Source organism: Plecotus auritus (genome assembly GCF_963455305.1).
Source record: "Plecotus auritus genome assembly, chromosome: 6".
In the NCBI taxonomy this organism is placed as follows: Eukaryota; Metazoa; Chordata; class Mammalia; order Chiroptera; family Vespertilionidae; genus Plecotus; species Plecotus auritus.
The window spans coordinates 136,101,566-136,237,406 of NC_137773.1; the positions used below are offsets into that span (position 1 = coordinate 136,101,566).

Consider the following 135,841-nt stretch of genomic DNA (forward strand, 5'->3'; position numbering starts at 1 on the left):
TTCAGGAAAGGTAGGAAGAGCAGTTTGCCCTCATAGTGACTGCTCCCGGCACTGGGCACTCTGCTCCTGATCTCTGAAGATGCTTCTTGTTCCACTCCATTGCTTTGGTGCAGCAGCAAACAGGCCTTAAGGATTCCTCCGCCTCTGGATGTGCAGAGCAGTGCTTTGTCAAAAACTTCATTTTTCAGCTCTGTGTACAATTTTCCTTGAGCTGTTTGTGTCTTCAAGCAATCAAGAGTCTCCTTATGCCCAACCACAGTCTCTTCTGCTTCAAGTACACATCCTCTTGTTTGGTTCTCTCTCAACATGGACTGTTAACTGTTGAGCATCTCCATAAGAGACCTTCTTAGACTTAAAGACAGTAATGCGAATTTCCCTTACCTATTTATTTTCTTCACCTGGTTTCCTGTATTTTCCCATGGTCAATACTTGTGGAGAGTTTTAAATTTTATAAATTAAAATTCAGTTTAATTTAAAAAGCATTCTGTTGCATGTTCTCTGTGCCAGGCACTATGTTGGACTCAAGGGTGAATAAAAACCAGTTCCTGCCCACGGGAGGCTCACACTCAGCTGTGACTGTGCCTAATTTGGCAGTGTGACAAGTTCCAGTGGAGCAGCACACACAAGGGCATGTGGAAGCGCAGTGGGGACAGGGAGGTCAGGCAGGCCTCGAAGCGTAAGTAGCAGTTCATGGAGCAGGGAAAAGGAGCAGTAATTCCATGCAGCGGGAATACCACGGAAAGGCACACAGGTGTGAAAGTGCATTGTAAGAAGGCTGGAGAATTGGCACCAGGCGGAGCAATTAGCATTTTTGTTCTCTGGATAATGAGGTTAATATTTCAGTTAACCAAGAAAGCTTTTGTATGGCATTGAACTCGTGTAATTAGCATTTCTTGGTGGCTATCTTTTAGGGAAAATTTCCCTAGATAGGGTATTTATCGTCCTACAAATGGAGCCCAGTGTCTACTGGAATAACACCATGTGTGCACTGGCATTAAGTAGATGCAGCAGGAAGGTCAGGAACTCTACAGCACCAACAAGAGATGCCCGGAGAGACGCCAGCAGGGGTTGAGAGGGTAGATAAGGGAATGTGGACTAGAGGCCCTGTTCTAGGTAGAGGGCAGGTTCCAAAGAGTCAGAAAGGGTTAGGTGGGAGGAAATGTGTAAGTGTGAAGAGAGGTGTTGGAGACCCTGGCAAATACGAGTTGACTTTCTTCTATGAATCCTGTTCAATATAAAACAGGTAGAGACATAATCACATATTTTCAGTATAAACCTTGTATATTTCTAAGTGAAGGCGATTGAATTGAAATGACAATTTAAATTACATTTAGCAGAGAAAAAGAAGAAAGTGACACCGGTATTAACGAGGAAAGTAGAAGGACGCATAGGAAGGCATATGCCTCCATGCTGAGCCGTAGGTTGTTTTCCTCAACAACGAGCTTCAGAATAATCCAGGCTGCTCCAAAAAATGCAGATGATTCGGCCCTGTCTCAGAACTACTGACTCGGAATCTGAGGGTGGACTCCAGGAGTATTTTTAATAAATTCTGCAGTATATGAAGGATTTATCTTGGAGGGAAAAATAATTTAGTCACAGACCATCTGACTTGGAGCTGGTGATCCCAGGGCCGCTTTCCCACTCCAGAGTTTGCTCACCCGGCTCACCTGGTCCTACCTGTGACCCGAACTCACGACCCCGCCTCTCGCCCCGGCCGGAGCCCCGCCCCTCGAGGGGAGAGCCCCAGCGGCCGAGGCCCGCCCCACGCCGCGCCGGGCCAATCGGGCGCTGCGATCTCAGACGTCGGGTTACGCGCGGTGCTGAGTCGGCGGCGGGGCGGAGGTGCCGGCTTGGACTCCGGGCTCCGGGCTCCGGGCTCGGGCTCGCGGCGCGGTCTCCGCAGGCAGCGTGGCTGTGCGGACCGCGGCGACCCCGCTCCTCCGCCGGCTCCGTCATGCAGGGCCCTGCGGGGAATGCGAGTCGCGGGCTGCCGGGCGGGTCCTCCACCGCCGCGTCCGGGGCGGGCCGCTGCGAGAGCGGCGCGCTCATGCACAGTTTCGGCATCTTCCTGCAGGGGCTGCTCGGCGTCGTGGCCTTCAGCACGTTGATGCGTGAGTCCGGGACCCCCGCCCCTCCTGAGGCCCTGCACCCCGAGTCGCGGGCCAAGGCCCCTCCGCGGGGACCCTCCTGTATGAAGAGTTCAGGCCTGGGGACCCGGGCCCTTGGGCGGAGGTGCCTGCGCCCTTTGAGCCCAGCCCGGGCATTCCCAGGACCCGGGTCAGGAGCCCCAGGTTCTATCTGTGCCGCCTGTAGCCACGGGTCCCCCTGCTCCTCTCCTACCACCCGCACACACCTCTCCTGAGATACCCGCCTAAAACTCGCTCCCCTCCCACCTGGTCACCACGAATTAAGGCTAACCACTTTCCGCCTGGGGCCATGCCCCTCTCGGAGGCTGTTCTTAGCCTCCCCTCCGCACTTTGAACCCGCATCTTTAAATCCCCAGTTTGATACTGAGCTTCTTTCCTGCACTTACACTCAAAAGATTGCTATCTCCCGTTCGTATTTAAATCCCGCTACTCAGCAGTAACCTGATTTGTTAGCTGGGCATTGCATTCCCAGTGCTACCTCCTCCCCTCCACCTCCTCCCACCCCGGAACTGCTTTCTCGGGTTTATTTTCTGTTTTGATAGGGGCAGGACCCACCCAGACTCCCTTCTGCACATTTCCTTTCCTTTCTTCCAAACAGGCGCACCTGTGCCATCTCTGCCCCAAACTTTCCTAATTAAGTTGCAAGCCTCCCTTGGCTCTTCCCTTTCCCAGCCCACTTTTATTATTTATATTTCAAATTTCTTTCCTTTTCATGAGACTTGGGCAACCTAGTGGCTTAATGGAGAAGGAGGCACAGAGGGTCTGGGAGGTCCCCGAATCCCTGTACGAAGTCACCAGGGGCCCATCCCTGAGAGTTTCATGATGGAGAAAAAGCCCCAGACAGCCCTTCTGGAAAACTGGAAAACTAGATTTTCCACCCCGCTGTCATGTGTGCTGCCCGGTGTGTGTGTGTGTGGGGGGGGGGGGGGCGGGGGGGATGTGAGGCGGGTATTTTCTTAGTGCACATCCTTCCCTTTATTAAAGTAACAAGAAGCTTCCGTTGGCTTGTAGGCCTAGGAGTGTCCCTGCGATTGCATTTTGGGGGAAGGGTTATAACTACCCAGATAGAGGCATTAATTTCAAATGACTTGTTCTCATAACTTCCCCACTGTGCTCAGGGTGGGAAGTTCCTGCAGAAAATACTCCCTCAGCACCCAGAGGGATCCTGTAGCAGTATGCATGTGTCTTGTTAGGTCCAGTGGCTGGAGGAGTAGCCACTTCGCTTGTTTGTAACATGGGGCTTATTTGGGTGAATTCTCCCAGGCTTTAGGTATCTCTGAAGAGACTGTTCTTGCACACCACTTTCTCCTGGTTGCCTGGCCTTGATAAATCTTGTAACAAGTGCCCAAGTGTATATGTTTGCCACGTTTTCATTTTAGTCTCTACTTGCCTTGCTATTTTCCTTGCTGAACAAATACCCACTTGTTCCCACAGTAGTAATTTGTGACAACAGAGCCAAAATCAGCTGCTGACTTGGGTGCTTGTGTGTGTTTTCACGACATTGTGTGTGGGTCCTCACTCCCCTCCCGCCTCGCTCCTCCAGCTGGCCCTCCTTTCTCTCTAAGTCTAAGGAAACTGCAGGCATGGCATGGCTGCTATTTTGTTCTCTAACCCAAGATTTCTTAGCTTAGCTCTGGCTAATTTTTGTGCCTTTGATTGATGCTGATGGCCTGACTTAACCCCTGGGGTTTGATACTTGTGATTCAGGGAGGGAAATGTGATTATGACAGGGCAGAGTTCCTCGAAGCTGAGAAGTGTACCGGTTTGAATGTGTGCAGAGTGATGGTGCTGGCCCTGCGAGTCTTCAGGGACACACTCACTGCTTTACTTAATCTTTGTGCAGATCCCACTGTGGTGCATGCAGAGACCGGACTAGAAAGGGGCCTCTTGGTTAGTGTAAGGCTAGGCGTAGAGGGAGCGTGTGGAAATGCGTGGTAGGTCCTGGGACAATGATGAGTAGGAGTGATGGGGAGAAGAATTGGAAAGGCTGAAGCTGTGTCTGCCCTGGACACAGAAATGGAGGTGAGAGCCAGCGTCTTAGTCGCCCTAGAAGCAGACAGCAGGCCAAGGAGAACCCCACGGATAGGGACCCAGTCAGGGAAGGTCCTTTCTTCCCTCTTAAACTTGGTTCTGGTGAAGTATAACTGTGGGGCTCTACAGTTTTGCACTGGGAAGAGGAGGAAATCTGAGGGGCTGCTTTACATTTGGAATGACTTGGCTGGGGAAAGGAAAGGGGGTGGAGATGGTCTCAAGGAAGTACCCCTGTGAGCTGTTTGGCTTTGTTTGAGCTTTTAGTCTTCTAGTCCCAGCGTCGCTTCCTCAGAAGGGCCAGGCTCCCATGACAAGAGTGTCCACTCTGCAGACCCTGAGGGAGGTCTTGTTAAGATGAGGCCACGGCACCCTTCTTCAGTTCCATTGTTATCTTCTTCAAGCATTCTTCTCTCCTGCACAGTTTGAATTAACTGTCCCTGCTTCTGTGGAGTCATAGTCTTTTCCCTTCCCGTGCTTTCGTCCCCCAGGCAGTGGGCTCAGTGCTTCTCTTCTCGGACATTTCCCCCAGTTCTGGGGGCAGGTACTGTTCCGGTTCCCTGTTGGACCAGCTCCGTTCTATAAAGTGGACCCACTTCTCTGCCAGACATCACTCTGCATCCTGATTTCCGTGATGCCTCAGACCACTCTTTATGTTTCTTTTCTACCCAGAAAAATCACTTTTTTCTCTATTTACAAGTTGCTGTGATTTTTATTCTATAGGATTTTGTCCTAGAGGAAGAGTTCTCATATATATTAACGTCTTGGGTGAGGATTTTGATTCTCACAAGGATTTCTCATCCTGGTGCTTGCTTGGCTCACCGGGGGTTTTCAGATGGTCCTGGTCCAGACCAGGTGGTTGAGAGTTGGTGTGCCAGGTGCTATATGTAGCCGATTCTTCAAGGTCCCTAAACATACAGACTACGTATGACAGGCTGCTGTCCGCGGACATGTCCCAGTGTCAGCATCACCTTGTTGAGTTGGTGAGCCTTCCAGAGGCTCCAGCTAGGAAAGTGGAACAGACTCAGAGGCAAGCTTATTCCGGGTCTTCCCACACTGCGCTTTCTGGGATGCCCCTGAAAGGTACTGCTGTCTAAGTAGAAAGTAATGCTTTAAACAAGGGGCTTTGTCATGAGCTGCCTGCCCAACAGTTCCTCCTGTTTTGGTGGCTTTGTCTCTAGTCTGTGACTCGATGGAGTCACTCAGACTAGACTCACAGCAAAATGGAGCTGAGAGCCCCGGAGTCCAGCAGACTGTCCAATACAGGGAGGGCAGTAGGCCTGCTGGCAACCAGAGGTCAGGACTGGCCAGGGTGTGTGTGTGTTGGCTTTTGGGGATGTTTGCTGTCAGGATGTGTGAGTGCAAAAGCAAACTCAGGCCGCCTTCACTGTGTCCAGTCAGAGTTCTGGGCTGAAGTGTAGACAGAATTGGTTTCTCATAAAACAAGCATTTTGAGGGCTTGGATAAAGCATCCTGCCTATTTCCATGTTACAGACATGGGGACGAGCCAGCTGGGAGAAGGTGACAGGGTTTTACAGAAACACTGCTGGCATTGAGAAATGGTAGCTTTTTTCCCTGAAGCTCAAAGTAACATCACAGAACAGTGGGCCCAGCTTTGAAATCTTAATCTCAAATAGACCCTAGTGTTTTCTCACATTGTGAACTGGACTCCCTGTGTGTTCTGTACACACACACTGAGGTTGGGACAACCTTTCCTGGGATCACCTCTTCCCACCCTATCCCAGTTTTTATTTTTAAAAATGTCCAACATATGGGGAAGACGGTCAGTAATAGAGTGAACAGCGGTCTGCCCTTCACCTGGATTCAGAAATTGTTCACATTTTGCCACATTTACTTTATCTCTGTATGCTTTCTTTTGGCATCACACTTTACTCCTAAGCACTTTAGTTGAGTCTCCTAAGAATAAAGGCAGTCTTCTACATCACCACAGGCTCATGATCACACATAAGAAAATAAATAACTTCACTCTATCATCTAATACCCAGTCCATATTCCTACTTCCCAAATGTCCCAGGTCTCTGGAATTTTCAAGAACTATGATCCAATCAAGGTCCTCACATTGCTTCTTAAGTCACTTACTCTAGAAGAATCCACACTTACATACACGCACACACGCTTTTTTCAATGGCATTGCCTTTTTGAAGAATCCTGGCCAGTTGTCTGGCGTTTCCTTTGTGAGGTGTTTGAGCTGTTTGCTGACCCCTGTGTTTCCTGAGTTTGGTCTGGAGGAGCTATGAGATTCACACAACCTTTCTTACAGTCAGAACGCTCCATAAGTGGCGCTGTGTGCTTCATAGTGCATCACACCAGGAGGCAGGTGACATCAGGTGGTCCCACTGATAATAAGGTCAATTACTGAGCTGAGGGGGGAGGGCTCTAGGTCTCTCCCTTGTCAAGGTACATTTTCCTCTTTGCAGGTAATAAATTATCTCTGTGGTAGATGCTTTGAGATCCTGCGAATATCCTGTCCCCCAGTAAATTTCTCCTCCCTGTCCACCTCCTCCTGGTAAGATAATGAAAACTAGTGATGGCTGAATTGGAGCTCATGAGTGAAGGCACCTGTCTCTGGGCCTAAACCCCAAACACACTCCCTAAATGTCGGCAGCCTTTCCTCCTTCCAGAGTGCCAGCCAAGGCAAAGGGAGAACACCCGTTTCCTGTCCCAGGCTGGGATTGTGCCCACAGGGAAAGCAGGGTAGCTGCTTAGGCGTCTTAATGTTTAGAACTTTTCAGGTTTTCTAAATGCTGATTTATCTGGTAGCATTTATTTATAATGGTGATCTGCTCCTTTATAATAAAATTTCATTAATTTGGAATAAAATCAGGGCAAGAGAAAGTTGTTTGAATTGTAGAATAATTTAAGGAAATGCATTTTTAGCCTTTTAAATACCTGCCTGTTCAGTGTTGCCTATAGGGGCCTATCAAACCTCTGCTGCTTTAATGATCTGTTTAAAATTCTTTGCAATTAGTATCATGTTTACATGAAGGTGAAGTCGTGTGGACAGCGTTTTATAGGTGGTTATGAATAGCAGGATCCCTGGCTCTGGAACCTGTCTGACCTGCCTTCCATTTCTGCTTCTGCCCTGCAGTGCCCTTGGGCAACCTACCCATTTCTCGAAGCTTCAGTTCCCTCCCCAGCCCGAGGAGGATAAGGCTTTTTCTGGGAATGTGGAGATTGGAAAGAATGTCTGTAAGGAAGCTGGATCCCTGTCAGGCACGTGAGGCCCTCCCACGGGGCAGAGGTTGGGGGCTGATGCCATCATCTGCATTTTTACAATATTTGCATTCAGGAGTTCTGTTGAAGAACATTTCACGAGTGCTTGAGTAGCTTGTTTTCTGAATTAGGTTAAACATTCCCTTTTCATCTTGTTTGCATAGCACCTTTCCCTTTAGCCCTCTTTTCATAGGCTGCATGATAGTAAAAACTTTATGGCAGCAGCACAGTGATTGTGAATTCCCAGTTAGCATGTACCCACATCTGGTGGCTTTAGTTGGTGTAATGATCTCCTTTCTTCACCCAGTCCTGGTGTTTCCACCTACAGAGGCTCCCTTGGGCCGTGAGAGGGCTGTTGGTGGACTGGGGCAGGCCACTTACAGCTGATGAACCTGTGTCCGAGTCCCTGGTGTTATTGGCTACCAGGTCCCTTGGTAGCAGGTGGTGCACTGGCCGCTACAGCCAGCTTCTTTCCTGCAGCTTGCTCTTGACCTAGTCCCCATGTGCGGGCACTTGTGCTCAGCGCTTGATGTACTTCACAGGATCCTGGAAGGAGGGGTTATTTTTATTTTACAAACAAGGACAGTGAGCAGGTGAAGCATCTAGGACAAAGTGCTGGTTAGTAGGTGCAGAGCTGACATGTAAGCCAGGTCCCTCAGACTCCACACGTGCTTAGCCACCTCCCCTACTCCACCTGCCTTTTTGCTCCCCTTTCCAGGTGTACTTTCTGGTTACTCTGTAGCCCTGGGCTCATTTTTTTCCTACTTGAATAATTTCAGTTTTCTTTCTTAATAATTCTTTTTTACATCCAAAAAGCTTCAGGCTGTTTTATGGCTATTGATAGCATTAAACATATAAATTTGGCCCTAGCTGGTTTGGCTCAGTAGATAGAGCGTCAGCCTGTGGACTGACGGGTCTGGGGTTTGATTCTGGTCAAGGGTGCATGCCCGGGTTGCAGGCTCAATCCCCAGTAGGGGGCGTGAAGGAGGCAGCCGATCCATGATTCTCCCTCATCATTGATATTTCTATCTCTTCCCTCTCCCTTCCTCTCTGAAATCAATAAGGATATATTAAAAAAAGAATAAATTTGGCCCTAGCCAGTTTGGCTCAGTGGACAGAGCGTCAGCCCGTGGACTAAAGGGTCTTGGGTTCAATTTCGGTCAAGGGCACGTACCTCGGTTGCAGACTCGATCCCTGGCCCTGGCCAGGGCACATGCAGGAAGCAACCAATCGATGTGTTTCTCTCACATCAATGTTTCTCTCTGTCTTTCTCTCTCTCTCTATTACTCCCCCTCCCTGCCACTCTCTCTAAAAAATCAGTGGAAAAGTATTTTCCATTAAGGATTAACAACAACAACAAAAAATGTCTTCTAAAGACTCGGTGTCAAGTATTAGCCAATGCCAGGTGCCAAGAGCTATCATGCTTTTTCTTTATATCTTTCTTTCGTGAACAAAGTTGTATGCACAGCAGGTTGGGACACATGCAGGGCCAGCACTATGTTTTTACTGGTCCACCTTTCTCAAAATGTCCCCACACCTAGCTTTTGTTCTAGTGTCTGTGGGCTGTTCTAAGCTCATCACTGTTCTTCACGGGCTTTTCCATTTTCTTAGAAGACATTTTCATTAATAGCATGAACAGTGATGTGGGAGATGAAGTAGTGCCAATTCCTGGGTTAAATGACACAGACATCCTGCAGGAACAGGTGGGCAGTCACAGCGCCCACCACATCTCTTGCCCAGACCCTCACACAATGTGAACGAACATCCTGACCGACGTGGCACTGGAGCATGCAAGCAGGTTTCTGTTTGGGGTAGTGAGTTTGGAGCTAAAATATTTGCAGATTGTCCAGCGAGCAAAGCTGCCAGTGCTGCGTGTACACAGGGAGGAGCGACGTGTGCAGGGGACTTACTTGGAGCTCACCTGAGGAGTGCCTTACAGGTGCGGCTGCTCCTCTCTGGCCGGGTTTGCTGCTGGGTTTCTGAGGCAGCAGACAGGAAAGTTTCAGGTCTGCCATTTCCACTGCTGGCCCCGCCCATGGCCCCAGGAGTTTGATGCAGGGAGACTTACATGAATGTGTTTTTTTCCATCAAGAGCCTCAGTTTGTGGTGATATGAGGCATGAGGGCAAGGAGGGGTGTGCGGGGGCAGTGCTGTCTGAAGGTGTTCATAGCATGTGAACCACTGAATCACAGCAGTGAGCTTCTCAGCCCTCGCTCCCACTGCTGGAGCTGCCAGTGGTGTTATGTGGTGGGTCCTTTGCCTGGGACTGACGAGGCCTTCTGGCATCTTGCCCAACTGCCAGACTCCTGGACCTGCCCATCCTCCTTTTCTGAGCTCTTTCTGTGGTATGGCTAGCAGTCTCCAACTTTTCGGACCTCATGGACCACCAGTTGGTGACTGCTGCTGTGGACACTGCAGTCACCACGGTCTGCCCTGTAGCCTGGGCCAGGGGGAGTAGCCTTGTGATCAGACACTGGGATGCAGCAAGATGCCCCAGGGCTGCTCTTCTCCCAGCCCCGGCACCTGCCGAACCCCATCCTGCCTCCTCCCTTACCCGCATCGCTCTTTCCCTTAAATGCCTTTCCCTTTCCTCCTTCCCTAGCCACATCCTCCCTTCTTCCAAGAAACTTTCCTTCATGACCAAATACATTCTCCTTTGAAGTCAACAGGATGGACAGTCTGTACTGTACAGGTTAGGCCTCTGTGTGTCACTGCTCCTCGTCGGGCCTGGTCTGCTTGTCTGCCAGCCTGGTGCTGGCACATGCCTGGGCCCTGGCGGAGTGCTCAAGCCCAAAGTGGCAGGTGCTCTCCACCGGGAGGGTGAGCATAAAGGGAGCAATAACACTTAGGAGAGGGGGGTAGACTGGGATCTTTCCTTTCTCATCACTAAATAGTTCGGCCTGCAGTTTCTAAGGACACAGGTGTTCTCTTTTATAACCACAGTACAGCTATCAAAACTCAGGATACTTAACGTTAACATGTTATCAATCCGCAGGCTATGTTCAGACGTCATCCATTGCCCAAAGACTGTCTTCACAGCTATTTTATCCTGGTCCAGGGTTGTACGTTGCATTCGGTTGCCACATCTCTTTAGTCTCCTTTAGTCTGGAACGATTTTTCAGACTTTCTGTATATTTCTCAGCCTTGACGCTTTTGAAGAGTATGGATCAGTGATTTTGTAGAATATCTCAGATTGGGTTTGTCGGATGTTTTCTTGTGATTGCGTTCAGGTTGTGTTTTTGGCAGGGATGCTGCGTAAGCGATGCTGTGACCTCCTCGGTGTGTTGGAACTGGAGGCCCCAATCTTGAATTATCCCAGTATTGCTGAGGTTCTCTTTCCTCTAGGCCTCGACACTGTGACGTTACAGTTTTTCCCTTTGTGATTAATAAATAACTTGTGAGGAGATATTTTGAGACTATGTAGATGGAGGGTCTGTTTTCAGTCTTCCTTGGAATGCCTTCCCTGGTGGGAGGTCAGAGCTACAGGCTCTGAAGGTGCTTTGGCTGAAGGTGCTTTGGCCAGTTTTTGGTCTTGTGACAGTACCAGGTCGCATTTGTAGAGTGCTCAGTATGTGCCAAGCCCTGTAAGTGCCTTACAGATGCTAACTCTTTATTTCTCACGTTAGCCACGTGAGGTGGGCACTCCAGTTATCCTATTGCATACCTGGGGGAACTGAGGCACGGACTGGTTACATGAATTGTCTAAGGTTGTGGCAGCCACTCAGTGGAATACTGGGACTCAGACCTGGTGATCTCACTCTGAAGCCGGGGCGTCCCCTGCTCTGCCCGCCGTGAGCAGTGGGCACCACAGCTCTGACACAGGGACACTGCTTCTCTGGCTGCTGGCTTCCTGTGTCTTCTGCATGTGAAGTTCACCATTTGGTTCCTGTTGTTCCTCACCTGCTTGGCTTTCCACTGAGAGTGACATCGCAGTCATTTTTTAGGCATGATAAGGTGGAACGGGAAGAAAAAAGCCAAAGGCTTTTCGTTTTGAGGTTGAAATCAAATGAGGGCTTGTTGTTGAATCAGAGGACCCTATCCTGCATAGATAGATACATTTAATATTTGCGCCTGTTCAGCTTGGAGGAGGAGGCTTTGGTTGATAAAGGAGTCACCCATATAGAACGTGTCCTTCTTCTGTAAGCAACCAGAAAACAAAACAAAATACACGAAACAACTATCTGCAGACACTGGGCACCAGGCAGCCAGGACAGTGATCCCCGAGGGCATGAAAATCATGAGGTGAGCCCTATAGTCTTCTCCCCAACTTTCTGCTGGAGGAGCCGCGAGGAGGAACCCAGCAGAGCCAGCAGCCTTGCTGAGTTGAGAAGATGAAGTTGAGGAAGCCAAGGCAATGGAATTTTCAGGTTCAACATGGAGGAAAAAGAGCGACATAGAAGAAAAGCTCTAGACATTTGCTTTTAGGGGTCTCCTCAAGTCTTTTCCCAAGCATTAATCTGTGCGCATAGGGTAGAACTTAGGCAAAGCAGAGAACAGCTGCTGGGAAGCTCTAAGCTGAACTATTTCTAGGACTGGGAGATGATTTTCCTTCCAGGTAGAGTGAGTGACTTTGTTGAACACTGAGGCATTCAGTAGACACCTCAAAAGAATCATGCCTCATATAGCCCCAGAGGGAAGGGTACATAGCTTAAAAACAAGTCTTGATACCATACACAAAAATTGAGAAGAGATATATCACAGAGCTAGATGTAGAAGTGAAAACTATAACACTTCTAGAAGAAAATATAGGAGAAAAGCTTTGTGACCTTGGGATAGGCAAAGATTTCTTAGGACACAAAAAGCTTGAACCATTTTTTAAAAAAGATAAATTAGACTTTATCTAAATTAAGCATTTCTGACCTGGTTGGTGTGGCTCAGTTGGAGCATCATCCCAAACACCGAAAGGTCACAGGTTAAATTCCTGGTCAGGGCATATACCCAGATTGTGAGTTTGATGCCCAGTAAGGGCATGTGTGGGACTCTTATATCCATGTGTTTCTCTCTCCCTCTTTTCTTCCCTCCCTTCCTCTCTCTCTAAAATCAATGCATGTCCTTGGGTGAGAATTATAATTAATTAAGCATTTCTAGGCTTCAAAAAATGCTGTAAAGCCACAGACTGGGAAAAAAATATTTGGAATATGAATATTTGACAAAGCACTTACATCAAGAATATGTAGAGAATGCTTAAAACTCAATAAAAAGACAATACAACTTAAGCACAGGCAGAGGATCTGCATAGACATTTCTCTAAAGAAGATGTACATATGGCCAATAAGCCTATGAAAAGATGTGCGATATTATTAGTCAGTAGGGAAATGCAAATTAAGCAATGATTGGATACTGCTGTATGCCTGCAACAGGGGCGGGGAACCTTTTTTCTGCCAAGGGCTATTAGATATTTATAACATAATTCAAGGGCCATACAAAATTATCAACTTAAAAATGTGCCTGCTATATTTGGTCAGACATTTAACTAACTCACCCCTAATGCCTTGGCAGGGCCAGACCAAATGATTTTGTGGGCCTTACATGGCCTGCGGGCTGTATGTTCCAAGAATGGCTAAAATGAAAAAGACTGACAATACCAAGAATTGAAGAGATGTGAACTTTGGCATTCTTATACATTGCTAGCAGAAATTTAAAAATGGTATGACCACTTTGAAAAACTGAAATTTTCTTATAAAGAAGAGTATGCCTACCATACAGCCCAGAATGTCACCCCTAGATATTTACCGAAGAGACAAGAAAACAAGGCTACAAGAGGACTTGTACATAAATAGCAACCTTATTCATAATTTCCCCATCTAGAAACAATCCAAATGTCCATGTACACATGAATGGGTAAACAAATGGTAGTATATCCATCAGCAAGAAAAAGCAATGAACTACTAATACATACAACGAAGTGGTTGAATATGCTGAGCAAAAGAATCCAGATAAAAAGCATACATACTAGTAGTATATTACTCCATTTATATGAAATTCTGGAAATAGGAAATCTAATCTCTAGTGGTTTCCTTGGGGTGGTAGTGATGGGACCAATTTCAGAGGGACATGCGAGAAATTTTTGGGGTGAAAAAATTATATCTTGTATGTAGTGAGGGTTATATAAGTGTACGCATTTCTCAAAACTCAATGAACTGTACGTCTGGTATATGTTATACATCAAAATTGACTTTAAAAAGAAAGGGGAAAAAAACCTTTGAAACGGTCAAGCTGCTCTACAAACAAGTGCTTACAAAAACAAACTTGATACTAATTAAAGGAAGACAAAATTCAAGTACTTAATGTAGTAATTATAATGTATAGTTTCTAATAAAAAATTTTTAGACATGTGAAGACGCAGGCAATTGTGGCCTATAATCAGGAGAAAAGTCAGTCAATATAAATAGGCTGAGAAGTTACAGAGATAATAGAAACACCATACAAGACTTTACAACAGTTACAATAAGTATGCTGAAGGTTTTAAAGAAAACTTGGAGCATAATGGGGAGTACAATGGAAGTTGTAAAAGTGAACCAAGTAGAATGTCTTTAACTGAAAATACAATTTCTGAAAAATTCACTGGATTGCCCAGCCAGCATGACTCAATGGTTGAGCGGCAACCTATGAACCAGGAGGTCACGGTTCAATTCCCCATGAAGGCACATGCCTGGCTTATGGGCTCAATCTCCAGTGGGGGGCATGTAGGAGGCAGCCAATCAATGAGTCTCTCTCATCATTGATGTTTCTTTCTCTTCGTCCCTCTATCTTCCTCTCTGAAATCAATAACAATATAAATTTTTAAAAAGAAAAATGCACTGGATGGACTTAACAAAATTAAACTCTACAGAAGAATTGATTAGTGAGTTTGAAAATGTAACAACAGAAGCCTCACAAATTGAAGCACACCTCTCCCATGTGGCTCAGGGTTAGTCTATGTGCCCAGCAGAATGTGGCAGAAGTAATGGTTATTTAAAAGTGATTAAGTTATTTAAAAGGCTGCAGCTTTTGTCTCGGGCGTGCTCTCTTGTTTGCTGCCTCTTGGATCACTTGCTCAGGGGAGAGCCAGCTGCCCAGTGTTGAGGACACTCAGGCCTCGCTGTGGAGAGACGCGTGGTAAGGAGCTGAGGTCTCCTGCCAACAGCCACGTGTTGAGCCTTCTCAGAAGTGGGTCCTCCAGCCCCAGTCAAGGCCTCAGGTGGTTTGTAGTTTGCAACCTTACAAGATACCATGAGCTAGAACTACCCAGCTAAGCCAATACTAAATGTTTATTGTTTTAAGCCACTAAATTGTAGATTAATTTGTTACACAGAGTTAGATAACTAATATAGTGAAGGTGAGTGTGGGAAAGGTTAGGAGACTTTATATTTGTTCCCCAAGAGTCTGCAATCTACTTAGGAAGACAGATCATTTGGACCAGTAACTAGAGAACCCAGGCTTGTATGCTGAGTGTTCATGGAAGGGGTATAAGAATAGAGCTACATACTGGGCAGACAAGTGAGGGCTTGTTGACTGGATTTCGTCTTGGTGAGCAGGACTGCCAGAATCCTGCAGAGTGGGTTGTAGCATCACTATTCCTTCTGAGTTTTTGAAGGTGGTGGAAGCAGGCTCAGCGATGCCAGTGAACATCTCATCCAAGGTGGCAGTCGGCTGCTTCCTCGATCTTAAGGGACTCAAAGAGGCAGTTTGTTGTATTCCTAGGATTGCCTTGTCCGTGGCAAGCCAACCTGGTTGCTCACTGCTTGTATTTTAACTGGTAGTAAATCAAGAGTTTTATCCAGTGTGGATTGTAGAATAAGATAACTTTCAGACTAATTTGTTGACTAATTTGTTGTATAATGAGCCTTTGAGTTACGTGTGGCAGTCAAAAAGGGGCTAATAATGGAAATGGAGCTCTCTTATTCCGTGCACAGTTACTTTTTGCACATTCTCAATACCTTTTTGTAAGGGGACAGTCAATGGATCTTCTTTTTCCCCTCTCTCAAACATACTGCAGCCCAAAGTGCTCATATCTCAATGTTACGGGAGAGGAAGTGCTAAAGTTCTAGCTTGTATACAGTATAGAGCTTTGTTACGTCGAGTCTTTGTATAGAGTCTTTGTTTACTGCTCTGAGCTCTTGGTGAGTCTCTCCCAGCCACCTGCCATTCCCCTGCCCTGAGAGTGTACTTAGGCATAATCACCACTCGCTTGATTCTCATCTCAGATTGGTCATTTCCTGGCAGAGTGCTTTAACTCCGCTTTCTTTGGATTCTATACTTGCCCACCCACATCAATGGTGCAGCCTCTGGCTCCTCTTACATGGTGTCAGGTGTGGTAAGATGCTTAGCTAATAAGTCTCCTGCAGGTAGCTTGGCTGATGAGCAAGCCCAAAAGAAGCATGCTCCCTGACCTGATAGCCGGTCGAAGAGTTTGACTCAAACCACCTTGTCTAGGACACCTGGTGCTCCCAGCCCCACGGGTCATGGTTTATTTACAGTGTCTCGTTCCTCTACCGGTGTTCACAATTCTCGTTTGTCTCCCTTCTTCCTCTCACACAGACCCCCTACTGTTTCTCTGTGAAGAAGAGATAAAAACAGCTGTGAAAGGAACCCCAAGGTGCCTCAATTACCCAGCCCACCACTCTGGATGGGATTCCTACTGACTGCCAGGGAGGACCGCAGATGTTTTAGCTCATAGGGGGCTGATGGTTTCTTCACTTAAGGTCCCAAGCCTTCTTGGGGTCAGGTTATTACTTAAAGTTAAGGCTTCCTCTGCTGCCCTGCCAGCTGGTCCCCAGGCTTTGGGACTGAGGAAATGGACTCTGTTGCTTCTCTTCTGCTCAGATTCTGGTTGGTTACACAACTTGTATTGTTCGAAAAGAGAAGACTCTAGGTGCCAACTTCAATAGCAAGGCCAGGGCATGCTGATTCAGGGCCGAGAAGCTAGGGAAAAGGTCTTAAATGCCATTTTATAACTCTTACATCAAGAGAAGAGCTGGTCTTCTGTTAATTTTTTTTTGCTGAGGGTGCTTATTAATTCACTTCCATCAATAAATTTGAAGGCGAAGCCCCAGCGCATTCCCAGAGGAAGTCTTCTGCTGGGTAGACGTGAGGTGTTCTAGACCAGTGGTCGGCAAACTCATTAGTCAACAGAGCGGCAAGCTGCGGTTTGCCGACCACTGTTCTAGACACTGGCCATCCACATGCAGTTAGCATGCACTTGGCAGTCCCACCAGCTCCCTCTGAAGATACAGTGCACACTGGCTCTTGTCTGTTGAGAAGGTCAAACGAGGCCCTCTGAAATACTAGGGAACTAGTCCTCAGAACCCCACCTTTCCTTGCTCTCTTTCTGAGGCTTTGTAACAAGCCAGTTTCTCTTGGTTTTAGGTGTGTGCCCTTGGATATCCAGTGGAGACGTTTCTGTCTGGTGCTTTCAGAGAGCACCAGGACAACCTGGCAGATGAGTGCTTGTCATCCGAAGGGAAGGCTCCCCTGGGAGTTAGGGTTCCAGGGGGAACAAAGGGGCTATCCCTGGGAGTTAGGGTTCCAGGACCAGGGAACAGAGGGCTACACCTGGGAGTTAGGGATCCAGGACCAGGGAACAGAGGGCTACTCCTGGGAGTTAGGGATCCAGAGCCAGGGAACAGAGGGGCTATCCCTGGGAGTTAGGGTTCCAGGACCAGGGAACAGAGGGCTACACCTGGGAGTTAGGGATCCAGAGCCAGGGAACAGAGGGGCTATCCCTGGGAGTTAGGGTTCCAGGGGAACAGAGGGGCTACTGCTGGGAGTTAGGGTTCCAGGACAAGGGAACAGAGGGGCTACACCTGGGAGTTAGGGTTCCAGGACCAGAGAATAGTCGTGATGTAGCCCACTGGTCAAGTGCATGGGCTCTGGCATTTAACTGCCCGAATTTGAGCCCTGGCCTCTCATGGTCACCAGGCCACATTTTCCCAGTGCTGTGTGACTTCATCCCAGGTCACGTCATTCTACTGAGATGGTTTCTTATCCTCAAAACTAGAGGCCCGGTGCATGAAAATTCATGCACTGGAGGGGGGCCCCTCAGCCCAACCTGCCCCCTCTCACAGTCTGGGACCCCTCAGGGGCGGGAGGCGACCCGGCAATCAGGGGAAGGTGATGCCCCATCACACCTCTGTTGCTGCCACTGCTGGCAGCATAAGCCTTGGCCGGGCCTGGTTACCTGAGCCTCGGGCGGCCCTGGGCGGCTGGGCAGCTGCCACCCGAGTCTTGCCTGCACCTCAGGCCGACCCTGGGTGGCTGGGCAGCTGCCATCCAAGGCTTGCCTGTGCCTCGGTCTGGCCCTGGGCGGCTGGGGGGCTGAGGGGACTGGGGGACTCTGGAGGCAGGCGCCCGGCCTTGCCATGCGCCTGCCACCCCAGCAGGGCTGAGGGGACTGGGCGCTGCCATCTTGTGGCTGTGGGCGCTGCCATATTTGAGGGTATGGCAGTCAATTAGCATATTCCCTCCTTATTGGCTGTGGGCACTGCCATCTTGGCGATGGTGTGAGGGTCAATTAGCATATTCCCTCTTTATTAGATAGGATGAGGGAGGAGATTACCTATCTTAATGGGTTATTATGAGAATTGAACAAATAAGGTACTTGGCCTGGTGCATGGTAGGTGCTGAGTAAATGTGAGCTCACTGAAGCCACCTTGGCTCACTGGCCTCCACAGCAGATGGAGGAAGGATAGTTCACACCATATCGTCAGTTATTAAAACTAGAAAAATACGGGTAACTTAATCCAAGACTCCATGTACTGGTGGAACTGGAGGGACTGAAGGGCTTGCCTGAGACTTCCCAGCAGGTCAAAGACAGAGCCCGGACTGGAACGTGTGTCCTGCCTCCCAGGCTTCTGTTCTTTCCCCACCACTACCCAGTCTAGCTACTGTTTCTCACCTCCCGTACCTCCCCCTCAACACATTTACCAATGCTCATTGGGTTGTCCAGGGAGTTTGTTCTAGACTGTGGCATCAGAAAGGGATCTACTCCCTCCTGGGAACCAGCCTTCTTCACTAACTGTGCCACTGGGCCATGACAGCCCAAGAGCACAGAGCCTGGAGCAGTGCCGGTGGGAGGGGGTGAGGGAGGTGGTGATAGTGGAGGGATATTGCACTCTTGGGAAACTGGGGCCTTTCCTCTCCTGCTCCCAGCTGCGTGGCCTGGCCTAAGGCAGGTGCAGGGTTGCTCAAGAGCCTGAGCTGTGCTGAGGGAGGCTGGCTGTGGCAGGAGCAACCGCAGGCAGGGCTTGTCAGAGGAGACCTCTTCCAGCCTCAGCTGGTGTGGCCTCTTCCCTGCACTGGTAAATTTCAACGGCCATCCTCAGTTTTAGCCTGCATTAAGACTTAATTGACTTGTTACCACAGCCTTGACATTTTGGACCATGTGTGTATTGTAGCTGTACACACTACTAGCTAGCTTCAGTGTAGAATAAAGTTCTTGAATTGTTTTTCTAACTATGCATATTTAAGTTTTCTGAGCTAATTCTCTTTTGGGGGCTATTCTTGACTTTCGATAATGCTGTGGATTGTACATTGAGGTTTGTGTTTCCCAAGCTTTATGTTTTGTACCCAGAGGCCAAGCTTGATCGGTCCCAATGCTGGAATTTGTTTAATGGGGAATGAGGCTCAGCATATTCCTTGACTGCACTGAGGATCAACTCCTTTATCTGAAAATTGGGTTGATTGAGTGGATTTATCTTGAGTGCCTGGAGCTTTCAGTATTCCTGATGATACCTTACCTCAGCCATTTTCAAATTTTTCATCTCATGGCACACATAAACTAAAATTCTGAGGCACACCAAAAAATACATTTTTTGCCAGTCTGACCAAAAAATTAAAAAAGGTATAATTTTGATTCACACCAAACGGCTATTGTTGTGTTGGCTATTGTCATTTTTTGACAGTCTAAGCGAAAAGAAGTCAGTGACCCGGACTAAAAGGTCAGGTATTGCATGTTTTAACAATTCTGGCCCTGGGCAGTGAGGCTCGGTTGGGCATCATCACGTGCACCGAAATGTTGCCAGTTCAGTTCCGTGTCAGGGCACATGCCTGGGTTGTGGACTCCATCCTGATAGGGGACGGGGCATAAAGGAGGCAGCCAATCTGTGTTTTGCTTTCACATCAATGTTTCCCACTCTCTAAAAATCAATTTAAAAATCTTTTTAAAGAAATCTTTGGCACACTGGTTGAAAATCGCTGCCCTATCTGATTGGGCTTCCTCAGAAATCTTCCTAGGAACTCAGCTGAATGGATTATGCATATTTGTTTTAGGTGGTAGAGGAAGTGAAGAGGATTCAGGTAGAGTAACCTGTTGGCCCGTCTTGCTCACACTGCTTCCCAAAGTGTCCACAAGGATTGCTGGGTGAGGGAGGCAGGTGGCTGGTGGTCCCTTTACCTCTTCCAGGGAATGGCACTTGTGGTATGTGACCTGCAGGAGGTCAGAGGGCAAGTGGAGTCATTGTTATGAATGACACACGGTACATCGGGGGCTTTCTCCCAGTGAAATTCTTGGAGTTGAGTGACCTGGTTAAGTGAGTTGGCATTCTGTGTTCAGTCCTTTGGCTTGTGTTTAACTCTTGGTGGTTGGCTATATAGCTGGATCTCCACCCTTTCTGTCCAGGTTCAAGGTGTGAAAACAAGAACCTTCCCTTTACCCGTTATATGTTCTGTTCTCTGCCGAGTTTGGATCCCCCTAAGCGGCTGGGATTATGTCAGAGCCTTGGGTTACAAAGGGTGAAAATGCATCCTGCGATTTGCAGCTCATCCCTGTGCCAGGGGCTAGCAGTGGTTCTCAACCTTTTTAATGCCGCGACCCTTTAATACACTTCCTCATGTTGTGGTGACCCCCAACCATAAAATTATTTTTGTTGCTACTTCATAACTATAATTTTGCTACTGTTATGAATTGTAATGTAAAGATCTGTGTTTTCCGATGGTCTTAGGCAACCCTGCTAGCGGTTCTCAACCTGTGGGTCACGACCCACAGGTTGAGAACCTCTGCTGTGGAGCCTAAGACCATCGGAAAACACAGATCTTTACATTACAATTCATAACAGTAGCAAAATTATAGTTATGAAGTAGCAACAAAAATAATTTTATGGTTGGGGGTCACCACAACATGAGGAAGTGTATTAAAGGGTCGCGGCATTAGAAAGGTTGAGAACCACTGGGCTAGTGGGTGCCTCCTCTACCACAGGGAGCCATGGCAAGACAGGTTTTTGCACTGCCTGAGCTGAGGGTCATCTGTGGTGGGGCCGGCCATGCCAGGGGCTGCAAATGTCATCTCTGAGAAACGTAGACTCCCGGGCCATGTCTTTTCTGTTTGACTGGGCATGGGGTTGCATTGAAGGGCAGTCCTTTTTTTTTTTTTTTTTTTTTTTTAACAATCAAAGGCCTTTTATTCAACATAGCCAGGATTAATTAGTGCTTGGTTAATTGGTTAATTTATTAAAGGCAGGGAAACTGGGAAGTCTACCAAATACAAACAAATACAATAAACATTTTCTTTTAACTATGCCTGTGAGCATGAAGTGTGAGGGGAGTCCCTGGCCTGGCTGACAAGAGCACGGTAGGACATTTTGTCCAGGGAGATAATAGCTAGCACAGCAAGGACCTGAGCCCTGGTTCACGGGGACTAAATGAGCTGAAGTGACATCTCTAGTGAGTTCGCCTGCTGGAGTCTCTTCTCTCAGAAGGAAATTTTCTAAATAAGGTTTGAGGAAGGCTGCTAATTACCTAATGTGCAAAAGTGTAATTTTGTTATTTTTAATTATTGTGTTTAGCAGCAGAAGCTTTTTTCCCCAAATCTTTTTTTAGACTTTTTTTCTTACTACAAAATACATGCTCTTTGTAAACAACTAAAACGTGGAAATACATAGCATAAATTAGTGAATGCTCCCTATAATTCTGTTCTGTAGAGCGCTAACCACAGTTAACAGTTTATTGTGAATGCCGACAAATTTCTATAAGTATTTATCATTTTTAAAAAATAGGTTCACATGACACATTACTGTTGGGTGACTTGCTTTTTTTTCCCATTTGACATGGCATTTTTTTAATATCAATATAAACAGAGTTTACCTCAGTTTTAAATAGCTTTATTGAGGCATAATGTTATATCACAGAATTCACCCATTGCATGTGTACCATCGCTGTCTCATTTGTTTAACAGTTGAATTCTACTGTGTGATAACTTATACTTAACCCTTCTCCCACTGGTGGACATATAGGTGGTTTTTAAATCTTCCACTCTTATAGACAGTGCTGCAACGCATGCTTTTACACAGACTGCTGGGCATTTGTATGTGTCACCGCAGAAGAAAATCCTAGAGGTGGAGTTTCTGGGTCACAGTAAATAAACATTTAAAATCATAGTAGGTATTGCCAAAATACCTATTGCAACTTTTCAGGTGATCAGTTGATAGAAAAAACCATGCACATCTTTGCCCACTAATAGATTAAATGAAATTCCTGTTTACTTGGCCAGGGACTATGGGTTACCATTATCCTCATCTAATGTTTGCTAGTCTTTGCTAATCTGGGCAAGAATTATTAATTTGCATTTTAATCCGTGTTATTGAGGTTGCATGTCTTGTGTGTTTGTCAGCCATTCATTCTTTCCATCAAACATCCCCGTGGAAGACTCCCGGTGACAGTGCGCCCTCACCCCCGCTGAGCATCTGCAGCAGATGGGTCCGCCCTGCTCCCAGGAAAGCTGTGGTTCTAAGGAGGCCGGTGTTTGGAGAACTAAGCATATTTATTTCCTAGACAGTTTGGCTTTTATTTCTTGTTTCCCTCTGTCTTTGGCAGACCTTCCATGTAGGAGGATGAAAGTTGGCTAACTTAGACACTCGGCTTCTTCTGGTCCAAAAATAGCCAAGTCTTTACCAAAAAATGGTCGCAAGCACTTTGACTACAAACCCAAATTGTCTGGTTCTTGCATCTACTGCCGGATATAGTGCGGGGAGGGGGGAGGGGGAGAGACTAAAGGGGCCAATTCATCCTGCCTTGTCGTTGGTTAAGAGGGAGAAAGGTTTGGGCTGGGCTAGCACTCTTACTGGCAGATTACTGTCTAAAACCAGAGAGAGCGAAGCAACTTTAGTCCTGTTGCAGGAATAAGGGCTTGCAAACTAAGCTTTGGGAGAACCTGTTGTGCAAATTCATGGAACTGATTGAACTAAAAATAAATACCTGGGCAGGACTCAATAAATACAGTATTGAATGAATTCCTAGCTACCTGTTAAGAGCCAGGCACTCTTGAGGCACTAGGACTATAGGGGTGAACAGAACAGAAGTCCCTGGTCTTACAGAGCTTACTTCCTAATGTGTTCTTCTAGTGTATTCTCCCTTTTTTTTTTTCAGCTTAGTAGGTGTCTGCTTTGTTCCTCTCTGCCTCTGTAACTAATTATCTGGTGGGAGAGGCAGACAAATCCTTAGTGTTGCATTCGAAGTGCTAATCCCAAAGTAGCATAGAATTGTCTGAACTAAAACTGGAAGGATGCCTAAGAGTTAATTCAAGAGAAAAAGTGTGGGGGTCCTTCCAAGCCAAAGGGGCAATGTAAGTAAGTGACAGCACTAAGATGGGAGGTGCCAGGCAGGGTGACCTTATTTTCCAACTTAAAAAGTATGAACTGTGTTTCCAGAGGCAGGGCCGTGGGGAGGGCACGGGAAGGTTTTAAGCAGGACAGGTCGTGCTCAGAGCGCTCCAGCTCCAGGTGTGGGGGTAAGAGGCAACTCAGGAGGAGCTGTTAAGACGAAGGGGACATCCCTCTGGGCCCCTTGGAGCAACTGCACCAGAACCACTGTTGTGGTGGGCCTTCTCAGCATGGCGGGAACCGACAGGTAGACTTGGGTAATCCAGAATTGCCATCTTGTTGTGTGGCACCAACAGCACCAACTTCTAGAAGAGTGAGCGCTATGTCCTGGTACCCTCAGGGTAGGGTGTGAGCTGGGGCCCAGAGCAGGAGGAGCCGAGGGTGTATGCCAGAGAGGAGGGCAGGTGGGAGCCTTGCCAGCCCCACCTGGCTGGCTGCAGGTGTCATGGCACCCAAGCGCCCTGGTGAGTGCACGCTGCAACCATGCTGAGGCAGACTTTTCAGTGATCAAATTATCAAGGCAAAAGGTTCACTAATACTACATGCTGGCAAGGATGTGGGGAAATGCTACAACTGCTGTGGAGAGCATGTGCTAGAATCAGCTGTCACAGCCGATGCAGCAAGCCCACCACTGAGAATGACTCACTCAGGCAGAGGTGGCACCTGGCAAGGACATTCAGTGCAGCAGGGCTTGTAGAGTGGCTCAGAGATGGCATGGCCATGCTGTGGGTACCATTTCCCAGCCCTCCTCTCTCCTTTCTGCCTTAGTGTCACTTGTCGCAGTCTGACATGCTCCATCTTTACTCCTCCATCCCCCAGAATGTAAGGAAGCTGAGGGTCTTATCTGCTTCATCTCTGGCCAAACGGGCCTGTCAGACAGCAGGCCCCTCAATAAAATGTGACTGGAGAGGCGAACACATTTTTCTTTGTTTTGTCCCTATCAAGTTAGATGTGGAATAGCTCTTTTAATGTTTCTTCTTCCTTTAAATAAAAAATAAAAATGATTTTAGACTAATATATTCTGGGGAGAGGGGATGGTAGATGGAGAGCCGCCGGCACCTCACTTCTACTCTTGCGCAGAATCCTAATCCACCCTGAATTCCATTTCAGGTGCCCCGTGAGGCTGCTCCCCAGCACGACCGGCATACACACCCCCTTCTCCTTCTCCTTTTCTTGTCCCAGAGCCCAGCCCTGAGTCCCACAGCCTCTCCCAGGTCCCATTCTGCTGCATTAGGCCAAGTCTCTGAAACAGGTTTCTCTTTTATTTTTGAATTTTTGAAATAAAAGCAATGTGAATATGGAAGAATGTTTAAGCCATTCACAATGACATAAAAAGTGTACTCCCCCCAGTCCTTTAATCAAAGATAGCCCTTATTAATAGTCACATGTCCTTCTAGGGGGGAAAAAACACATGTAATACCACCATAAGTATATATCCTTTAAAATGGACATGAACAGGGTCATGGTGGGCATGCTATTCTGCTATTAATATAATTTGGAGCCCTAGCTGCTGTGCTCAGTGGATAGAGCATTGGCCTGTGCACTGAAAGGTCACGGGTTCAATTCCTGGCCAAGGGTACATATCTGGGTTGCAGGTTGAATCCCAGGCCCCTGTCGAAGTGCATGTCTCTCACATCGATGTTTCTCCCCCCACCTCTCTCCCTGCCTTTGTCCCCCACCTCCCCACCATCTCCCTCCCTTCCATTCTCTCTGAAAATTAATGGGAAAAATATCCTTGGGTGGTGATTAATCAAATAATAATAATAATAATAATAATAATAATAATAATAATTTGGAAATCTTTCCATATTGTTCCATACAGACCTGCCTTGTTTTTAGTAACTGCCTAATGTTGCGTTGTGCCATGATGGATGTGCCCAGCCAGGCATTGATTTCTTTATGGGTTTTTGTTATGATAATATTACAGCGCAGATCCCTATACATCTTGGCACATGTTGCAGTAATACCTATAGAACACATACCTAGCAGTGCGTGGCAGGTTGAAGGGCTTGGGCATGTAATATTGTGATAGATATTGCCAAATGACCTCCAAATGGGCACATAGTTCATTCTTCTAGTCTAGAGTATGTTTTCCTCCCAACTTTTTATTTCAAAAAGTGTTACATCTATAAAAAAGTCTAGTAATTTGATGAATACACCAATATTCTTCATTTAGGCTCACCAGTTATTGTTGCCACATTTGTTAAAGCCGCCATAACAAAATACTGCAAAATGGGTGGCTTAAACAACAGGAATTTATTTTCTCACCATCTGGAGGCTGGAAGTCCCAGGTCTAGGTGTTGTCAGGTTTGGTTTCTTCCACAGCCTCTCTCCTTGGCTTACAGGTGGCCTTCTTCTCACTGTGTCCTAAGAATGAGGACGTGCCCTAATCAGTTTGGCTCGGTGGACAGAGCGCCGGCCTGGGGTCTGAAGGGTCCCAGGTTTGATTGTGGTCAAGGGCATGTGCCTCCATTGCAAGCCCGATCCCTTGGTTGGGGTGTGCATGCGAGAGGCAACCAATGGATGTGTCTCTTTCCGTTCCCTTCCACTCTGTCTAAAAATCAATGGGGAAAAAAATGAGGATGTTCTATTGGGATATGTTTCAGTGCCCTTTATTTTATACTGATGGGGAAAGATTCCCCTGAGGCAGAAAACAAATGAGCATGACATGGCTCTAGCCCTGACTGGGGCTTTCCCTCCAAATTGCTTAGTCCTGGCCCAGTCTCCTGTGCAACTCCTTGCTGAGCCCCGCCCATTGGTGAAACGAGGGTGCTTGTGGGAAGGAGGCCTCCTGCCTCAGAAGGCATTTGCGCGAGCCGTTTCTTTAGCATTGTTGGTGTTCTGCATGAGTGATGTGTCAGCAGAATGGCAGACCACCTTACAATTCCACCTGCTTTTGTTCTCTATCAAAATGTCTCTCTAAACACCAGACTTATGTCATTTCTGTGTACAGACAGTCCTTGCTTTGCATACTGCAGATTGCCGGTATTCATTTAGAGAAGTCAGGTTAATTGATTGGGTGCCGTTTTCTCCCTCCCTATGTCCCTCCTCCCCGCACCCTCTTCGGTAGCTTAGGGCTCTGCCAGAGTTGATTCTTGCCTGCTGCCAGTGGTAACTCGGCATCCCCCATGGGCTCGCATCCCCCATGGGCTCGCATCCCCCATGGGCTCGCATCCTCCATGGACTTGCATCCCCCATGGGCTCGCATCCCCCATGGGCTCGCATCCTACGTGGGCTCGCATCCTCCGTGGGCTCACATCCTCTGTGGACTTGCATCCCCCCTGGGCTCGCATCCTACACGGGCTCGCATCCTACGTGGGCTCGCATCCTCCGTGGGCTCACATCCTCTGTGGACTTGCATCCCCCGTGGGCTCGCATCCTACACGGGCTCGCATCCTACACGGGCTCGCATCCCCCGTGGACTCGCATCCCCCGTGGGCTCGCATCCCCTGTGGACTTGCATCCCCCGTGGACTTGCATCCCCCATGGGCTCGCATCCCACATGGACCTGCATCCCCCGTGGGCTCGCATTCTCCACGGGCTCGCATCCCCTGTGGACTTGCATCCCCCGTGGGCTCGCATCCTCCACGGGCTCGCATCCCCCGTGGGCTCGCATCCCCCGTGGACTTGCATCCCCCGTGGACTCGCATCCTACATGGGCTCTGATCCCCCACGAGCTCGCATCCTCCATCGACTTGCATCCTCTGTGGGCTCGCATCCTCCACGGGCTCGAATCCTCCACGGGCTCGCATCCTCCACGGGCTCACATCCTCATGGGCTCGCATCCTCCACGGGCTCGCATCCTCCACGGGCTCGCATCCTCCACGGGCTCGCATCCTCCACGGGCTCGCATCCTCCACGGGCTCGCATCCTCCATGGACCTGCATCCTCCACGGGCTCACATCCTCATGGGCTCGCATCCTCCACGGGCTCACATCCTCATGGGCTCGCATCCTCCACGGGCTCGCATCCTCCACGGGCTCACATCCTCCACGGGCTCGCATCCTCCACGGGCTCACATCCTCCACGGGCTCACATCCTCCACGGGCTCGCATCCTCCACGGGCTCGCATCCCCTGTGGGCTCGCATCCTCCACGGGCTCGCATCCTCCACGGGCTCACATCCTCCACGGGCTCGCATCCTCCACGGGCTCACATCCTCCACGGGCTCACATCCTCCACGGGCTCGCATCCTCCACGGGCTCGCATCCCCTGTGGGCTCGCATCCTCCACGGGCTCGCATCCTCCACGGGCTCGCATCCTCTGTGGGCTCGCATCCTCCACGGGCTCGCATCCTCCATGGACCTGCATCCCCCGTGGGCTCGCATCCTCCACGGGCTCGCATCCTCCACGGGCTCGCATCCTCCACGGGCTCGCATCCTCCATGGACCTGCATCCTCCACGGGCTCACATCCTCCACGGGCTCACATCCTCCACGGGCTCGCATCCTCTGTGGGCTCGCATCCCCCACGGGCTCACATCCTCCACAGGCTCGCATCCTCCACGGGCTCGCATCCTCCACGGGCTCGCATCCTCCATGGACCTGCATCCTCCACGGGCTCGCATCCCCTGTGGGCTCGCATCCTCCACGGGCTCGCATCCCCTGTGGGCTCGCATCCTCCACGGGCTCGCATCCCCTGTGGGCTCGCATCCTCCACGGGCTCGCATCCTCCATGGACCTGCATCCTCCACGAGCTCGCTTCCCCCATGGGCTTACATCCATATCTGCTTCTTCCCTATACTTGTGTGTGGGACATCACACGTGCACACTCTTCGTGTTTGTTTCAGTAGATAGAATCCTGCGGAAATAGTCTGCCTGGAGTTTCAGTGGAGGACAGGGCACTCAGACACCTTTGGTTTCCTCTGTTCAAACGGTCGTGTCTGTAGACCCAAGTGAAGGGGTCAGGCTGTTGCTGAGTGATCACCCACCCCTGCTGGCTGTTCTGTAGCTGGGAGTCCACTGTCTGGTCTTTGACACAGCCAGTGTCCTTCCTCAGCCCTCTCCACCCCCAGGAACCCAATTCTGAATCTATCCAATTCAGAGCCACTTTTCCAAAACACAATTCCCACCGTGTCTTTGACTTTGCTTAGCATCTTTCCTGTCTTTTTTTTTTTCTCCTACAGAATTCAGTCCAGACTCCTTAGCCTGGCCTTAAGACCCTCCCTCATGTGGCCCCTGCTCATTTGTCTCCCTTGTTACCTGCTATATCAAACCCAAATCAAATTATGCCACACACACACTCTGCCACATTACGTCCCTGTACCTATGAGCTCATGGTGTGTGCTCTGTCCAGAACGTAGCTCTCTCCCCTCCCTGATCCATTTGCTCAACTCCAGCCCAGCCTTCAGGACCTTCCCCTCCCACCAGCGCCGCCTCTCCCACCTGCACCCTTCTTCCACGCAGGCAGGCTGGTCAGCCTTCCCTCGAGCTCTCACGTTGCCCCGAACTTGCCTCTTCCCTAGCACTTGCCACACATTGGTTATGTGCCTGCCCTCCTGCCAAGCCATGGCCTTTGCCTATGTCTCCGCAGTGGCTGGCTGGGAGTGGCACGCAGTGAACCTTTGGGTGGATGGCTGGATATGTCGTTGGGTAGAGCATATCCTGAAGTCAGCAGTAACTGCGTCCCTCTTTGTTGTTTCCCAAGAGCCTTGTCACAAAAAAATAAGAAAATACAATTTTCCGCACACTGAGGAGTCATTCTTCCTAAGTGCCCAGTCCTGCAGAGTCTGTCCCAGTCAGCAGCAATACAGGCCCCTGTGACCTTCACGGCTGATGGAGCAAGTACCTTAACCTGACAGTGTAGGCACTGTGTGCGCATTTTGCTTTGTTATCGCTGTGGAAAGCTACTGAATGTCCATCTTTTCTTTCAGTCAAACGCTTCCGAGAACCAAAGCATGAAAGACGTCCGTGGAGGATATGGTAGGTATTTAAATATTAGCTCATTCCTAGAATGGTTTTGATGGTTTGGGGGAGGGAGGGGATGGAATGTGAGCAATTATACATAACGAAGTGTTGGACTCCCTTAATGAATTAACCATTAGGAACTACGTATGATATGAAAGCATTTCCATTTCTCAGATACATGTTGAGCCCTGCCTTTGTTCTCTCCTCTTGTCTGATTTCAGAAGGTGGGAGATAGCACAGAAGTATGGGTCTGTGCTGCAGGCTCCGTAGTTATGGCTCCCTGTTATATTATGTTAAGCCCTCAGGTTCTATAGTCTATATGTATGAGCAAAAAATAATCTAACTTTGGAGATAAGTCATATGCACCACATAAATGCTCCTCTCCCCAAAGCTAGTCTTTCTTGGTCCTAGGTTGACCCTGTGGTGACAGTTTTCCCTCCATAAAAATGGCATTAAAGCTTCAGACATAGCTTCTATAGACAAAACTCCAAAAAAAGAAGTCCCTTGCAAGGAGACAGTTACCTAGCCCGGGGATCGGCAAACAATAGCCTGCAGACCCATTCTAGCTCACTGTCTGTTTTCATAAATAAAGTCTTATAGGAATGGTAGTGACTACAGCTACTTTTAGGCTACAGTGACAGTGTTGAGTAATTGCTGCAGAGAACAACAGCCCACAAAGCCTGCAATATTTATTCTCCGACCCTTTACAGAAAAGGCCTGCCCACCCCTGACCCTGTCTGTTGTTCCCCGGCAGCAGCTAATGGTGGCTCAGGGCTTCAGCGGCAGACCTGGACTTGGGCGGGGCTGCTTAGCCCTGCACAGCACTTAGCTCAGTGCTAGTGGGGTCGAGGGGGAGCTCCTTAAACTAGAGGCACCTTGCACTTCATCACAAAGCTGGTATCAAACATTTCATTTTAAAGTAACAGAAAATGAAAAAGTAAAAACATATTTGAAATGTGTTGAATGTGTTTAATATACAGGGTGGAGCAAAAATAGGTTTACAGTTGTGAGTATGGGAAACAGTTTATTCTTGTATTACTATTTATTAATTATTGTATTATTTTTCATGTGAACAACTATAAACCTTCTTTCGCTTACCCTGTATGTTATTAATCAGTGGCCTTTTAGGGATTTGAGTGCAGTGTTATTGAGGGTTTTGAAAAGTAGCTGAATCACCAAGCCTAGGTTAGTACTGATGGCCCAGGAGGAGGTGATTGGTAATGGGAAGTTGGGGTCTTCCAGTGGCTTTTTTCCTGCTTCAGACTTAGCATTTTCCCCAGATTGGTTACTACTCTATTGTCGGTATGATCACAAGTGCCAATCCTATTTTGTACAGGTTTCTAGACACTTCCAAACAAGCCATAGGAATGCTGTTCATCCACTTTGCCAATGTGTACCTAGCGGATCTCACCGAAGAGGACCCTTGTTCACTGTAAGTGGTCATATTTGAGTACAAACATCACCTGTCCCATGACTAAAAATGTCTTTCTGCTGCCAGCCATGTTTCCTCTCGCTCAGGGAGGGGCAGCTTGCTTTGTCCTCTGCTCCTCCAGGAGATCTGAGTTCTGCCGATCAATCTAAGTTCTGTTTCTTGGCTTTCTGGTACCCTTATGTCTCCCAGCTTCCTGGCTGGGCAGCATGATGCCCTGAAGGAGTGTCTCTGTGCTGGGACAGGACACACACGGGGCTTCTCTGTGATGTCAGCCACTCAGGTTCAAAGCCACTGTTGAACACGTCTTTGACTTCTTGACCCAAAGAGCATGGATTGTTCCACCTTGTCAGTGCAGTGTGCCTTCTACACAGCCCCAGAGCAATCTGCCTGAAACCCCCATTGGGCCATCATACGCTGTCCTCCTTGCTGACAGCACCTCTCTCACTTAGCAGATGGAGTGGAAAGGGAGGCTCATCTGCCTTATCCTGACTCCATCTACTACTTTCCTGGCTCAAACTTGGTGCTTCAGCCATGGTAGAGCGACTCCTGGTGGCTCTCAACCCTGCCAGCTGTCTCCTGCCTCTGTGCATTTGCCAGCTGCCCTCTGCCTGGAATGCACTCCAGTCCTGCCCTGTCTCTATGGGAGAGGAGGGTGGAAGTCTGGTGAGTCTTGCCAAGAGGTTTCTTATTTGTTTAAGATCATTTGGCCTAGAAGATTCTTTTAAGCTGCTTTTTTGGTGACAGTGTGCAGTTTTGAGATTTAGTAAGACCTGGGTAAGGTTGTGATCTGTTTGGATGTTTGGGTGTCGTCCCAAAGCTGGGGACTGGAAGGGTGATCATCCTCCAGGGGAGTTGGTTAGGAAAGGGCCCTATCCTTCTGGTCCTTGAGCCCAGCAGCAAGCCCATGCCATCCTCTGGTGAGTCATCCTCATGTCATTGGTGGACATAGTCTGAGAGCCAGCTCTGTGTCCTAGAGGTACTGGGGCCAGAAAACCTAACTCCTGGTGTAGCCGTGGCCACATCACTCCCCCTTGCATCAACAAAAAGAAGATGAATCGGCTTTAAGCAGGACACTGACAAACTGAACCACAGCCAGGGTGGAGAAGGAGCTGTTGACAGACCTTGAGTGCGTGACCTGCAGGAAAAGGATCCTAGATAGGCCTTGAGGTGATGAAAAGAGCATTTGACTGAGAGGCCAGACTGCAGGAGGGTGGCTTAACTTCCTTTGAGCCTCAGTTTCCTCCTCTGTCCTACCAGGATCAGAGCTTTCATCAGATGATGAGTATAGTGCCATTGAAACCATAGGGGCACTTACCAGTGAAGATATGAATAGCTCAGTTGGAGGATATTGTCGTTAAAACTTGGGAAAGACACGAAAGCTCCAGCAGTCATTGAGGAGTTGCTGGGTGGGAGACTAGAAGGCAGAGCAGGCATTGCTTGAGGAATGAGAGGTGCCTGCCCTCTGGTCTTCTCACCTCTCCAGGGCCCTGATCCCTCAGCAGAGTGTGTGCCCCCTGGTGTCAGAGGACTGTGCTCAGCAAAGCCTGGGCCTTGAGGAAGACCGAGTGCTGCCCTGGGGTTTACACCAGGCCCACCTTCACTTTGTCCTGTGACTTTTCACGGGCGGAGTAAGGGTTGGGCTAGACCTGGGGCATCTTGGGAGTCTGCAGACCTAGAAGGGGAGCCAGTTTCAGCTCAGGAAGAGGAGAAACAGAGGGATGAGCTGCTTCCTGTGGCTTTAGGGGTCCCCTGCGTTGGGGATGCTGCTTTGGGTGGGAGTTGAGCCTTTCTGACATCAGGGTTCAGTGCCTCTGAGGGGCTTTTGTCTATGCACACCTCTGTCTAGAGCTTACTTACTGTGTGGCAGGTACTGTCGCTATATAGTGACTCATTTGATCCTCGTAACAGCCCTGCAGTATCGATACTTTGATTATCCTCATTTACAGTTGGGGGACTGAGGCACAGAGTGATTTTATAGCTCACAGGAAAGAGTGAGGGAGCTAGGATTTGAACCCAGCCAGTCTGGCTCCTGGCCCCACACGACACTGACTGCCATGGCACCTCACCTGTGTTGGGTTCAGAGTATAGAGGTTTCTGTCTTTATCCAAAGGCCTCAAATAAATACTTTGTGAGGGAACGAGTGAACTAACACACATACAGGCACATCTCAGATACTGCAGGTTCGGTTCCAGGCCCCCGCAATAAAGTGAGTATCACAATAAAGCGAGGGGTAATCTTGCTGGTGGAGGGTGTTGCCTTCAGTTTGTAAAAAATGTATTCTCTGTGAAGCACAATAAATTGAGGTATGCCTGCAATGTGCAGTAGGTGTTCTCACTATTTTCAGGATGGGTCTCAGATGTGAGAACCACTTGAAGCCAATTAGATATGAACATCTAAGAGCAGCTTAGCCTGGGGCTGTGAATGTGGAGAAATTGTCTTGGAAGCAGTTGCTGTTTCTTCCATCTCTGGTCTGAGAGTGACCCCTTGTGATTTTTAAGAGGAAGGGCAGGCGGGAAACAATGCCGCCCCTCCCTCTGGTTTCCTGGCCAACTCCAGGGCCCTGACCAAACTGAGCAGAGTGGGCACACTCTGGTGTCAGAGGGCTATGCATGTCACCAAAGCCTGGGCCTTGGGGTGGGGGCTGCATCTGCATAAAATGCCTCAAGCCTCAGCAACTCGAAAACACCGCAGGTGGTCTGTGGCGTCCAGAGCTTCTCTGGGGGTTCTGAGCCATGTGGCATCTGAGAGGGTAGAGCTGACCCAGTCGGTGACTGCTTGTCTCCTGCGGTCTGTCTGCAGAGCTGGGGCCTGTGGCCAGTGCCCGGAGAGATCTTGGTGCAGGGCCCTCAGGAGAGGGCCAGAGGGCAAGGGGCCTTTCCTTGGTGAGGTCAGACAGGTGGAAACAGACATGACGAGAAAGTGGTCAAGGTGGGCCTGGTCTTCTGCCTCTCGCCTCCCCTCTCCATCATCTGGCCTTTTCCATGGGAAGTAAAGCTCGCTCCTTAGAAATCCTGACTTGCACTTGTCTCCATGGTGAGTGAGGCTGTGCGGCCCTCTCTTCTTTGATCTGAGAAACGCCCCCACTCCTCCCCCCCCCCCCCCACAGGGCCATTTCTGAGCTTCCTGGTGAGTGGCACTGACTGGGGGCCTTGGGTGGGCTGGACTGTCAGGGAGTGGACAGTCAGGGAGCAGGTCTTTTTATTAAGTTCTGTTTTCCTGTTGACTTCCTTGACTGTTTCCATTCTGTCTTATGTCGAGTCTTTGTTTTGGCAGAAGCACTTGCGGTCTTTCAAGTTTCTCTGTCTCCTCCACCCCTCCCTTGAGCTGTCCAGCCCCTGAAGAGTGGCCGCACACTGCACAGGGCACTTCCCCAGGGCTCCCAGAGGAGAGTACTGTGGCCTGCTCAGGCACATCGAAGGCTCTCTGCCCCCAGCCCCCGGAGCAAGGCCAGGCAGAGTGCTGGGCCGTCAGCCCTGATACTGGCCCTGGTCAGCACACAGGGCCGACTCCGGCTCTGGCTCCCTGACAGTGCCACTGTGCCCTCTCCTTACAGGTATCTCATCAACTTCCTCCTGGACGCCACCGTGGGCATGCTGCTCATCTACCTGGGGGTGCGTGCCGTCAGCGTCCTGGTGGAGTGGCAGCAGTGGGAGTCCCTGCGTTTTGGCGAATATGGTAACGTATCATGGACACTGGCGGGGGTATGGGGGGGATTCCTAGAGGGGCTCCTTGCCCTGTGTAGCCCTCCAGGCCAGTGGATTCAAAGAAGATTCAGGAGCTGGTGGCTGTCTCTTCCGTGGTGGAGGGACTTGTTCTGGGTCCCGAGTGCCATTTTCCCGCCAGTGTCAGAGTGCCCCGCGTTGGGGCATGTGGGTGCTTACTTCACTGCTTGGCTTCAGCCTTGTAGCAGGAGACACACTAAATGCAGAGAGGGGGACAGCGCTGGCCTCTTCCACCAGAGGGCACTGGCGGCCCACCTATAGAGCCATGAGGCCACCGCACTGGGCCAAGCTGCCACCTCCTTAGACATGGGGGTGGCTCTTTGTTTGGAGGTGCTCAGTAGGGAGCTGCCCCTCTTTCTGTTTGTTCTCTCCTTGGGCCACTTTATTATGGGGCTCAAAACTTCAGGACTGAAGGTCCATCCCCCTGGGCCCGTCACCTTGCTACTTCCTAACTGTGGGCTGGCCTCCCCACCGGCATCTGACATGTATAGTCACCAAGGACACCAGTTCCATCCTCACTCGCAGAGATGCGACTTAACACAGGTGACTTACGGATGCTGGCCCCGCTTTGAGCCCCTTGCATCTTGTCAGACCGCGTGGGACTCAGCTTGGGTAGGAGGCGGCCCGTGCTGGTCCTGAGCACAAATGCCGTTTACTCTGCACTCCCAGAAGAACGGCCTCCACAGGGCTGTGGGCGAGAGTGCCTTCTCCGGGCTCTGCCACAGCCTGGTGAGTCAGGACCCTGGTGACTCAGGGTCAGGAGACAGCAGCTCCCTCCACCTGGCTCTGCTGCCTGGAGGAAGGAGCTCCTGTTCTCGGTGGGAACAGCATATGTGGAACCTTCGCCGTGAAAGGTGCACACAGCTCAAGAGGGAGGGAATACAGGTGGAATTCTGGGTCCTCCTCTCCTTTCCTGGGCCCGAGGGCTGCTCACTCCTACATGACTCAACACTTACTAGAGACTGACATTTCAAAGGGGGAGCCGGTTCGTGGAGCAGGCTGTGATGAGTGCCTGGGGTATTTCTAGAAACCTTAGTAACTGTCTCCAGTGAGGGGAGGTGAGCTCAGGGGAGGGCTTTTCTTAGCCTCGTTACCTGATGCCTGGTGAGTCACTGACCTAAGATAGTGTCCAACACACACGTGTGCTCCTGTGGCTCCAGGAAAGGCTTCTGAGGAGCCCTGAGTCATGGACTTCTCAGCTTGGAGGATGGAAATGGACACAGCGCACATGGACCAAAGCAGCAGCATCCTCAGTCATAGGATAGGCACCCTGAGGGGTTGAGTGACACAGGAAGCTCCCCCTGCCAGTGCATGGAGGAGGGGAGGGAAGGGAGAGTGGCTCGCGCCTGCCACCCTGGGTTCCTAAGCCTCCCATCACCTCCAAGAACAGTGCTCATAACTACTGCCTTGCTGTTAAGATCCTTCTGGAAGGCAGCGCTCTCAACTTACCAGTGCCCAGGAAGTCCACCAGAGCCAGTCGCGAGCCACTCAGTGACCCGGGAGCGGAGATCGGGTCTGGTCCTGATACACCAGGCATTATGGTTCCACCTGTTCCAGTGTATTTTTTCTGCATCTCCAAGAGTAGATTGGAAGTAAGAAGGCAGTGAGTGTTTGAATCTATTTCCATGCCACCCTCCTCTCACCTGTTTGGCCCCTGCCCTTGGGCCACCACTGCTGCCTTTGGGAATCCGAGTCATCACACCAGGGTGTCTCCAGAGGAAGCACTTGATCACGGACCGTCTCGAATCCTTCCACCCCGGGTGCAGGAGGATAGTGTGTGTCCTCAGTCACCTGATTCCTATTTCTGCCAATTTCTTTTGTTTCTGTTGCTCTTATAACAGATTATCACAAAGTTAGTGGCTTAAAACAGCACAAACTTGTTATCTTATAGTTCTGTAATTCAGAAGTCAGACATGGGTCTCATGGATTGAAATCCTGGTGTCAGCAGAACTGGTTCTTTCTGGAGTCTCTAAGAGCAGAACCATTTCCTGGCCTTTCCCAGCCTCAGTCCTTGGCTGGGGGCCCCTTCCTTCTCCTTCAGAGCCAGCAACAACAGGTTGAGTTCCTCTCATATCCGATCACTCTGACCTTCTGCCACCTCCCTTTACTCTGAAGTGCCCTTAGCTGTCTTAGAGTCGGCAGACTAGCAATTCCATTTGTAGCCTTAATTCCCTTCCGCCACGTTACCTGGCATGTTCACAGGTTCTGGGGACTAACATGTGGCTGTCTCCGTGGGGCCATTATTCTACCTGCCACACCTGTCAACCAGCCGTCCGCTTGAGGCAGTCGTTCCATGTGGACCCCACAGCTCTCTTCTCAGTAAATGAAGAAGAGGGGCATGTTTTCTAGGTGCTTCCATGGTCCCTGGAAGAGAAGGTGCACTTGCTAACAAGAACATGGGGCTTGGGGAATGCTGCACAGCCCTGAGGGCTGACAGGATCCGGCGATATGTGGTGTCTGCAGTTTGGTGACTGGGCTGCTCTTCCCCATGCAGGAGCCCTGAAAACAAGGTCTGTGTCCCACGGGCACCAGTGGTTTGTGGCCTTGGCCGCCCGTCCTGCCCTAACGCTCCCTTCCAAGACCTCTCTAGATACAGATGTGGTCCCTCCTCTTGGCCCCTTTCCTGTAATTGATCCTGAGGAAATAATTCAACAAAGCAAAGCATCCCATGTACCTGAGGGTGTGCAGTGTGGTAAAAAGCATGACACAGCAAGAATGCCTGGCTTGTTTGTCCTTAAAGGATGAGACCACAGGGAACATAAGACTCTCAAATGGAACAGAAATCAGAAAAACCAGCACGTGGGCTCATGATGCGCAGGAGGAAATGATGTGAGAGTGGGGTTACACTTGATTTTTTCTTTTTTCTCCATGTTTTTTTCACTTTCTTATTAAAGCATCTAAGTGAAAAAGAGGCAGCTGCAGCTAAGTTGTGGCTTGAAACTCAGAGCAGCGTGAGGGGCGGGAGGCAGATGAGAAAACAGTCCCTCTTGTCAGTCACTTAAAACTGAAGAGCAAAGGGAGTAAACACTCTGAGCAAGTCGGTTTCTGAGATATTGAGTGAGTGTTGCCACTTGTTCTGTTGACTCTTAAACACCCTCGTCCCCACTCAGATATTTCCTACCAGTGCTTTCTGTCTGGCTGTCCCCAGTCTTACTTAACGGTTTTTAACAAATATTTTGACCTGTTGTTTTTGAGAACTTTTCTCCGTAAAGGTAGTCTACTGAACTACAAAACTCCCCTGAAGATCTAGCTGGGAGAGATTGTGCTTCTGAAATGATGGTTTGGCTCACACGTGTTGTCTCCCAGAAGAGGAGGTAGATAGGATGACCTCAGAAGAGGCAGTTATGTCTTCTGCGTGCTTTCTGCACGCTTCTCCCAGGGTTTTCCAGAAAAGGGAATGGCCTGGTGTGTCATTCCCTGCGCCTCCACTGGGTGCAGTGAGCAGGCTCGGCAGGCTGCAGGCCTCCCGCGCGGGTGCTGGCACAGGGATTGCCATGAAAACGATAGAATCAAATGAGAAGCTGGAGATTTCTCTCTGGGCCAGATTCTTTCCTCAGCCTGGATCGGGGCCTTTGCCTGCCCCGAAATGTTACTCTCCAGCCTCTCCTCTGGCCAGCAGGCTCCCCCACCCTTCCTCTCCCCTGGGTCTCCCACTGGGGAGGCGTGTGTTGCTCCTCAGAGGCCCATCCTGTGGGTCCTGCCTGTCACTGAGGAAGTAGATCTCTCCCTGAATGGGCTGGTCCTCCACCCTTCTAGTCCCTTTTGAAACATCTGGAGGCACATCTGGGCCTGAGTGTCCCCTATTGTGGACTGGTGGATTCCTTCACTTCCCAAGCAGAGTGACTGGTGGGACCTCAGGTGGCTCTTGGTCAGCCCCACGGCACAGCCCATCTCTCCTGACCTTGAGGACGTCCTCTTTCCCAGTCCAAGGTATTTTGGGTGCCCCATCCCAGATACAATCTGAATTCCTCCAGAGACACATTTCTGCTTTTAGGGCTGAAGCCGCAGGGGAGTAGGGAAAAGGGGTGGGAGATGAACAAGGAGATTGTTTGCTGCCTTCATAATTCAAAAATGTTGGCCGCTCATGGTGGCGGGGGGGAGGGGCGGGGGGATGCAGCACCACAGTGACTGGAAAAATCAACAGTGGGTAATAATAGCAATCTTGCTTAACACAGTTTCTGCTGCCAGCGGACGAAAAGAACCAGCTTCTGAGCTCCAGCAACAGGCACTTACTAACTTTAGTGTGTTTTAATTATGTCTTAGAATCTCTTGAAAGAAAAGACACTCTGGTATCTCCAAATTAGGAATTCTCTGGCTTTGTTTAAAACACCCATATTTGTCGGTCCGGGAAGAAGTGATTCTTGGTGCTTTTGGGGGTTTATTAAGTAGCTTTAGAGTCGGGGTTCCGGCATGGGGCAGGGCTGTGAGGGCTCCCGGGGCGCTGTGGGGAGTGGGGCGGGGCGTCACCAGCCTGGATCCCACTCTGAGCTGCCGTGACCAAGCACCCACTCTCCCTGCAGGAGACCCTCTGCAGTGCGGAGCCTGGGTCGGCCAGTGTGCACTGTACATCGTGATCATGATTTTTGAAAAAGCTGTCATCTTCATCATCATCCTAATACTTCAGTGGAAAAAGGTTTGCCTCTTGCCTCTTCATTAGCTCTCTGAGACACTAAGACAGTCAGTACTCCTTCCCCTTGCCACACCAGCCCTATTGGAAAATCAAATTTGTGGTTTGTCTTTTTGTTTTTAGCTCCATAAATAGACCCTTAATTTGGTCTGATGTGGCAGCTGCCGGCTACCTAACAAGAGCAGTAACAAGTCAGTTTTTTTACATAGCATCATCCACTTCAGTGACACAAACATCTGCTCCAGAGTAAGCCAATGGGATACATATGTAAATCTAGTGAAAATACAGTCCTGTCCAATAGTAGTCTTCAGTCCTTGCAACACTGAATGTCAGGCAGGTGTTCTTTACATCTGCAAATGCCTTCTTCACACATATCTCCTGGCCAAGGTTAACTGAGCCTTTGGGTGCCAGAGGCAGCAGCTGGTCACACATTGTTCCAGGGTCCCTTGTCCCTGCCCTCTGCCCTCTGGCCCCGGCCCAGTGTAGATACACCTTCACTGCCTACTTCCTCCATATGCCCATGTGAAACCAGCCAAAGAGCCTTTGGAAACAAATGGCTTTGCCATCCTTTGGCTTCATTTGTGGCTGAGTTTTATTTTTTAAGAAAGTAAATCAAGGCATTATAGAGCTATTGCCCAGGAAGTGGCTGGGGTGCAGGATTTTGGTTAGAGAGTGGTCTGGCACCTCAGTGGTGATATCTGTAGTGACCTCACTGCCCATGCCCACACCACAGGGAGCACTAACTGCTCCGATGGTCTCCAGGAGGGCCCTCATCAGCGTTCAAACCTGGGGACTGTGCAGCCCTGGGTGTGAGGTGCTGTGGTGAATGTCTAACCTAAGTCCTCTCCCAGGGCCCCTCCTTCCAAGCACTTTCTCTGTGGCCTCCCCCCACCTCATGGAGTCTGCTTCTCTTTGCAGGTGGCCCTGTTGAATCCCATTGAAAACCCAGACCTGAAGCTGGCCATCGTCATGCTGATCGTCCCCTTCTTCGTCAATGTCAGTGCCATGTTGCATGTTTTTACCCCAGTTTGCGCCCTGCCTTCTGGTGTCCCAACAGCCGGCAGCTCTCAGGTCCCACTGAGTGAGCATTTGTCATCTCCCCAGCCCTACCCGACCTGGAAATGGCTCGGTGGGATGGCTGCCTCGCCAGGCAGATCCCTGCCCCAGGGCCTCTGTGCAAGGAGGAGGGTCCTAGGGACTTCGTCCTCCCCTCCCTGCCCGGTGGCCTCCCGCCGAGGTTCCCACCCTGTGTGACAGCAACTTCTCGGTCAGCATCATTAGGTCAGCTATTCTCACCACAGAGTTTCAAGAGAAACTCACAAGCACACCGGCTAGCAGTAGATATGAGAAGAAATCATAAAGGAACCTGACAGATGTGACCGAGTGTGCTGGCCAGGCCCGAGGCAGGCTGCCTCATCAGTTACCACCTCAGTCACCCTGGGGGTAAAGAGGGCAGGGTTTTCTCTGATGAGAAAGCAGAGGAGATAGAGATTCAGAATCTCTCTTTAAGCTTCTGAGCGACAGCAGCGGGCTGGATAAGGTATTCCTTTCCCTGGTTCAGGTGCTGTAATCTGGAGTGGGTGGGAAGGATGGGGATGTGGGGCTGCCCTGCTTTGCTTTCACACATGGCTTATCCCGAGTAATCTGTACTTTTCCTCCCTACAGGCTTTGATGTTCTGGGTAGTGGACAATTTCCTCATGAGAAAGGGGAGGACGAAAGCTAAACTGGAAGAAAGGGGAGCCAACCAGGACTCGAGGAATGGGAGCAAGGTCCGCTACCGGAGGGCCGCATCCCACGAGGAGTCCGAGTCGGAGGTAGGGCTGAGCTCGTGCTACTGACCTGAGGGGTCTCACGTCAGCCAGGGCGGGGGGGGGAGACAGTTCCCATTCCGCCTGGACCCCTTCCTGCTGCCCCGTGAGCCCTCCCAGGGCAGGAAGGTGGAGCCCCTGCTCGGGGTGGCTTCCCCCCGGGTTCCTCACACCAGTGGAGAAAGACAGGAAAGGGAGGAACTGCCTTGTGCCAGGGAAGCTGTCAAGGACTCTCATGGGCCTGACCATGGGCCTTTAAGCATCAAGATGTTTGACTCCCTGACCACTAATAAATGAGGGAAGTGTTGGCTGAGCCAGCTGGAAACTTCTAAAATGTAGGGGTCCTGATCTCTTGTTTTCAAGTTTCCTAACTTAAAGATTTGGGCCCGAGGGAGACTCCTGGTCACCAACAGGAGCGCGAGGCCAGGCTGTGTGTCCCGGGCAGCTGGCGGCACCCACGTGCCACTTCTGTGCTGCCGGCGGGGCAGGCTGCCCCGTGAGAGCCCTTGTTCAGCTCCCACGGCGCTGCCCAGGCGCTGCAAGGGGCTTCAGAAATGGCCGAGAGCATGTCTCCCCCGAGAGGCCGCCATAGGGGTGAGGAGAAGGCGGTGCCTGGACAGCTCAGCATGACCACAAGGTCTGCTGGTGAGGCGTTAGCAGAACCCTGGGAGGACCCTGGGGCAGTCCGTGTCACTCCTGGGCTTCCTGAGGGAGTTCTGAAAGCGGACGAGATGGCAGGACGGGGAACCCTGGCAGCTGGCCTGGGCTGGTTGTGTTGTAGGAGCTCCGTGAACTTGAGGTGAGGGTCAGTGTTACAGGCAGCAGCTGCGCAGGAAGGAGCAGACATGGTCATGTAGCGTGGTCATGTGGGTGACAGCAGAGCAGCAGGTATTTGGAGGATAGGCCAGAATGACAGGGGAGGCAGAGGTCTGAGCTCGATGGGCGAGGGCTTCGTGATCCAGGCTGAGGCGCTCGGCGTGCTCATGTCGACTCAGCCATGGTTTCAGCAGCCCATGGAGGGGTGTGGGGTGGGCCAGCTTATCCCCCTCTGTAAAGGAGCCTCCCATCATGCTCTTCTAAAGAAATACAAGACTGAGGCCTCCTGGAGGGGCTGGCACCCCGTGCCGGGGTCCGGGGCAGGCAGAGGAAGAGGCACCGCTGGCCGTGACCAGGGCCATGCCTCTCCGCTGCCTCAGATCCTGATCTCGGCCGATGACGAGATGGAGGAGTCCGACGTGGAGGAGGACCTCCGCAGACTGACGCCCTTGAGGCCTGCAAAGAAAAAGAAGCACCGCTTTGGGCTGCCAGTATGACACATCCTGTGCGGGTCAGGACTCGGGCCGGCTGCTCTGCAGCCTCCTTCCTTCCCTCCTCTCTCCCTCCTCTTCTACCTCTGTCCTCGCGCTCTGCCCACTCCCAGCGACCGTGACTGGAGAGAGGGAGGAAGAGCCAGCGCCAAGCGGGTCGTGGCTGTTGGAGGTCCCCACTCAGTTGCACTACAAACACTGACCAAATATGCAAGCCCGGCGTTTTCTTCCTTTGTCGTCGTCCCGATGGTGTTGTGAGGGACCCGAAGCCCTGTCGGGTGTCTGGCTGGGTGGCCATGAGGAAAAAGCTCGCGAGCACACAGACTGGGTAGAGCCGCTCCCCAGGGCGGGGGGAGTGAAGACATAACAGGTTTGGGGCTAAAAGTCACTCATTGACGGAGTTGGAACCGCAGTGCTTTCTTACTCAAAATGGCTTTTATAACTCTTGATTTCTAAAGTCAGTTTTACGAGATGTCACAGTGTTCATGTTTTTTGAGTATGTGTTTATTTCCTATGGGACTAATGGGCAAAACATAGATTTTTAAGTCTTCCGTATGCTGTTGACTTTTATATTTTTAAGTTATATTTTCATACTGTTGTATTTAAAAAGTCTTTTTAACCCCCAAAGAAATGGGTTTGTTTGCCTTTCATGGGATGGTGGGAGGAAAAAGTCGAGGGTTTTTTATTTGCAATATTGTTAGGTAATCTATGATAAGATGGGGTAGCGAACACAGTAGGAACAGAGATGGGTCCTTATCTGAGGTCAGCAAACCCAGTGGTTCTGTAAAGGTCAGGCCCGAGCAGGAGGCAGCTGGCCCAAACGTGGGTCCAGTGCCCCTGAGCATGCCAGGCCCCGCGGCTCCTTGGCATTTCTGCTGGCAGGACAGAGGTCTTAGTTAAATTGGACCAAGAAAGGGGGCTAAGAGGTCTCAGTGTCCAGAGAAATTGAGGCTGCAAGGCTAGTGCTGTTAGTTCCTCACCTCTCCTCAGCACCTCCAAGTCTGCAGTTTAGAATGTCGCCTCAGCCTCTATGCCTCCCCTGGCGCAGCCTTCAGAACCAGCCTTTGGACCCGGCCAGGTCAGGCTGCCCCGGCCTGTTATTGCATCCATTTATTTTGCACAAGAGTCTGGAGAACACCTGCCTGACCAAATGGTCCTGTTTTTCGCATTCTCCAGGGCAGGGGGGTGGCTGCATCCACAGCCAGGACAAGGTGCTTCTAACTGTGTCCCCGCCCTAGGGAGCGGCCCCCACTCAGCCTGGGCAGAGGCCCCGGTGGCTTTGGGAGAAGGCCGACTGGCAGTGGATTGGGCTGACGGGGCACTTGCCCTGCTGTGGATGCAGCGAGGTGGAGCGGCCCAGTGTCGTGTCAAGCCCGAGGCAGCCATGGATGTTTAGGAACAATACCCGCTGCTGAGATGTGAGCTGAAAGTGAGGCAGGTGCAGGGAGGCCACACTGCCCAGAACCTTCTCTCTAGACCTACACAAAATGTCTTCACTTAGGAAGATTGGGTCTGAATTGTCACATGTGAGGCAAGCTGTTAAAACAGGCATCCCGGGCCTGTCCTCTGTCTCGCACCCATCTTCCCTAGGAGTCCCCAGGCCAGAGGGCTGAGGGGGCCTGGACCTGTGACTGCAGCAGGAGAGAAGAGGCGAGGCGAGGCAGGGCCTTGTGTGAGATTGGAGTGGGTCTCCTTCCTCACACAGCTTCCGCTCTCCTGTTGCGTCTGTCGCCCCCTCCGATGCCCTCGCTGTGTCGGTGGGTGTCTCCCCACTAGAACTGGCATTTGGGAAGACCAGGACTGGTGTTCCTGCTAGACAGCAGTCCCTCGTGGCATCGCTTCCTCTCCTTACTTTTCACTCCTATTTTATTTTTATTTGAACAACCTGTGTCCACAGCTGTTTTTTGTACCTTCTGAGCTCAGAATCAACTTCATTTTCAGTCTCAAGCTCCTAATGTGTCCAAACTGGAGATGGGGTAGAAGAACCATAGTCCGTGGAAGATGGAAACTGGGTCATATAGACTCAGGTTATCTGTCATCTCCAGGCTCGTCCCAGCGCCCACTGGGTAGTGGGCTTGCGGGGGACAGAGGCTGTGAGCACATGGTGGTTTCTCCCTGTATCCTGATCTTCAGTAAGGGCTTTGGTCTTGGAGCTGCAGCTGCGTAGCTGGCTAACTAGGGGATGGTGTCTGACTGCAGAGGGCCTTGCACTGTGTGGGCCTGGACAGCGTGGCCTCATGCACACACATGCACACGCACATGCACACATCATTTCTCTGGGAGTGCGTCCTGCGTCACGGGGGCTTTCTGTGGAGCTGCCCGGGAAGAGCGGACGTAGAGGGTCTTTCGGGACTTCCTCCCGAGCTGTCCTCCCTCCCTGGGCACATTTCCTCACCACCTGCTCCAAGGTGCCTTATGAGGTGCAGCTCTTCAGCCACATACCAAACATCACTGTTGAGAAACCATAGGACACCGACTGGATATTGTCCACCGTCCATCTCATTTGTCAAAATCTGGACCTTGGTCAAGACAACCATGATGGGGACTTGTAAGTCAGGGTCTTGACAAGTTTCTTGTAACAAATGGAAAATGGAAATCACCTGATGCGGCGGAATTGCCATATCCGAATGGGAGGGAGAGATTATCGTGGCCCTTCTTCCCTTTTGCTGCCCGTGGGTGTGGGGATGTAAGGAGGGGTGCTGGTGAGGTCCAGGAAGCCGTGGCTGCAGACCTGCGAGGCAAAGGTCTGTGGTCCATCGGCTCGCCCTCGGGCACACTGGTGGCCGCCTGCCTCACGCTTTAACTTGCGCCCCTTCCTGGCAACAGGGAGTCCTGGGTTAAGGTTGGCCTATCACACCTCTACATGGAAAATATATAACGGCTCAAATCCAAGTTGTGTCTTCCCCTTGGCAGTGTAGGCCATGGCTGCTGCCCAGAGTCCCCTCTGAAGGGGCCCCACTCTGCCCTCCACACTGCAGTTCACTGGCCTTCTTGCATTCGGGCCAGCATAGGTGGCACTGGGAACGCCCCACCAGCCAGGGCAGCCACTTTGTAGGGTGTAGGGCAGCTTTCAGGAGCTTCACACACTTGCAACTAGGAGGGGAGAGCACTCTGTTTTACCCTGTGCGATGTTGGTGGCCTGAAGGGCTTTGTTCTCAGCGAGGGAACCTCTGGTCCAACTGTCGTCGGCACCTTGAGCTCCTGGGCGGTAGGTTGGTTTAACTTGGTTTCTCTTTTCATGAAGTTTATTAGAAGCCAGACCTATGTGAGCAAACCATGGCCTACTACTACTGTCTGCCTAATGGGGTGTTTACTCGGTGGTGTTACGATTCACAAAAACACATTTTTTAAATGAAAGGGAAGACGATGTACTTACATTGTAAAATGGTTTACAATAAAATTTGATGTCTTATTACATTTTTTTTTTAAAGAAACCATCACTTTTGTGGCTGTTGGTGTATGTTCTCTTGAGTTGAAACAGCTTAGTGGGGTCAAGAAAATTTCCCCAGTGGGTTGGAAGGTTCTCCCCAAGAAACAGTGAGAGCAGACCTTACATCACCTCGGAGCAGATGTGGGAACCAAAATCTGCTGAGAAGAAAACCCCAATATACTCTCGCCATTTCCACTTCCCTGCTAATGTGAGTAAAAGCTTCCCTGGGGAGCAAGTGGTGCTGGGAGATGGGGTGTGAAGAGTGAGCATCCCACAGTCTTGTCCCTGAGGCCACGGGCCTAGAAGGCAGGTGTCTCCCTGGGCAGAGCCAGCTGGCGGGGGGGTGGGGGTGGGGGGGCAGTGATGAAGCACTCATCCGGGGAGGTGGGCCCTCACAGGCCGGGTCTTCCCTCGCTGCCTCTTGGCCTCTGTTAGGAGCCTGGGTCTATGCCCATAGCTGTCCAAAGGCATTCCTCATGTCAGCACTCGTCTCAGATGGAGCCTGGCAGTCTTCGCCTTGGCCTCCACGGTCAGGACCAGGCAGGAGGGGATTTGGGTGGGGTTTGAGGGATGACCAAATATCAGCCTGGTTGGGTCCCGTCTGCTTGGAGTCTTCGAGTATAAATAACCTCACAATACTGCCCACCCCCACCCCAGCCTTAGAGTCCTGCTGGGTATTCCCTCGGGGACGGGTATCAGGAACTAGCAGCAGAGAACTAAGTGGCCCTCCCGTGAGCCCTTGGCCTGCCCCTCCCTCCACAGTCAATGCCTGCAATGGGCTTCACTGTCCCCAACCTCTTCGGCAGCCTGAGTGCCTCAGGCCAGGGGCCCTTCGGTGACCTTGTCTCGGAGGCTCAGTGCCGTTCCTGCCATCAGCTCACCCTCAGCCACAAGGTAGTTTCCTCCTGGTCCTTTACGCTCTTCATCCATTTGCTGAACGTGCTCTGGGAGCCAGACAAAGGATGGGGCAACAGCAGAGCCACAGATGGAGAGTTCCCCAGGCTTCCTGTGGCCGCAGTCTCCACCCGTGAACCAGGGGTGCCCTGTGCTCCCCCGTGAGGGCCCAGGGAGCTCGCAGTGAGCAGAGCTCGGAGAGGCAGACGGGAGGCCCGCCCTGTTGCTATGCAGGGGTGGAGGGGTCTCTCCTCTGGAATCCAGGAAGGGGTAGAAGAGAAAGAAAAACAAGCTCAAAGCGGTCAGCCTGGCTCCGGACCTTCCCTTCCTCGGGAACACCCCCACACTGGGATGGGCTGTCACAGATGGACAGACCCTACTGCCACACACACATTCCAGCTTCTACATTTATAAACACAAGTCGCTGCCAGTCCCGTCCCAGCACCTCCCGCGTGGAAGTGGAGCAGCTGTCTCTGAGGGTGCAGGCTCCCCAGCTGTCTGTCACCAGGGCTGCAGCCCCCTGGGCAGAAGTGCCCAGCCATCCCCTATCATCTCCGAGAATAAACTCTGAAGCCAGTGGCTGTGTGGACCTGAATCATCGGGGTCGGGGAGCCGGTCGGAGCAGGGGGAGTGACTTCCCAGGACAGGCAAGTGGACTATATAAGCTCCAGAGGGCTGGGCACCCAGATCTCTCCCACCAGCTACTGCTGCCAGAGAGGAGCCTTCGGAGCAGCTCTCACTCAGCACCCACCATGTCCCAGGTAGGAGAGCCCAGCACAGGCGTGTTGGTGCAGTGGGGAGTGGGGGTGGGGGTGGACAAGCTGGACACCGTCATCTCTGGCAGCTGTGTCTTGAGCAGAGCTCCAGGCATAAACATAGGAGCTCTGCAGCCCCTGGTAGGTGGGGGCTGGGGAGGAGAGTCCCCGCCCACCTTATCTGAGGGACCCTGTTCAGCTTGTTTTTATGGCAGTCCATGGCTTGTTAGGGGGCGGGGTAGGGAAAATGTGTGTACTTCTAGATCTTGTGTGTACTTCTAGATCTTGTGCGGAAGCTGCTTGTGTGACTGGCAGTTTGTGCACGTTTATAGCTGTGTGTGTGTGTGTGTGTACACGTGTGTTTGTACACATGTGAGGCTGGATCTGTTGATATACCCTGGGCCGGGTGTCTCCAGCAGGATGTGTAGGGTATACTGTGTGGCCCAGGAGCCCAGCCCAGGCTCAGGGACCAGGGCGTCTGCGCCTGACCCTAGGGCTTAGGAAGGAGGAAGGCCTCAGACTCTCTGACACTGGGGTTGAGGGAGGGTAGAAACTGAGGCTGGGTGTAACCAGCTCTGGAGGGACAGACAGACCAGTCTGTTCCATGGCTAGATGCTGACGGGAATGTGACTTCATGGTCATCTGATTCCTCTACCGCATTCCCACCCCAGAGCCCGCAAGGTAAATCCTGGCAATTTGGGAGGAGAGGGGCAAACCTAAGGGACCCCCTGCTACCACCCGGGGAGCAGGTCTTGGTTTCACCGAAAGCCTGTAATTCAGCCTCAAAGAGAGCGCCTTTCCCCGTTGCCCACTGTGCCCAAGGTCGAGCTTGGCCAGCCAGGCAGACAGTGTGAGGCCACAGCTCCCAGTCTGTGGGAAAGGACAGAGAGACTCGGGGTTGGGGGGTCAGGGGGTGATGCATCATCTGGAAGGCTTCCTGGATGAATGGGGCCTTGGACTGGCTAGAATTCAGTGAGCAGGGAGAGGTGGGAACGGGTCTCGGCCTGAAGGCCTGGGTTCTAAGGAGGCTCTGGTCTCTGCAAGGCTGGCCCTGAGGGAGCTCCCATCAAGAAGAAGCGCCCCCCTGTGAAGGAGGAGGACCTGAAGGGGGCCCGAGGGAACCTGACCAAGAACCAGGCGATCAAGTCCAAGACCTACCAGGTCATGCAGGAGTGTGGTGAGTGTTCTCAGGGGGATGGGGGGGGAGGGGATACAGATGTGTGTCAGTAGGAGGAAGTGGGATGGGGGGATCCTATGGGTCTTCTCTTAAGAGTCCAGAGCTCAGGGGCTCCCCACAAAGAGGCTTTCCCTCGCCAGGAGGCTGGGCTGGGCCTCTGAACCTCCCCATCCTGCCCGCAGAGCAAGCCGGCGTTGCTGCACCATCTGTGTTCAGCCGCACCCGGACCGGCACTGAGACCGTCTTTGATAAGCCGAAAGCTGGGCCTGCCAAGAGTGTCTTTGGCTGAGAAGTACACGCCACGCCACGTCCCTGGGTACTGCAAACACCTAGACACAGGAGTCTTTGCCAAGAACTCTTTCATGCCAGCACTCCCCTGCTCACCTGTTGCCTCTGGGACTGCCGCCCCTCTCCCCTCGTCCTGGCCCCTCAGCCCAGGCACTCTGCACCAGGCCCTGGGAAACACCAATAAAGAGGATGCCCAAGCAGCCCCGACATTTGGAGAGTGTTGTTTGGAACTGGCATGGCCCCTTTGTGCAGGGTGGGGCATGTTCTGTACCTTTCCATGTCTTTGGGAGGGACCTAGATGAACCTGAGGTGCTATTGCCACTGCTCCATCCTAGAAAGAGCCTTGGGTGTGGAGATCTGGTGCTGATCTGTGTGACCTCAGACCACCTCTCCTCTTCTGAGACTCAGTTTCCCCTTGTATTTGACAGGAGAGTTGAGCTGAGGCCCATTGCACCAACCAGGCCACATGTACAGAGTGAAGTAGGTGGGGCCTGGGCTCCCCCTCCCCCTGCCTTCCACAGAAGCCAGTGAGATGCTTCTAAGGACCCCAAGGCTCTGCAAGAGCCAGGGACCTTGCAGGCCCCGCCCCCCTGCACCCTTGTTCTGCCTCCTCACCATCTCGCATCCCTCAAAGACAAAGCCACGTCAAGGCTCCTGTGGCCAGTGGCAGTCTGCTTCCTGAGCTACTCCCCGATCTCCCAACTCCAGCTGAGCCTCCCCTTGCCACGCCCACAGCTCTGCCTGTGCCGTGGGAATCCTGGGTTCTGGGCTTGTGTGAGATCCTTTCCTCTTCAGGCCGCAGTGTCCCCTGTGTGCATGGAGCTCTCAGATTCAGGGAGTACAGAGGCTCGTCCAGCTGTGACAGCAAGACCACGCACCGTCCAGGGCTGGACTGGCAGGGCCTGGGCTCCCATGCTTGGCTCAGGGCTGTGCCCGTGGGGAAGCCCTGCCTGTCCCCTGGGCAGGTGGAGCTGGCTGCTCTGAGCCTTTCCCACGTCCCGGCCCAGCCTGGCCTCTTTATATAGCTGTTTCCAGGCTGGGCCTGTGCTCTCTGCGCTGAGGGAGCAGACCTTCTGTGGGGACAGGGCCTGGGCCAGCTCACTGGGCTCCTTGGGGAGGCTCTTCCCCCAGCGTGTAGAAGGCGGTATGTCCCCTGTGTAATGCCAATCGTATCAGAGCCAAAGGGGGAGCGGAGCCCTTACGCACAGAGATGAGGCTTCTGGCAGGAGTCCCCAGAAGGAAGGGGAGCAGCCACAGACAGCTCCGAAGTCCAGACTGCCCTTCCCCCAGGGCCAGATGCGACTGCCGCTGGCCAAGGCAGGGCTGATGGAGGAGACCCCTTTCCCGGCCTCTGCAAGCCAGTCACTGCCCAGGGTCCCAAGATAACTGCTCCTCTCTCTCCCCAGAGCTAGTGTCATGGAGTCCTCCTTCCCCAGCTCGGGATGTGGCACCTGGACACACTGTCTGCAGCATCTTTACCCCATCTGTGGCCACTGGCCCAGGGGCTAGGCTTTCCCCGAGCCACCAGGGACACGCGCCAGCTGTGTTATTTATTTGTTTCATTTCTAATTGTTTTAAGAGCGTTTCAACATTAGCCCTGGCTGGTATGGCTCACTTGGTTGGAGACTCGTCAAAAGGTGGTGGGTTCAATCCCCGGTGTGGGAGCCTGCAGGAGGGAGCCAGTACATGTTTCTCTCCCACATCGATGTCTCTTTCTCTCTTCCTTTCTCTCTCTCTCCCCCTCCCTCTCCCTCCCTCCCTTCCTCTAAAACCAATCCTATCTAATAAAAGAGTAATATGCAAATTGACTGTACCTCCACTACACCTACCAGCTACGCCCACCAGCCAGTCAGGAGGGAATATGCAAATAAACCCAACCAGGATGGCTGCAGCCACAGAGAGCAGGAGGAAGGCTTGGGTTTCCCCGGCAATGGAGGAAGCCAAGCTTTCCGCCTGCCCTTGCCAGCCCAGGCCTCCACTGAATGCTACAAAGTTTCAATTATAGAAGATGAATAAATCCCAACAGAAATGGCTGCTGCCACAGAGCGAGCAGAAGGCTTGGCTCCGCTCCAGGCTACAAAGTTTCAATTGTAGAAGATAAATAAATTCCAGATCCCAGGGCCTCTGCTTGGGTCGCTGGGGGGCGTGGCCGGCCTGCAAACCACCACAGGCCCCTTGCCCAGGCCACCCCACGCCCCAAGGGAACCCCCACCCTGATCCGGGACACCCTTCAGGGCAAACCAGCCGGCCCCCACCCGTGCACCAGGCCTCTATCCTATCTAATAAAAGAGTAATATGCAGATTGACCATCACTTCAACACACAAGATGGCTGCCCACATGTGGTCAAAGATCCTGACCCCATGTGGACACAGGATGGCCAGCAGGGGAGGGCAATTGTGGGCCATCAGGCCAGCAAGGGAGGGCAGTTGGGAAGGACCAGGCCTGCAAGGGAGGGCAGTTGTGGGCAATCAAGCCTGCAGGGGAGGGCAGTTAGGGGTGACCCAGCCGGAAGAGGAGGAATGTTGGGGATGACGGGGTCTGCAGGGAAGGGCAGTTGTGGGGGACCCAGGCCTGCAGGAGAGAGCAGTTGGGGGGTACCAGGCCTGCAGGGAAGGGCATTTAGGGGTGACCAAGCCTGCAGGGGAGGGCAGTTAGGGGTGACCAGGCCTTCAGGGGAAGGCAGTTGGGGCAAACAGGCTGGCAGGGAAGCAGTTAGGAATCAATCAGGCTAGCAGGGGAGTGGTTAGGGGTGATCAGGCTGGCAGGCAGAAGCGGTTACGGGTAATCAGGAAGGCAAGCAGGCGAGCAGTTGGGAGCCAGCAGTCCTGGATTATGAGAGGGATGTCTGATTGTGGGTTCGGGCCTAAATGGACAGTCAGACATCCCTCGAGGGGTCCCAGATTGGAGAGGGTACAGGCTGGGCTGAGGGATAGCCCACACCACCCCCCCCCCCCCCCGTGCACGAATTTCGTGTACCGGGCCTCTAGTTGTTTTATAAAAAGCATTTCAACTTTTCAACTTTATTAAAGGAAAATCTAAAGTCATCGGTAATCCTATCCCAGGCCCTGGGGCCACCCTCCATGGGTCCGGGCTCCTGACGGGGCACTGCCTTGGTGTGCTGACCGAGCAGCCATCTGCCCTTTCTCCTTCAATCCGTGACTCATGGACTCCCTTGGCATGACTGACCTCCATGTAGGTCATCCATGTGTACAGGCCAGCACACTGAATCTCCCCTTTAGGAGCTCTGTCCCTTCTTGTTTGTTCCACACGTTCAGTAAATTCCCCAGAGGGAGGCCTCTGGGCCACAACGTGTGGCATCTTTTTGGCTCTCGGTTTGTATTACCAAAGTGCAGGTCTTGTGTTGGGGGCCTTGCTGGAGTTGAACCCAGAGCCTGGCTAGATTAATGGGGCCTGAACAGCAGCCTGGGACCCCAGGAGAGAGAAGGGGTCTCCTGGGCCAGCCGCTCTCACCCCAGAAATAAGGCAGATCCACCCTGCCTTGACCCCAGCAGATCTTGCCCCACTCAGACACCCCAAGGAGTGCTCAGGGTCTATAGGGCCCCACTGCCCAGTCACCCCAACCTGGCCTCCCGGAAGCTGCCCCCGCCCTCCTCTTCCCAGCCATCCCTCTGTTTCCTCCAGGCTGGGCTTATGGAGAGTGGGCTGGTTCCCAGTTGTGCCCCCAAGCCCCAGGGCGCTTGGTGGACTGACTGGTGTAAAGGGTAATGGTGACCTGGGCAGGTTCTGGACCTTTCTGAAGGTATGCCCATACCTAGCTCCCACCTGAGCCTGCCTTTCCTCAGTGTAGCAGGTCCTCGAATAATGTTTTATTCAACCTCTTTTGGTTACAATGTTGGTGAGGAAAAACTCGATTCTTAGTGAGGGCCACTGTGTGGAGTTTATATGGCCTCCCCATGTCTTTGTGGTTTTCTCCATGGTTTCCTCCCACATCCCAAATATGTGCACGTGAGATGAACCGGTGTGTCTCCATCATTCCAGTCTAGTGTGGGTGTGTGGAAGTGTGACCTTCGATGGAGGAGTGTCCCATCCCAGGTTGGGGTCTCACCTTTTACACCCTGAGCTGCTGGGAGAGGCTTTGGGCATTCAAAACCCTAAACTGGGATAAGCAAGTTGGAAATGCATGATCTTACTTGTTTGTATGAATCGTTGTTAAATACATGTATAGTGCACACTGATTTCAACATTTTGGATTTTTATTTAGAAGTTGGTGATGTTTTTGTGACCAGAAATATGCCACAGGAACTGAACTCGTTTCTCAGGTATACATCACTTCACTTAAAGTTGCTGTTTCCAAGAACCTATCCTGATGACACTGAGGACTTACTGTGCATGTATCTGCCCCCAGCCAAGGTCCACAGGACATTCGCAGTTGGCCAGCTTATCTGAGTCCACTGCAGGTTTTGGCTTGTAGATCCCAATTTTCTGGAACCTGCCCCCGGAGGGGCGGAGCTGCAAGCAGGTTACTAATTCATTCCCCACTGTCTCTCACATTCAGAAGCAGCCTGCCAGGCACTGGAGCCCAAATGAAGCCCCCAGCCCCTGCCCACGCCTGTGGCATCGTGCTGGTCCTGCTGCCGCTGCTGGCTGTCCTCCAGACCACCCGTGCCCAAAAGGTAGCAGGTGCCCCGGGCACCTGTGTGCGCACCGAAGTGTGAGTGTATGAGCTGGTGAATGAGTGAGAGCCTGTGTGAGGGTGAGCAAGCAAGTGAGCACGGATCTGTGTGTATGCAAAAAAGTGGTGCTGACCACCCACCACGCATGTCCCGAGGGCTTTATGGACACTCCTTCTCCCCCGTCCTGTTCGCTAGAAGGGGTGATCCTATTCCCATGTTCCAGGTGAGGAATTGCAGGTTAGCAAGTTGCCCCTGGAGGCCAGCAGTGGGGGGAGGGTGGGAGTGGGGATCCTGAGTCCAGCTTGCTCTCTCCCTGGCTGAATGGCCTCAAGGTAATGATGCTTCCTGTCTCCCTTTCCTCATCAGTGAAGCAGGGTGATAATAGACCCTATTTGGAGGTTTGTTGTGAAGATGGAACCTGTAACACTATGAAGTACTTAGTACAGTGCCTGGCACAGATCAGACACTCACGTGTGTAACAAGCCGCTCGGCCAGGCACCCAACTCTGCTAGGCTGCGTGTACAGATGAACAGAGCTGGCATGTACACAAATGTGTCGTATGCAGGCTGGCAGGAGATGTGTAAGGCTTCTCATGTGTGCACATGCGAACCTAGACCTGCGTCGAAGAGCAGGTGCCTGGGTCAGTGACCTGTGGGGACTGACCGTCTCTGCAGGGCCAGGATCAGTGCCTCAAGGCAGGCAACTGTGTGGTGGGGCCCTCGGCTTCAGGGAAAGGGGGCAAAGAATGTTCCCAGCTTTTAGAGACTGGACCCTGGTTCCTTCCGATTCTCCTACCTCCTGGAGGCCCTTGTTGGCGACTGGCAGGATCTGTGTTCCTCTATTTCTGGTCGCCAGAAATCAAAGGACTTGTTTGCTGCCCTTACACTGTTCAGAGCTTCCTGATCCCAACCAGGGCCAGGAAAAGTGAGAGTCTCTTCCCTGACACACTGGGGCTCAGGCTCCACCTTCCACCCCCTGTGTGTTGACAGACTGGTCCCTGACCTGGCACTGTAGAGCGGGGAATGGAGCACAGAACTGCCTCTTATTTGAGAGGAAGATCCACATGTGAAATGCCTCATGGGGTTTTGCCTGAGGCATCCATCGCTCAGTGGGGATAGAGCCAGGTCTTGGTTTGGGACCTAGGTCACGGCCGGCTCTTGAAGAGCATTGCTCCAAGCATGGCTGGCGTTGAAGCAGTTCCCCTTTTCCTTCACTGGTCCAGAATGCCATCGACATCTACAGCCTCACTGTGGACTCCAGGGTCTCCTCCCGGTTTGCCCACACGGTCATCACCAGCAGGGTGGTCAACAGAGCGGATTCCATGCAGGAGGCCACCTTCCAGATGGAGCTGCCCAAGAAAGCCTTCATCACCAACTTCTCCATGTAGGTGCCTTCCCGCGCGCCTCCACGTCCCCTCCCCATCCAGCACTGCCATCCCCTCCCCGCATGTCCCTCAGGGAGAGAGGACCCCCTACTGACGTGAGATGTGTGCACTCCACCTGCAGGCAGCACAGGGAACCAGAGGCTTTATCAGGAACTTATTCTCAGAGATGTTCCACCCATCCACCACTCCTTTCCTCCTCCTTTTCATTCCTCCAACTCTTCCTCCCTCCTTCTATCTTTTCCTCCATATCCATCCCTCCCGCCCTCCATCCATATTCCATGTGTCCCTCCATCCCTTCCTCCTTTCACCCCTCCCTCCACCCACCTCTGCAATCCTCCCTGCCCTGTGCTGGTGGGAAGAGGGTTCAAAGCCTTTTAGCCCTGTATCTCCCACTGGCCTGGGAGCCTGGCCTCTCCCTCCTCCTCAGCCTGCCCCACATCTGGGCACAGGGCTGGGTGCAAGCGCAGCTCATAAAGCACGTGCTAGTGGTCCACAGGTTCCTCTGGGACAGTCTATGAGGTGGAGGGGGCAATTGGATGTGGGGCCAGAGCGGAAGGGTAAAGAGAGGCCAGGACTTAGCTCAGCCCTGCCTCCTCTGCAACCTTCCTCTCCTGTCCGTTCAGTAAAATGAATGTTCACTTACATTGTGCATGCCTCAGGGTAGACAGAGGCCTGGCACACCTTGCAGAGGCTGCCAGCCCTTACCCAGAGTCCTGCACAGTCTTGTACACAGTAGGTGCATAATAAACAGGGGTGAAGTCTGGTAAAGGTAGGAGTCACTCTATCAGGAGGCACAGCAAGTCCCAGAGAGGCTCCCTGGAGGAGGTGGGATTGGAGAGGCCCCCCCAGCCCCAGCACCAGGCTCTCCACAGCACACACCCTCCTGCCCCAGGATCATCGACGGTGTGACGTACCCAGGGAACATCAAGCAGAAGGATGCAGCCCAGAAGCAGTACAGTGCGGCCGTGGCCAGGGGGGAGAGCGCTGGCCTCGTCAAGTGAGCCCAAGGGGGTGTGGGAGACCCCAGTGGGGGTGGGGCAGAAGTTGCCCCTGCCTTTAGTTCTGCTTCTGCCTCCAGTGTCCATACCCTACCTGGTCTGGAGGGGCAGGCCTGATGCCCTCCTCCCCCAGGGCCACTGGGAGAAAGATGGAGCAGTTCCAGGTATCGGTCAGCGTGGCTCCCTCTGCCAAGGTCACCTTCGAGCTGGTGTACGAGGAGTTGCTCAAGCGGCGTCTGGGAGTATATGAGCTGCTGCTGAAAGTCCAGCCCCGGCAGCTGGTCAAGCACCTGCAGGTACCTGGAACTGCCTCCTCCCAGGAGGCCTCCTAGAGGACCCTGTGCTGCTGAGGGTGGCCCCCCTGCCCCCTCTGCCTCCTGTGAGGCCCAGCCCTGGCTCCTGGCTAACCCAGTGACCCATTTCTTCCTTGCAGATGGACATTCACATCTTTGAGCCTCAGGGCATCAGCTTTCTGGAGACAGAGAGCACCTTCATGACCAATGAGCTTGCAGACGCCCTCACCATCTCACAGAACCAGACCAAGGTGGGCCTGCCACAGTGGGTGGAGGTGCGGGTACCGAGGGGCCTGTCTTCAGGCCAGCCCGATGAGCCTGGATCTCCAGAGAGCGGGACAATTGGGCAGAATCTCTCAGCTGGCGGGCTTCTGAGGTCTCTGTGTCTGCGCTGACATGTGGCAGATGAGAAGGGGAAGGCCTAGAGGAGGACTGCGGGTGCTGGTTTGAACCTGCGGTTAGGGGGCGCCTGGGAGAGGACACTGACATGAGGGTCCCAGGACCAGGGGGAAAGGCGGAGGCTGGATCGCACACATCCTCAGCCCAGGCTCTGCTGGCAAGGCTCCGGAGCAGAGGCTCCTCGCTCACACCCATCCGCTGTACTGAGGCCGGCCACTTTACAGCCCAGCCTGAGAGAGAGATCCCTGGCATTTGACATAAGGTGGAATTCTCATCCTGGGCGATTCTCAATGGGGTGAGGGGTGTGAGCGTGGCCTCGCTGCTCCCCCGACATCAGCCCAGTGTGTCGTCCCTCCAGGCTCACATCCGATTCAAGCCCACGCTCTCCCAGCAACAGAAGTCTGCAGAGCAACAGGACACAGTTGTGGATGGCAACCTCATCATCCGCTATGATGTGAACCGCACCCTCTCTGGAGGCTCCATTCAGGTGCGTGGGCTCCAGGGGAGAGCAGAATAACCAGGAAATCCATCCATCCTCAGGAGCCTGAGCCTGGCTGTTGTAGAAGAAAAGGCAAAAAAACTGCTCCTGCCGGTCGGTGTGCACCAAGGGCAACAGTTAGAAAACACGCAGTTTAGTTTTGCTGTCTCTGAAAGAATTCCCTTTCGGAGGCAGAAAAGTTTCATCTGCTATAGAAGGTTTATTACCTCTAAACTGCCTCAGGTATTCAAACAAATAGGAAGCAAAGTGGAGTAGAGTTCTAGTGGGTCATGCATAGCAGGGAAGGTTTTAGCAAAAGAGTAGACTGATGGAGTCCTAAGACATGGTGAGGAATGCGGAGGGGGGTGGTGAGTGGGCACAGACCAACCAAAGGACTTGTATACATATGTGCACAACCCATGGACACAGACAAGAGGGTGGTGAAGGACTGGAGGGGGATGGCAGACTAGAAGAGGTCACTGGGGAGATAAGGCGGACTTCTGTAATACTTTCAATAATAAAGATTTTTTAAAAAAGATGGCGAGGACTTGGGGAGGTTAGCAGGGGGACTGTGACAGAGGAGCTTACAATGAAGAGAGGATGGGGACCCGGGGATTTGGAGTAAGGAGGTGCGGTGGGGCAGGGCAGGGCAGGACTGCAGCTCTCATCAGCTGGGGTGTGTCTCACTCTGGTCATAGATCGAGAATGGCTACTTTGTGCACTACTTTGCCCCAGAGGGTCTGTCCATGATACCCAAGAATGTGATCTTTGTCATTGACACGAGTGGCTCCATGATGGGCACGAAAATCCGGCAGGTGGGTACCATAGCCCAGGGCAGGGCCTGTAAACTCTCAGAGGCCTCACACCGTCAGCTCTGGTCTAGCAGGCAGACCCTGCCTACTCCATCTTCCTGGGTGGAGGTTTCCAGAGACCGAGGTCAGAGCTGGTCCTGACCCTGGAGCATTCACCATGTTCCCACTGCAGGTGTGGGCCTGGGGGTGCAGCCCAAGGGCACATGAAGGTCCCCCTGAGACACCCACCTTGTTTCCCCTTGCCCTGACCAGACTCGGGAAGCCCTCATCAAGATCCTGGAGGACCTCAGGCCCGAAGACCACTTCAACCTCATTAGCTTCAGCAGGGAAGCAACCCAGTGGAAACCATCGCTGGTGCCAGCTTCGACCCAGAACGTGGAGGAGGCCAAGAAATACGCTAACAGCATCAAGGCCCAGGGAGGTGAGCACCAGGGCAGCCCTGCAGGGTGGGGCTTCCGGGCACGAGCCCCGCCTGAGACGCATCCTGAGAGTGTGTGCCCCTCAGGAACCAATATCAACGATGCGATGCTGATGGCCGTGCAGCTGCTGGACACAGCCACCCGGGAGGAGCAGCTGCCCTCAGGGAGCGTCTCCCTCTTCCTCCTCCTCACCGATGGCGACCCCACTGTGGGTGAGGGCAGAGCGCAACTCCAGGGCACACTGCTCAGGGGGCATCGCTGGGGCTGCATCCTGGCTTGCTGTGGGACCTGGGGAAGCGAGGGGTCCCTGAGGCCTCTCTGGCTCTGAGATTCCAAAAATATCCCCTGAGCAAATCCTTGTTTTCTCACCCCTGCCCCAAAACGCTGGGTCCAGGCGAGACCAACCCCACGAAGATCCAGAAGAATGTGCAGGAGGCCATAGGCGGTCAGTACAGCCTCTTCTGCCTGGGCTTTGGCTTCGATGTCAGCTATGCCTTCCTGGAGAAGCTGGCGCTGGACAACGGTGGCCTGGCTCGGCGCATCTACGAGGACTCGGACTCCGCCCTGCAGCTGCAGGTGCCAGCCTACCCCTGAGGGCTGGGTGAGTCAGGGATGACCCTGCCCGGCCCTCGTGACACCCCCCACTCTGCAGGACTTCTACCAGGAGGTGGCCAACCCCCTGCTGACCGCAGTGACCTTCGAGTACCCAAGCAATGCCGTGGAGGAGGTCACGCAGGACAACTTCCGGCTGTTCTTCAAGGGCTCCGAGATGGTAGTGGCTGGGAAGCTCCGGGCCCAGAGCCCTGAGGGTCTCTCAGCTAAAGTCCGCGGGCAGCTGGTGAGTGTGACCAGCCATCCTGGCGTGGAAGGGTGGCTGCAGTAGGCATTCAGAGGGGCTAGGTTCAAACTACAGTCCTGTCAGACTCCAGCCGACTGACCTTGGGCAAGTTACAAAGTGCCCCCTGCCACCATGGATGACCTCAGTCCCCACTGCATGGCTGGTGGAGAGGATTCAATGAGATAGTATCTTGATTCTCCTGAGAGCACCTGATCTTGCCTGCACGTGGTAGGCACTCCATAGTCAGTCTGTGTTGCTGCTGCTGTGCCCTAGGGCACTGGGTTTGACATGCCCTCTGTCCTCCACCAGCCCTCTGAGATTGCAATCAGGCAGGGAGGGCTGCTCCCACTTCACAGATGAGCAGACTGAGGTCCAACTTGCCCTTAGGCCCATTGCCGCCCAGGCAACACTCACCCCAGCTCACCACATGGTGCCCTCTGCTTGCCCAGTTCTCCCTGCCTCTGTGCCGCAGGGGACCCCTCATTCCACAAAGAGAATGTGAGCACCTGCTCTGAGCCACAACTTTCCTAGGCCCTAGGGATACTGCCCTCGTGGGAGAGACATTGGGTAAATCGTCACACAAACAAGGAAAGACCTAGAAGCTGGGGTGTTTCTGAGAGGATGAACCCAGGGACTTAGGGGAGCAGCCCGGGAGCCACAACCTGGCCTAGAGATCCCGGAGGACTTCCTGGACAGGACTCAGCTGCGACTGCGGGATGACTAGGAGGTGGCAGAGGCCAGATGGTGAAGTGATGGAGGAATGTTTCAGGCATGCATGGCAGGCGGACACGCTGGGACCAGGGCTGAGTCTCAGAGAAGTAGCACGTGTCACAATGAGCAGTGCATACAGGTGACCAGAAGCCTGGCTCCCACCCCCTCTTTGCCACCTCCGAGGGGTGAGGCCTGGGGATTTCACCTAATCTCCCTGTGCCTCCGTTTCCTTCTGTGTGAAAATGAGAATCGGTCATCTTACCACCTTGTGAGACTGCCGTGGGGATTAACATCTGGCCCAGGGTAAACATTCCACACATGTTAGCTGCTGGTGTTATCCTGGAGGCTGGGACTTCCCAACGTGCGGAACCAGGGTGACTAGGGGGAGTCACACATGTCATTGTTTGAGCAATTACGTATTTATCCTAATGTATCTTCTGAGAAATGTAACTCCAACCCCTAGGACTTCCCTGGTCATATTGCTGGGGACGAGGCCAAGTGGAGAGTGTTAGTCTATTTAAAGTTCACTTAAGGAAAACATCGAATAGGTAGCTGTGCAGGTGGATAGGGCATTTGTGCAGGTGGCCTGCACGTGACAAAGGTGTGAGTGGCCTGGCTCTGGTGAGAAACAGAGGAGGGCGTCTCCAACAGCTGGGGTGGGGTCTGATCCACATCGCAAAGGCTTTTGGCCGCCGGGGAATTGTGACAGGAAAGGCTAGAGTTCCTCTGCCCGCAGGCCCCTTGTCCCAGGCTGCTGGCCAGGTCAGCCTGAGACCAGAAGGCCGCACTCCGAGAAAGGAAGCAGCAGTCCACCTGAAACTTGGGCACATGCCTCGCTGTCACCACTGGACAGTGCCTGGTCCCAGCAGAGGGCACAAGCCTGGTCAAGGGGCAGCTTAATGGGGTACATGGGGCTCCAAATCCTATCAAAGCCTGAGTTCTCTTTCCAACTCTGCCATGACTGCTGGGGAAGGCACTTGTATCTCTGTCCCCAGAGTCTCCATCTTTGGGGTGGGCCGTCTTGGGACCCTTTCTGCTTTAAACTGCATTTGATGCTGCTTCTGCACTGGCCTGGGGTCCAGATCCCATCCTCATTTTCCTTCTTCCCAAAAGCTGCACCTGATCTGAGTTCCTGGCTTTGCACCTGTAACAGTTTCTACCTTTCTCTCCACCTCCTTCTCATCCTTGGAGGCTCTGTGGCTGAGCCCCTTACACCCCTAAACTCCCTCCCTGCTCCCCACCTACTCCAAGGGAATGCAGTCTTCACAGCCAATCCAGGGGACCTGCCCAGTCTCAACTAGGCTGGGATGCGCCAGGCCAGGTGCGGGTGTCAGGCCCTCACTGCTGCCGCCTGGCTGGGCCCCTCTTTCCAGCCCACGGAGAACATCACCTTCCAAATGGAGTCCCAGGTGGCAAAGCAGGAAGAGGAGTTCCAAAAGCCCAAGTACATCTTCCACGGCTTCATGGAGAGACTCTGGGCGTACCTGACCATCCATCAACTGCTGGAGCGAATGTGGGTGGCCTGCACCCCCAAGGGCCTGCTGGGGCGGCCACACACGGCCTCAATGCCTTCCCGAGGTCCTCATGGGTGGGACAGCACAGGTGGCCTGGGCACCTCCTAGGTATGGAGAGAGGGGGGTCATGGTGTGGTGTCTGAGCTCCAGACTCTCCCAGTAGGGAGCCCGCCCCTCACCCCCAAGGGTCTGGAAGGGAGGGAGAATGGAGCTAGGCATCCAGGGACCTGCTGGGCCTCTGTGCTCTCTACCTGCAGGGTTTCCGTGTCCGATGCTGATAAGCAGGCCCTGGAGACCCAAGCTCTGGGCTTGTCGCTCAACTATAGCTTTGTCACCCCGCTCACATCCATGGTGGTCACCAAACCGGAAGGCCAAGAACAGTCTCAAGTTGCTGAGAAGCCCGTGGAAAATGGTGGGTGTGAGAGTGGGCTCCTAGCCTCTGGCAGCAGAGTTTGGACCCAGTCATCTCCCAGCCCCTCCCCCACATCCTGACCAAGACCCTAACCCTGCCACACAGACTCCCAGGACTCCCAGGAGATGCATCCCATTTCACTGATGAGGAAAATGAGGCCAGGTCTCCCAACCCTCCCCAATGCACTGCACCTATGTAGTGCTGTGGTTGGGAAGCAACGTTAAATAAGCACTTCAAATGTATTAAAACTACCCCGATAGTATCTCTCTCTCTCCCTCTCTCACTCTGTTTCTCTCTCTTCTCTTTTTGTTTTATCCAGAAAAGGTTCCCTCAGGTAAGGGTCTAATACCTTCAAATGCTGGTGTTGGTGACAGGTGGCTGATACAGGACCTGGCACCTCAGTCCCACAAAGTTGCTGGCCAAGGCCTCTCCAGCCCAGCCTGCTGCCAGGAGGGGGCATTGTCTGCCCGAGCACGTTGGTGCTTTAGTCACCTGTTCGTTCAGATATTGGCTGTCCTGGGTGCTAGGGGCACAGTCCCCATCCAGCTGGATGCACACCCAGGTCTCTCTGATTTCCAGGTCGCATTGTCTTCAGACATCGAGCCATGGGACACGCAGGGCCCATATTACCAGGTAGCAAAGGAGGAGAGGTAGTGGGAGGGGAGACTGACAGAACCTTGACCCTGGCCACAGGCTGGGCTCTGCCCTGACTGTGGGTGAGTGGCTTGCTTGGCTCACCTGGCTGGTGGCTGGGCTGGGACTCAGTTCGGGTGCGTCTGATTAGGAGGCAGCCATGCAGGACCTTTTGTTAGGGGCAGAAGAGACTTCAGAGGACAAGGTCGTTTGAAGTGACTGATATCCCAGCAGGGAGGAGTTCAAGAAGGGTTCCTTTCCCAGCTTTGAGATTCTCCTGGCTGTAGGGGGAGAGGCTCTCAGAGTGGTGGGTGGGGGAGGGAGCCATCTGCCCTCCCTACATCTGTCTCCCGGGGTGGGTCCCAGAACCCTGGTTATGGGAACCCATGACTCCGCTTGAGTAAAGACTGCAGGTGTCAACTTTTCTAAAGCTGGAGTTTCCCTGTACGCTCGAGTTCATGACCTGCCCAGCAAGACAGTGGTATCACCTAAATTTCCTGTTCCTTCTAATTATCTTTATCCATTCTATCAATTGGATCCAGATCCGAGGCTACCCAGCAGGAAAGGTAAGCCACTTTGTGACCTCATTTCCTCAAGGGGATAGGGAAGCCTGCCTGTAGAGTTGGATGAGAGCAAGCACCCTGCACAGGGCTGGGCACAGACCAGGGACAGTTGCTGTGGGGCTTGACATGAAGTATTGTGTCATTTATTTTCACTGAACCAGACTCATTACACTCTGGAGGCTGGCTCAGCATGGAACCTTCTGGAAAGGCAAGGCTTCCACCATTCCCAAAGCCATGAGTGGCCCCATGAGCTGTTTTGATCCCCAGGCTGGTTGAGACCCAGCCGCAACACCGGCTGGACCCTGTCTCCTCAGTGTTTTTCCTAAAGTGTGCTCTCCTAGGTTGGGTGTATGTGGGGCAGGGGTCGCAGGGCTGGAGCTTGGCGGGTGGCAGGTGGCAGTGATGGCTGGCTGGTGTGCTGATTGCTCTGAATCCTGACTGCCTTCTCCCTTTCCGTTTCTAGCCAATCCTGTACTAGCATCTTCCTTCTCTGTTGGTCCCACTATACTGGATGGTTACCTGGATGAAACAATGGAAGGTAGGGCCCCAGACCAGATTCCCTGAAGTGGACGATGGTCCTAGAGCAGGAAGACCCTGGGATGGGAGAGCCTTGGGGATCTCTAGGAACCTGTTACATGGTTTCTCAATGTTGAAGTGGAGAAGGAAACCTGGCCACACCCATACACTGTTCCATCCTTCCATTCCCCCTGCCCCAGCTCCGAGGAAGGGGATGGCTAAACAAAGACTTTTTCTTTCAGAAACAAGCCCAACAGCCCCACCACCAGGTAAGTTGCTAGCCCCTCTCAGCCCCGCTTCCCATCATTGCCCTCCAGAATGTTCTACCTGCCCCAGCAACCGCATCTGCTGCCCCAGCCCCCATCCAGGCTCCCACCGTCATCCTGCCTCTGCCTGGGCAGAGCGGGGACCAGCTCTGCGTGGACATCAAGCGCACCCCGGAGCCTTTATTACTCCTGCTCTCAGACCCTGACCAAGGTGAGGCCTGACCAGTCACCTTCCAGAGAAACCCTCTGCAGGCAGTGCCCAAAGCGACCTAGAGGCAAAAGCCCAGAGGGGAGGCCAGGGCTGTTTGAGGGGCATATGAGGCTGCACGGGGTCACACAGGAGTGACTGGGCCTTGGCAGACAAGTGGGGGTTTACTAGGGAGAGGCAGAGGTTGGCAGAAGCCCAGAGCCCTGAAAGATAGTAGTGGGACCTTAGAGAGTATGGAGGAGAGGAATGGCAAGAGGAGGGAGGGGTGCTGACCACACCTGCTCCCCACCCCCCAGAAGGGTCATACTGGTTGAGCTGAGGTGTGAAGTCTGAAGTGGAGACGTACAGCACTCAGGGATGCTCACACACGGTCTCCCACCTCCACACACCAGGCCTAGAGGCTGTTTGCTCCATGAGGGTGGGGACCGCTGATTTTCCAACTCACTCTTGGCCCATGGCACCTAGCTCAGGGCCAGGCTCATTACAGCGCTTTCTAAAGGTTCCGGGACTTCAGACACGATCTCCCTTCTCTGAGGGCTCATCTGAAAGTGTCCATCACTGAGGATTGTGGCCCTTTCAAAGTCAAATGCAACCAAGGGATGAGAGAAAAGATCGTGGAAACCAGAGTCCAGTGTGAGGGAATGCTGGGGACAGGGCAGTGAGGCGGGGGCTGGTGAAGGACAGTTCCGGGGGACATAATCAGAGAGCGCCTCCTGTGCAGGCCAGTGCCCAGCCGGGCCATGCCTCTGACCTCTGCTCCCGGCTCTCTCAGGTCTCGAGGTGACTGGGGAGTATAAGATGGAGAAGGCCCAGTTCTCATGGATTGAGGTGACTTTCAAGAATCCCCAGATGCAGGTCCACGTGTCCCCTGAGCACGTGGTAGTGACTAGGGGCCGAAGAAGCTCTGAGTACAAATGGAAGGAGACGCTATTCGTGGTGATGCCTGGGTAAGCCTCAGCCTGGGTACCAGCAGTGACCTCTGAGGCTACGTTAGCCAGTGACAGTGCTGACCGGTGGCCTGAGGCCACAGGCTTGGGGATGAAGTGCTTGGGCTGGGCATGAGTCCTATGCAGTGGGCCACCCCCACCGGTTGGGCAGAGCCATACCTCTTTCTCCGGGGGGCACCAGCGGTTGTTCCGGGGACCTGGCTGCTCACACACGGTCATGCCCCTGAGCACTACCCTTGATCTCATACATCCCCCCCACAGACCTTTCACTGGCCACCACATATGCAGTGGGTGGCCTGGGACTCCAGAGGGACCAGATGTGGGCTTGCCCCCCAGCATGGCCATACCTAACCCAGGTCACTCTCCCGTGCAGGGGACAATGTGGGTTGGAGCCACACTGCTGCTAATCATGTGTTACCCTGGGCAGGCTGCTTAGACCCTCTTAGCCTCAGTTTCCTCACTCAGACCTGGGGAGAATCACCCCAAGCCTGAGGTGGAGGCTAAGGGGAGACCCAATGAGGGAATGTGACAGGGAGCACTTGGCTCTTTAGAAGGGATGGTGCCCACGGGGCATGCCGGAGGGCAGCTGTCTACGTGCTGAGGGAATGATGACAACAGTGAGGACTTGGAAGGCACTGCACCAGGGGGAGGTTAGGAAAGTCACTCTTAGCATACTCCTGACGCTCTGAGGAAGAGAGACTGTCCGTCCAACACCTGGCAGCTGGCAGGTCACGGAGGTGGGTGGCGACCTCTCTGGGTGGGGCTGGCTGACCATCGAGCCTTCCAGAGGCAGCTCTCTGGGTGCAGAAGTCACGAGGGGCCTGGAGCGGGGCCGAGGCTCAGGCCCTCGGGGAGCACTGCCCTCCTGGTCCCAGCCTGTGCTCAGTACAAAGAGCCTCGTCCATCCCTCTAACTGAGCCCCTCAGTAGAGACTGGTTTCCACCTGACAAGTGAGTGAGCACCTGGCAAACCTGAGGGCTCACCTGAAAATCTCCCCATTTCATAAAAGGTCTGAAACTTTCCTGGTGTCTGATAACTACATGCGCACCAGAAGGTGGAATAAAGAACTCCTCCTAATCATAGTGACAGGGTCCACACACGTTCACGAGCTGCAGAAGATTCCGTGCAGAAAATCAGACCACACCTCCTGTAGCAAGTCTCGTGGAGACAGTGGAAACTTAGTGCAGGTCCCTTTAAGGTAACCTCAGAGTACCAGCAGGGTCTTGTTCAACCTGCTCGAAGGAGCTTAACATTCCTACGAAAACAAAAAAGGTAAGCCTGTCAGAGATTATTTTAGGAAAAAAGAAGGGGATAGAATCAGAAGAGACTTGCCCTTCTACATGTTAAACATACAAGTAAACACTGATCATCAAGGGAAAGTGTCTCCGGCAGAGTGTGTCTGATACCCCCGGAATCTTATCAAACGGATTTGTGGGGAACCAAATCTAAGAAAACAGAGGGAAAGGAACCGTTACTTTGTTTTATAAATGCTGGGATCACCAGATATTATTAAATTAACTATGGTCCCAGTTGCTAAGGAGAAAACTGAAGCTCAGAATATGTAATGGACTTCCCACCCAAGGCCACCACAGGGATTCCCCCACCCATGCCACCCCAACTGCCAGGGTCCCCTGAGGGTGTCTGCATGCCTACCTTGCTCTCAGGAGCCTACATTTCCCCACAGCCTCACGATGACCATGGACAAGGCGGGGCTCCTGCTGCTCAGCAGCCCAGACAAAGTGACCATCGGCCTGCTGTCCTGGGAAGGCCCTGGGGAGGGGCTTCGGCTGCTTCTGCGGGACACTGACCGCTTCTCCAGCCACGTCGACGGGATCCTTGGTATGCTGCCCATGACCCTGGATCAGGGCATCCTCGTTCCACCTCTGCCTGGGAACAGGCAGTGCCGTGTGTCTCCCAGTCCCCATGTCTTCATCCCTCACTGACCACCCTTTGTCTCTCAGGCCGCTTTTACCAGGGCGTGCTCTGGGGCCCCCCAGACACAACAGATGACAGCAAGCGAACACTGAGGGCTCGTGGGTTTGACTTCGATGCCACCAGGTGACTCCACACAAACAGGCCACGGGTGTGGACTGGGAGGCTGAGAGAATGTCCCCGGGGGCCTCCACTCCCCTGTCCGTGCCTGGGAACTAGAGATAGTCAGGTGAAAGGTTGATGCTTTAGACATGTCTGACCCAGCCCTCAGTGTGACCCCACAAAAATGGTCAACTCAGACCCACAGAAAACACCCCAGCCAGAGATCACTAAGGGTGAGTTGGGGGCATTAGCAAACTCCCTGAAGTCTCAGAGCCCTGGACCCTGGACAACTGGGTGCCCTTGGGTGACAGGGCCTTGTCAGCCTGTGCTGGAGGGAATCCTAAGGGGCCCTGAAACTCCGCCTTCCACTTGCCCGTCCCCAGCTCTCTCCCTCTCTTCCCACCACACCTGAGATTTGCTAACCACCTGTCTGTCTGTCTGTCTATCCATCCCAGAGAGCTCAAGCTGGATTACCAAGAGGGGACCCCGGGAACAGAGATTTCCTGCTGGTCTGTCACGCTATAGTCCTGATGGCAGGAGTTATACCCACCCACCCACCCACCCCCATGCCACCCCACTGTATGTAGATGGCTGTCATCCTGTGACCACAGCCGCCTGTGGGGTCTTGACCGTGATGGGGAGGGGAGTTCCACTTATTACAAATAAAAGAAGGTAGTGTAAATCGGGGAGTGGGCGTCTCTGGTTCCATCCAGCCAAACCCCAGGGCTATAGAACCTCCCCCTGAACACTTAGCATCATGTGACATTAGAATCTTCCCACAATCCGCCCGCAAAGCCCTGTGGCCAGTAGGTCCCTGAGGAGCTTTTGGTCCACTCCCTTCATTTCATAAGATGGAAACTAAGATTTAGAGAGATTGAACCACCCATGTATATGTCACTCCAGACCCCAGCTTGGGGCCTAGGGCCGGAAAACATCCTCTGGGAACAGAGGTTCAGCTTCAGTCCATAAAAACCAGTTTTCATTTCATTTCATTTCATTTCATTTCATTTCATTTCATTTCATTTTATTTCATTTCATTTCATTTGTTAATCCTCAACGAAGATATTTTTCTATTGATTTTTAGAGTACTGGAAGGGAAGGCAAAAGACAGAGAGAGAAACATCCATGTGAGAGAGACACATTGATTGGTTGCCTCCTGCCCGTGCCCTGACTGGGGCCAGGGATCGACCCTGCAACCCTTGACCGGAATCAAAGCCAAGACCTTTAGTCCTCGGGTTGATGCTCTATCCACTGAGCCAGACCGGCTAGGACCATAAAAAACAGTTTTGACTCTTCCTACCTCTATTAAAAAAAAGTGAACTGGGTAGAAGTTATCAGCAAGCTTTCCAATGGGACTTGCATGATGCAATTTGATTTTCACACCTGGTCTCCCCACCTGGAAAGAAGCTAGCCCTGGAAGACAGGAGACAGCCATGAGGCCCTCATCCCAGGAGGGAAGCGTCTGTCCCATGGAGGTGACCAAAACCCCCAACTCTAAATCCTCTCCTATCCATGCCCCAGGCGTAGTCACCCCCAAGATTCCACCCAATTCCTGCACGGTCAGAGCGTACTTAAAAAACGTTTAGAGCCCAGGAAGCTCAGTTGGTTGGAGCATCACCCTGTACACCAAAAGACTGCAGGTTCAGTCCCCAGTCAGAGCACATACCTGGGTTGTGGCTTTGATCCCCAGTTGGAATACATGCACGAGGCAACCCATTGATGTTTGTCTCTCACATCGATGTTTCTCTTTCTCTCTCCCTTCCTCTCTGTCTAAAAATAAATAAATCCGTAAATAAATAAATAATAAATCAAACACATCCTTCGGTGAGGATTTAAAACAATATATTTTTTAAACAAAGCCCATGGGAATAAGAGAAGGGCCGAGAAGGGGGAGGTTCGGTCTGGGACACTGTAGTGGAGAAGCTGCAGCACAAAACTTTGCTCTGAGCTTCCCCGCAGCCAGAGGAAAGCAGAAAATGAGCTCATTTGCTTGTTAAGAGGAAGCAAACCAGATCATCAGGGAAAACCTTTTCCCAGCTCTTGAGCTCTATAAGGTGTTTACTGAGTGAGTTTCTCTAGAGCAGTGGTTCTCAACCTTCCTAATGCCGGGACCCTTTAATAAGGTTCCTCATGTTGTGGTGACCCCCCAACCATAAAATTATTTTCGTTGCTACTTCATAACTGTAATTTTGCTACTGTTATGAATTGTAATGTAAATATCTGTGTTTTCCGATGGTCTTAGGCGACCCATGTGAAAGGGTTGTTCGACCCCAAAAGGGGTCGTGACCCATAGGTTGAGAACTGCTGCAGAGGGGTCAGAAGAGAGGCCCATACGGGGGCTCTAGCAGTAGGTTTGCCAAACGCACAGACACACTCCATCTGCCTGGTTGGCTGGCAGGGGTCTCAGGCTGTTGCTGTGATACGGGGGAGCTGCCTTAGGGGCTCCCTCAGACTTGCTGTGAGGCCAGCTCTGACACACCTACCAAGATGAGAGCCAGGGGCCCACGCCAAGATCACCCCTCTGGGACACCACCGCCGGGCTGGGCTGGGCTGTGGGGTTGTGGGGTTTGTATAACAGCAGAGGAGTCGTGGGTGACTTTCTGGCCCAGCAGCAGGGCAGGTGCCTTCTGTGAACAACTGGAAGTAGGTCCATGCCCTTCATTGTTTTGTTCACTGAGTGCTTTCCAGCACCTCCTTGGACCAGGCCCTGGGCAGAGTGCTGTGGGCACCATGACAGACAGTGCCTATTGTGACAGCTGCCACCCAAGAACGACCAGGTGCTGCAAGGATCCCAGAGGGAGTCCTCTTGTTCTAGCTGGGAAGTATCGGGGAAGCTTCCTGGAACGTGGCGTGGCTGGGGCTGAGTTTGGATGAATAAAGAGGAGTCAGCCCAGTAGAAAAGGAGGACAAGGACACTGGGCCGAGAGCCAGGACATTGTGCATTGAGTTCAGGGTAGGGGAGGGAAGCATGGGGTGAGGAGGACGTTGGAGAGGTGGAGAAGCAGGGCCAGGCCAGCACTGGCTGGATGCACCTGGCTGTGGAGCATGATTTCTATCCTGAAAGCCAGGGAGCCATCAGAGGCACAGCCAGAGTGACGTGGGACGGGGTTGAGGACAGAATCTACCTGGAATTGGCCTGCAAGGAGGGCCTCCCTGACTGTGTTGAGGGAGGGGAAGGGGCAGATTTGGGCTGTGGGCCTCCTCTGCCTTCCTGCCATCCTGCCAGGCTTGGCTGCCAGCTGGAGTGGCAGGACACGGCAGGGCTTGCCTACTTTAGGATGTCCTTTCCCAGGCTGGGCCCTTTTTGCCAGCCCAGCCTGGACACCTGCCAAGTTTACTCTGGAGAGGTGTCTCATGTGGCCCTCTCCCTAGAGTAGCAGCAGCGCCAGTCCACAAGTTACCCCTCATAGACGCCTGGGGAGAGGGGGACTCCTCTGATAATAAATGTTTCCTCCTGACTGCCCCTCAATACCATCTCCAGGACCCCGGGCTGGTGTCCCTAAGAAATCCAGAGGGCCCCTGGAGTGGGAGGTAGGAAAACCTACCTGTGGCCCATGACCAGATCCCATCCCCAACCCCACTGGCATTCATGATCCTTCCCAATCAGACTCCAACCTCCTCTGGCCTTAATGTGTCCCTTGCTGTGCCATCGAGCAAAGCTGCCCACTGTTCCCTTCAAAGGGGTACCGTTGACCCAGCACCCCAGGCAGAGAGAGCAGCAGAGGCAAAGGATCTGGGGCAAGAGGGGTTATGTTTGGAGAACTAAAAACAGTCTGTGTCTGGAACCCAGAAAGTTAACGGGAAATGCCTGGTTCATGGAGTTGATGAAGCTGAGAAGCCATAGGAAGGAATTTTGTCTTTGTCCCAAGAGCAATGGGTGGGAGATGACATTGACAGGAATTAGGCAGGGAGCAATGATTAGATCTGCTCTGCAAAGCTCCCTCTGGAAGCTAGGAGACGCAGGAAGGGGCAGTTACAGTTATTCAGGTGGGAGAGGCTCTCAGAGCCCCTAGTCCAGGAACTGGTCTGACCCCCACCCCACCCAGGACGTTGTGGGGTATGATTGGAAGATCCCAAGGATCCCCAGCCCAGCTGAAGGCAAACTTGAGGCACCCGTGCACACAGGAACTGGGTCACTAAGCTGTGTGCCCTCAGATTCTAACGCAAAATGTTGCATTTATCTAATGAACAAATGGGTGGCTGGCGGATGGATGGGTGTATGGATGGATGGATGGATGGATGGACAGATGGAGAGTGGTCAGATGGGTGGGTGGATGGCATCTACAATCTGCTGCAGGCTGTGCCTGCCCTGGAGGACTCTCTGCTTCTGAGTCACAGAAGGACTTCCAGGCCTGAAGGGCCTGACAGGAGCTCCTGAGCAAGGACCAGACCTACCTCATGACCCTTTTGGCCTCTGAAATGCACTCAGCCCTTCCCAACATCTCAGAGACTCTGATCCAGAGTCAATTTTTTATTTTTTTTTCATCGTACATTTGACTTGCCAAAGTGTGACACCAACCTGCCCTGCCCTTCAGCCTCATTGCTGGGGAGGCCCAAGAAGCTGCCTTCCTAGGAGCCAGTCCTTCCTTTGAGCTGCCTCAGGACCCGGCTGGTGTTCCCCAGAGCAGGGGCTGAGAGAGGCATGCACAGGCTGGCAGCGGTCTGGTTTCCACCGTGTCCTCTATTGTCACAGCCCTCCCTCAGGCCTGGCTCTGTGCCCGCTCCAGATGCCAGGCAAGCTGGGCCAGCCACTCAGAACAGGTCAGGGACAATGTAGTCGCTGTGGACCCCATCAATCACCCCTTGGCCATTGTTGTGGACAAACCAGCAGCCCACATGTGTGCCATTGTGGACATCCTTCCTGTAGTCTTTCTGGTAGCCCCTGGAGAAAGGAGAGAGATACTGCGATACACAGGGTAGGCAAGATGGCTCCTATGCTCATGGACCAAGGTTGGAAAAGGGTGTGACGTTGCCAACTACATATTTCTCTGGCCAAGAACAAGGTTGCATAATTACTCCTTCTAGGGGGTTGAGTGTAGCCTTTCCCTGATTTGGAGGGGCCAAGAGGGGGCCAAACCCCAGAGGGAAATGAAGGAACCCCAGAGAAGACAAAGCCTGCTGGACCAATGTGTGTGGGCAGAGAGAGCTCTTTACTCCTGGCTTGTTAGTGGGCAGGGTGAGGGGGTCAGATGGGTCCCCTCACCTGGTGACTGCCAGCCGATGTTTCTTCACCAGCATTGTGGCATGTATCTTTGAGGGGTCATTGCCTGGGTTGAAGTCAGACACTTTAAAAGCAAGGGGGCGGAAGAATTGTCCTGGGAAGAAAAACATTTACACTGTCAGCCCCAGCCATCGCCCCAGGTAGTATGGCCACTGGCCTTCCAGGGTTAAGGCAAGGGATGAGTGGGGTGCTCTGTGCTGGGCATTGAGTGGCTAGGATGGCCTTGCACATGGCTTTTCCCTCTGCCCTGAACAGCCTGAAGCTTGAACATTCCATACCCAGCAGCCCCTGTGACTTTGATGACATCTTGTCACTGTCCAGCACATAGAAGCCCAGAAAGTTAAGGTGGACTGGATGTTTCTTCCACACCTGGTGCAGAACCACCTTAAAGGTAATCCCTTTTCCAAAGGAGACCACCAGAGCTTCCCTGTTGATCTTCACAGAGAACCTAGGGGAGAAGAGGAGGACAGCAGGGGCACAGTGGCCATGACACCAGGCATCTGAATGAAGGACATCATGGCAGAGCCCTCCCTGTGCATGGCACCTGAGAACACACAGACTCCAGAAACTCTCTCAGGGCTGCTGGAGGAAAGACATGTCATGCATGCCGACTATGCCTCCACTGAATGCATTCTTGCTCCTCCGTAAGCAGGAAACGGGCTGTCTTCGGAATCTGGAGGCCTGGGGTCCAGTCCCACCTCAGCCACTAGCTTCCTGGGCAGGTTCTACACCGTCTCTGAGCCTCAATGGGAGTAACACTCCTGCCTGCCTACCAGGCTCTGGGTAATCTAAAGACATAGGAGAGGCTGAGCAGTTTGGGAACTAATAAATTCAGGCAGAGAAGATGCAAATAGGATTCTTGCTGTTACCAGATTGCCACGTCTACCTGATCCTTGGGTCCATGTAGCCCTTCCCTCAAGGTCAGCCCTATGAACTGTCCAGCTACCAATTCTGGTTCTCACAGGGGCCCTAGGCGTTGGCTCAGGTCTACCATGGTCACCCTCCCCCAAGGCAGGTGCTAAACTCTGAGGCCACCAGTCTTCCCTGGAACCGCTTATGGATCGTCTGTCCTCGGATTTCTACAAATCCTTCAAGTCTCCTTCGATTGAGACCTGGTATGGGGCCTTACCTTTCCGAGGTGACTGTGACTGTATCCAGCCAGCTGAAAGTACTCGCAGCAGCCCCATACTGCAGAATAATCTTCTCTGTGGTCACCTCAATCCGGAAGTCCATCGGAGTGTTGACAATGCCCACTTTGCCAATGTAAGTCTTTCTGTTCTTAGAGTTAGAGCTGTTTCCCTTGTCACCAGTGATCTGCCCATTTACTGTTATGCCTGCCAGGGGTAAGGGGCAGTAAGATACCAGCGATATCTTCTGATCTTCTGGCCGTTAAGTATGTACCTTCCCCCTCAGCCAGACTTGCTGGGAGGTAGCAGAGTGGGGGTCCCCAGAAGAGATCAGAACTTCACAGTTAACCCCATCTGTTCCTAGACACTCTAGGTGGCTGAGGGCCCACAGTGTAGACCTGTCTCTTTGCCTGGGCCAGGAAGTATTGTTGTTCAGAGAAAAACTATTCCCCAGCTATAGGCTGAGTCCTGCCTGCAGGGCCAGGCTGCCCTTAACTCCAACCATCTCCCCAACACACTGGCCCCTGGGGAACTTGGCTAGCCTGTGGTTCTGGACAGCTCTCTCCAGCGTGTAATCTACATAGAAAGATGGGAGTGTTGTGGGCAGAGTGAGGACCTGATCATGTGCCCACCCTGGTGGTCTCCAGGTCTTCCCAGGAAGACCCTTGGCCCCAGCCCCTCCCTTGGCCCCCACCTGTAATGGGGTCCTGAATGAGGCTCAGCACTGTGCCTGGTTCTTCATCAATGTTGAAACAGATGGCATCCTTATTCCCTCGGACTTGGATGATGAAGTGGGGGTCTCCATCCACTGAGGGCACATCAGAGAAAGGACTAGGTGCTGGGGCCCCACCCTCTGGCCTCTGTGAGATGGACTCCTAGACAGGCAGGAGGCACTGGGCCCTGGGCCCTGAGCCTTGCTCCCAGAGGAGCCGGGAAACTCACCATAATAGTAGGGTTTAGAAGGAGGCTGGTAGCTGGCTGTGGACACAAAGAGAGAGAGGGCTGAACTAAACAAGCAGGCCTGGGGAGGCACCAGAACCCCACCCAGAGTTTGGTTCATACCCCTCCCCTTCCTGCTTCCTAATGTTCTCAACACCCACCCACCCCCAACTCCTCAGGATCCAACCATCTGCCTGCCCCAGGGAGCTGATTTAGGAAGACTCCAGGGGGGATGTGCAGGGCTGTGCAGGGGCAGGAGGCTGTGGCTGCGGCGTATACTCACTCTGGTAAGCCTTGGCGGGGGCCACTGAAAAAAAGAAGCCAAAGGGCAGTCGTGAGCGGGGACCTCGTGTGCCCTGTTAGCAACACCTGTGCCTTTTGCCTGTCTTGGGGCTACCGGTGCGCAGTGAAACCCCAGCACTGACAGACAGAGGGTGGGGATGTCAGCCTTAGTTTAGGCTATAGAAATGGGGGCATGCCCGAGAACTTCTTTCTAGGACTGGCGGTGATATGGGTGCAATTTTAAGGCTCAGGGCGTGGTACTTTGATATGGCTAAAATGCAAGCCATCAGATGGTCAGCTTCTCTGTCATGATTAATGCGTTCAGCAGATCCTGTCTGCCACTCTTGAACTCCTGCCCCATCCCTTGTTGGGGTGGGATGAGGCTTGCAGCTGTCCTTGGTAGTAACACACACACACTCACACACACACACACACACACACACACACACACACACACACACCATATGCACATTCACACCTGTGATGTACATTTGACAGGGCTGTTCTAAGGGGAAAGCTGGATAGAACAATCTGTATTGATGGAGGTGAGGCAGGCAGGGGCTGGGGTGCTCTGCCTGGGGGTGATGGACTTGTGAGGGGTGAGGCTCCAATTTCATGATGAGAGAGACACAGGGTGCTGTGAATTCCAGCTCAGGCACTGCAACCAGGCTGCCTGGGCCAAAGCCCTGGCTCAGCATCTGCAGACGGAGTCCTTGCGCACACAGACCTAACCTCTGTGCCTCAGTTTCCTCACAGTAAAATGAGAACCTTACTCAGAGGGTTGCCGTGGGACTCATGGAGTGTGAGTGCCCAATGTGGGACATGCTCATTTTGCAGGCCACATAATAGTCTCGTACTGACTGTCCCTCCTTGGGCAGAGGAAGCCACCTCCAGTCAATGGACAAGGGCCCTGGCGCTCAGAGAGGGCAGAGCCTGGCCCAAAGGTGCTCATGAGTGGGCAGCGGAGCTGGGACCTGAGCCCAGGCATGCTCGGAAAGGCCTCCTGGGTTCTCTCTTATCTCCCTGCCGGGACCCCCACCCAGCTGCTGGCTGAAGCTCACCTGATTCCTCAGGCCCTGTGAGGGAAGAAGGGGAGAAATGCGTTAGCAGCCACCGACTCCTGGGTTCTGGGCCAATGTGATCCATATGCTGCCTGTCCAACCAGCCCCAGGCTGTGGGCCTCCCAGCAGCCAGCTGTGATCCCGGAACCAGGAGCTCTTGGTCTGGCCTGGACCAGCTCTTTGCCTCCCGTGCCCCCCAATGCCCACACCCTCAGACATGTGGCCAGTTGTGGGGATACTCAGGACTGCCCTCTTGGGGTATGGTGAGCAGGCCTGGTCCCAGTCTCCAGCTCTCAAGCCTCTTGCTCTCGCCATCCCCAGGCGCGTGCTTGGGGCCTAGCTTTAAGGCTGGGAATGCTTCTTCCTGTCTAACTGAGCCCTTCCATGTTGCAGCCTAAGTCCCTCTCCCGGAAGTGACCCTGGGCAGGGGACTAACTCCTGTACTCACATCCCTTTAGAGACGCAGAGGATCCTGAGCACCCCACCCCATACTGTCCACGCCGATAGCTTCACTCCCTCCACACACACTCCCCAGCGCTTGGCCAGCTTTCCTTCAGTGTCCCTGGGCCTGCTCCTCTTCAGTGGGGCTGGGTCTCCCCAGCCTGGCCCACTCCTCTCAGGACACCCAAGGCCCGGCCCTAGAGGAAGGCCTCCACGTTCTGGCCTTCACTCCCCATGCCCACCTTCTCCAGGCTTGTCAGCAAGAGCCATCTGGTTGTCACTGTCCTCAGGCTTGGTCACCACCATGGAGGTCAGTGGAGTCACAAAGTGGTACTTGAGGGATAGGTCCAGGGCCTGGGCTGTGAGGTTCTCCTTCTCGCTTCCATGGGCGTTCTTGCTGTAGGGAGGGGCGTGGCGAGAGGGTCAGCCAGGAGCTCAGCTCCCCGCCCATCTTCCCTGCTCTGACGCCCAGCACCAGGCCAGGAGCCCCAGCGGCAGCCCAGGACCCCCTATGCTCAGGGTGGAGCCTGCTAGTGCTCAGAAAAAAACTGGTTCACTAGCTCCCTGGGTCAGATGGACAGGCTGTGCTTCCTCTCTGAGGGGGCCTCCGTTTCCCCAGCTATAAAATATAAGGGGCTTTCAATGGCCACCGCAACAGCCACTCCTGGTGAGTGCTCAGCAGGTGCCAGGCCCTGCACCAAGGGCTTCACAGGCTAGTCCCTCCTACAAGGGGTTGACATGCTTCTCAGATGGGCCCCGGCTCTGCCCTCCGGGGACTGAGGGCTGGGCCAGGCCTCAGCCTCTCCATCGCTGCCCCTGATGTCAGGCTGGGCTCTGCCCTGGAAAACATTCTGATGGACTTGGTAGAATAGAGGGCAGGCCAGCTGGGCGTGTGCGTGGGGTGTATTTTCTGGGGTGTGGCCCGGTCATCTTCTTCTTGGGCCCCCGCAGAGCAGTGCCAGCCAGGGACAGGCACAGGGAGATGCTGAGGCAGTGCCAGGGCCCAATGTGGGGCCTGGCTCTGTGAGGGCTGGTCCTGGGTCACCGTTTGTCCAGCAGCTGCTCAATGGTGAGGTAGGCCCAGAGCCTCTCAATGTAGCTCCCAAAAATGTAGTCCTGCTCCTGCAGGGCCTTCTCCATCTCCTGCAAGTCCACCTCCTCTGTGAAGGTCAGGTCAGTGAGCGCCTGGGGCAGGGGTAGGAGAAGGTGAGAGGCGTAAGGAATGGAGGCCTGAAGCCAGGTGGGCCCGGTTCAGGGGCAGCCACTGCTGGACCGTCAGCCTGTGGACACAGGCTCCATCATTGCTTGACCCTCCATTCCCAGCCCATATCCAGGCTCAGCCCAGCTTACCCCGTGGCCCTTCACATCTGCCTTAAAGTTGTTCATGTCCTCGTCCACCAGGCGCCCAGCCACCACGATCTCAGAGCCATCATAGAAGTGCTGGTAAGTGTTCCGGGTCAGGTCCAGGATAGCGTTCTCAGGGTACTCCACCTCCACTCCCGTCAGCAGCGGATTGGCCACCTCCTCATAGAAGCCCTGGAGTCCAGAGAGGGAACCTGGTCATCTCAGGCCACCATGGCAGGCGGGCACGGAGAGGAGTGTGGGAGGGTTCTCACTGACGCCTCCGAAGGTTGTTGAGTCCCACAGGCTGGGCTGGGCCTGGCCTGATCTCCACTTCTACATGGCCCTGGCTGTGGCCTTCAGTGTGCGGGAGCCCCTTCTGCCTCCCCCATTTCATCCCACCCCACCCCTCGCAACCAGAAAAATACAAGCGTTCTTGCACTTAGAAAGCACTCAGGAAATGTTTGTTGCAATGAAGGGAAGGAGGAGGGAAGGACAGCAGGAGAAGCTGGCTAGAGAAGGTGTAGGGTGGGAGCAGGTGCGGATGGAGGCCCAGGGGTCCACGGCGGAGGCGGAGATGCAGGCATCTGTGCCAGGAAGGGTTGGGGTTGCCAGATTTAGTGAATGAAAGTACAGGACGTGCAGTTAAATTGGAATGTCAGATAAACAAGAAGTTAATTTTTGTTATAAGTATGTCTGTTATGGGCTGAATTGTGTACCCCCAAAATACCCAAAATACGTAGGTTAAATTCCTTACCCCCAGTCCCTCAAGATGTGGCCTTGTTTGGGGACAGGGTCTTTTCAGAGGTAACCAATTCAAAATGAGGTCTTTGGGATGGACCCCAATCCAGTGTGACTAGTGTCCTTATTGAAAAGGGGACAGACACACACAGGGGAGAGGATGTGAAGAGACAGGGAGAAGCCATGGAGAGAGGCCTGGCAGATCCCCCCTCAGGGCCCTCAGAAGGAACCAACCCTGCCGACACCTTGATCTTGGACCTCCAGCCTCTAGAACTGTGAGACAGTACATTTCTGTTGTAAGCCTCTCAGTTTGTAGCACTTTGTCCTGGCAGCCCCCCAAACTAATACAGTGTCCTATGCAATCTTTAGGGCAGACTAACACTACAAAAGTACTTTATTTTCCCCTCAGAAGTTCATATTTAACCGATGTCCTATATTCACTCTGGCAATCCTATGGAGGAACCTCTTCCGAGCAGCCCAATGACAAAGCTGGAACCATTAATGATGGATAAGAACCAGAGGTAGATTTCAACTTAAGAGGAAGTTCTTTCTAATTATTGAAATGATCACCTGATGGCACAGCTCCCTGAGGAAGAAGTGAGCCCCTCATTCCTGGAGGGGTGCAAGACAAGGCATACCTGCAGCTGCAAGTTGGCATCGGAATCCTCATAGATGCGCCGGGCGAACCCATCGTTCTCCAGGGCCAAGCTCTCCAGGAAGTTATAATTCAGATTGTTGCCAAAGCCCAGGTTATATAAAGGGAACCTGCCTCCAATGGCACTCAGCACGTTCTCCTGTATTTTAGCGGGTCTGCTTTCACCTGAAGGATAAAGGGGTGTTGACACTCTAGCCACCACCCGGACAACTGTCTGGACCTGCTCTGTCTGAAGAGATCTGACTCCTGCACATGCAGCGCGGGTGGTGTCATGGCCAGGAGACTTTGTTCTGCCAGAGGGTTGGGGAGGCCTGCCAGGGGGAGGCAGGTCCCTGACCTTGAGGGGCTCTCAGTCCGCAGGGCCATGGTGAGAGCTGCCCAAGGTCTTGCAGCAAGCGGGCTACAGAGCCAGGAGCAGCAGCTAGGCGCTGCGGTTCTAATTTAGAGCCACGGCCGCCTGCCTCACCAGTATTGGCGTCCCCGTCAGTCAGCATGATGACGATGGAGGTGCTCCTCTCAGGCACTCTGTGCTCCTCCCGGGCCTTGTTCAGCATGGTGATGCCTGTCAGCAGCGCGTCGTTGATGTTGGTCACTGGCACACAGAGAAAACCTTGGGAGGGAGCCCTCCGGGAACCATCTTGGGGGAGGGGTTGGGACATTAGGCCCTGCTGCTGTGCCCAAGGACACTGTCTGCCAGTACGTGGTCAGGGCAGATATCTAGGTTGCAGGTTGCAGGTTCAATCCCCAGTTGGTACACTAGTGAGTGAAGAATGAATGGTTTACCCTTCCAAATGGGGGTAAAACCTGCCTCTCAGGGTTGCTGTAGGATAGAAGGACATGGTGATGGTAAAAACAATTTGGGAAACAGTCAGATCGACTCCTGGCCCTTCACTGGGAGGAGAGGGGAGCAGTAAACACCTCACTTGTGATTTTCCATAAGAAATGACCAACAGTTAAAGTTAAGGTTCTCTGTGGCCTTATCTTGCTGGGAGTTGTGGTTCACCAGCATCATGGGATAGAAACAGACAGATGGGTTTCCTTAGACCCTGAGATCAAGCCTGAGGACCCCTCCCCACTCCCACCTCTACCACCAGCCAAGGTCTGCTGGCCTGGCCAGCAAACCTGTGCCCCAGGGAGGAGGGAAACAGGCTGTTCAGGCAGAGGGAAGGGCAGGACGTTGCTCCCCCTTCTGTTCTTACTTCCTCCTGGTCCAATGTTCTTCACAAACTCCCTGGCCTCCTGGATGTTCTCAGGAGTGGCTTGAACTAAAGTGTCTTTCCAAGTGGTCACACGTCCACTGAACAGGATGAAATTCAGGTAGTCCTCCTCTTTTATATCTTCCAGGATTTTGAGGAGGGCATCCCTTGTCTGGGAAAGAGAAAGACAAGCAGACAAGGAGCTGGGAGAGGGAGCCACAGACCCCCTGGTGTCTTCGCAGCTGGAGCTGGCAGTGGGGCCCCTGCAGCCTGCAACAATGGGGTGGATATTTCTGCCTTTTTTATCCTATTCTCCTTCCTCCTCTTTCACTGGAAACATCAGCTTTGTCCACTTAAAAAAAAAAAAAAACACAACAAGAAACTGTCGCCCAGCCTGGGTGGCTCGGTTGGAGTGTTGCCCCGTGCACCAAAGAGGTTGTAGGTTTGATTTCTGGTCAGGGCAATTACCTGGGTTGCAGGTTCAATCCCTAGTTGGTGCACCTACAGGAAGCTACCGATTTATGTTTCTCTCTCACATTGATGTTGTCTCCCCCCGCCTTCTCCTCTCTCTATAAATCTATAAACATATCCTTTGGTGAGGATATTTTTTTAAATATCTACTCCCACCTCTCCCTACTTGCACAGAAGAGAGTACCTGCTCTATTTTCCGGCCATACATGGAGCCGCTGGTGTCAATCACAAAGACCACATTCTTAGGCACCACAGGAAGGCCTTGAGGTGCAAAGAAGTGCACAAAGTAGCCATTGACTATCTGGAAAGGGGAGAGAGAGACTAGAGGTCATGTCCATGAAGCAACCACACAGTGGCTACTCTTGCAAATAAAAGCTGACATTTAGCAGGGCAAGAAGATGTCCGTTCCCACACTCTGAGTGTGCCACGCAGGTTCTGGTCCGTCTGCCACCCCCATGCCCTGCAGGAAACTTGGCGATGGATCCAGTATCCAGGGTGATTCAGCTGCGTCCCCTCCCGCACCAGCCCTCACTCCACTGTGATGCAGAATCCACCAGCCTGATGAAGCCAGTAGGGAGGTACCTGTACGTTGGCTGGAGACTCTCTGTTCACATCGTAGGTTATGATGAAGTCTCCGTTGAGGAGGGTGTCTCCACAGGTTGGGCATGAACGCTGTTGGTCCAAGCTCGGCTTGAAGGACACATGGCCCTGAGGGAGGGAGATGGAGGGTTTTGCTCAGCTTGTCCAGGCACTGCCCACTGCAGACCTCAGCCCATGGGTGCCTTGGGGGCTGAGGCACAGCCCCCATAGGGAGAAGCCCAGGGATGGGCACCCGGCAGTCCTGCCACCACCCAGCATACGCTGGACTCCTGAGCACTTCTCTCTCCTTGGAGATCAGGGGCAACTTGGAGGAGAGTGGCCTTACCTAATTCAGCCTTTGTCTTTCCCTGTGCAGCTAAGTCCCTGTGTTCAGCCTACTTGGCCTTCAGCACTGAGAAGCCACTTACGGAGGGGAGCTTTGCACCGTGAAAAGGAACTTCATGTTGGGTGGTATGTGCTGGTGCCAAGAGGAGGAGGGGGGGAAAGGAAGCAAAGCAGGGAGGTGGGAGAGGGCACTGCCCTGCAGAAGCCAGCAGCCCTCTGAGTGTGTGCTCCTTGGGCCTCGCCCTAGAAGTCCTGAGTGACTTAGGTTTGCTCTTCATGTAAACATGCATGCATCCACAGCCCATGGTCAGCAAGACCCTGGAATAGTAGGGGCCTTGGGGATCAGAGTCAACCACTAGCAGCAAGAATAAAGTTCCCGTTCAACTTCCACCCCCTCAATGTGGAGTCTGCAGATCTAACTGACTGCCTCTGGCCTCAGTCTCCTTATCTGCAAAACAGGGGCAGTAACCTGTCCTGCCTACCTCCCAAAGGAGAATGAGACTGGGCTTTATAAATCATCCCTACCCCCGCCACACACACACATACCAGTTCTAGCCCAAGCACTTTGAGGTAATCAAGCACCCCCACTTGTCCTGCTGAAACTAGGGGCCCGGATGAGGAATGGGGGAAAGGCTCCAGCAGGTCATCCTCAGCAAGCAGCCCCCTGCCTCCAGCATCCCCACTCCTGACCCAGGTGGCCAGGGAGACAGTGATGGCAGCAGATAGACACACGCTCACTAGCATCAGCCAAGCCCTAGGGGCTCAGACTGGTCCTGCTAGGGACTGGGTTCCTGTCCCTGACGCCCAGGCCTGAGAGACATCTATACCACCTTTTTCCCTGAGAAGGACTTGCTGAGGGTGCTTCCCAGGAGGTCATTGGTGATGAATGAGGCCTGAGCATCCAGCATGCTAATGCCCTGGGGCTCAAAGATGTCTACCTCGATCTGCAATGTGCAAAGGTAAGGAGATGTTACTCAGTGACAGTACAGAGGCCAACCTCTAGGACAGGGCCCACAGAGATGGGTCAGTGATGGTGTAGGGAACAGCTTCTAGGACAACTCTGTGACAGCCACACCTGATGTCTCCCACCAAGAAAATGACCAAAAGGGCCTGTCAACGGTACTCTAACCCCAAAGCTCTCCAATGGCCTGCCATATGGTATCCAATTTCCACCATGAAATCATTTCAGATCTCATGTAGGTAGAGCACCATTATAACCAGTTACCAGCTCTGCAGAGACTCTTTGTGAAGTTGCCCCAAGGGCCCAGCATCCAAAGATCTGGGTGCGTCCAGCCCAGCCTCCTCCTCCCCTTGGCCCAGTTGCTATGGCCAGAGCCATTGTAATTCCCCCAAGCTTCCTCAACCAAGTGGCGAGGCCTTGACCTTGCTCTGAGCTCCGCCCCAAGGGCCCTTCCCCAACCTCCCATCCTGTGCCCACAGTTTCAGCAGGGCCTGCAGAGGTGTTTGATTACCTGAAAGTCCTTGACCAGTTGTTTGGGCTGGACCTTAAGATACATCTCATACTTGCCCTTGTTCCTCTTCAGCAGCTCTTCGTAGGTTAGCTCAAACGTGACTTTGCTGCCTGCAGCCACATTGACTGACACCGTGAATTTCTCCAACTTCCGCCCAGAGGCCCTGAATGGGGTGCAAGACAGCGACTGCCCCACAGACTGCACAACCCCACCCATCCGGAGCCTTGGGTTCAAGTCAGCCCCTTGGGGGAGACACCTACTCACTCTAAGCCTCGTTTACCTCAACATCAAAATGGGATAATGTTGTGAGAATTACAGACACATTTTGCAATAATAATAAGAAGAAGAACTGCTGCCATTGTTGTTTGCATCCCTTACAGACCGGACAATCTCCCCAAGGCCTGGTGGTCCATACTTACTTGACCAAACCAGCTGTCTTGCCCTGGGACACAGCCTTTTCATACTGCTTCTTGGCGACTTCCTTCTCCTTGACATTACCAGGGTAGGTAACACCGTCAATGGTCCTGCAGGGAAAGAGTTGGGGGGCTCATGCTGGGCCAGACTCCCCTCCAGAGCCCAGAGCCAGCAGCCATGGGGACACCCACAGCGTGAAGTTGGTGATGAAAGCCGTCTTGGGCAGCTCCACGTCAAAGGAAACCTCCTTGGCGGCATCTGCCCGGTTGACGGCCCTCGTGGTCACAACATTGTGAGCAAAGCGGGAGGTCACCTTGCAGCTGACCTTGGTGCTGTAGACCTCAATGTCGTCGGCCTTCTGTGGGAGAGGGGATGGTCATCAGTGGTGACCTGCCAACCTGGGCCCTGGGAAAGGAGGTCTTCAACCTGGCCACTCCCCTTCCAAACTCCCTTTACAGATTCCAAAGGCCCTGCCTGGGAAGCGTCCCAGTCACCCCTGTTGGAAGCCCGGTGGCCTCCTCCATCCCCCTGATCAGTTGGCCACCACTGTCCTGATGATGGGCGCCTGGGCAGTCCCGGTGCCCCTGGCATGGGCTGGCCTTCCTGAGCACCTCTCTCTCCTCAGAACCAGGGCCTTCTTGGAGGGCAGAGGCCTTGTCTGATTCAGCCTTTGTTTCTCCTTGTTCACTAGGCCCCACAGGTTCCTTAGCTCAGCCTACCTCGTTGCTCAGCAGCAAAAAGTCACTTAGGAAGGGGAGTTTTGCACCATGACAAGGAACTTCACATTATGCCAAGAGGAGAGGGCGAGGGGAGGGAGCAAGCCAGGGAGCAGGGAGGGTGAACTGAGGGAGGCTCTAGGGCAGTGCTTCTCAACCTTTCTAATGCCGCTACCCATTAATACAGTTCCTCATGTTGTGGTGATCCCCAACCATAAAATTATTTTTGTTGCTACTTCATAAATGTAATTTTGCTACTGTAATGAATTGTAATGTAAATATCTGATATGCAGGTTGTCTTAGGCGACCCCTGTGAACGGGTCGTTCGATCCCCAAAGAGGTTGTGACCCACAGGTTGAGAACCGCTGCTCTAGGGAAGTGTCTGGGTTAAACATAGCCTCCTTAATCTTGTAATCTGTTTCCATGCAGCCTGTAGCCAGTGAGATCTTGTAAAAAACAAATACGACCCTGTTCCCTCCCTCGTAAAACCCTCCCGTGCTCCCCATTGCCCTCAGGACAGTGTTCCTCATGCTCTGAGGTCCTCCAGGCGTGTCCTGTCACTTCCACTCTGGGGCTCCAGCCAAGCCAGGTCTCTGCCCCTCTGAATTTAGAATGCTGGCCCTCTACCTCCTATTGTGCCTTTTGGTAATTGGGTGATTCTACCTCCCAAATAGCCACTTAATTCCTGTGCTGACAAGAGAGTGTGGGGCAGGACTTCATGCCCCCAGTATTCTCTTTCCCCTGGGGAACAGGGGAAGTGAACTGAGGGAGGCTCTAGGGAAACGTCTGGGTTAAACATGGATATAAAGGTGCTCCGTGAAGGTGTGACAGGGCCTTTCCCTGCCCAGCCCAGTACCAGCAACTGCTTGGTAAGTGTTTGTGGAAGGAAGGACGGTGCAATGGCCATCCTGGGCTGCATCTGGTGAGGTCCGGGGGGCATGGTTCTATGGCACTCTTTCCTGGGGGTCGTGAGTCTCATGGGGGTCTGCCAGGGTAGGGGCTGTGAGCTGTGTGTCAGCTGTGCAGGACCTGTGCTATGGCCCAACTCTTCAGCTGTTGGGCAACCAGCTCCACCATGCCCCCCTTCCTGGTGAAAGTCCTCACCTCTTCCAGGACGCTGCGTTTCTGGAAAAAGAAAGACAAACACACTGTCAGATCAGGGCCAAGGTTACTGTGGCTGGGGGGGCAGGTTCTTGGCAGAGGCCAGGGTTCAGTGGTGACCCCCACACACACCTTGAAGGGCCTCTGGATGTAGGACCCACCTGGACTCAGTGGTCAGAGGAGGAAGGGCTCTGAATATATGGGGAAACTGAGATCCGGAGAGAGCAGGTCTCAGGCTACCCAGAGGAGAGGACAGGGCTTTTCCCCTGCTGCACAGACCTCGGCTCACTGCCTGTCCCTGCACCCGGGTCCATGAGGCCTTCTTGCACAGCTCCCCGCACCACTGCACACCACAGGCTCAGCCCAGCCCAGCCCTTCCTAGGCGCCTCCGTTTTTTTCTCGGAGGTGGAGCTGCACAGCTGCTCAGTGAGGTGAGCAGTTCGTGGTGTATCACCCATTTGACAGTTGGGGAAACAGAGGCGCAGGGAGATTTAAGAGCCTTGCCCAGAATCAAAGGGTAAGTTTGGAGGCCAGTCCTCCCAAATCCCAGCCCCGTCCCCTGCAGCTCATGACCCCGCCCTCTACCTCCCCCTCCCCCATGTAGAGGACCACCCAGGCTGGGACCTCTGCCCTGTGATGGACCCAGATTGTGAAGAGAGGACAGACTTACCTCAAGTGGCCGGGAGAGGCTTCTTGGGAAGCCAAAGGCCACCGAGCTGGAGAGCAGGGCCACGATGAGGCAGGGCCACTGAGCAGACGCCATCGCTGAGCACGCAGGCCTGGCCCGCAGTCTTTATAGGAGCCAGCTGACCGGTGGGGTCAGTGACCTCCAGCAGTGGGGGAGGAGCGGGAGGTGAAGGCTGTCTGGGAAGCCAGTGTGTGGATGGAGTAACAGGGCCTGGATTTGCCCGAACCAAAGGGGCCCCATGGGTATTGTCAACAGCGGGTGAACTTCACTCCCAGCGGCTGGGGGACATGGAGGCCTGGGGTAAGCGGAAGCTGTGTGTTGGTAAATAAGCCCTGGGACTCCCTGGGTGGGGACAATAGTGATAAGGTGTGGAGTCACATTTAGAGCAAATAGCCTAAATCTCTCAGCCTCGTTGCCTCTTACCCATACCGCTGGCATGGCCCCTGGATCGCAGCCACCCCCTGCTCAAGGCGACCAGGGCACAGAACCAGACCCATCACTCTAAGGCTCCCATTTCCATGGCTGCAGCCCTTGCTCATTATCCTTCTCTGGTTCTCATGGCCCCAGGGAAAGGATGAACCCCAAGTCCTGTGGTCCAGCTCTCTCTGTGACCTGGTTCCAACTTGCTTTTCTGAACTTTCTCTCCGCCCACTGGCATGCCCTTCCCTTTTCTGCACATTCCATCTCTCATCTCTGCGCACCCATGTACCCTCCTTTGGAACCTTCCTCTTTCATCCCCTGGCTGACCACAAGCAGCTTTCTGCATCATTACCCTGTGTTGAGGTTTGCATGTTGAGGACTGATTATGGCCTCTAGACTCTGGGCCTCAGGACGGACAGGCCATGTCACATTCATCCCTGAGTTCCCAGGGCCTGGCCAGTGACTCAGGTGCCCTCAGCCTCTTAAAGAGTCATTTCCCGCCCTGGCAGAGGGGCTCAGTTGGTTGGAGCATCATCCATACACCAAAAGATTGTGGGTTCAGTTCCTGGTCAGGGTACATACCTGGGTTTCAGTTTGATCCCCAGTTGGGGCACGTGCAGGAGACAACAGATCAATGTATCCCTCTCTCCCACTCTCCCTTCCTCTCTCTCTGAAAATTACTGAAAACATGTCCTCAGGGGAGGATTAAAAAAACAAAGAGAAATTTTCCAACAGTGTGCAGTGAGGCTGGAGGGCTGGTCTCTAGAACAACGGAAGCTTTGGAGGCAGGGTCTGGTCCCCTCGTAATAGGTAAGAAGTCACCGTGGCCCTACCAGCCGCTGGACCTTCCAGAGTGGCAAGTATGAGCAAAGTGACCCTCCCACTTAACCACTCTCTCTGTTTGTTTTTTTCTTTAATATATATTTTCTAAAGGCCTGGTGCATGAAATTCGTGCATTGGGGCGGGGGGGCAGGGTGTCCCTCAGCCCAGCTTGCACCCTCTCCAATCTGGGACCCTCGAGGGATCTCTGACTGCCTTTTTAAATGGGCAGTCAGACATCCCTCTCACAATCCAGGACTGCTGGCTCCCAACTGCTTGCCTACCTGCCTTCCTGATTGCCCCTAACTGCTTCTGCTTGCCAGCCTGATCACCCCCTAACCACTCCCCTGCCAGCCTCATTGCCCCTAACTCCCTCCCCTGCCAGCCTGGTCACCCCTAACTGCCCTCCCCTGCAGGCCTGGTCCCCCCCAACTGCCCTTCCCTACAGGCCCGGTCGCTCCCAACTTCTCTCCTCTGCTGGCCTGGTCACACCTAATTGCCCTCCCCTGAAGGCTTGATCACCCCCAACTGCCCTCCCTTGGAGGCCTGGTCCCTCACAACTGCCCTCCCCTGCTGGCCTGATTGCCCACAACTGCCCTTCCTTGCAGGCCTGGTCCCTCCCAACTGTCCTCCCCTGCTGGCCATCTTGTGGCGGCAATCTTGTGTTCACCTGGGGCCAGCCATCATTGACCACATGGTGGTAGCCATCTTGTGTGTTGAAATGACGGTCAATTTGCATATTACTCTTTTATTAGATAGGATTGATTTCAGAGAGGAAGTGGGAGAGAAAGAAAGAAATATCAATGATGAGTGAGAGAATCATTGAGTGACTGCATGCTCCCTACTGGGGATCGAGCCTTCCATTCGGGCCTGTGCCCTGACCGGGAATTGAACCGTGACCTCCTGATTCATAGGTTGAGGCTCAACCACTGAGCAACACTGGCCAGGCCCCCTCAGCCACTCTTAATGGAGTTGACAAGGATGCCTGGGCACAGGGCAGCTAATTTATGGATTGGACCATGGCCTTGGCTGAAAGTTCTGCCCCTGACTGTCAGATGTGCAGGGAAAGTTTACTGCAAGGAACAGAGAAACAGAGGGAGAAACTACCTCATGCCCAAATACTTCAAGTTTTATGGGCTGACAGCTGAGATAGCAATCTGAGGTTACTCAAGAGGCTCCTGAGGGACATCTGGGGACTTGGAGGGACCTAAGGTCATCATGCAGAATTTAGACTTAGATAGAACCTAAGGGACCCTCAGGCTCGCCCATTTCCTTTCTATAGGACCAGGAAATGAGGCCCCAGTTGGGCAGAGCCTTGCGCAGAGTGACCCCCAGCTGGCAGCCCACGGCTCTCCCTGGGGAAGCCCGGGACACTCCAGACAACAGATTGGTCTCTGGAACTCCATCGGCCGCCCCGCCGCCTGCCATGGAGGGCTCTGTGTTCCCTGGGCCTGGAGCAGCCATGGACTCAGCGTTTGTGTTGTTGATGTGAGCCCTCATGGGCCTCATTTGGAGTGGGAACTGAACAGAGAAAAAGCAGAAACCCTTTGGAAAGGAGTGAGTGGGGGCCTGTCCACTTTCACCTGAAGGGCCGGCAGCATCCTGAAGTATAGGTTCACCTCACTGCCTGCACCTGCACCCTTTGACACTGGGCTTTACCTGGGCCCAAGGCAAAGCCATGGAAAGGAAGGGACCCTGGTGGAATTTTCCAGGAAGCAGTCTAGGAGCCAGAGAGCTGCTGTTCCCGGCCCCTGAAATCACAGCTTCTGAGCAGTGGCCGCCTCTGCCTTTAGGAAATACTATCTCGCTGTCAGAGGTTGCAACCCCTCCATGGGGAATGGAGCGAAGGGTGGGGGCAGGAACTAACTCCTGAGACCCTGAGTCCAGGGGGTGCAGCCTCCAGCTACTGGTAGCACTTCTTTAATTCTTCTTTCATACATTCATTTTAAGTGATGCTTTGGAATTTCTAGAGTCAAATCCCACAAGGCTTTGGCTACCAGTCTCCCACCTGACTGGAGTATTGATATGGGAGCAAAGCATTCAGATGCTGATGCCAGACAGCATGGTTCAAATCCCTGCTCTGCCACTTAGAAGATGAGTGATTTTGGACAAATTACCTCACGTCAGTTTCCTTAGCTATCAAGGGGCCTGATAAAAGTCTCCCCTAGTGCTGCTGGGAGCATGCATTGAGCTCATTCAACGAAGGCACTTAGAACAGTGCCTGGCTACAGGAAGCACTGAGGCAGGAGTGGCTGTGGCTGGTCATTCCTGTACATGCTGCCAGAGTGTCATTTGTTCCCTGAACCCGTGGGAGGAGCTGTGGGGTACTCTCAGGGCATTCAGAGGGCAGAAGGCAGGTGGCAGGTGGCAGGGGAGAACAGGATGGGGTGCAGGCTAATTGGTGTGGGTGACCTCCCAGCCTCCAGTTCTGCTGTGAACCCCGAGCCCTTCTGAGGGGCAGCATCTTGAATTGCCTCCCTGCCATTGTCCCTTCCAAAGAGCAGGCAGCCTGGAAGGGGCATAGTCTATCTTTAATGGAAGTCATGGATGTTTTGACACAGGAGACCCCTTGAACAGGGAGGTGTGGCCTGGGCAACAGGTCAGGATGCCATCCTCCTACAAGGTAGAGCAGGTGTGCTGGCTAAGGGGCTCGGATGTAGTCAGTATGAACACCATCAATCAGTCTGGCCCCATTGTCGTGGACAGCAGGTCACTTCGGCCCCATGTTGGCGGTCCTTGCTGTAGTCTTTCTGCAAGCCGCTGCGGAGAGGCAAGTCAGCTGGGGTCACCTTTAGGATCCAGCTGGTGATGGTAAACCGTTGGTTCTTCACCAACATTGTGGTGTCTGTCTTTGTGGGGTCAGGGCCTGGGTGCAGGTCAGACACTTTATAATCAAAGGGGTGAAAGAATAGTCCTGGAAAGGCACATTGGAGGCAGCAGTTACTGGCAGGGAGCTTTGTTCATGTTTTGCACTTAGTAGGTGCTCACTGGAGGTTTCAGAGTAGCTTGAATTTTTTCAAGAGCTTGACTGTTTCTCATAAATTTTGTCATCAAAGCCACTCATTTAGTTCACCTGCTATAGAGAAGCAGCTGTATTGTCAGCTGGTTACACCTCCTGTCTTTTTGGACCAATTCCAGAGGAATCTGGCTGGGAGAGAGGTTTGGTGGGTAGGTGCCCCCAGAGAACACTTTCTGCAGGAAGGCCACAGGAGAAGCACTGTGGCTGATGACCATCCCACCCAGGGGGCCTCTGGGCCCACTGGACCTTTCTGTTTGCTAACCGGGCCTCTCCCCATTTGCTCCCCGCCTACTTACACTTCAGCTTCAGTGTGTGTTTCTTTCATCAGAGCCTTTTTTTGAAAAATATTTTTATTGATTTCAGAGAGAGGAAGGGAGATGAGAGAGATAGAAACATCAATGATGAGAATCATTGCTCAGCTGCCTCCTGCATGGCCCCACTGGGGAAAGAGCCTGCAACCCAGGTGTGTGCCCTTGACTGGCATCGAACCAGGGACCCCTCAGTCCTCAGGCTGACACTGTATCCATTGAGCCAAACCAGCTAGGGCAGCCTTGGGCAAACTACAGCCCGCAGGCCGGATCCGGCTGTTCTATCCCGTTCTCTTGCTCTCCCCTCCGCTCCTTTACTTTGAATTTATATTAGTTTACACAAACACTCCATCCATGCTTTTGTTCCGGCCCTCCGGTCCAGTTTAAGAACCCATTGTGGCCCTCGAGTCAAAAAGTTTGCCCACCCCTGAGCTAGGGCAATCATCACAGCCTTTTTGAGGGGCAAGACCCTCACCAGGACAAGCCCTCTTTGGGTCTTTGAGCCTTGGAAGTCATGTTGGAGGTGACCCTGACCGGATGCCCAACTGCACAGCTGACCAGTCCACTGGCTTTAACGCCCCACCCCCACAGCTCTGCCCACTGATTCTGGATGTCCCCAGCTCTGGAGGGACAGACAGACCAGTCTGTTCCATGGCTAGATGCTGACGGGAATGTGACTTCATGGGCATCTGATTCCTCTACCCCATTCCCACCCCAGAGCCCGCAAGGTAAATCCTGGCAATTTGGGAGGAGAGGGGCAAACCTAAGGGACCCCCTGCCACCACCCGGGGAGCAGGTCTTGGTATTCACGGAAAGCCTGTAATTCAGCCTCAAAGAGAGCGCCTTTCCCCGTTGCCCACTGTGCCCAAGGTCGAGCTTGGCCAGCCAGGCAGACAGTGTGAGGCCACAGCTCCCAGTCTGTGGGAAAGGACAGAGAGACTCGGGGTTGGGGGGTCAGGGGGTGATGCATCGTCTGGAAGGCTTCCTGGATGAATGGGGCCTTGGACTGGCTAGAATTCAGTGAGCAGGGAGAGGTGGGAATGGGTCTCGACCTGAAGGCCTGGGTTCTAAGGAGGCTCTGGTCTCTGCAAGGCTGGCCCTGAGGGAGCTCCCATCAAGAAGAAGCGCCCCCCTGTGAAGGAGGAGGACCTGAAGGGGGCCCGAGGGAACCTGACCAAGAACCAGGCGATCAAGTCCAAGACCTACCAGGTCATGCAGGAGTGTGGTGAGTGTTCTCAGGGGGATGGGGGGGGAGGGGGTGCAGATGTGTGTCAGTAGGAGGAGGTGGGATGGGGGGGATCCTATGGGTCTTCTCTAAGAGTCCAGAGCTCAGGGGCTCCCCACAAAGAGGCTTTCCCTCGCCAGGAGGCTGGGCTGGGCCTCTGAGCCTCCCCATCCTGTCCACAGAGCAAGCCGGCGTTGCTGCACCATCTGTGTTCAGCCGCACCCGGACCGGCACTGAGACCGTCTTTGATAAGCCGAAAGCTGGGCCTACCAAGAGTGTCTTTGGCTGAGAAGTACACGCCACGCCACGTCCCTGGGTACTGCAAACACCTAGACACAGGAGTCTTTGCCAAGAACTCTTCCATGCCAGCACTCCCCTGCTCACCTGTTGCCTCTGGGACTTCCACCCCTCTCCCCTCGTCCTGGCCCCTCAGCCCAGGCACTCTGCACCAGGCCCTGGGAAACACCAATAAAGAGGATGCCCAAGCAGCCCCGACATTTGGAGAGTGTTGTTTGGAACTGGCATGGCCCCTTCGTGCAGGGTGGAGCATGTTCTGTACCTTTCCATGTCTTTGGGAGGGACCTAGATGAACCTGAGGTGCTATTGCCACTGCTCCATCCTAGAAAGAGCCTTGGGTGTGGAGATCTGGTGCTGACCTGTGTGACCTCAGACCACCTCTCCTCTTCTGAGGCTCAGTTTCCCCTTGTATTTGACAGGAGAGTTGAGCTGAGGCCCATTGCACCAACCAGGCCACATGTACAGAGTGAAGCAGGTGGGGCCTGGGCTCCCCCTCCCCCTGCCTTCCACAGAAGCCAGTGAGATGCTTCTAAGGACCCCAAGGCTCTGCAAGAGCCAGGGACCTTGCAGGCCCCGCCCCCCTGCACCCTTGTTCTGCCTCCTCACCATCTCGCATCCCTCAAAGACAAAGCCACATCAAGGCTCCTGTGGCCAGTGGCAGTCTGCTTCCTGAGCTACTCCCCGCTCTCCCAACTCCAGCTGAGCCTCCCCTTGCCACGCCCACAGCTCTGCCTGTGCCGTGGGAATCCTGGGTTCTGGGCTTGTATGGGATCCTTTCCTCTTCAGGCCGCAGTGTCCCCTGTGTGCATGGAGCTCTCAGATTCAGGGAGTACAGAGGCCCGTCCAGCTGTGACAGCAAGACCACGCACCGTCCAGGGCTGGACTGGCAGGGCCTGGGCTCCCATGCTTGGCTCAGGGCTGTGCCCGAGGGGAAGCCCTGCCTGTCCCCTGGGCAGGTGGAGCTGGCTGCTCTGAGCCTTTCCCACGTCCCGGCCCAGCCTGGCCTCTTTATATAGCTGTTTCCAGGCTGGGCCTGTGCTCTCTGCACTGAGGGAGCAGACCTTCTGTGGGGACAGGGCCTGGGCCAGCTCACTGGGCTCCTTGGGGAGGCTCTTCCCCCAGCGTGTAGAAGGCGGTATGTCCCCTGTGTAATGCCAATCGTATCAGAGCCAAAGGGGGAGCGGTGCCCTTACGCACAGAGATGAGGCTTCTGGCAGGAGTCCCCAGAAGGAAGGGGAGCAGCCACAGACAGCTCCGAAGTCCAGACTGCCCTTCCCCCAGGGCCAGATGCGACTGCCGTTGGCCAAGGCAGGGCTGATGGAGGAGACCCCTTTCCCGGCCTCTGCAAGCCAGTCACTGCCCAGGGTCCCAAGATAACTGCCCCTCTCTCTCCCCAGAGCTAGTGTCATGGAGTCCTCCTTCCCCAGCTCGGGATGTGGCACCTGGACACACTTGTCTGCAGCATCTTTACCCCATCTGTGGCCACTGGCCCAGGGGCTAGGCTTTCCCCGAGCCACCAGGGACACGTGCCAGCTGTGTTATTTGTTTTATTGCTATTTGTTTTAAGAGTGTTTCAACGTTAGCCCTGGCTGGTATGGCTCACTTGGTTGGAGACTCGTCAAAAGGTGGTGGGTTCGATCCCCATTGTGGGTGCCTGCAGGAAGCAGCCGGTACATGTTTCTCTCCCACATCGATGTCTCTTTCTCTCTTCCTTTCTCTCTCTCTTCCCCTCCCTCTCCATCCCTCCCTGCCTTCCTTCCTATAAAACCAATTTTGTTTTATAAAAAGCATTTCAATTTTATTAAAGGAAAATCTAAAGTCATCGGTAATCCTATCCCAGGCCCTGGGGCCACCCTCCATGGGTCCGGGCTCCTGACGGGCACTGCCTTGGTGTGCTGACAGAGCAGCCATCTGCCCTTTCTCCTTCAATCCGTGACTCATGGACTCCCTTGGCATGACTGACCTCCATGTAGGTCATCCATGTTTACAGGCCAGCACACTGAATCCCCCCTTTAGGAGCTCTGTCCCTTCTTGTTTGTTCCACACGTTCAGTAAATTCCCCAGAGGGAGGCCTCTGGGCCACAATGTGTGGCATCTTTTTGGCTCTCGGTTTGTATTACCAAAGTGCAGGTCTTGTGTTGGGGGCCTTGCTGGAGTTGAACCCAGCACCCTGGCTAGATTAGTGGGGCTTGAACAGCAGCCTGGGACCCCAGGAGAGAGAAGGGGTCTCCTGGGCCCAGCCGCTCTCACCCCAGAAATAAGGCAGATCCACCCTGCCTTGACCCCAGCAGATCTTGCCCCACTCAGACACCCCAAGGAGTGCTCAGGGTCTATAGGGCCCCACTGCCCAGTCACCCCAACCTGGCCTCCCGGAAGCTGCCCCCGCCCTCCTCTTCCCAGCCATCCCTCTGTTTCCTCCAGGCTGGGCTTATGGAGAGTGGGCTGGTTCCCAGTTGTGCCCCCAAGCCCCAGGGCGCTTGGTGGACTGACTGGTGTAAAGGGTAATGGTGACCTGGGCAGGTTCTGGACCTTTCTGAAGGTATGCCCATACCTAGCTCCCACCTGAGCCTGCCTTTCCTCAGTGTAGCAGGTCCTCGAATAATGTTTTATTCAACCTCTTTTGGTTACAATTTTGGTGAGGAAAAACTCCATTCTTAGTGAGGGCCACTGTGTGGAGTTTATATGGTCTTTGTGGGTTTTCTCCATGGTTTCCTCCCACATCCCAAAGATGTGCACATGAGATGAACCGGTGTGTCTCCAGGCACTGTACTAAGTACTTCATAGTGTTACAGGTTCCATCTTCACAACAAACCTCCGAATAGGGTCTATTATCACCCTGCTTCACAGATGAGGAAAGGGAGGCAGGAAGGATCATTACCTTGAGGCCATTCAGCCAGGGAGAGGGCGAGCTAGTCATTCCAGTCTAGCGTGGGTGTGTGGAAGTGTGACCTTCGATGGATGAGTGTCCTGTCCAGGTTGGGGTCTCACCTTTTACACCCTGAGCTGCTGGGAGAGGCTTTGGGCATCAGAAACCCTAAACTGGAATAAGCAAGTTGGAAACGCATGATCTTACTTGTTTGTATGAATCTTTTTTAAATATATGTATAGCACACACTGATTTCAACATTTTGGATTTTTATTTAGAAGTTGGTGATGTTTTTGTGACCAGAAATATGCCACAGGAACTGAACTCGTTTCTCAGGTATACATCACTTCACTTAAAGTTGCTGTTTCCAAGAACCTATCCTGATGACACTGAGGACTTACTGTGCATGTATCTGCCCCCAGCCAAGGTCCACAGGACATTCGCAGTTGGCCTGCTTATCTGAGTCCACTGCAGGTTTTGGCTTGTAGATCCCAATTTTCCGGAACCTGCCCCCGGAGGGGCGGAGCTGCAAGCAGGTTACTAATTCATTCCCCACTGTCTCTCACGTTCAGAAGCAGCCTGACAGGCACTGGAGCCCAAATGAAGCCCCCAGCCCCTGCCCACGCCTGTGCCATCGTGCTGGTCCTGCTGCCGCTGCTGGCTGTCCTCCAGACCACCCGTGCCCAAAAGGTAGCGGATGCCCCGGGCACCTGTGTGCGCACCGAAGTGTGAGTGGTATGAGCTGGTGAATGAATGAGAGCCTGTGTGAGGGTGAGCGAGCAAGTGAGCACGGATCTGTGTGTATGCAAAAAAGTGGTGCTGACTATCCACCAGGCATGTCCCGAGGGCTTTATGGACACTCCTTCTCCCCTGTCCTGTTCGCTAGAAGGAGTGATCCTATTCCCATGTTCCAGGTGAGGAATTGCAGGTTAGCAAGTTGCCCCTGGAGGCCGGCAGTGGGGGGAGGGTGGGAGTGGGGATCCTGAGTCCAGCTCGCCCTCTCCCTGGCTGAATGGCCTCAAGGTAATGATGCTTCCTGTCTCCCTTTCCGCGACTGTGAAGCAGGGTGATAATAGACCCTATTTGGAGGTTTGTTGTGAAGATGGAACCTGTAACACTATGAAATGCTTAGTACAGTGCCTGGCACAGAGCAGACACACGTGTAACAAGCCGCTCGGCCAGGCACCCACCTCTGCTAGGCTGCGTGTGCAGGTAAACAGAGCTGGCATGTACACAAGTGTGTCATATGCAGGCTGGCAGGAGATGTGTAAGGCTTCTCATGTGTGCACATGCGAACCTTAGACCTTGGTCGAAGAGCAGGTGCCTGGGTCAGTGACCTGTGGGGACTGACAGTCTCTGCAGGGCCAGGGTCAGTGCTGCAGGGCAGGGCAACTGGGGGGTGGGGCCCATGGCTGCAGGGAAAGGGGGCAAAGGAGAACGTTCTCAGCTCTTAGAGACTGGACCCTGGTTACCTCCAGATTCTCCCAGCTCCTGGAGGCCCCTGTGGGCGACTGGCAGGAGCTGTGTTCCTCTATTTCTGGTCGCCAGAAATCAAAGGACTTGTTTGCTGCCCTTACACTGTTCAGAGCTTCCTGATCCCAACCAGGGCCAGGAAAAGTGAGAGTCTCTTCCCTGACACACTGGGGCTCAGGCTCCACCTTCCACCCCCTGTGTGTTGACAGACTGGTTCCTGCCCTGGCACTGTAGAGCGGGGAATGGAGCACAGAACTGCCTCTTATTTGAGAGAAAGATCCACATGTGAAATGCCTCATGGGGTTTTGCCTGAGGCGTCCATCGCTCTTGGGGGTAGGGCCAGGGCTTGGTTTGGGACCTAGGTCACGGCCGGCTCTTGAAGAGCATTGCTCCAAGTCGGGCTGGCGTTGAAGCAGTTCCCCTCCTCCTTCACTGGTCCAGAATGCCATCGACATCTACAGCCTCACTGTGGACTCCAGGGTCTCCTCCCGGTTTGCCCACACGGTCATCACCAGCAGGGTGGTCAACAGAGCGGATTCCATGCAGGAGGCCACCTTCCAGATGGAGCTGCCCAAGAAAGCCTTCATCACCAACTTCTCCATGTAGGTGCCTTCCCGCCCACCTCCACGTCCCCTACCCATCCAGTACTGCCATCCCCTCCCCGCGTGTCCCTCAGGGAGAGAGGACCCCCTGCTGACGTGAGGTGTGTGCACTCCACCTGCAGGCAGCACAGGGAACCAGAGGCTTTATCAGGAACTTATTCTCAGAGATGTTCCACCCATCCACCACTCCTTTCCTCCTCCTTTTCATTCCTCCAACTCTTCCTCCCTCCTTCTATCTTTTCCTCCATATCCATCCCTCTCGCCCTCCATCCATATTCCATGTGTCCCTCCATCCCTTCCTCCTTTCACCCTTCCCTCCACCCACATCTGCAATCCTCCTGCCCTGTGCTGGTGGGAAGAGGGTTCAAAGCCTTTTAGCCCTGTGTCTCCCACTGGCCTGGGAGCCTGGCCTCTCCCTCCTCCTCAGCCTGCCCCACATCTGGGCACAGGGCTGGGTACAAGCGCAGCTCATAAAGCACGTGCTGGTGGTCCACAGGTTCCTCTGGGACAGTCTATGAGGTGGAGGGGGCAATTGGATGTGGGGCCAGAGCGGAAGGGCGAAGAGAGGCCAGGACTTAGCTCAGCCCTGCCTCCTCTGCAACCTTCCTCTCCTGTCTGTTCAGTAAAATGAATGTTCATTACATTGTGCATGCCTCAGGGTAGACAGAGGCCTGGCACACCTTGCAGAGGCTGCCCGCCCTTACCCAGGGTCCTGCACAGTATTGTACACAGTAGGTGCATAATAAACAGGGCTGAGGTCTGGTAAAGGTAGGAGTCACTCTATCAGGAGGCAGAGTAAGTCCCAGAGAAGCTCCCTGGAGGAGGTGGGATTGGAGAGGCCCCCCCCAGCCCCAGCACCAGGCTCTCGACAGCACACACTTTCCTGCCCCAGGATCATCGACGGTGTGATGTACCCAGGGAACATCAAGCAGAAGGATGCAGCCCAGAAGCAGTACAGTGCGGCCGTGGCCAGGGGGGAGAGCGCTGGCCTCGTCAAGTGAGCCCAAGGGGGTGTGGGAGACCCCAGTGGGGGTGGGGCAGAAGTTGCCCTTGCCTTTAGTTCTGCTTCTGCCTCCAGTGTGCATACCCTACCTGGTCTGGAGGGGCAGGCCTGATGCCCTCCTCCCCCAGGGCCACTGGGAGAAAGATGGAGCAGTTCCAGGTATCGGTCAGCGTGGCTCCCTCTGCCAAGGTCACCTTCGAGCTGGTGTACGAGGAGTTGCTCAAGCGGCGTCTGGGAGTGTATGAGCTGCTGCTGAAAGTCCAGCCCCGGCAGCTGGTCAAGCACCTGCAGGTACCTGGAACTGCCTCTTCCCAGGAGGCCTCCTAGAGGACCCTGTGCTGCTGAGGGTGGCCCCCCTGCCCCCTCTGCCTCCTGTGAGGCCCAGCCCTGGCTCCTGGCTAACCCAGTGACCCATTTCTTCCTTGCAGATGGACATTCACATCTTTGAGCCTCAGGGCATCAGCTTTCTGGAGACAGAGAGCACCTTCATGACCAATGAGCTTGCAGACGCCCTCACCATCTCACAGAACCAGACCAAGGTGGGCCTGCCACAGTGGGTGGAGGTGCGGGTACCAAGGGGCCTGTCTTCAGGCCAGCCCGATGAGCCTGGATCTCCAGAGAGCGGGACAATTGGGCAGAATCTCTCAGCTGGCGGGCTTCTGGGGTCTCTGTGTCTGCGCTGACATGTGGCAGATGAGAAGGGGAAGGCCTAGAGGAGGACTGCGGGTGCTGGTTAGGGGGCGCCTGGGAGAGGACACTGACATGAGGGTCGCAGGACCAGGGGGAAAGGCGGAGGCTGGATCGCACACATCCTCAGCCCAGGCTCTGCTGGCAAGGCTCCGGAGCAGAGGCTCCTCGCTCACACCCATCCGCTATACTGAGGCCGGCCACCTGACAGCCCAGCCTGAGAGAGAGTTCCCTGGCATTTGACATAAGGTGGAATTCTCATCCTGGGCGATTCTCAATGGGGTGAGGGGTGTGAGCATGGCCTTGCTGCTCCCCCGACATCAGCCCAGTCTGTCGTCCCTCTAGGCTCACATCCGATTCAAGCCCACGCTCTCCCAGCAACAGAAGTCTGCAGAGCAACAGGACACAGTTGTGGATGGCAACCTCATTATCCGCTATGATGTGAACCGCACCCTCTCTGGAGGCTCCATTCAGGTGCGTGGGCTCCAGGGGAGAGCAGAATAACCAGGAAATCCATCCATCCTCAGGAGCCTGAGCCTGGCTGTTGTAGAAGAAAAGGCAAAAAAACTGCTCCTGCCGGTCGGTGTGCACCAAGGGCAACAGTTAGAAAACACGCAGTTTAGTTTTGCTGTCCCTGAAAGAATTCCCTTTCGGAGGCAGAAAAGTTTCATCTGCTATAGAAGGTTTATTACCTCTAAACTGCCTCAGCTATTCAAACAAATAGGAAGCAAAGTGGAGTAGAGTTCCAGTGGGTCATGCATAGCAGGGAAGGTTTTAGCAAAAGAGTAGACTGATGGAGTCCTAAGACATGGTGAGGAATGCGGAGGTGGGGGAGGGTGAGTGGGCATAGACCAACCAAAGGACTTGTATGCATATGTGCATAACCCATGGACACAGACAATAGGGTGGTGAAGGACTGGAGGGGGATGGCAGACTTGAAGAGGCCAATGGGGAAAAAAGGGGGACTTTGTAATACTTTCAATAATAAAGATTTTTTTTAAAAGATGGCAAGGACTTGGGGAGGTTAGCAGGGGGAATGTGACAGAGGAGCTTAAAATGAAGAGAGGATGGGGACCCGGGGATTTGGAGTAAGGAGGTGCGGTGGGGCAGGGCAGGGCAGGACTGCAGCTCTCATCAGCTGGGGTGTGTCTCACTCTGGTCATAGATCGAGAATGGCTACTTTGTGCACTACTTTGCCCCCGAGGGTCTGTCCATGATACCCAAGAATGTGATCTTTGTCATTGACACGAGTGGCTCCATGATGGGCAAGAAAATCCGGCAGGTGGGTACCATAGGCCAGGGCAGGGCCTGTAAACTCTCAGAGGCCTCACACCGTCAGCTCTGGTCTAGCAGGCAGACCCTGCCTTCTCCATCTTCCTGGGTGGAGGTTTCCAGAGACCGAGGTCAGAGCTGGTCCTGACCCTGGAGCATTCACCATGTTCCCACTGCAGGTGTGGGCCTGGAGGTGCAGCCCAAGGACACATGAACCCCCAAGGAGGTCCCCCTGAGACACCCACTTTGTTTCCCCTTGCCCTGACCAGACTCGGGAAGCCCTCATCAAGATCCTGGAGGACCTCAGGCCCGAAGACCACTTCAACCTCATTAGCTTCAGCAGGGAAGCAACCCAGTGGAAACCATCGCTGGTGCCAGCTTCGACCCAGAACGTGGAGGAGGCCAAGAAATACGCTAACAGCATCAAGGCCCAGGGAGGTGAGCACCAGGGCAACCCTGCAGGGTGGGGCTTCCGGGCACGAGCCCCGCCTGAGACGCATCCTGAGAGTGTGTGCCCCTCAGGAACCAATATCAACGATGCGATGCTGATGGCCGTGCAGCTGCTGGACACAGCCACCCGGGAGGAGCAGCTGCCCTCAGGGAGCGTCTCCCTCTTCCTCCTCCTCACCGATGGCGACCCCACTGTGGGTGAGGGCACAGTGCAACTGCAGGGCACACTGCTCAGGGGGCATCGCTGGGGCTGCATCCTGGGTTGCTGTGGGACCTGGGGAAGCGAGGGGTCCCTGAGGCCTCTCTGGCTCTGAGATTCCAAAAATATCCTCTGAGCAAATCCCTATATTCTCACCCCTGCCCCAAAATGCTGGGTCCAGGCGAGACCAACCCCACGAAGATCCAGAAGAATGTGCAGGAGGCCATAGGCGGTCAGTACAGCCTCTTCTGCCTGGGCTTTGGCTTCGATGTCAGCTATGCCTTCCTGGAGAAGCTGGCGCTGGACAACGGTGGCCTGGCTCGGCGCATCTACGAGGACTCGGACTCCGCCCTGCAGCTGCAGGTGCCAGCCTACCCCTGAGGGCTGGGTGAGTCAGGGATGACCCTGCCCGGCCCTCGTGACACCCCCCACTCTGCAGGACTTCTACCAGGAGGTGGCCAACCCCCTGCTGACCGCAGTGACCTTCGAGTACCCAAGCAATGCCGTGGAGGAGGTCACGCAGGACAACTTCCGGCTGTTCTTCAAGGGCTCCGAGATGGTAGTGGCTGGGAAGCTGCGGGCCCAGAGCCCTGAGGTTCTCTCAGCCATAGTCAGCGGGCAGCTGGTGAGTGTGACCAGCCATCCTGGTGTGGAAGGGTGGCTGCAGCAGGCATTCAGAGGGGCTAGGTTCAAACTCCAGTCCTGTCAGACTCCAGCCGACTGACCTTGGGCAAGTTACAAAGTGCCCCCTGCCACCATGGATGACCTTAGTCCCCACTGCATGGCTGGTGGAGAGGATTCAATGAGATAATGTCTTGATTCTCCTGAGAGCACCTGATCTTGCCTGCACGTGGTAGGCACTCCATAGTCAGTCTGTGTTGCTGCTGCTGTGCCCTAGGGCACTGGGTTTGACATGCCCTCTGTCCTCCACCAGCCCTCTGAGATTGCAATCAGGCAGGGAGGGCTGCTCCCACTTCACAGATGAGCAGACTGAGGTCGAACTTGCCCTTAGGCCCATTGCCGCCCAGGCAACACTCACCCCAGCTCACCACATGGTGCCCTCTGCTTGCCCAGTTCTCCCTGCCTCTGTGCCGCAGGGGACCCCTCATTCCACAAAGAGAATGTGAGCACCTGCTCTGAGCCACAACTTTCCTAGGCCTTAGGGATACTGCCCTCGTGAGAGAGACATTGGGTAAATCGTCACACAAACAAGGAAAGACCTAGAAGCTGGGGTGTCCCTGAGAGGATGAACCCAGGGACTTAGGGGAGCAGCATGGGAGCCCCAACCTGGCCTAGAGATCCCGGAGGACTTCCTGGACAGGACTCAGCTGCGACTGCGGGATGAGTAGGAGGTGGCAGAGGCCAGATGGTGAAGTGATGGAGGAATGTTTCAGGCATGCATGGCAGGCGGACACGCTGGGACCAGGGCTGGCTGAGTCTCAGAGAAGTAGCACGTGTCACAATGAGCAGTGCATACAGGTGACCAGAAGCCTGGCTTCCACCCCCTCTTTGCCACCTCCGAGGGGTGAGGCCTGGGGATTTCACCTAATCTCCCTGTGCCTCCGTTTCCTTCTGTGTGAAAATGAGAATCGGTCATCTTACCACCTTGTGAGACTGCCGTGGGGATTAACATCTGGCCCAGGGTAAACATTCCACACATGTTAGCTGCTGGTGTTACCCTGGAGGCTGGGACTTCCCAACGTGAGGAACCAGGGTGACTAGGGGGAGTCACACATGTCATTGTTTGAGCAATTACGTATTTATCCTAATGTATCTTCTGAGAAATGTAACTCCAACCCCTAGGACTTCCCTGGTCGTATTGCTGGGGACGAGGCCAAGTGGAGAGTGTTAGTCTATTTAAAGTTCACTTAAGGAAAACATCGAATAGGTAGCTGTGCAGGTGGATAGGGCATTTGTGCAGGTGGCCTGCACGTGACAAAGGTGTGAGTGGCCTGGCTCTGGTGAGAAACAGAGGAGGGCGTCTCCAGCAGCTGGGGTGGGGTCTGATCCACATCGCAAAGGCTTTTGGCCGCCGGGGAATTGTGACAGGAAAGGCTAGAGTTCCTCTGCCCGCAGGCCCCACGTCCCAGGCTGCTGGCCAGGTCAGCCTGAGACCAGAAGGCCGCACTCTGAGAAAGGAAGCAGCAGTCCACCTGAAACTTGGGCACATGCCTCGCTGTCACCACTGGACAGTGCCTGGTCCCAGCAGAGGGCACAAGCCTGGTCAAGGGGCAGCTTAATGGGGTACATGGGGCTCCAAATCCTATCAAAGCCTGAGTTCTCTTTCCAACTCTGCCATGACTGCTGGGGAAGGCACTTGTATCTCTGTCCCCAGAGTCTCCATCTTTGGGGTGGGCCGTCTTGGGACCCTTTCTGCTTTAAACTGCATTTGATGCTGCTTCTGCACTGGCCTGGGGTCCAGATCCCATCCTCATTTTCCTTCTTCCCAAAAGCTGCACCTGATCTGAGTTCCTGGCTTTGCACCTGTAACAGTTTCTACCTTTCTCTCCACCTCCTTCTCATCCTTGGAGGCTCTGTGGCTGAGCCCCTTACACCCCTAAACTCCCTCCCTGCTCCCCACCTACTCCAAGGGAATGCAGTCTTCACAGCCAATCCAGGGGACCTGCCCAGTCCCAACTAGGCTGGGATGCGCCAGGCCAGGTGCGGGTGTCAGGCCCTCACTGCTGCCGCCTGGCTGGGCCCCTCTTTCCAGCCCACGGAGAACATCACCTTCCAAATGGAGTCCCAGGTGGCAAAGCAGGAAGAGGAGTTCCAAAAGCCCAAGTACATCTTCCACGGCTTCATGGAGAGACTCTGGGCGTACCTGACCATCCATCAACTGCTGGAGCGAATGTGGGTGGCCTGCACCCCCAAGGGCCTGCTGGGGCGGCCACACACGGCCTCAATGCCTTCCCGAGGTCCTCATGGGTGGGACAGCACAGGTGGCCTGGGCACCTCCTAGGTATGGAGAGAGGGGGGTCATGGTGTGGTGTCTGAGCTCCAGACTCTCCCAGTAGGGAGCCCGCCCCTCACCCCCAAGGGTCTGGAAGGGAGGGAGAATGGAGCTAGGCATCCAGGGACCTGCTGGGCCTCTGTGCTCTCTACCTGCAGGGTTTCCGTGTCCGATGCTGATAAGCAGGCCCTGGAGACCCAAGCTCTGGGCTTGTCGCTCAACTATAGCTTTGTCACCCCGCTCACATCCATGGTGGTCACCAAACCGGAAGGCCAAGAACAGTCTCAAGTTGCTGAGAAGCCCGTGGATAATGGTGGGTGTGAGAGTGGGCTCCTAGCCTCTGGCAGCAGAGTTTGGACCCAGTCATCTCCCAGCCCCTCCCCCACATCCTGACCAAGACCCTAACCCTGCCACACAGTCTCCAAGGACTCCCAGGAGATGCATCCCATTTCATAGATGAGGAAAATGAGGCCAGGTCTCCCGACCCTCCCCAATGCACTGCACCTATGTAGTGCTGTGGTTGGAAGCAACGTTACATAAGCACTTCAAATGTATTAAAACTACCCCGATAGTATCTCTCTCTCTCCCTCTCTCACTCTGTTTCTCTCTCTTCTCTTTTTGTTTTATCCAGAAAAGGTTCCCTCAGGTAAGAGCCTAATACCTTCAAAGGCTGGAATTGGTGACAGGACATCAGACCTCAGTCCCACAAAGTTGCTGGCCAAGGCCTCTCCAGCCCAGCCTGCTGCCAGGAGGGGGCATTGTCTGCCCAAGCACGTTGGTGCTTTAGTCACCTGTTCGTTCAGATATTGGCTGTCCTGGGTGCTAGGGGCACAGTCCCCATCCATCTGGATGCACACCCAGGTCTCTCTGATTTCCAGGTCGCACTGTCTTCAGACATCGAGCCATGGGACACGCAGGGCCCATATTACCAGGTAGCAAAGGAGGAGAGGTAGTGGGAGGGGAGACTGACAGAACCTTGACCCTGGCCACAGGCTGGGCTCTGCCCTGACTGTGGGTGAGTGGCTTGCTTGGCTCACCTGGCTGGTGGCTGGGCTGGGACTCAGTTCAGGTGCATCTGATTAGGAGGCAGCCATGCAGGACCTTTTGTTAGGGGCAGAAGAGACTTCAGAGGACAAGGTCGTTTGAAGTGACTGATATCCCAGCGGGGAGGAGTTCAAGAAGGGTTCCTTTCCCAGCTTTGAGTTTCTCTTGGCTGTAGGGGGAGAGCCTCTCAGAGTGGTGGGTGGGGGAAGGGAGCCATCTGCCCTCTCTACATCCGTCTCCCGGGGTGGGTCCCAGAGCCCTGGTGGTGGGGACCCATGACTCCGCTTGAGTAAAGACTGCAGGTGTCAACTTTTCTAAAGCTGGAGTTTCCCCATTAGGTGGAGTTCATCTACGGCTCCTCAAGGAACCACCTGGATTTCTTAATCCTTCTCGTTATCGTTATCCATTCTCTAATTCGTATCCGAGGGTACCCAGCGGGATAGGTAAGCCACTTTCTGACCTCATTTGCTCAAGGGCATAGGGAAACCTGCCTGTAGAGTTGGATGAGAGCAAGCACCCTGCACAGGGCTGGGCACAGACCAGGGATAGTTGCAGTGGGGCTTGACATGAAGTAGTGTGTCATGTATTTTCACTGAACCAGACTCATTACACTCTGGAGGCTGGCTCAGCATGGAACCTTCTGGAAAGGCAAGGCTTCCACCATTCCCAAAGCCATGAGTGGCCCCATGAGCTGTTTTGATCTCCAGGCTGGTAGAGACCCAGCCGCAACACCAGCTGGACCCTGTCTCCTCAGTGTTTTTCCTAAAGTGTGCTCTCCTAGGTTGGGTGTATGTGGGGCAGGGGTCGCAGGGCTGGAGCTTGGCGGGTGGCAGGTGGCAGTGATGGCTGGAGGGCGTGCTGATTGCTCTGAATCCTGACTGCCTTCTCCCTTTCCATTTCTGGCCAATCCTGTACTAGCATCTTCCTCCTCTGGTGGTCCCACTACACTGGATGGTTACCTGGATGAAACAATGGAAGGTAGGCCCCCAGACCAGATTCCCTGAAGTGTACGATGGTCCTAGAGCAGGAAGACCCTGGGATGGGAGAGCCTTGGGGATCTCTAGGAACCTGTTACATGGTTTCTCAATGTTGAAGTGGAGAAGGAACCCTGGCCACACCCATACACTGTCCCATCCTTCCATTCCCCCTGTCCCAGCTCCGAGGAAGGGGATGGCTAAACAAAGACTTTTTCTTTCAGAAACAAGCCCCACAGCCCCACCACCAGGTAAGTTGCTAGCCCCTCTCAGCCCCCCTTCCCATCACTGCCCTCCAGAATGTTCTACCTGCCCCAGCAACCGCATCTGCTGACCCAGCCCCCATCCAGGCTCCCACCGTCATCCTGCCTCTGCCTGGGCAGAGCGGGGACCAGCTCTGCGTGGACATCAAGCTCACCCCGGGGCCATTATTACTCCTGCTCTCAGACCCTGACCAAGGTGAGGCCTGACCAGTCACCTTCCAGAGAAACCCTCTGCAGGCAGTGCCCAAAGCGACCTAGAGGCAAAAGCCCAGAGCGGAGGCCAGGGCTGTTTGAGGGGCATATGAGGCTGCACGAGGTCACACAGGAGTGACTGGGCCTTGGCAGACAAGTGGGGGTTTACTAGGGAGAGGCAGAGGTTGGCAGAAGCCCAGAGCCCTGAAAGATAGTAGTGGGACCTTAGAGAGTATGGAGAAGAGGAATGGCAAGAGGAGGGAGGGGTGCTGACCACACCTGCTCCCCACCCCCCAGAAGGGTCATACTGGTTGAGCTGAGGTGTGAAGTCTGAAGTGGAGACGTACAGCACTCAGGGATGCTCACACACAGTCTCCCACCTCCACACACCAGGCCTAGAGGCTGTTTGCTCCATGAGGGTGGGGAACGCTGATTTTCCAACTCACTCTTGGCCCATGGCACCTAGCTCAGGGCCAGACACATTACAGCGCTTTCTAAAGGTTCCGGGACTTCAGACACGATCTCCCTTCTCTGAGGGCTCATCTGAAAGTGTCCATCACTGAGGACTGTGGCCCTTCCAAAGTCAAATGCAACCAAGGGATGAGAGAAAAGATCGTGGAAACCAGACTCCAGTGTGAGGGAATGCTGGGGACAGGGCAGTGAGGCGGGGGCTGGTGAAGGACAGTTCTGGGGGACATAATCAGGGAGCGCCTCCTGTGCAGGCCAGTGCCCAGCCGGGCCATGCCTCTGACCTCTGCTCCCGGCTCTCTCAGGTCTCGAGGTGACTGGGGAGTATAAGATGGAGAAGGCCCAGTTCTCATGGATTGAGGTGACTTTCAAGAATCCCCAGCTGCAGGTCCACGTGTCCCCTGAGCACGTGGTAGTGACTAGGGGCCGAAGAAGCTCTGAGTACAAATGGAAGGAGACGCTATTCGTGGTGATGCCTGGGTAAGCCTCAGCCTGGGTACCAGCAGTGACCTCTGAGGCTACGTTAGCCAGTGACAGTGCTGACCGGTGGCCTGAGGCCACAGGCTTGGGGATGAAGTGCTTGGGCTGGGCTTGAGTCCTATGCAGTGGGCCACCCCCACCGGTTGGGCAGAGCCATACCTCTTTCTCCGGGGGGCACCAGCGGTTGTTCCGGGGACCTGGCTGCTCACACACGGTCATGCCCCTGAGCACTACCCTTGATCTCATACATCCCCCCCACAGACCTTTCACTGGCCACCACATATGCAGTGGGTGGCCTGGGACTCCAGAGGGACCAGATGTGGGCTTGCCCCCCAGCATGGCCATACCTAACCCAGGTCACTCTCCCGTGCAGAGGACAATGTGGGTTGGAGCCACACTGCTGCTAATCATGTGTTACCCTGGGCAGGCTGCTTAGACCCTCTTAGCCTCAGTTTCCTCACTCAGACCTGGGGAGAATCACCCCAAGCCTGAGGTGGAGGCTAAGGGGAGACCCAATGAGGGAATGTGACAGGGAGCACTTGGCTCTTTAGAAGGGATGGTGCCCACGGGGCATGCCGGAGGGCAGCTGTCTACGTGCTGAGGGAATGATGACAACAGTGAGGACTTGGAAGGCACTGCACCAGGGGGAGGTTAGGAAAGTCACTCTTAGCATACTCCTGACGCTCTGAGGAAGAGAGACTGTCCGTCCAACACCTGGCAGCTGGCAGGTCACGGAGGTGGGTGGCGACCTCTCTGGGTGGGGCTGGCTGACCATCGAGCCTTCCAGAGGCAGCTCTCTGGGTGCAGAAGTCACGAGGGGCCTGGAGCGGGGCAGAGGCTCAGGCCCTCGGGGAGCACTGCCCTCCTGGTCCCAGCCTGTGCTCAGTACAAAGAGCCTCATCCATCCCCCTAACTGAGCCCCTCAGTAGAGACTGGTTTCCACCTGACAAGTGAGTGAGCACCTGGCAAACCTGAGGGCTTACCTGAAAATCTCCCCATTTCATAAAAGGTCTGAAAGTTTCCTGGTGTCTGATAACTACATGCGCACCAGAAGGTGGAATAAAGAACTGCTCCTAATCATAGTGACAGGGTCCACACACGTTCACGAGCTGCAGAAGATTCCGTGCAGAAAATCAGACCACACCTCCTGTAGCAAGTCTCGTGGAGACAGTGGAAACTTAGTGCAGGTCCCTTTAAGGTAACCTCAGAGTACCAGCAGGGTCTTGTTCCACCTGATCGAAGGAGCCTAACATTCCTACGAAAACAAAAAAGGTAAGCCTGTCAGAGATTATTTTAGGAAAAAAGAAGGGGATAGAATCAGAAGAGACTTGCCCTTCTACATGTTAAACATACAAGTAAACACTGATCATCAAGGGAAAGTGTCTCCGGCAGAGTGTGTCTGATACCCCCGGACTCTTATCAAACGGATTTGTGGGGAACCAAATCTAAGAAAACAGAGGGAAAGGAACCGTTACTTTGTTTTATAAATGCTGGGATCACCAGATATTATTAAATTAACTATGGTCCCAGTTGCTAAGGAGAAAACTGAAGCTCAGAATATGTAATGGACTTCCCACCCAAGGCCACCACAGGGATTCCCCCACCCATGCCACCCCAACTGCCAGGGTCCCCTGAGGGTGTCTGCATGCCTACCTTGCTCTCAGGAGCCTACGTTTCCCCACAGCCTCACGATGACCATGGACAAGGCGGGGCTCCTGCTGCTCAGCAGCCCAGACAAAGTGACCATCGGCCTGCTGTCCTGGGACGGCCCTGGGGAGGGGCTTCGGCTGCTTCTGCGGGACACTGACCGCTTCTCCAGCCACGTCGACGGGATCCTTGGTATGCTGCCCATGACCCTGGATCAGGGCATCCTCGTTCCACCTCTGTCTGGGAACAGGCAGTGCCGTGTGTCTCCCAGTCCCCATGTCTTCATCCCTCACTGACCACCCTTTGTCTCTCAGGCCGCTTTTACCAGGGCGTGCTCTGGGGGCCCCCAGACACAACAGATGACAGCAAGCGAACACTGAGGGCTCGTGGGTTTGACTTCGATGCCACCAGGTGACTCCACACAAACAGGCCACGGGTGTGGACTGGGAGGCTGAGAGAATGTCCCCGGGGGCCTCCACTCCCCTGTCCGTGCCTGGGAACTAGAGATAGTCAGGTGAAAGGTTGATGCTTTAGACATGTCTGACCCAGCCCTCAGTGTGACCCCACAGAAATGGTCAACTCAGACCCACAGAAAACACCCCAGCCAGAGATCACTAAGGGTGAGTTGGGGGCATTAGCAAACTCCCTGAAGTCTCAGAGCCCTGGACCCTGGACAACTGGGTGCCCTTGGGTGACAGGGCCTAGTCAGCCTGTGCTGGAGGGAATCCTAAGGGGCCCTGAAACTCCGCCTTCCACTTGCCCGTCCCCAGCTCTCTCCCTCTCTTCCCACCACACCTGAGATTTGCTAACCACCTGTGTCTGTCTGTCTGTCTGTCTGCCTGTCTATCCATCCCAGAGAGCTCAAGCTGGATTACCAAGAGGGGACCCCGGGAACAGAGATTTCCTGCTGGTCTGTCGCGCTATAGTCCTGATGGCAGGAGTTATACCCACCCACCCACCCCCATGCCACCCCACTGTATGCATATGGCTGTCATCCTGTGACCACAGCCGCCTGTGGGGTCTTGACCGTGATGGGGAGGGGAGTTCCACTTATTACAAATAAAGGAAGGTAGTGTAAATCGGGGAGTGGGCATCTCTGGTTCCATCCAGCCAAACCCCAGGGCTATAGAACCTCCCCCTGAACACTTAGCATCATGTGACATTAGAATCTTCTCACAATCCGCCCGCAAAGCCCTGTAGCCAGTAGGTCCCTGAAGAGCTTTTGGTCCACTCCCTTCATTTCATAAGATGGAAACTAAGATTTAGAGAGATTGAACCACCCATGTATATGTCACTCCAGACCCCAGCTTGGGGCCTAGGGCCAGAAAACATCCTCTGGGAGCAGAGGTTCAGCTTCAGTCCATGAAAACCAGTTTTCAATTCATTTCATTGCATTTCATTTCATTTCATTTCATTTCATTTCATTTCATTTCATTTCATTTGTTAATCCTCAACGAAGATATTTTTCCATTGATTTTTAGAGTACTGGAAGGGAAGGGGAGAGACAGAGAGAGAAACATCGATGTGTTCCTAACCAGTTTGGCTCAGTGGATAGAGCATTGGCTGGGGACTCAAGGGTTCCAGGTTCAATTCTGGTCAAGGGCATATGCCTGGGTTGTGGGCTGAGTCCAACGTGCAGGAGGCAACCAATCAATGATTCCCTCTCATCATTGATCCTTCTATCTCTCTCTTCCTCTCCTTTCCTCTCTGAAATCAATAAAAATATATTAAAAAAAAAAAAAAAGAAACATTGATGTGAGAGAGACACATTGATTGGTTGCCTCCTGCACGTGCCCTGACCGGGGCCAGGGATCGACCCTGTAACCGATGTACATATCCTTGACCGGAATCAAAGCCAGGACCTTTAGTCCTCGGGTTGATGCTCTATCCACTGAGCGAAAGCGGCTAGGACCATGAAAACCATTTTTGACTCTTCCTAACTCTATTTAAAAAAGCAAACTGGCTAGAAGTTCTCAGCAAGCTTTTGGGCCCCTTTCCAATGGGACTTGCATGATGCAATTTGATTTTCACACCTGTGCTCCCCACCTGGATAGCAGCTAGCCCTAGAAGACAGGAGACAGACATGAGGCCCTCATCCCAGGAGGGAAGCATCTGTCCCATGAAGGTGTCCCAGACCCCGAACTCTAAATCCTCTCCTATCCATGCCCCAGGGGTAGTCACCCCCAAGATTCCACCCAATTCCTGCACAGTCAGAGCGTACTTAAAAAACGTTTATAGCCCAGGAAGCTCAGTTGGTTGGAGCATCACCCTGTACACCAAAAGGTTGCAGGTTCAGTCCCCAGTCAGAGCACATACCTGGGTTGTGGCTTTGATCCCCAGTTGGAATACATGCACGAGGCAACCCATTGATGTTTGTCTCTCACATCAATGTTTCTCTTTCTCTCTCCCTTCCTCTCTGTCTAAAAATAAATAAATCCATAAATAAATAAATAATAAATCAAACACATCCTTCGGTGAAGATTTAAATCAATATATTTTTAAACAAAGCCCATGGGAATAAGAGAAGGGCCGAGCAGGGGGAGGTTCGGTCTGGGACACTGTAGTGGAGAAGCTACAGCACAAAACTTTGCTCTGAGCTTCCCCGCAGCCAGAGGAAAGCAGAAAATGAGCTCATTTGCTTGTTAAGAGGAAGCAAACCAGATCATCAGGGAAAACCTTTTCCCAGCTCTTGAGCTCTATAAGGTGTTTACTGAGTGAGTTTCTCTAGAGCAGTGGTTCTCAACCTTCCTAATGCCGGGACCCTTTAATATAGTTCCTTATGTTGTGGTGACCCCCAACCATAAAATTATTTTCGTTGCTACTTCATAACTGTAATTTTGCTACTATTATGAATCATAATGAAAATATCTGTGTTTTCCAATGGTCTTAGGCGACCCATTTGAAAGGGTTGTTCGACCACAAAGGGGTCGTGACCCACAGGTTGAGAACTGCTGCAGAGGGGTCAGAAGAGAGGCCCATACGGGGGCTACAGCAGCGGGTTTGCCAAAAGGCACAGACACACTCCATCTGCCTCTCCATCTGCCTGGTTGGCTGGCAGGGGTCTCAGGCTGTTGCTGTGAGACGGGGGAGCTGCCTTGAGGGCTCCGTCGGACTTGCTGTGAAGCCAGCTCTGACACACCTACCAAGATGAGAGCCAGGGGCCCACACCAAGATCACCCCTCTGGGACACCACCGCCAGGCTGGGCTGGGCTGTGGGGTTTGTATAACAGCAGAGGAGTCGTGGGTGACTTTCTGGCCCAGCAGCAGGGCAGGTGCCTTCTGTGAACAACTGGAAGTAGGTCCATGCCCTTCATTGTTTTGTTCACTGAGTGCTTTCCAGCACCTCCTTGGACCAGGCCCTGGGAAGAGTGCTGTGGGCACCATGACAGACAGTGCCTATTGTGACAGCTGCCACCCAAGAATGACCAGGTGCTGCAAGGATCCCAGAGGGAGTCCTCTTGTTCTAGCTGGGAAGTATTGGGGAAGCTTCCTGGAACGTGGCGTGGCTGGGGCTGAGTTTGGATGAATAAAGAGGAGTCAGCCCAGTAGAAAAGGAGGACAAGGACACTGGGCCGAGAGCCAGGACATTGTGCATTGAGTTCAGGGTAGGGGAGGGAAGCATGGGGTGAGGAGGACGTTGGAGAGGTGGAGAAGCAGGGCCAGGCCAGCACTGGCTGGATGCACCTGGCTGTGGAGCATGATTTCTATCCTGAAAGCCAGGGAGCCATCAGAGGCACAGCCAGAGTGACGTGGGACGGGGTTGAGGACAGAATCTGCCTGGAATTGGCCTGCAAGGAGGGCCTCCCTGACTGTGTTGAGGGAGGGGAAGGGGCAGATTTGGGCTGTGGGCCTCCTCTGCCTTCCTGCCATCCTGCCAGACTAGGCTGCCAGCTGGAGTGGCAGGACACGGCAGGGCTTGCCTACTTTAGGATGTCCTTTCCCAGGCTGGGCCCTTTTTGCCAGCCCAGCCTGGACACCTGCCAAGTTTACTCTGGAGAGGTGTCTCATGTGGCCCTCTCCCTAGAGTAGCAGCAGCGCCAGTCCACAAGTTACCCCTCATAGACGCCTGGGGAGAGGGGGACTCCTCTGATGATAAATGTTTCCTCCTGGACTGCCCCCCAATACCTTCTCCAGGACCCTGGGCTGGTGTCCCTTAGAAATCCAGAGGGCCCCTGGAGTGGGAGGTTAGAAAACCTCCTATGGCCCATGACCAGATCCCATCCCCACCCCCACTGGCATTCATGATCCTTCCCAATCAGACTCCAACCTCCTCTGGCCTTAATGTGTCCCTTGCTGTGCCATCGAGCAAAGCTGCCCACTGTTCCCTTCAAAGGGGTACCGTTGATCCAGCACCCCAGGCAGAGAGAGCAGCAGAAGCAAAGGATCTGGGGCAAGAGGGGTTATGTTTGGAGAACTGGAAGCAGTCTGTGTCTGGAACCCAGAAAGTTAACGGGAAATGCCTGGTTCATGGAGTTGATGAAGCTGAGAAGCCATAGGAAGGACTTTTGTCTTTGTCCCAAGAGCAATGGGTGGGAGATGACATTGACAGGGTATAGGCAGGGAGCAATGATTGGTTCTGCTCTGGAAAGCTCCCTCTGGAAGCTGGGAGACCCAGGAAGGGGCAGTTACAGTTATTCAGGTGGGAGAGGCTCTCAGAGCCCCTAGTCCAGGAACTAGTCTGACCCCCACCCTACCCAGGACTTTGTGGGGTATGATTGGAGGATACCAAGGATCCCCAGCCCAGCTAAAGGCAAACTTGAGGAACCCATGCACACAGGAACTGGGTCACTAAGCTGTGTGCCCCCAGATTCTAGCCCAGATTATTGGGTTTATCTGATGAACAAATGGGTGGCTGGTGGATGGATGGATGGATGGATGGACTGAAAGACAGTGGGCAGGTGGGTGGATGGCATCTACAATCTGCTGCAGGCTGTGCCCACTCTGGAGGACTCTCTGCTTTTGAGTCACAGAAGGACTTCTAGGCCTGAAGGTCCTGACAGGAGCTCCTTAGAAGGAAAGGACTTTCCTCATGACCATTTTGGCCTCTGAAATGCACTCAGCCCTTCACAACTTCTCAGAGACTCTTTGATCCAGAGTCAATTTTTTAATTTTTATTTTTATCGTACATTTGACTTGCCAAAGTGTGACGCCAACCTGCCCTGCCCTTCAGCCACATTGCTGGGGAGGCCCAGGAAGCTGCCTTCCTAGGAGCCAGTCCTTCCTTTGAGCTGCCTCAGGTCCCGATGATTTCCCCAGAGCAGGGGCTGAGAGAGGCATGCACAGGCTGGCAGCGGTCTGGTTTCCACCGTGTCCTCTATTGTCACAGCCCTCCATCAGGCCTGGCTTGGTGCCCCACTCCAGATGCCAGGCGAGCTGGGCCAGCCACTCAGAACAGGTCAAGGACAATGTAGTCACTGTGGACCCCATCAATCACCCCTTGGCCATTGTTGTGGACGAACCAGCAGCCCACATGTGTGCCATTGTGGACATCCTTCCTGTTGTCTTTCTGGTAGCCCCTGGAGAAAGGAGAGAGATACACAGGGTAGACAAGATGGCTGCTATGCTCATGGACCAAGGTTGGAAAAGGGTGTGACGTTGCCAACTACATATTTCTCTGGCCAAGAACAAGGTTGCATAGTTACTCCTTCTAGTGAGCTTAGTGTGGCCTTTCCCTGATTTGGAGGGGCCAAGAGGGGGCCAAACCCCAGAGGGAAATGAAGGAATCCCACAGAAGACAAAGCCTGCTGGACCAATGTGTGTGGGCAGAGAGAGCTCTTTACTCCTGGCTTGTTAGTGGGCAGGGTGAGGGTGTCAGATGGGTCCCCTCACCTGGTGACTGCCAGCCGATGTTTCTTCACCAGCATTGTGGCATGTATCTTTGAGGGGTCATTGCCTGGGTTGAAGTCAGACACTTTAAAAGCAAGGGGGCGGAAGAATTGTCCTGGGAAGAAAAACATTTACACTGTCAGCCCCTGTCATCGCCCCAGGTAGTATGGCCACTGGCTTTCGAGGGTTAAGGCAAAGGCTGAGTGGGGTGCTGTGTGCTGGGCATGGAGTGGCTAGGATGGCCTTGCACATGGCTTTTCCCTCTGCCCTGAACAGCCTGAAGCTTGAACATTCCATACCCAGCAGCCCCTGTGACTTTGATGACATCTTGTCACTGTCCAGCACATAGAAGCCCAGAAAGTTAAGGTGGACTGGATGTTTCTTCCACACCTGGTGCAGAACCACCTTAAAGGTAATTCCTTTTCCAAAGGAGACCACCAGAGCCTCCCTGCTGATCTTCACAGAGAACCTATTGGGGGAGAAGAGGACAGCAGGGGCACAGTAGCCATGACACCAGGCATCTGAATCAAGGACATCATGGCAGAGCCCTCCCTGTTCATGGCACCTGAGAACACACAGACTCCAGAAACTCTCTCAGGGCTGCTGGAGGAAAGACATGTCATGCATGCCGACTATGCCTCCACTGAATGCATTCTTGCTCCTCCGTAAGCAGGAAACGGGCTGTCTTCGGAATCTGGAGGCCTGGGGTCCAGTCCCAGCTCAGCCACTAGCTTCCTGGGCAGGTTCTACACCGTCTCTGAGCCTCAATGGGAGTAACACTCCTGCCTGCCTACCAGGCTCTGGGTAATCTAAAGACATAGGAGAGGCTGAGCAGTTTGGGAACTAATAAACTCAGGCAGAGAAGATGCAAATAGGATTCTTGCTGTTACCAGATTGCCACGTCTACCTGATCCTTGGGTCCATGTAGCCCTTCCCTCAAGGTCAGCCCTATGAACTGTCCAGCTACCAATTCTGGTTCTCACAGGGGCCCTAGGCGTTGGCTCAGGTCTACCATGGTCACCCTCCCCCAAGGCAGGGGCTAAATTCTGAGGCCACCTGTCTTCCTTTTAACTCCATATGGGTCTTCTGTCCTCAGATTTCCACAAATCCTTCAAGCTTCCTTCAATTGCGTCCCGGTATGGGGCCTTACCTTTCCGAGGTGACCGTGACTGTATCCAGCCAGCTGAAAGTACTCCGAGCAGCCGCATTCTGCAGAGTAATCTTCTCTGTGGTCACCTCAATCCGGAAGTCCATCGGAGTGTTGACAATGCCCACTTTGCCAATGTAAGTCTTTCTGTTCTTAGAGCTGTTTCCCTTGTCACCAGTGATCTGCCCATTTACTGTTATGCCTGCCAGGGGCAAGGGGCAGTAAGAGACCAGTGATATCTTCTGATCAGCTGGCCTTACGGATGTGCCTTCCCCCTCAGCCAGACTTGCTGCGAGGTAGCAGAGGGGGGTCCCCAGAAGAGATCAGAACTTCACAGTTAACCCCATCTGTTCCTAGACACTCTTGGGTCATGCTGTTGGCTGAGGGCCCACAGTGTAGACCTGTCTCTTTGCCTGGGCCAGGAAGTATTGTTGTTCAGAGAAAAACTATTCCCCAGCTATAGGCTGAGTCCTGCCTGCAGGGCCAGGCTGCCCTTAACTCCAACCATCTCCCCATCACACTGGCCCCTGGGGAACTTGGCTAGCCTGTGGTTCTGGACAGCCCTCTCCAGCGTGTAATCTACATAGAAAGATGGGAGTGTTGTGGGCAGAGTGAGGACCTGATCATGTGCCCACCCTTGGGGTCTCCAGGTCTTCCCAGGAAGACCCTTGGCCCCAGCCCCTCCCTTGGCCCCCACCTGTAATGGGGTCCTGAATGAGGCGCAGCACTGTGCCTGGTTCTTCATCAATGTTGAAGCAGATGGCATCCTTATTCCCTCGGACTTGGATGATGAAGTGGGGGTCTCCATCCACTGAGGGCACATCAGAGAAAGGGCTAGGTGTTGGGGCCTCACGCTCTGGCCTCTGTGGGATGGACTCCTAGACAGGCAGGAGGCACTGGGCCCTGGGCCCTGAGCCTTGCTCCCGGAGGAGACGGGGAACTCACCATAATAGTAGGGTTTAGAAGAAGGCTGGTAGCTGGCTGTGGACAGAAAGAGAGAGGGGGAGGAACTAAACAAGCAGGCCTGGGGAGGCACCTGAACCCCACCCAGAGTTTGGTTCATACCTCTCCCCTTCCTGCTTTCTAATGCTCTCAACACCCACCCACCCCCAACTCCTCAGGATCCAACCATCTGCCTGCCCCAGGGAGCTGATTTAGGAAGACTCCAGGGGGGGGTGTGCAGGGCTGTGCAGGGGCAGGAGGCTGTGGCTGCGGCGTATACTCACTCTGGTAAGCCTTGGCGGGGGCCACTGAAAACAGAAGCCAAAGGGCAGTCGTGAGCGGGGACCTTGGTTGCCCTGTTACCAACACCTGTGCCTTTTGCCTGTCTTGGGGCTACCGGTGCGCAGTGAAACCCCAGCACTGACAGACAGAGGGTGGTGATGTCAGCCTTAGCTTAGGCTATAGAAATGGGGGCATGCCCGAGAACTTCTTTCTAGGACTGGCGTTGATATGGGTGCGATTTTAAGGCCAAGGGCGTGGTACTTTGATATGGCTAAAATGCAAGCCATCAGATGGTCAGCTTCTCTGTCATGATTAATGCGTTCAGCAGATCCTGTCTGCCACTCTTGAACTCCTGCCCCATCCCTTGTTGGTGTGGGATGAGGCTTGCAGCTGTCCTTGGTAGTAACACACACACACACACACACACACACACACACACACACCATATGCACATTCACACCTGTGATGTACATTTGACAGGGCTGTTCTAAGGGGAAAGCTGGATAGAACAATCTGTATTGATGGAGGTGAGGCAGGCAGGGGCTGGGGTGCTCTGCCTGGGGGTGATGGACTTGTGAGGGGTGAGGCTCCAATTTCATGATGAGAGAGACACAGGGTGCTGTGAATTCCAGCTCAGGCACTGCAACCAGGCTGCCTGGGCCAAAGCCCTGGCTCAGCATCTGCAGACGGAGTCCTTGCGCACACAGACCTAACCTCTGTGCCTCAGTTTCCTCACAGTAAAATGAGAACCTTACTCAGAGGGTTGCCGTGGGACTCATGGAGTGTGAGTGCCCAATGTGGGACATGCTCATTTTGCAGGCCACATAATAGTCTCGTACTGACTGTCCCTCCTTGGGCAGAGGAAGCCACCTCCAGTCAATGGACAAGGGCCCTGGCGCTCAGAGAGGGCAGAGCCTGGCCCAAAGGTGCTCATGAGTGGGCAGCGGAGCTGGGACCTGAGCCCAGGCATGCTCGGAAAGGCCTCCTGGGTTCTCTCTTATCTCCCTCCCGGGACCCCCACCCAGCTGCTGGCTGAAGCTCACCTGATTCCTCAGGCCCTGTGAGGGAAGAAGGGGAGAAATGCGTTAGCAGCCACCGACTCCTGGGTTCTGGGCCAATGTGATCCATATGCTGCCTGTCCAACCAGCCCCAGGCTGTGGGCCTCCCAGCAGCCAGCTGTGATCCCGGAACCAGGAGCTCTTGGTCTGGCCTGGACCAGCTCTTTGCCTCCCGTGCCCCCCAATGCCCACACCCTCAGACATGTGGCCAGTTGTGGGGATACTCAGGACTGCCCTCTTGGGGTATGGTGAGCAGGCCTGGTCCCAGTCTCCAGCTCTCAAGCCTCTTGCTCTCGCCATCCCCAGGCGCGTGCTTGGGGCCTAGCTTTAAGGCTGGGAATGCTTCTTCCTGTCTAACTGAGCCCTTCCATGTTGCAGCCTAAGTCCCTCTCCCGGAAGTGACCCTGGGCAGGGGACTAACTCCTGTACTCACATCCCTTTAGAGACGCAGAGGATCCTGAGCACCCCACCCCATACTGTCCACGCTGATGGCTTCACTCCCTCCACACACGCTCCCCAGCGCTTGGCCAGCTTTCCTTCAGTGTCCCTGGGCCTGCTCCCCTTCAGTGGGGCTGGGTCTCCCCAGCCTGGCCCACTCCTCTCAGGACACCCAAGGCCCGGCCCTAGAAGAAGGCCTCCACGTTCTGGCCTTCACTCCCCATGCCCACCTTCCCCAGGCTTGTCAGCAAGAGCCATCTGGTTGTCACTGTCCTCAGGCTTGGTCACCACCATGGAGGTCAGTGGAGTCACAAAGTGGTACTTGAGGGATAGGTCCAGGGCCTGGGCTGTGAGGTTCTCCTTCTCGCTTCCATGGGCGTTCTTGCTGTAGGGAGGGGCGTGGCGAGAGGGTCAGCCAGGAGCTCAGCTCCCCGCCCATCTTCCCTGCTCTGACGCCCAGCACCAGGCCAGGAGCCCCAGCGGCAGCCCAGGATCCCCTATGCTCAGGGTGGAGCCTGCTAGTGCTCAGAAAAAAACTGGTTCACTAGCTCCCTGGGTCAGATGGACAGGCTGTGCTTCCTCTCTGAGGGGGCCTCCGTTTCCCCAGCTATAAAATATAAGGGGCTTTCAATGGCCACCGCAACATCCACTCCTGGTGAGTGCTCAGCAGGTGCCAGGCCCTGCACCAAGGGCTTCACAGGCTAGTCCCTCCTACAAGGGGTTGACATGCTTCTCAGATGGGCCCCGGCTCTGCCCTCCGGGGACTGAGGGCTGGGCCAGGCCTCAGCCTCTCCATCGCTGCCCCTGATGTCAGGCTGGGCTCTGCCCTGGAAAACATTCTGATGGACTTGGTAGAATAGAGGGCAGGCCAGCTGGGCGTGTGCGTGGGGTGTATTTTCTGGGGTGTGGCCCGGTCATCTTCTTCTTGGGCCCCCGCAGAGCAGTGCCAGCCAGGGACAGGCACAGGGAGATGCTGAGGCAGTGCCAGGGCCCTATGTGGGGCCCGGCTCTGTGAGGGCTGGTCCTGGGTCACCGTTTGTTCAGCAGCTGCTCAATGGTGAGGTAGGCCCAGAGCCTCTCAATGTAGCTCCCGAAAATGTAGTCCTGCTCCTGCAGGGCCTTCTCCATCTCCTGCAAGTCCACCTCCTCTGTGAAGGTCAGGTCAGTGAGCGCCTGGGGCAGGGGTAGGAGAAGGTGAGAGGTGTAAGGAATGGAGGCCTGAAGCCAGGTGGGCCCGGTTCAGGGGCAGCCACTGCTGGACCGTCAGCCTGTGGACACAGGCTCCATCATTGCTTGACCATCCATTCCCAGCCCATATCCAGGCTCAGCCCAGCTTACCCCGTGGCCCTTCACATCTGCCTTAAAGTTGTTCATGTCCTCGTCCACCAGGCGCCCAGCCACCATGATCTCAGAGCCATCATAGAAGTGCTGGTAAGTGTTCCGGGTCAGGTCCAGGATAGCGTTCTCAGGGTACTCCACCTCCACTCCCGTCAGCAGTGGATTGGCCACCTCCTCATAGAAGCCCTGGAGTCCAGAGAGGGAACCTGGTCATCTCAGGCCACCATGGCAGGCGGGCACGGAGAGGAGTGTGGGAGGGTTCTCACTGACGCCTCCGAAGGTTGTTGAGTCCCACAGGCTGGGCTGGGCCTGGCCTGATCTCCACTTCTACATGGCCCTGGCTGTGGCCTTCAGAGTGCGGGAGCCCCTTCTGCCTCCCCCATTTCATCCCACCCCACCCCTCGCAACCAGAAAAATACAAGCGTTCTTGCACTTAGAAAGCACTCAGGAAATGTTTGTTGCAATGAAGGGAAGGAGGAGGGAAGGACAGCAGGAGAAGCTGGCTAGAGAAGGTGTAGGGTGGGAGCAGGTGCGGATGGAGGCCCAGGGGTCCACGGCGGAGGCGGAGATGCAGGCATCTGTGCCAGGAAGGGTTGGGGTTGCCAGATTTAGTGAATGAAAGTACAGGACGTGCAGTTAAATTGGAATGTCAGATAAACAAGAAGTTAATTTTTGTTATAAGTATGTCTGTTATGGGCTGAATTGTGTACCCCCAAAATACCCAAAATACGTAGGTTAAATTCCTTACCCCCAGTCCCTCAAGATGTGGCCTTGTTTGGGGACAGGGTCTTTTCAGAGGTAACCAATTCAAAATGAGGTCTTTGGGATGGACCCCAATCCAGTGTGACTAGTGTCCTTATTGAAAAGGGGACAGACACACACAGGGGAGAGGATGTGAAGAGACAGGGAGAAGCCATGGAGAGAGGCCTGGCAGATCCCCCCTCAGGGCCCTCAGAAGGAACCAACCCTGCCGACACCTTGATCTTGGACCTCCAGCCTCTAGAACTGTGAGACAGTACATTTCTGTTGTAAGCCTCTCAGTTTGTAGCACTTTGTCCTGGCAGCCCCCCAAACTAATACAGTGTCCTATGCAATCTTTAGGGCAGACTAACACTACAAAAGTACTTTATTTTCCCCTCAGAAGTTCATATTTAACCGATGTCCTATATTCACTCTGGCAATCCTATGGAGGAACCTCTTCCGAGCAGCCCAATGACAAAGCTGGAACCATTAATGATGGATAAGAACCAGAGGTAGATTTCAACTTAAGAGGAAGTTCTTTCTAATTATTGAAATGATCACCTGATGGCACAGCTCCCTGAGGAAGAAGTGAGCCCCTCATTCCTGGAGGGGTGCAAGACAAGGCATACCTGCAGCTGCAAGTTGGCATCGGAATCCTCATAGATGCGCCGGGCGAACCCATCGTTCTCCAGGGCCAAGCTCTCCAGGAAGTTATAATTCAGATTGTTGCCAAAGCCCAGGTTATATAAAGGGAACCTGCCTCCAATGGCACTCAGCACGTTCTCCTGTATTTTAGCGGGTCTGCTTTCACCTGAAGGATAAAGGGGTGTTGACACTCTAGCCACCACCCGGACAACTGTCTGGACCTGCTCTGTCTGAAGAGATCTGACTCCTGCACATGCAGCGCGGGTGGTGTCATGGCCAGGAGACTTTGTTCTGCCAGAGGGTTGGGGAGGCCTGCCAGGGGGAGGCAGGTCCCTGACCTTGAGGGGCTCACAGTCCGCAGGAGCCATGGTCAGAGCTGCCCAAGGTCTTGCAGCAAGCGGGCTACAGAGCCAGGAGCAGCAGCTAGGCGCTGCGGTTCTAATTTAGAGCCACGGCCGCCTGCCTCACCAGTATTGGCGTCCCCGTCAGTCAGCATGATGACGATGGAGGTGCTCCTCTCTGGCATTCTGTGCTCCTCCCGGGCCTTGTTCAGCATGGTGATGCCTGTCAGCAGCGCGTCGTTGATGTTGGTCACTGGCACACAGAGAAAACCTTGGGAGGGAGCCCTCCGGGAACCATCTTGGGGGAGGGGTTGGGACATTAGGCCCTGCTGCTGTGCCCAAGGACACTGTCTGCCAGTACGTGGTCAGGGCAGATATCTAGGTTGCAGGTTGCAGGTTCAATCCCCAGTTGGTACACTAGTGAGTGAAGAATGAATGGTTTACCCTTCCAAATGGGGGTAAAACCTGCCTCTCAGGGTTGCTGTAGGATAGAAGGACATGGTGATGGTAAAAACAATTTGGGAAACAGTCAGATCGACTCCTGGCCCTTCACTGGGAGGAGAGGGGAGCAGTAAACACCTCACTTGTGATTTTCCATAAGAAATGACCAACAGTTAAAGTTAAGGTTCTCTGTGGCCTTATCTTGCTGGGAGTTGTGGTTCACCAGCATCATGGGATAGAAACAGACAGATGGGTTTCCTTAGACCCTGAGATCAAGCCTGAGGACCCCTCCCCACTCCCACCTCTACCACCAGCCAAGGTCTGCTGGCCTGGCCAGCAAACCTGTGCCCCAGGGAGGAGGGAAACAGGCTGTTCAGGCAGAGGGAAGGGCAGGACGTTGCTCCCCCTTCTGTTCTTACTTCCTCCTGGTCCAATGTTCTTCACAAATTCCCTGGCCTCCTGGATGTTCTCAGGAGTGGCTTGAACTAAAGTGTCTTTCCAAGTGGTCACACGTCCACTGAACAGGATGAAATTCAGGTAGTCCTCCTCTTTTATATCTTCCAGGATTTTGAGGAGGGCATCCCTTGTCTGGGAAAGAGAAAGACAAGCAGACAAGGAGCTGGGAGAGGGAGCCACAGACCCCCTGGTGTCTTCACAGCTGGAGCTGGCAGTGGGGCCCCTGCAGCCTGCAACAATGGGGTGGATATTTCTGCCTTTTTTATCCTATTCTCCTTCCTCCTCTTTCACTGGAAACATCAGCTTTGTCCACTTAAAAAAAAAAACACACAACAAGAAACTGTTGCCCAGCCTGGGTGGCTCAGTTGGTTGGAGTGTTGCCCCATGCACCAAAGAGGTTGTAGGTTTGATTTCTGGTCAGGGCAATTACCTGGGTTGCAGGTTCAATCCCTAGTTGGTGCACCTACAGGAAGCTACCGATTTATGTTTCTCTCTCACATTGATGTTGTCTCCCCCCGCCTTCTCCTCTCTCTATAAATCTATAAACGTATCCTTGGGTGAGGATTTTTTAAAAATATATACCCCCCACCTCTCACCCCCACTTGCAAAGAAGAGTTTACCTGCTCCAGTTTCCGGCCTGACATAGAGCCGCTAACATCAATCACAAAGACCACATTCTTAGGCACCACAGGAAGGCCTTGAGGTGCAAAGAAGTGCACAAAGTAGCCATTGACTATCTGGAAAGGGGAGAGAGAGACTAGAGGTCATGTCCATGAAACAACCACATGGTGGCTACTCTTGCAAATAAAAGCTGACATTTAGCAGGGCAAGAAGATATCCGTTCCCACACTCCTGAGTGTGCCACGCAGGTTCTTGGCTGCCTGCCACGCCCATGCCCTGCAGGAAACCTGGCATTGGATCCAGTATCCAGGGTGATTCAGCTGCGTCCCCTCCCGCATCAGCCCTCACTCCACTGTGATGCAGAATCCACCAGCCTGATGAAGCCAGTAGGGAGGTACCTGTACGTTGGCTGGAGACTCTCTGTTCACATCGTAGATTATGATGAAGTCTCCGTTGAGGAGGGTGTCTCCACAGGTTGGGCATGAATGCTATTGGTCCAAGCTGGGCTTGAAGGACACATGGCCCTGAGGGAGGGAGATGGAGGGTCTTGCTCAGCTTGTCCAGGCACTGCCCACTGCAGACCTCAGCCCATGGGTGCCTTGGGGGCCGAGGCTAAGCCTCATAGGAAGAAGCCCAGGGGTGGGCACCCGGCAGTCCTGCCACCACCCAGCATACACTGGACTCCTGAGCACTTCTCTCTCCTCAGAGATCAGGGGCAACTTGGAGGAGAGTGGCCTTACCTAATTCAGCCTTTGTCTTTCCCTGTGCAGCTAAGTCCCTGTGTTCAGCCTACTTGGCCTTCAGCACTGAGAAGCCACTTACGGAGGGGAGCTTTGCACCGTGAAAAGGAACTTCATGTTGGGTGGTATGTGCTGGTGCCAAGAGGAGGAGGGGGGGAAAGGAAGCAAAGCAGGGAGGTGGGAGAGGGCACTGCCCTGCAGAAGCCAGCAGCCCTCTGAGTGTGTGCTCCTTGGGCCTCGCCCTAGAAGTCCTGAGTGACTTAGGTTTGCTCTTCATGTAAACATGCATGCATCCACAGCCCATGGTCAGCAAGACCCTGGAATAGTAGGGGCCTTGGGGATCAGAGTCAACCACTAGCAGCAAGAATAAAGTTCCCTTTCAACTTCCACCCGCTCAATGTGGAGTCAGCAGATCTAACTGACTGTCTCAGACCTCAGTCTCCTTATCTGTAAAACAGGGGCAGTAACCTGTTCTGCCTACCTCCCAAGGGACAATGAGACTGGGCTTTATAAATGGTCCCCCCACACACATACCAGTTCCAGCCCAAGGAACTGGCCAAGCACTTTGAGATAATCAAGCACCCCCACTTGCCCTGCTGAAACTGGGGGCCAGGATGAGGAATGGGGGAAAGCCTGCTGGGCCATGTCAGTTCCTCCAGCAGGTCGTCCTCAGCAAGCAGCCCCCTGCCTCCAGCATCCCCACTCCTGACCCAGGTGGCCAGGGAGACAGTGATGGCAGCAGATAGACACACGCTCACTAGCATCAGCCAAGCCCTAAAGCTCAGACTGGTCTGCTAGGGATTGGGTTCCTGCCCCTGCACCCCAGGCCTGAGAGGCATCTATACCACCTTTTTCCCTGAGAAGGACTTGCTGAGGGCGCTTCCCAGGAGGTCATTGGTGATGAATGAGGCCTGAGCATCCAGCATGCTAATGCCATGGGGCTAAAGATGTCTACCTCGATCTGCAATGTGCAAAGGTAAGGAGATGTTACTCAGTGACTGTACAGAGGCCAACCTCTAGGACAGGGCCCACAGAGATGGGTCAGTGAGGGTGCAGGGAACAGCTTCTAGGACAACTCTGTGACAGCCACACCTGGTGTCTCCCACCAAGAGAATGACCAAAAGGGCCCGTCAAACCCCAAAGCTCTCCAATGGCCTGCCAGATAGTGTCCAGTTTACACCATGAAATCATTTCAGATCTCATGTAGGTAGAGCATCATTATAACCAGTTACCAGCTCTGCAGAGACTCTTTGTGAAGTTGCCCCAAGGGCCCAGCATCCAAAGATCTGGGGGAGTCCAGCCCAGCCTCCTCCTCCCCTTGGCCCAGTTGCTATGGCCAGAGACATTGTAATTCCCCTAAGCTTCCTCAACCAAGTGGCGAGGCCTTGACCTTGCTCTGAGATCCGCCCCAGGGGCCCTTCCCCAACCTCCCATCCTGTGCCCACAGTTTCAGCAGGGCCTGCAGAGGTGTTTGATTACCTCAAAGTCCTTGACCAGTTGTTTGGGCTGGACCTTAAGATACATCTCGTTCTTGCCCTTGTTCCTCTTCAACAGCTCTTCGTAGGTTAGCTCAAACGTGACTTTGCTGCCCGCAGCCACATTGACTGACACCGTGAATTTCTCCAACTTCCGCCCAGAGGCCCTGAATGGGGTGCAAGACAGTGACTGCCCACAGACTGCACAACCCCACCCATCCGGAGCCTTGGGTTCAAGTCAGCCCCTTGGGGGAGACACCTACTCACCCTAAGCCTCGTTTACCTCAACATCAAAATGGGATAATGTTTTGAGAATTACGGACACATTTTGCAACAATAATAATAATAATAATAATAAATAACTGCTGCCGTTGTTGTTTGCATCCCTTACTGACCCGACAATCTCCCTAAGGCCTGGAGGTCCATACTTAATTGACCAAACCAACTGTCTTGCCCTGGGACACAGCCTTTTCATACTGCTTCTTGGAGACTTCCTTCTCCTTGACATTACCAGGGTAGTTAACACTGTCGATGGTCCTGCAGGGAAAGAGTTGGGGGGCTCATGCTGGGCCAGACTCCCCTCCAGAGCCCAGAGCCAGCAGCCATGGGGACACCCACAGCATGAAGTTGGTGATGAAAGCCGTCTTGGGCAGCTCCACGTCAAAGGAAACCTCCTTGGCGGCATCTGCCAGGTTGACGGCCCTCGTGGTCACAACATTGTGAGCAAAGCACGAGGTCACCTTGCAGCTGACCTTGGTGCTGTAGACCTCAATGTCGTCGGCCTTCTGTGGGAGAGGGGATGGTCATCAGTGGTGACCTGCCAACCTGGGCCCTGGGAAAGGAGGTCTTCAACCTGGCCACTCCCCTTCCAAACTCCCTTTACAGATTCCAAAGGCCCTGCCTGGGAAGCGTCCCAGTCACCCCTGTTGGAAGCCCGGTGGCCTCCTCCATCCCCCTGATCAGTTGGCCACCACTGTCCTGATGATGGGCGCCTGGGCAGTCCCGCTGCCCCTGGCATGGGCTGGCCTTCCTGAGCACCTCTCTCTCCTCAGAACCAGGGCCTTCTTGGAGGGCAGAGCCCTTGTCTGATTCAGCCTTTGTTTCTCCTTGTTCACTGGGCCCCACAGGTTCCTTAGCTCAGCCTACCTCGTTGCTCAGCAGCAAAAAGTCACTTAGGAAGGGGAGTTTTGCACCATGACAAGGAACTTCACATTATGCCAAGAGGAGAGGGCGAGGGGAGGGAGCAAGCCAGGGAGCAGGGAGGGTGAACTGAGGAGGCTCTAGGGAGGTGTCTGGGTTAAACATGGCCTCATTAATTTTTATAATCTGTTTCCATGCAGCCTGTAGCCACTGAGATCTTGTAAAAAACAAATCTGACCCTGTTCCCTCCCTCGTAAAACCCTCCCATGCTCCCCATTGCCCTCAGGACAGTGTTCCTCATGCTCTGAGGTCCTCCAGGCGTGTCCTGTCACCTCCACTCTGGGGCTCCAGGCAAGCCAGATCTCTGCCCCCTGAGGTCAGAGACCTGTCCCAGCTCTTCCTGCTCACCTTTCACACTTCCATTTAGAAAGCTCGCCCTCTACCTTCTACTGTGCCTTTTGGTAATTGGGTGATTCTACCTCCCAAATAGCCACTTATTTCCTGTGCTGACAAGAGAGTGTGGGGCAGGACCTCATGCCCCCAGTATTGTCTTTCCCCCAGGAGCTGGGGGGATGGTGAACTGAGGGAGGCTCTAGGGCAGAGGTTCTCAACCTTCCTAATGCCACGACCTTTTAATACAGTTCCTCATGTTGTGGTGACCCCCAACCATAAAACTATTTTCATTGCTACTTCATAAATATAATTTTGCTACTGTTATGAATCATAATGCAAATGTCTGTGTTTTCTGATGATCTTAGGCGACCCCTGTGAAAGGGTCGTTTGACCCCCAAAGGGATTGCGACCCACAGGTTGAGAACCACTGTCTAGGGAGACATCTGGGTTAAACGTGGATATAAAGGTGCTCCGTGAAGGTGTGACAGGGCCTTTCCCTGCCCAGCCCAGTACCAGCAACTGCTTGGTAAGTGTTTGTGGAAGGAAGGACGGTGCAATGGCCATCCTGGGCTGAATCTGGTGAGGTCCGGGGGGCATGGTTCTATGGCACTCTTTCCTGGGGGTCGTGAGTCACATGGGGGTCTGCCTGGGTAGGGGCTGTGAGCTGTGTGTCAGCTGTGCAGGACCTGTGCTATGGCCCAACTCTTCAGCTGTTGGGGAACCAGCTCCACCATGCCCCCCTCACCATGCCCCCTCCCTAGTGAAAGTCCTCGCCTCTTCCAGGACGCTGAGTTTCTGGAAAAGCAAAGACAAACACACTGTCAGGTCAATGCCAAGGCCACTGTGGCTGGGGAGGCAGGTTCTTGGCAGAGGCCAGGGTTCAGTGGTGACCCCCACACACATCTTGAAGAGCCTCTGCATGTAGGACCCACCTGGAGTCAGTGGTCAGAGGAGGAAGGGCTCTGAATAGATGAGGAAACTGAGATCCGGAGAGAGCAGGTCTCAGGCTACCCAAAGGAGAGGACAGGGCTTTTCCCCTGCTGCACAGACCTCGGCTCACTGCCTGTCCCTGCACCCAGGTCCATGAGGCCTCCTTGCACAGCTCCCCGCACCACTGCACACCACAGGCTCAGCCCAGCCCTTCCTAGGCGCTTCTGTTTTTTTCTCGGAGGTGGAGCTGCACAGCTGCTCAGTGAGGTGAGCAGTTCGTGGTGTATCAGCCATTTGACAGGTGGGGAAACCGAGGCGCAGGGAGATTTAAGAGCCTTGCCCAGAATCAAAGGGAAAGTTTGGAGGCCAGTCCTCCCAAATCCCAGCCCTGTCCCCTGCAGCTCACGACCCCGCCCTCTACCTCCCCCTGCCCCATGTAGAGGACCACCCAGGCTGGGACCTCTGCCCTGTGATGGACCCAGATTGTGAAGAGAGGACAGACTTACCTCAAGTGGCCGGGAGGAGCTTCTTGGGAAGCCAAAGGCCACCGAGCTGGAGAGCAAGGCCACGATGAGGCAGGGCCACCGAGCAGACGCCATCGCTGAGCACGCAGGCCTGGCCCGCAGTCTTTATAGGAGCCAGCTGACCGGTGGGGTCAGTGACCTCCAGCAGTGGGGGAGGAGCGGGAGGTGAAGGCTGTCGGGGAAGCCAGTGTGTGGATGGAGTAACAGGGCCTGGATTTGCCTGAACCATAGGGGCCCCATGGGTATTGTCAACAGCGTGTGAACTTCACTCCCAGCGGCTGGGGGACATGGAGGCCTGGGGTAAGCAGAAGCTGTGTGTTGGCAAATAAGCCCTGGGACTCCCTGGGTGGGGACAATAGTGACAAGGTGTGGAGTCACATTTAGAGCAAATAGCCTAAATCTCTCAGCCTCGTTGCCTCTTACCCATACCGCTGGCATGGCCCCTGGATCGCAGCCACCCCCTGCTCAAGGCGACCAGGGCACAGAACCAGACCCATCACTCTAAGGCTCCCATTTCCATGGCTGCAGCCCTTGCTCATTATCCTTCTCTGGTTCTCATGGCCCCAGGGAAAGGATGAACCCCAAGTCCAGTGGTCCAGCTCTCTCTGTGACCTGGTTCCAACTTGCTTTTCTGAACTTTCTCTCCGCCCACTGGCATGCCCTTCCCTTTTCTGCACATTCCATCTCTCATCTCTGCGCACCCTTGTACCCTCCTCCGGAGCCTTCCTTTTTTATCCCCCGGGTGACCACAGGCAGCTTGCTGCATCATTACCCTGTGTTGAGGTTTGCATGTTGAGGACTGATTGTGGCCTCTAGACTCTGGGCTTCAGGAGGGACAGGCCATGTCACATTCATCCCTGAGTTCCCAGGGCCTGGCCAGTGACTCAGGTGCCCTCAGCCTGTTAAAGAGTCATTTCCCGCCCTGGCAGGGGGGCTCAGTTGGTTGGAGCATCATCCATACACCAAAAGATTGTGCTTTCGGTTCCTGGTCAGAGCACATACCTGGGTTTCAGGTTTGATCCCCAGTGAGGGCACATGCCTGGGTTTTGGATTTGACCCCCAGGTAGGGCACGTGCAGGAGACAACAGATCAATGTTTCCCTCTCTCCATCTTTCCCTTCCTCTCTCTCTGAAAATCATGTCCTCAGGTGAGGATTAAAAAAAGAGAGAGAGAGTCATTTTCCAACAATGTCCAGTGAGGCTACAGGGCTGGCCTTCAGGACAATGGAAGCTTTGGAAGCAGGGTCTGGTCCCCTCTTAGTGGGGAACGAGACTCCTGGCCCTCACCAGGTCCCTACCAGCCCCTAGATCATCCAAAGTGGCAGCTATGAGCAAAGTGACCCAGTAACCCTCTCACTCAGGAACTGTTTCTGTTTCATTTTTTTTCTTTAATATATTTGTATTGATTTCAGACAGGAAGGGAGAGAGAAAGAGAGAAAGAAATATCAATGATGAGTGAGAGAATCATTGAGTGACTGCATGCTCCCTACTGGGGATTGAGCCTGCAACCTGGGCTTGGGCTCTGACCGGGAATGGAACCTGACCTCCTGATTCATAGGTCGAAGCTCAACCACTGAGCAACACTGGTCGGGCCTACTCAGCCACTCTTAATGGAGTTGACAAGGATGCCTGGGCACAGGGCAGCTAATTTATGGATTGGACCATGGCCTTGGCTGAAAGTTCTGCCCCTGACTGTGAGATGTGCAGAGAGAGTTTACTGCAAGGAACAGAGAAACAGAGGGAAAAACTACCTCATCCCAAATACTTCAAGTTTTATGGGAGGGAAAACTTGAAATAGTCTGAGGTTGCTCAAGAGGCTCCTGAGGGACAGCTGGGGACTTGGACGGACCTAAGGTCATCATACAGAATTTAGACTTAGATAGAACCTAAGAGACCCTCAGGCTCGCCCATTTCCTTTCTACAGGACCAGGAAATGAGGCCCCAATTGGGCAGAGCCTTGCGCAGAGTGACCCCCAGCTGGCAGCCCACGGCTCTCCCTGGGGAAGCCCGGGACACTCCAGACAACAGATTGGTCTCTGGAACTCCATCGGCCGCCCCGCCGCCTGCCATGGAGGGCTCTGTGTTCCCTGGGCCTGGAGCAGCCATGGACTCAGCGTTTGTGTTGTTGATGTGAGCCCTCATGGGCCTCATTTGGAGTGGGAACTGAACAGAGAAAAAGCAGAAACCCTTTGGAAAGGAGTGAGTGGGGGCCTGTCCACTTTCACCTGAAGGGCTGGCAGCATCCTGAAGTATAGGTTCACCTCACTGCCTGCACCTGCACCCTTTGACATTGGGCTTTAGCTGGGCCCAAGGCAAAGCCATGGAAAGGAAGGGACCCTGGTGGAATTTTCCAGGAAGCAGTCTAGGAGCCAGAGAGCTGCTGTTCCTGGCCCCTGAAATCACGGCTTCTGAGCAGTGGCCGCCTCTGCCTTTAGGAAATACTATCTCGCTGTCAGAGGTTGCAAACCCTCCACGGGGAATGGAGCAAAGGGTGGGGGCATGAACTAACTCCTGAGACCCTGAGTCCAGGGGGTGCAGCCTCCAGCTATTGGTAGCACTTCTTTAATTCTTCTTTCATACATTCATTTTAAGTGATGCCTTGGAATTTCTAGAGTCAATTCCCACAAGGCTTTGGCTACCAGTCTCCCACCTGACTGGAGCATTGATATGGGAGCAAAGCATTCAGATGCTGATGCCAGACAGCATGGTTCAAATCCCTGCTCTGCCACTTAGAAGATGAGTGATTTTGGACAAATTACCTCACGTCAGTTTCCTTAGCTATCAAGGGGCCTGATAAAAGTCTCCCGTAGTGCTGCTGGGAGCATACATTGAGCTCATTCAACGAAGGCACTTAGAACAGTGCCTGGCTACAGGAAGCACTGAGGCAGGAGTGGCTGTGGCTGGTCATTCCTGTACATGCTGCCAGAGTGTCATTTGTTCCCTGAACCTGTGGGAGGAGCTGTGGGGTACTCTCAGGGCATTCAGAGGGCAGAAGGCAGGTGGCACGGGAGAACAGGATGGGGTGCAGGCTAATGGATGTCGGTGACCTCCCAGCCTCCAGTTCTGCTGTGACCACCCCAAGCCCTGCTGAGGGGCAGTATCTTGAATTGCCTCCCTGCCATTGTCCCTTCCAAAGAGCAGGCAGCCTGGAAGGGGCATAGTCTATCTTTAATGGAAGTCATGGATGTTTTGACACAGGAGACCCAGTGACAGGTAGGGATCACCCTACTCGAAGGCAGAGCAGGTGTGCTGGCAAGGGGGCTCAGAAGATATCGGGTACGATGTAGTCAGTATGAACACCATCGATCAGTCCGGCCCCATTGTTGTGGACGAACCAGCAGGTCACCTCGGCCCCATATCGGGGGTCCTTGCTGTAGTCTTTCTGCAAGCCCCTGCGGAGGGGCAAGTCAGCTGGGGTCACCTTTAGGATCCAGCAGGGCTACACCTCACAGGAAGCCCACCCCACCCATGTGACAACAGGAGGAAGGCTTGGACCAATGATGGGCAATGTCAAGGGCAGAGATGCTAGCAGAGCAGCCCACCCACCTGGTGATGGTAAGCCGTTGGTTCTTCACCACCATTGTGGCGTCTGTCTTTGTGGGGTCAGGGCCTGGGTGCAGGTCGGACACTTTATAATCAAAGGGGTGAAAGAATTGTCCTGGAAAGGCACATTGGAGGCAGCAGTTACTGGCAGGGAGCTTTGTTCATGCTTTGCACTTAGTAGGTGCTTACTGGAGGTTTCAGAGTTCCGTGAATTTTTTCAAGAGCTTACTGTTTCTCATAAATTTTGTCATCAAAGCCACTCATTTAGTTCACCTGCTATAGAGAAGCAGCTGTATTGTCAGCTGGTTATACCTCCTGTCTTTTTGGACCAATTCCAGAGGAATCTGGCTGGGAGAGAGGTTTGGTGGGTAGGTGCCCCAGAGAACACTTTCTGCAGGAAGGCCACAGGAGAAGCACTGTGGCTGATGACCATCCCACCCAGGGGGCCTCTGGGCCCACTGGACCTTTCTGTTTGCTAACCGGGCCTCTCCCCATTTGCTCCCCGCCTACTTACACTTCAGCTTCAGTGTGTGTTTGTTTCATCAGAGCCTTTTTTTAAAAAAAATATTTTTATTGATTTCAGAGAGAGGAAGGGAGATGAGAGAGATAGAAACATCAATGATGAGAATCATTGCTCAGCTGCCTCCTGCATGGCCCTACTGGGGAAAGAGCCTGCAACCCAGGTATGTGCCCTTGACTGGCATCGAACCAGGGACCCCTCAGTCCTCAGGCTGACGCTGTATCCATTGAGCCAAACCAACTAGGGCAATCATCACAGCCTTTTTGGGGGGCAAGACCCTCACCAGAACAAGCCCTCTTTGGGTCTCTGAGCCTTGGAAGTCATGTTGGAGGTGACCCTGACCGGATGCCCAACTGCACAGCTGACCAGTCCACTGGCTTTAACGCCCCACCCCCACAGCTCTGCCCACTGATTCTGGATGTCCCCAGCTCTGGAGGGACAGACAGACCAGTCTGTTCCATGGCTAGATGCTGACGGGAATGTGACTTCATGGGCATCTGATTCCTCTACCCTATTCCCACCCCAGAGCCCGCAAGGTAAATCCTGGCAGTTTGGGAGGAGAGGGGCAAACCTAAGGGACCCCCTGCCGCCACCCAGGGAGCAGGTCTTGGTTTCACCGAAAGCCTGTAATTCAGCCTCAAAGAGAGCGCCTTTCCCCATTGCCCACTGTGCCCAAGGTCGAGCTTGGCCAGCCAGGCAGACAGTGTGAGGCCACAGCTCCCAGTCTGTGGGAAAGGACAGAGAGACTCGGGGTTGGAGGGTCAGGGGGTGATGCATCATCTGGAAGGCTTCCTGGATGAATGGGGCCTTGGACTGGCTAGAATTCAGTGAGCAGGGAGAGGTGGGAACGTGTCTCGGCCTGAAGGCCTGGGTTCTAAGGAGGCTCTGGTCTCTGCAAGGCTGGCCCTGAGGGAGCTCCCATCAAGAAGAAGCGCCCCCCTGTGAAGGAGGAGGACCTGAAGGGGACCCGAGGGAACCTGACCAAGAACCAGGCGATCAAGTCCAAGACCTACCAGGTCATGCAGGAGTGTGGTGAGTGTTCTCAGGGGGATGGGGTGGGGGGCGTGTAGATGTGTGTCAGTAGGAGGGGGTGGGATGGAGGGGATTCTATGGGTCTTCTCTAAGAGTCCAGAGCTCAGGGGCTCCCCACAAAAGAGGCTTTCCCTCGCCAGGAGGCTGGGCTGGGCCTCTGAACCTCCCCATCCTGTCCACAGAGCAAGCCGGCGTTGCTGCACCATCTGTGTTCAGCCGCACCCGGACCGGCACTGAGACCGTCTTTGATAAGCCGAAAGCTGGGCCTGCCAAGAGTGTCTTTGGCTGAGAAGTACATGCCACGCCACGTCCCTGGGTACTGCAAACACCTAGACACAGGAGTCTTTCCCAAGAACTCTTTCATGCCAGCACTCCCCTGCTCACCTGTTGCCTCTGGGACTGCCGCCCCTCCCTCCTCGTCCTGGCCCCTCAGCCCAGGCACTCTGCACCAGGCCCTGGGAAACACCAATAAAGAGGATGCCCAAGCAGCCCCGACATTTGGAGAGTGTTGTTTGGAACTGGCATGGCCCCTTCGTGCAGGGTGGGGCATGTTCTGTACCTTTCCATGTCTTTGGGAGGGACCTAGATGAACCTGAGGTGCTATTGCCACTGCTCCATCCTAGAAAGAGCCTTGGGTGTGGAGATCTGGTGCTGATCTGTGTGACCTCAGACCACCTCTCCTCTTCTGAGGCTCAGTTTCCCCTTGTATTTGACAGGAGAGTTGAGCTGAGGCCCATTGCACCAACCAGGCCACATGTACAGAGTGAAGCAGGTGGGGCCTGGGCTCCCCCTCCCCCTGCCTTCCACAGAAGCCAGTGAGATGCTTCTAAGGACCCCAAGGCTCTGCAAGAGCCAGGGACCTTGCAGGCCCCGCCCCCCTGCACCCTTGTTCTGCCTCCTCACCATCTCGCATCCCTCAAAGACAAAGCCACGTCAAGTCTCCTGTGGCCAGTGGCAGTCTGCTTCCTGAGCTACTCCCCGCTCTCCCAACTCCAGCTGAGCCTCCCCTTGCCACGCCCACAGCTCTGCCTGTGCCGTGGGAATCCTGGGTTCTGGGCTTGTGTGAGATCCTTTCCTCTTCAGGCCGCAGTGTCCCCTGTGTGCATGGAGCTCTCAGATTCAGGGAGTACAGAGGCCCGTCCAGCTGTGACAGCAAGACCACGCACCGTCCAGGGCTGGACTGTCAGGGCCTGGGCTCCCATGCTTGGCTCAGGGCTGTGCCCGAGGGGAAGCCCTGCCTGTCCCCTGGGCAGGTGGAGCTGGCTGCTCTGAGCCTTTCCCACGTCCCAGCCCAGCCTGGCCTCTTTATATAGCTGTTTCCAGGCTGGGCCTGTGCTCTCTGCACTGAGGGAGCAGACCTTCTGTGGGGACAGGGCCTGGGCCAGCTCACTGGGCTCCTTGGGGAGGCTCTTCCCCCAGCGTGTAGAAGGCGGTATGTCCCCTGTGTAATGCCAATCGTATCAGAGCCAAAGGGGGAGCGGTGCCCTTACGCACAGAGATGAGGCTTCTGGCAGGAGTCCCCAGAAGGAAGGGGAGCAGCCACAGACAGCTCCGAAGTCCAGACTGCCCTTCCCCCAGGGCCAGATGCGACTGCCGCTGGCCAAGGCAGGGCTGATGGAGGAGACCCATTTCCCGGCCTCTGCAAGCCAGTCACTGCCCAGGGTCCCAAGATAACTGCCCCTCTCTCACCCCAGAGCTAGTGTCATGGAGTCCTGCTTCCCCAGCTCGGGATGTGGCACCTGGACACACTTGTCTGCAGTATCTTTACCCCATCTGTGGCCACCTGCCCAGGGGCTAGGCTTTCCCCGAGCCACCAGGGACACGCGCCAGCTGTGTTATTTATTTGTTTTATTGCTATTTGTTTTAAGAGCGTCTTAACGTTAGCCCTGGCTGGTATGGCTCACTTGGTTGGAGAGTCGTCAAAAGGTGGTGGGTTCGATCCCCAGTGTGGGTGCCTGCAGGAGGCAGGCGGTACATGTTTCTCTCCCACATTGAAGTCTCTTTCTCTCTTCCTTTCTCTCTCTCTTCCCCTCCCTCTCCCTCCCCCCTTGCCTTCCTACCTCTAAAACCAATTTTGTTTTATAAAAAGCATTTCAATTTTATTAAAGGAAAATCTAAAGTCATCGGTAATCCTATCCCAGGCCCTGGGGCCACCCTCCATGGGTCCGGGCTCCTGACGGGCACTGCCTTGGTGTGCTGACAGAGCAGCCATCTGCCCTTTCTCCTTCAATCTGTGACTCATGGACTCCCTTGGCATGACTGACCTCCATGTAGGTCATCCATATGTACAGGCCAGCACACTGAATCTCCCCTTTAGGAGCTCTGTCCCTTCTTGTTTGTTCCACACGTTCAGTAAATTCCCCAGAGGGAGGCCTCTGGGCCACAACGTGTGGCATCTTTTTGGTTCTCGGTTTGTATTACCAAAGTGCAGGTCTTGTGTTGGGGGCCTTGCTGGAGTTGAACCCAGCACCCTGGCTAGATTAGTGGGGCCTGAACAGCAGCCTGGGACCCCAGGAGAGAGAAGGGGTCTCCTGGGCCCAGCCGCTCTCACCCCAGAAATAAGGCAGATCCACCCTGCCTTGACCCCAGCAGATCTTGCCCCACTCAGACACCCCAAGGAGTACTCAGGGTCTATAGGGCCCCACTGCCCAGTCACCCCAACCTGGCCTCCCGGAAGCTGCCCCCGCCCTCCTCTTCCCAGCCATCCCTCTGTTTCCTCCAGGCTGGGCTTATGGAGAGTGGGCTGGTTCCCAGTTGTGCCCCCAAGCCCCAGGGCGCTTGGTGGACTGACTGGTGTAAAGGGTAATGGTGACCTGGGCAGGTTCTGGACCTTTCTGAAGGTATGCCCATACCTAGCTCCCACCTGAGCCTGCCTTTCCTCAGTGTAGCAGGTCCTCGAATAATGTTTTATTCAACCTCTTTTGGTTACAATTTTGGTGAGGAAAAACTCCATTCTTAGTGAGGGCCACTGTGTGGAGTTTATATGGTCTTTGTGGGTTTTCTCCATGGTTTCCTCCCACATCCCAAAGATGTGCACATGAGATGAACCGGTGTGTCTCCAGGCACTGTACTAAGTACTTCATAGTGTTACAGGTTCCATCTTCACAACAAACCTCCGAATAGGGTCTATTATCACCCTGCTTCACAGATGAGGAAAGGGAGGCAGGAAGGATCATTACCTTGAGGCCATTCAGCCAGGGAGAGGGCGAGCTAGTCGTTCCAGTCTAGCGTGGGTGTGTGGAAGTGTGACCTTCGATGGATGAGTGTCCTGTCCAGGTTGGGGTCTCACCTTTTACACCCTGAGCTGCTGGGAGAGGCTTTGGGCATCAGAAACCCTAAACTGGAATAAGCAAGTTGGAAACGCATGATCTTACTTGTTTGTATGAATCTTTTTTAAATATATGTATAGCACACACTGATTTCAACATTTTG

The 135,841-nt window shown here is 53.7% G+C and overlaps 5 protein-coding genes and 1 pseudogene across 9 annotated transcripts; 4 read left to right on the top strand and 2 right to left on the bottom strand.

Annotated features, from left to right (window-relative positions):
* The first annotated feature begins 1,863 nt into the window (after positions 1–1,863).
* LOC308252026 (store-operated calcium entry regulator STIMATE) lies at positions 1,864–48,532 on the top strand. 2 transcript variants are annotated; one of them, XM_080675891.1, is made up of 10 exons: positions 1,864–2,111; positions 28,852–28,900; positions 30,222–30,317; positions 33,871–33,992; positions 38,560–38,672; positions 39,585–39,662; positions 40,332–40,481; positions 41,672–41,782; positions 47,906–48,038; positions 48,221–48,334. In XM_080675891.1, the coding sequence occupies exons 1-10, from the start codon at positions 1,955–1,957 to the stop codon at positions 48,325–48,327; spliced, it is 1,116 nt and encodes a 371-aa protein (XP_080532017.1). In that variant the 5' UTR covers positions 1,864–1,954; the 3' UTR covers positions 48,328–48,334. The 2 variants fall into 2 exon arrangements, with proteins under 2 accessions (XP_080532017.1, XP_080532016.1); XM_080675890.1 differs by lacking the exons at positions 1,864–2,111; positions 28,852–28,900; positions 30,222–30,317; ... (3 more) ...; positions 40,332–40,481; positions 41,672–41,782 and adding an exon at positions 46,560–46,867 and having other exon boundaries at positions 48,221–48,532.
* A 4,324-nt stretch (positions 48,533–52,856) lies between these two features.
* LOC308251834 (inter-alpha-trypsin inhibitor heavy chain H4-like) lies at positions 52,857–67,372 on the top strand. Its single transcript, XM_080675501.1, has 21 exons — positions 52,857–52,961; positions 54,184–54,344; positions 55,238–55,342; positions 55,477–55,639; positions 55,777–55,887; positions 56,394–56,522; positions 57,212–57,328; positions 57,578–57,746; positions 57,831–57,956; positions 58,139–58,320; positions 58,397–58,582; positions 60,667–60,806; positions 61,065–61,219; positions 62,266–62,418; positions 62,879–62,953; positions 63,174–63,200; positions 63,289–63,408; positions 64,178–64,352; positions 66,037–66,191; positions 66,314–66,410; positions 66,842–67,372. The coding sequence occupies exons 1-21, from the start codon at positions 52,872–52,874 to the stop codon at positions 66,909–66,911; spliced, it is 2,706 nt and encodes a 901-aa protein (XP_080531627.1). The 5' UTR covers positions 52,857–52,871; the 3' UTR covers positions 66,912–67,372.
* Positions 67,373–70,820: 3,448 nt separating this feature from the next.
* On the bottom strand, positions 70,821–85,253 carry LOC308252027 (inter-alpha-trypsin inhibitor heavy chain H3-like). Its single transcript, XM_080675892.1, has 20 exons — positions 85,159–85,253; positions 84,492–84,512; positions 82,863–83,029; positions 82,677–82,781; positions 82,258–82,420; positions 81,616–81,729; positions 80,444–80,569; positions 80,046–80,162; positions 79,394–79,562; positions 78,661–78,786; positions 78,178–78,359; positions 76,808–76,993; positions 76,503–76,642; positions 75,687–75,854; positions 73,677–73,708; positions 73,429–73,542; positions 72,737–72,941; positions 71,886–72,055; positions 71,590–71,701; positions 70,821–71,268 (listed from the first exon to the last, which is right to left on the bottom strand). Exons 1-20 carry the CDS (start codon positions 85,249–85,251, stop codon positions 71,139–71,141), a joined length of 2,640 nt encoding a protein of 879 aa, XP_080532018.1. The 5' UTR covers positions 85,252–85,253; the 3' UTR covers positions 70,821–71,138.
* A 3,767-nt stretch (positions 85,254–89,020) lies between these two features.
* On the top strand, positions 89,021–91,256 carry LOC308251835 (musculoskeletal embryonic nuclear protein 1-like; the record flags this gene model as incomplete). Its single annotated transcript, XM_080675502.1, has 4 exons — positions 89,021–89,047; positions 89,161–89,226; positions 90,835–90,967; positions 91,150–91,256. The coding sequence occupies 4 exons, from the start codon at positions 89,021–89,023 to the stop codon at positions 91,254–91,256; spliced, it is 333 nt and encodes a 110-aa protein (XP_080531628.1).
* Positions 91,257–94,703: 3,447 nt separating this feature from the next.
* On the top strand, positions 94,704–110,269 carry LOC308252028 (inter-alpha-trypsin inhibitor heavy chain H4-like). Of its 3 annotated transcripts, none has more exons than XM_080675893.1 (23): positions 94,704–94,820; positions 96,045–96,205; positions 97,098–97,202; positions 97,337–97,499; positions 97,637–97,747; positions 98,241–98,369; positions 99,061–99,177; positions 99,437–99,605; positions 99,690–99,815; positions 99,998–100,179; positions 100,256–100,441; positions 102,530–102,669; positions 102,928–103,082; positions 103,401–103,562; positions 103,648–103,701; positions 104,152–104,256; positions 104,732–104,791; positions 105,012–105,038; positions 105,127–105,246; positions 106,016–106,190; positions 107,875–108,029; positions 108,152–108,248; positions 108,694–110,269. In XM_080675893.1, exons 1-23 carry the CDS (start codon positions 94,731–94,733, stop codon positions 108,761–108,763), a joined length of 2,859 nt encoding a protein of 952 aa, XP_080532019.1. In that variant the 5' UTR covers positions 94,704–94,730; the 3' UTR covers positions 108,764–110,269. The 3 variants fall into 3 exon arrangements, with proteins under 3 accessions (XP_080532019.1, XP_080532020.1, XP_080532021.1); XM_080675894.1 differs by having other exon boundaries at positions 103,401–103,415; positions 105,106–105,246; XM_080675895.1 differs by lacking the exons at positions 103,401–103,562; positions 103,648–103,701 and having other exon boundaries at positions 104,116–104,256.
* A 2,641-nt stretch (positions 110,270–112,910) lies between these two features.
* LOC308252029 (inter-alpha-trypsin inhibitor heavy chain H3-like) lies at positions 112,911–127,390 on the bottom strand (annotated as a pseudogene). The gene is made up of 19 exons: positions 127,298–127,390; positions 124,947–125,113; positions 124,766–124,865; positions 124,333–124,500; positions 123,702–123,814; positions 122,512–122,637; positions 122,113–122,229; positions 121,456–121,624; positions 120,723–120,848; positions 120,239–120,420; positions 118,869–119,054; positions 118,564–118,703; positions 117,748–117,915; positions 115,756–115,787; positions 115,508–115,621; positions 114,814–115,012; positions 113,963–114,132; positions 113,667–113,778; positions 112,911–113,353 (listed from the first exon to the last, which is right to left on the bottom strand). The product of its transcript is annotated as an inter-alpha-trypsin inhibitor heavy chain H3-like (transcript).
* Between the last annotated feature and the right edge of the window lie 8,451 nt (positions 127,391–135,841).

Coding starts and splice junctions, on each gene's coding strand:
- LOC308252027 (XM_080675892.1), bottom strand. CDS start 85,251: ATGGCGTCTGCTCAGTGGCCCTGCCTCATCGTGGCCCTGCTCTCCAGC. Junction 80,163..80,443: donor AGTCTCCAGCCAACGTACAG/GTACCTCCCTAC, acceptor TCCCCTTTCCAG/ATAGTCAATGGCTACTTTGT. Junction 71,702..71,885: donor AAAGTCACAGGGGCTGCTGG/GTATGGAATGTT, acceptor TTTTCTTCCCAG/GACAATTCTTCCGCCCCCTT.
- LOC308252028 (XM_080675893.1), top strand. CDS start 94,731: ATGAAGCCCCCAGCCCCTGCCCACGCCTGTGCCATCGTGCTGGTCCTG. Junction 97,500..97,636: donor AGCTGGTCAAGCACCTGCAG/GTACCTGGAACT, acceptor TCTTCCTTGCAG/ATGGACATTCACATCTTTGA. Junction 97,748..98,240: donor TCTCACAGAACCAGACCAAG/GTGGGCCTGCCA, acceptor TCGTCCCTCTAG/GCTCACATCCGATTCAAGCC.
- LOC308252026 (XM_080675891.1), top strand. CDS start 1,955: ATGCAGGGCCCTGCGGGGAATGCGAGTCGCGGGCTGCCGGGCGGGTCC. Junction 30,318..33,870: donor GAAGAGGACCCTTGTTCACT/GTAAGTGGTCAT, acceptor CTCTCCTTACAG/GTATCTCATCAACTTCCTCC. Junction 48,039..48,220: donor CCAGGTCATGCAGGAGTGTG/GTGAGTGTTCTC, acceptor TCCTGCCCGCAG/AGCAAGCCGGCGTTGCTGCA.
- LOC308251834 (XM_080675501.1), top strand. CDS start 52,872: ATGAAGCCCCCAGCCCCTGCCCACGCCTGTGGCATCGTGCTGGTCCTG. Junction 57,957..58,138: donor CGATGGCGACCCCACTGTGG/GTGAGGGCAGAG, acceptor CGCTGGGTCCAG/GCGAGACCAACCCCACGAAG. Junction 58,321..58,396: donor ACTCCGCCCTGCAGCTGCAG/GTGCCAGCCTAC, acceptor CCCACTCTGCAG/GACTTCTACCAGGAGGTGGC.